Source organism: Coregonus clupeaformis, chromosome 14 (assembly GCF_020615455.1).
Source record: "Coregonus clupeaformis isolate EN_2021a chromosome 14, ASM2061545v1, whole genome shotgun sequence".
NCBI lineage: Eukaryota > Metazoa > Chordata > Actinopteri > Salmoniformes > Salmonidae > Coregonus > Coregonus clupeaformis.
The window spans coordinates 18,084,100-18,228,278 of NC_059205.1; the positions used below are offsets into that span (position 1 = coordinate 18,084,100).

Here is a 144,179-nt window from a genome sequence, read left to right on the forward strand (position 1 = left end):
CAATTCCCACGGGGGCCAGTAAAAAAAATATATATATATAAAAAATATATATAATGTATGCACTCACTAACTGTAAGTCGCTCTGGATAAGAGCGTCTGCTAAATGACTAAAATGTTAAATATATATATATATATATATATTTATTTTTTTGTTAGAAAAAAAAACATATGGGGGATTGGAAGTGATGCAGACAATTACATTGATGGAAGTTACAATCTATCTGCAATATCAAAGCTGATCTACCCCCTAAAATATAAAAAATATGCAATGGCATAGGACTGTAGTGAAAGTGTGTACTAAGTTCTGAAGTTTGAAATGTATTATTCAAGAACTGACACTTACATCTGTTTGTTATAGTTCAATTACACACCACTGTGCTTCTAGCATGTTACTGTACGTTAGGCGATTGTGTAAAACTGTACTTATTGCCCTCTGCTCCAGCCTTCAACCTAATGTGTGTTTGTGTATACGGTCAGGCCAATAATTATTGGCACCCTTGATAAAGATGAGCAAAAAAGCCTGTATAAAATAAATACAAATACTGAGCTCTATTGTATGCTAAAAAAAATATATATATTATTTTATACTCTTTCAGAGAAAGAGATTAAGTAATAAAAAAAATCTCAAAGATTGGTCAAATTTATTGCCACCTGTTTTCAATACTCCAGCATCCTCCCCTTGCGAGGATAATAACACGGGGTCTTTTTATAAAATGTTTTATGAGTTGGAGAACACAGTGGGAGGGAGCTTGGGCCATTCCTCCATACAGAATCTTCCCAGATCCTTAATATCCTTTGTTTGCTCTTATGGACTGTCCTCTTCAATTCAAACTACAGGTTTTCAATGGGGTTCATGTCCAGAGACTGAGATGGCCATTGCAAAATGTGGATTTTGTGGTCAATTAACAATTTCTTTGTGGATTTTGATTAGTGCTTGGGGTTATTGTCTTGCTGGAAGATCCACTTGCGGCCAAGTGTCATCCTCCTGGCAGAGGCAACCTGGTACTTGGTCAAGTTGCTGATGCCGTTGACCTATTTTGCTTCCACAAATGGACAGGTATTGTCCTTTCCATGGTAGCAAGATCTCACCTATTTTTGCTAACTTTCTATTAAAATGTATTGTAGTGAAAGCATTTATTTCTTTTGGAATATGAATACCGAGTATGTCCAAATCAGCGTACAATGACACCTTTGTTTTTAAACCCTGGATTTCTAGCCCCTTGATATTATTGTTGGATCTGATTTCAATAGCTAACATTTCGATGGCCATAATAAATAGATATGCTGATAGTGGACAACCTTGTTTTACTCCTCGACAGTTTAATACTTTCTGAGAAGTAGCCATTATTTACTATTTTACACCTAGGGTTACTACACATAACTTTAACCCATTGTATAAGAGATTCTCCAAAATTGAAATATTCCAGGCATTTATATATAAATTCCAGTCGTACTTTATCAAAAGCATTTTCAAAGTCAGCTATGAATACCAGGCCTGTTTTCCCAGATTTTTCATAGTGTTCTATTGTTTCCAGTACTTGTCTTATATTATCTCCAATGTATCTTCCATGTAAAAAAAAACCTGTCTGATTAGGATGAATAATATCCGACAATACCTTTATAATTCTATGCGCTATGCATTTTGCTAGAATTTTTGCATCACAACACTGAAGTGTAAGGGGCCTCCGAGTACATCAAAAAAGGTTTGGTATACATCAACTGTTATGCCATCCAGCTCTGGAGATTTCCCAGACTTGAAGGCTTTAATTGCATTAGTATGCCATTGCATATTATTTGATATTATGATTTCGCTGTATTATGAAGGACATCACAGATCACACAAGTTCAGTCTGAAGTGTCAAAGAGGCTTTTATTTAGATACCACAGCAGTGATCACACTTTCAATAAGCTCTATTCATTTCTCTTAGTCACTTAAAACAAGGTTTAGAAAAGCTACATACCGGAACCACTATTTAATTTCATATCAACAGAAAAGGATGACTATATATTACAATAACATTTTAAAAGAATAAAAGATAAATAAATACATCTATTTATTAGTTTGGCCTTTTAATTTAAAATGAGAAACTGTACACAAAGAACAAAGCATAAAACTCAAGCCTGCATTTTGATAAGTCAAACAAGTTATTAATGGAGTGTCTAGTGACAAAGTGCAAAATACAGAAACTGAAAGTAACAAACGCAAAACACCCTTAATACGGGTTTATAAATTGTGTTGTAGAACAATGCCATGCTTTTTCTAAGATATTGTGCATAAGCTACTCCCTTTTGAAATGGGCAGAGACTGCCATTTTGGTAGCAACCAGTAACATTGCAGATTAAAATAAAGCTATACTACAGTGAGTGTTGCTTAACTGTACGCTGAAGCTGGCCAAGCCAAAAAGTAGATCTGTAATTCCCTTCCATGTCGATATTAAAACAAGTATTTAATTTTTTCCATTTGCAGGCAAGCCATAGCAAGAGACACCATAACAACTGCCTGAAGACAGCATTTTGCACCAAACACTGATTCAACATTAAAAACGTACAAGCAAATGTACACATTTTTGTCTCCAATATTTACAAAGCCTAAAGCAGAAATGCGGTGGGCAGTAACAGTAACGTTAGACATCTCCCACAGTAGGGCTATAGTAGTAGTATTGACAACAGCTAAGCAACCGATAGCTAATTGATCGATCAATGCAACAGATTCAACTCCGCAAGGAGCACCTGATTTACTGAACCACACACTGACATATTGTCAGCATTTTAGATCACAACATCCATTTCTTGGTTTCTTCTCAAATAATAGCAGCATAGTAACACATGCTGTAACAAAAACACTGACAGTGCAAACGAATGAGGAATGTACATTTGTTCTTGAAAGATCTCACAGATAACTGAAACTTTTGACCTGAAATGGAGAGGACCCACATGGGTTTCTGTATTGATTAAGCTTTCCTAGTGGAGACTGGATAACTCAAGGCACCATATCAAACAATGCACTATAGCAAAACATCTCTCTCCTTATTGAAAACATAATGGAGTAGATGCAAGTGTAGGGAGTCTGCTGTGTCATTTGTAAATGAAAATGTTGAAGAGTCATTGGGATGAGTGGAGGAATGGAGTGATAGAGCAAAGGGAAGGGTCAGTTGGTGCACTTTTTCACTTTCCCCATTTTACACACACACACACACACACACACACACACACACACACACACACACACACACACACACACACACACACACACACACACACACACACACACACACACACACACACACAACTAGAGGATGTGAGAGTTGCTCACAGAAGCAGTGATGTTGAGGGGAGCTGAGCATGATATGAAATCAAACCTAAATACAGCTAAAAGATACTCACAGACAGCCACACAACCAAATGTACAGAGGGATAAACTGTCCTGTTTGTTGAAAGTGGTAAAAGAGTGTAAGGAAAAGGGGGTGCATATGTGTGTCCAGGTTGTGTATTATGGGTTATGCATGTCTACTGTGTGTTTTAGGGGTTGTGTTGAGTGAGTATGTGCCTGTTAGGTGTTGTGTGTCCAGAGTGTGACGGTACGGTCAGCGGAGGAGGAGAGGAAGGACAGGTCGTGTGTGTGCCACCTGCACTGGATCACCTTGTCACCGTGCTCCCCTACCAGAGTCAGGGGCAATGGCTTCGTTAAGTCACCTACAGAGACAAACACACATTTCAATATATTGTGAGTACAAAGGGCCCAAATACACATGCTTGGACTTGTGAGTCCAAGTCATTGATTGCAGCTTAAACAAATAAATACTTCATTAGCTTCTTTGTGCTTTGGTAAGTTGAACAACACACCCATCATTAGAGACCATTTAGTAACTAGCGGAAGATCTCAATTGCATACTCCTCGCGCCCTCTTGTCTCCTTCTCACAACCCATGGGATGAGAACGCCAGCGGTCCCTCCCCTCTGTCCTTCTCCTCCAATGGGTTTTGAGATGGAAACGAGGAGTGAGGACGCGAAGAGTATGCAATTGAGATCTTCCCTATATGTCTTACTTACCTTGCAGGTTGCTGATCATGACCTTGGTGTCGTAGGAACCAGTGAGCAGGTAGTGTGCCTCGGGGGAGAACCTAACGGAGCGCACGTCGCTGGAGTGGGGCCGGTACGTCTGCACCACGCGTCCTCCTCTGATGTCATAGAGCATACAGCTGCTGTCCTCCTGTCCCGTCGCTAGGAGACGACCGCTAGGGTCCACCGCTACCGAGGCAACAGGACTGCCTGAGAGGGAGAGAGAGAGAGAGAAAGAGTTAGAAAGGAGAGAGACCAACAAGTAGGTCCCATAAATGTGTGTGTCTGTTTGTTTGTGTGTGTGTGTGGAAGCAATACCAACCTGATCCATGGAAGGCAGTGCCCACCACTCTAACACAAGTGGGTATTCTCAGGTCCCAGAACCTCACAGTCTTGTCCTGAGAGCCTGACGCTATCATCCACCCTCCCCACGTATACAGAGACAGAACATGACCTGAGGATAAACACACAGACCATCAGTCTCACATCACTCTCACGTGGAAGCCTTTATTTTCCATACAGGAATGACGATGATAAACTAAGTAGTACACGAGTGTGTGTGAATGAGTCCTGCGAAGCAAATTAGTGTTTGTGTGCGTGTGTGTACCCGTGTGTCCACTGAGAGCGTGTAAGCCCTGTCCTCTCTGACAGTCAGTGGTGTAGATGTTACAGTCCCCGGCCCCGGCGCTGATCAGAATGGCCCCTCCACTCTCTGGTCCCTCCATGAACGCCAGGTCTCTGATGGTCCCATCATGCATACTGAACTCAAGGTCTGGACCTGAGAGAGAGACAGAGATAGAGAAGAGATAGAGGGTGGGGGGTGTGAGACTCAAACTTAAACGGAAAGAGTGTGTGTACCGAACTGAAATCAAGAGAACTGTAACTTTCATTGTCAGGTGTATATTGAGTAAATTCCTATTTAATTCAGTCATTTCAGGAGATCAATTACATTTTTAAGGATTTAAACAACCCGTGTTTAGAGTGGATTTAAATGTAATAGATTCCCAACGTTTGAATCGAACTGATTTCTAATGGAATTGAAACTCCGTATTGAGTTTACCTGTGGCATTGCAGGTCTCGGCACTGAAGGGCAAGACTTTGACATATTTGTCATTGGAGCCGGTGGCTAGTAGCTTTCCACAGTGACTCCAGGCCACACAGTAGATAGAACCTTTATGGTGCTTATTCCTTTTAAAACGAACCTCCGGCTGCTTGGTCATACCTGACACCCCACTGAGGGAAGGAAAAGGGGTGAGAGAGCGAGCGCGAGAGCAGAGAGATAAAGCTTAGTCTCATTACAGCAGAATACCTCGCAAAGGAATTGAACAGTAGATATCAACAATTTCAGGAATGATTAGTTATTAGGCTCTGTGTGTGTGTTACCTGGTGTCCAGCGGCGCGTCTGGGTAGGCACACACGCGTAGCGTCTTAGAGTTGGAACCGACAGCGTATAGCGCCCCCGTGGGGTGGAAGGCAACAGCGCGCACCGCCTGAGTGTCCTCCAGGGTGTTCACAGCTACAAACAGGGCCTTGGGCTTGTCCTCCTGCAACACACACACACACAAAACAAACATTCGGGATGAGAATGAAGATATCCCACTAGCCCCAGGGAGCTACTTGTTAGCCCGTCAGCAGAGTTAAGAAGAAACACTTCTTACAATGTCTCTCATACACACAGAACTGCCCGCACACATACAGGGGCAATGGGTTTAACATAATTACCAGTATAATCTGAGTTGATCTTCTATGTCTTACGCTATCCATTATTCTGAAATAGAGCCAACAGCTCATGCCAACATGGAATACCCTTTATCGCTGCTGCTCGAACTCGAATCTGATGGATTCAATCTCCACTCATCACATTGCATAATCCAGGATTACTGTGCATGACCTCAGTGGGTACACTGAACTGATACTCATTGCCTCTCACTCCTAAAGAGTTCTACTAAGCCTACAGTGGGAGGTTAGACAGACTCTGTGTGTGCGCGTGTGTGTGTGTGTGTGTGTGTGTGTGTGTGTGTGTGTGTGTGTGAGAGAGAGAGAGAAAGAGAGGGGGAAAGGAACCTACCTCCTTACTTCGGGTTAGGGCTCCTGGTGAGTGGTCTAATCCGGAAGGCTGTCCAGCTACTTTCTGAGGACTAGACCACACACAGATACAACACATTAGTACATTACTCTGTGTATGTCCACAAAGACAAAAACATAAACAAATCTGCAATACAGACATATTTGTTCGTATCACACGCACTCACACACCCCTCACACGCACCCCTAGCTCACCTCTGGGAGACTACGGGGGATTCGTTCAGTGGGGGTACCCCCCGACCCGCTGTGGTGCATTGTGGGGTGCTGCTGACCAACCCTCCTCCATGGGGCTGGCCCTGCTTGGGGGTCAGGGTCACGGCGGGGTCAGGGGTCAAGCCTACGGGGTCACCGATGTTGTTGTTCTCGGGAGAGGGGCCCGTACCATTACACTGCTGGGCCAGAGACTGGACATCCTCCCCTAGACTCTCCATCCCCACGTTCAACTCCTCCAGCTTCTGAATAGACCTGGGTAGAAAGAACACACAGGTTAATACACACACAGACAGACAGACAGGACAGAGAGACAGACAGACACGCCTCTGCCAGGCATTCGCCATGTCTCTTTAATAGTGTCAGTCATTTAAATATGGCCGATGTCTGCTCTGCATAATTAGATTGTGACAGTCGGAGTCTGGCTCTGCTCCAGAGACATACAGAGCAGGTACCACAGGAGCAGCTGGTGCTCAGGGCATTAATGACAGTTCATAAAGAACAGAGAGGAGCAGCAGTGTTAATTTAAAAAGTGTGTGTGTGGGAGTAGGCAACCTTTTTATGCTTACATTAGAAATGTGCTATTTTTCATGGTTTTTCATTTTTTAAAATGTTTTACTGAAAGATCCATGATTTGGTGCACATGAGGTGTGTATAATGATTAATGATGGGGTGTATGGTGGAGCTGAGTGTGGTACCCCAGATGGTTGGGTTGGGGGAGAGACAATGATGGGTCCCTTGTGGCTTCCTCCACCCCCACCCCCACGCCCAACCCAACCCCCAGGCACATGCTGCTCCATCTGGGGTACCACACTCAGCTCCACCATACACCCCATCATTAATCATTATACACACCTCATGTGCACCAAACTATAGACGCCCACCCGCAACACCACCACTATGAGCACCTCCCCCCCAACACACACACAAACCAACCTCCCCTTTCAGACCCTGTTACTGAAAAAGTAACGCGTGTCTCTCTAAGCATTAGTCAGCAGTTGTCATCTTGTCCAACAGGATACTACAACTGTCACATCTAGGCTTTGAACCATCCAGGCTGAGGCTAGATTCTCTCATTAAACGGTGTTTTCACTATAGTCGAGATGACATCATAGGGTCAGGCCATGCTCTCTAGTGATGGGCATTCCAAATATTTTCTGTGAGCTGGATCTTTCAGTAGTTCATTTTTTAAAATGAAAAACCATGAAAAATAGCACATTTCTAATGTAAGCATAAAAAGGTTGCCTACTATTATGTCAGATTGTATATGTGAGTTCAAATACATTTTACCGGACGAAATTACATCTCTTGCAAAACAAAAGGACCCTTTTTTTTTTAACACACCGCAAACATTTTGCATGGACCAGAATGAGGCTCTCACCTCTACCTACTGTTCCTGCAGTGAGGAATAACCATCTTCAGACATGTTTTTATAACTTATCTACAGATCATCGTTGTTTGGAACTCAAAAAGCAGTAATAGCAGTAGGTAAATCAGGGAGCCAAATGAACGTCTCTTTCACAGATGCGATTCGGTTCCAGACGTTCACCAAAAAGATCTGTTCAAAAAGAGCCGTTTGTACGCGAACGACCCATCACTAATGCTCTCCCTTCTAGACTGCAATGTGCATCAGAAGGCCAAATCTCTTTTGATCTCTCCCCCCCCCCCCTCCCTGCATTATTTATAAGGTTTTATAATGACATCCTTAGTGGACCTTTCTTTGTCCTTTCCGATTTGTGATTTTAACTAGATTCAAAATGTTCCCATATTTTTTTATCATACTGAACCAACACTGTCCTGAATTTTTTGGATTTAACGTGTCTTTCCATTGCATCGTGTTAGGTCGAAGCCATGGGCTGTACAGGGAGGGGTATGTGTGTTCTAAATCGGCCAGGTTTGATTTAAACAATATGTTTAGCAACAACCCTTATTCCAAACCATTATTCCATCCATCACATGAAGTAACAACTAACTACATTACATAATGTAACATCTGACAGAATGTGGTCTGCCAAGAGGAGAGTCATTACAAGGTTTAAGACAAAACGGCAACTCATCAAACCACAGAAAAGCAAGGCAACCTCACGTTTGTCATATTGGTTTCAGACTTTGTGCTGTGCAGTGATGGGTGAACAACTGACCTATTGAGGAACTCAAGTCCTGTGCTGTGTGTGTCAGTGTGTATACACGTGGGCGTACAGGCCAGTGTCCACATTACAATCTCTAACCTGTTGAGGAACGTCTCAGTGAGGCTGTGCTGCGTGGCGTCTGTCCCGGGGACTGGCTGGTCAGTGTGTTGCACGCCTCCCTCCAGCAGCATCTGCTGGTAGAGTTGTCTCTGCTGCTGCTTCTGCTCCAGGTGCTGCTGTACTCTCAGACGCTGGCGGTAAAACTCCTCATACTTCTCTGTGGAGTCACGCAGCTGAGGTAAAAACACACACACACACACACAGTGAACATTACGTCATACATACAACCTGTTTGTTTTCGCTTTGTCATTATGGGGTATTGTGTGTAGATTGATGAGGACAAAAAATGTATTTAATCCCATTTTAGAATAAGGCTGTAACGTAACAAAATGTGGAAAACGTCAAGGGGTCTGAATACTTTCCGAATGCACTGCAAATACACCGACATGCACTGCTGGTAAAACCCTTCCAACCTCTCAGTAGTCACACACACCATATTAAAATAAACCAAATTCATAATTGTTTGAAGTACAGCCAACTTCATACATAGTGCCATTCACATTCAAAGCCAGCTTTGTCCCCACACCCCTTCCCTCTGTAATTTCAGGGAGAGAGGAAAAAGACTGAGTGTCAAAGGTCTGAGGACACAACTTCCCCTACTGTGGCCTCTGCAGGTCCATCTGATAGGCATGAACTTCCACACCGACCAGGGGCCAGGCTGGCAGCATGCCAAAGACGAGAGAGAGAGGGTTGGAAGAAATAAGCTGTTCATGACGTGCATTGCCATCCCGCACCCTCGTTGACACAGGGACCACAGCCAGTGTGAAATCCAATAACCTCACACACACACACACACACACACACACAAACACACAGTGTGGCAGAAGGAGCCATAAACCAGGGTCTCATCTGAAGGTGAAATCACACAGTCTAATTTCCAATTCTGCTCCTGGTCTGTTGATCGGTCTCCAAGGTGACAGGCATGGCAGAGCAGGGCTGTTTATTCACACAGTCTGACTAACGGCTAGACAGGACAGCAGTGGCAGGGTAGAGCAGAGTAGAGAGCAGTCTGATCTCCTCTAAGGCAAGGCTAGAGTTGAAGTGGAGTCAGGAGACTAGAGTCCTTTGGGCTGTACTGTGAGAGGACAAGAGACGAGAGCGAGAGAAAGAGAGCCGGTGACAGGTCTCTTGGCTGTAACTCAGGCCCTGTACGCCCCAGACGAGTCTCACACACACATCAGACACATATTCATCTCTAAGTCCGCCCTATATTTAGACTGAGGGAGAAGGCCACCATCTTTGAAAGTAATCCTCTCCACAGGCCACAATCCCAATCATCACACATCAGACTCCAGGGTTTATATAAACTGGGTAAAAATTGTTGCCACCTCATGCACTTATTTTCTAGAAATCTGTATCTTTTGCAAGACAGACCTGGTTACATCTCATCTTCCTCTCCTCCATCAGGTATTTTACCTCATTCCTCTCTGCAGAGCCTGGTGACGGGGCGTCCTCTCCAGGGGCGGAGGCGGGGCGCAGGGTGCCTGAACTCATCATTTTATCCACGGGCGTGTCAGTCCTGGAGCTAGGAACAAGAACCAGAGAGACTACATTAACTACTACTCTAATGCACTACCAGACTAGCCTGAGTCCCACATATGTCTGTGTTGTCTTGCCAACACCAATCACAGCAATGGAGTTAGCAAGACATCAAATCAAATCCTAGTTTACTCATCACGTGCACAGCAGGTGTAAACGGTCCAGTGAAATGCAAGTGCAGAGAGAGGGTTGCAGGGTACAAACAGATCTAGGGCTCAATCTAATACAGTACCAGACAACTCAGATATTCCCTACTGTCACACAGCTACTCCCTACTGTCACAGTGTTCGCATAAGTGGATGTTGTTGAGCAGTAGAAAACGTCAAGATAATCACTGAGCTTCTCCTTCAACAGTAGTCTCCAGTGTTTTTCTACCCCGCAGGCTAATCAACAGTCTACTTCAGTGGCTAGGCTAAATCAAACAGGTTCAATCATGTAATTACTTGGCCTACTTAGCCAATGTTTGGGGATTATTCTAGAGGGGAAAATGACTAGGTAGAGTGCATCATCCTGGTGGGTACTACACATTAATGGTAGAGGAGTTAAATTCCCCACTTACAATGTAAAACACATTCTAGACCTTGATGTTGAAAAGCGCTACCTGAATCCAACCCGTCCTGCTCTCACCTCTCAGGCGACTCCTCAAAGATGCTGTGGCAGTCGGAGCTCTCCAGCATCAGACTCCTGCTCAAACTCTGGCCCCCTGTGTGGTAGTTAGCGAAGGAATGAGACATGGGGGACACCCCCTTCCCCCCCGCCGTGTCCCCCCCCGGGCCCCTCTTCTCCTGGCCAGACAGACCGTACGACAGCCCGTCCAGGGCCGGGTTCAGGGAGCGGGACATGTAGGTGTCGGCGGACTGGGGACGGCGGAGAGGCGAGGAGGGGTAGGGGGACAGCTTGCTGATGAGCGGGGTGAGGAGGTCTGCGTAGCCGGCCTTGGCGGGCTTGACCAGGCGGTCCACGTGGATCTGGAGCAGCTTCTGCTCGAAGGCGCAGGAGAAGACACTGTGGGACAGGTTCTGCATCCAGGAGAGTAAAGAAAGGTCCAGGTCATCACAGCCGTTCCCACACAGCATGTCCACCCCCAGGAGCACCTCGCCCTCCGTGATCTCCTCGCCTGTCGCCTTGCTCTGGAGACAGAGGTAGTCAATCCGTCAATCTATCAGCCAATCAATATATCAATCAAGCACTCATGCATTGAATGAATCAATTATTCATTCATTCATTCATTCATTCATTTAATCAAGCAAGCAATGAAATCATAACATCATATTAAACTAAAACAGTCATATCAAGTGATGGATAGAATCTTATAGGTACTTTGTAAGTACCTGGCAGAACTCGACACAGCACTCGTACAGAACTCCTTTAATGAGGAGCTGGAAGAGGCGGTTCCCTGAGGCTCTGAACCCCGCTTCGCTCAGCTTCCTGTCTGCAGGGATGAACTCTGCCACCATGGTGCACGCCTCCTCAAAACACTGCACCCGCGCCGTGCTGGGGTTCCAGTCCTGGAGGGGAAACACTATACTGTTTAGTCATTTAGCTAAAACCCAAAACATGATGACACCTTTAAAATGTCTCAGTGTTATCTCATAGCGATCCATTTTGAGATAGTTGGAAAACTGCCACATTGATATACATCAGATACAGCATTATGAGATAATAAGTGCTATCTCAAAATGTTATAAAGTGCTCATACATGCTTATAATAATGTAATAATGCCTTTTGATACCTGCTTTCAGTAAACTGTTACCAAACCTTCTTCAAAGTAAGTATTAGAATCAATCACTGTGCTAGAATAACAGAGTACGATTCAAAAGGTCAGATGCTATATAATAATAATCATAATAATATATATTATTATAATATGATATATTATGCCATAAATATACAAATGTGTCATGCCTTGAACTCAGCGTGGTTGGTGAGCCGAGGCAGGGTGAGGAGCAGACATAGCTTGCTGTAGTCATCCTTAGAGGGACAGAACTCCTCCAGAGCATGAAGACACTTCACCGCCTCCTGCATGGTGAACTCCAACTGAGGGAGAGAGGGATGCAGGGTGGAGAGAGAGAGAGGTAGAGGGCAGAGGGAGAAAGAAAGAGAGAGTGGATTTTGGGCCACATCAGATTCACTCATTTTACGCTCACATGTAGCAGGACTTTGATTCAGTCTAGAAGGTTTGCAATAAATAAAAAAAAGGGCTTTGATCATATTTATTCATTTCTAGAGGCAATGTAACACTATCATCCCCAGTCCCTCCCCTCTAGACTCAACATTCCCGCAGAGACAGAGAGAGGGGGGATGAAAATTTATGTTTTGAACATCTAAACCCAGAATGTCTGTAGATCCTGTAGAAGAGCAGCTATCTGTTATCGCTCTCTGAGGCTTAGATTCTAAATATCAGGGTAGAAGGGCTTAGATCTCTATCATGTCCAAGGAGAAACCTCAGAAATAAGAAAATGTCAGTGTTTCTTTGACCTGCTTCGAATAAATGTGTAAAAGAGATTTCACGAGATCTAACTTAGACCTAACACAATAAACACGTAGAAACGTGTTAAATCAGACTCACATGTCACACACAGTTCCACACTAACTCATGAAGAGCTGGGCTGACAATCTGACACACTTATACACACAGACACAGCTGGCTTGAGGAGCCCAGACTAATCCAGTCAGGCTACACAAGCTGGATTCAGATCTACACTGTCTGTGACTAAGCTAATATAGGACGATGGGTAGAGAAAGCTCAATGAATGTGTGTGGGCTAGGAGAAAATGAGGCAGTGTGACAGAAATAGAAAAGAGGTAGATGGAAAAAGAATTGATTCGTTGCTATTTTGTTTGCTCATTCAGAAGGAGACAGAGGAAAGGAGCCAGAAACAAAGACAGGGAGATGGAATATGTAAAGGCAGAAAGACACTAGAACAACGTGGAGAAGTGCGAGAGCGAACCTATTCTTTGCCTGTTGACTCACATGTTGTGGCTCGTCCTCAGCAGACATGGCATTGTTCACACACAGGGCCTCCAGAAACTTCTGCTTCAGGACGATGTAACGGAACCTATGACAAGACAACACAGCTCGACACAACAATAAAATATAGCCCCAGAGCTGGGTTGTCTCATCCTACAGTATGTATGTGTCAGTAAAGTAATTCAAACCCAGTATCTGCCTGAACATTCTAGCCTGGGTGTCAGTTTGCTAACGTGTTGTTGTTTGACAAGGCAATAATAGCACTGCTAACTGCAGAAATTGTCAGGTATAGTCAGACTACATACATTCATTTCTGACCACAGAATTAGTGTTGTATCAATGCCTCACCTTTTCCTGTCAAACGTGTCCATGCACTCCAACGGCTGAATGAACTGGAGAACCTCGTCCCACTGCCCATCCAGCACCAGTTGTCTGGACAGAGATAAACAATACACAAACAAGTTAGTTATAGGGCCGGGTCGATACCAGTATCGCAATATTTTTTCCATGCCAAAAATGAAAACATGAAGCAGGCCAAACTCTTTGGTCCATAAAAAATCTGCTGTATGTACAATATTGGGTACTATAGCTTGGAAAATAAATACATGTGACTCTGGATGACAACATAATGGCTGTTTTCCTAAAGAAGTTAAATCGGCTTCGTGTTTTGTTTCCTTGCCACGATACTAACGAGTATCGCGATAATGGTAATTGTCCCTGCCCCTAGTAGTTCATAAATCTGATGTAAAATGCTAAATAAAGTGTATGATCTTTGTGACAAATTATGCGGCACCTATTACGTGCTCTGAGCCTATTCACACTAGCCAGATAATTTCAGTAAAAACAAAACAGAATAAAAATAAACTAAACATGTCAACAAAGGGTTCTCTAGTGGGGCCCTCTGTGTGAAAGGGGCCCAACTCCAATCCCATCAGGCATTTCACACACACAGATGAGTGGAATGCCAAAGAGGTCTACACTGCTGGCTGACATTCAAAGGTCCACTCCAATCCAGCATAGAGGTGGTCTAGATCATTATTGCAAGAACAAAGGAAATGATGCTACCCTTTCTGAACATTGTTAGTGTTTCAGCGTTAATTTAGCAACAAGTGACCTATTCATATGAGACTGAAAAATGACACCTGCATGAAGTTGATGAAAATGCTTTGGAAAGCTGAACAGCAACAATCTCGTCTAATTAGTCTGTCAACTGTTGTATCGCAGCAAACACTTATGGAGGTGTCCTGATATGCTATGGGTGAGCCAGACCTTTGTCATTCCAAACCTAGCCATGTAGTAAGACCCAAACAGTAATGTCAGGGTCATATTCAGTAGGGCACACCGTAGCAAAACATTTTGCAACTGAAAATGAAAAGTTCCTTATTGGATAAGTCCAGGTAGTCCCTCCCTGTTTTAATCTTCTTCTTTTTTTGTTGGTGCCTAATGAATACGACCCAGGTGTACCTGAGGAAGAGCATATCGTCAGAGTATAGTCCGTTGATGACTCCGCTCTCTTTCTCCAGGGCCAGCATGCTGATGTGAAGCTTCCTAGAGTTGAGGAAGTCCAGGATCACCTTGATGATCTCCACCTCCTTCACATTGATGATCTCTTCTGCTGTCATGGCGATGACGGGCTGACACACACACAACAAAACTCAGGGTGAGTATACAAACTGAGGCTCTCTTGTTGATCGTAGGCAGCCTAGTATCTGTCTGGTTAACTAAACGTAGCAGGCGTAAAAGAAACGCCTGAGCGGGTCCCTGCATCCGGTTTTCAGAGGAAAAGGAAGCTAGGTTGAACATACTGTATCCATGAAAACCGGATATTTTTATCTGACCCTGTTGAGGTTGCTGTCTGGTAAACAATCAATTCCTAATGTAACACAATGTCACTTTATTGCCACACTGTGTTCAACCAATTATTTTTTTGTTCCAGATATTTACTTGGCCAACAACTGTTACAACTGACCTTGCTTTTGAATTTCAAGAAGTCTAGTCGAATTTATTTCAATTCCTACCTACAAACAAGCACAGGAAATCTAGGACCTTCTCTGTGCACCTACTTAATGTGGACAAAATGAGGAAAGCCTCAATTACACCTAATGGAATCAAGCCCCAACTCTCTGGCTACTGTGATTAGCAGAAGGTCAGTGTCAGTACAAAGTCTGCAGCAGAGAGTAAATCCAATCACCCACACAGCTGTGTTATTAATTATGCAGTAACAGACAGTAACACATTATGGACTAGGATTGCATTAATGTATTGGGGGGTGCCACCGGAATGCTGACTAAGGATTTCGATAACTAGTTAGCCTATGTCAATAGTCCTGCTATCTTGGTGTTGCACTGCAACCTGCATTGTTGACAAGGTGTCCAAGCAAGTGGTTGCTCAAAACATACTGATACATGCTACATCCTTCGACTTTTAAATTGATTTAGTTTACGAATACACTTACGTGCAGTCAACAAATAATATTGCTAGATATCGGACAATGAACTGTACAGGCCATTCAGAAGAGAAAAGGAACAACCAAGCTGCATGCAGATCATGCCAGATGCACTGCTGGTGACAATGACAGCAGCAGTGGCAACAATTTAGCAGCAAGGAAACTATGCGTATCTCCTAAACATAAAGGATGAGCTAAGTATTACTTGTCGGGAAGGGTTCCAATAAACATCTATTTACAATATATAACTAGCTAGCTAGTTAGCTAGCCATGTAGCTAGGCACTGCAGCTATGGGTGGGGTTCAAACACAAATTAGCTAGCTAACTGCTAGATAAGTAGCTACAGTAGCTAGCTACTTCACACCAATCTGTTCTTGTCCTATGTTATAAAATAAACGACAACACAAGCTATGTGTCAGAAATATTAGCAAGCTAATTAGCTAGCTAGCAGCCAATGTTAGCTGGTAGCTACATACCAGGAGTACTGTTGTCAGGAACGCACACCCAAAACCGCTAACAGATTTAGATCATGACAAGCAGCCAGCCAACAAGAGAATGGCTAATCAGGGTGCATTCATTACGCCGATTCTATTGCAAAACGTTTTGCAACAGAAACCGTTTACTCCAAACGCTCTTCAACGTCACGTAAAAGCTGTTGGGTTCATAAATGGAAGTTGTAGCTAGCTAGTTAATTTTTATGTTATTGTTCCACGATTTGCCATTCCAATCTGAATTGTCTACGAAGTGTTTGGCACGAACTGCACATCTATTAATGATCGATTCTTCCATGCTCTAAAGTGAAGTGAAGTCAGCGGGATTCCAACTTTTTCCAGCCGCTTATTTATTTTGAAGAGAGACACCACTGAACTACAACTTCCGTTTAAGAACAAAACAGAACTCAATAGCGTTTGGAGTAAACGTTTTGCAACATAATTGGCGTAATGAATACACCCCAGGCCAATCGCTAGAAGTGAATCATCCGCAAGCAGCACAGGCGGGATGGGTGGGGAGCGAGGCTTCCCACGCATAACAAACAAACACGCTCCCAAATGCGATTTAAAGCGCACCTTGGTCTAAAAATACATGGGCTGAAAACACGCTCCTAAATTTGTTTCTATGTTGTTGAAAAAGCGTAGCTTGTCACGGCGATCCTGCTTCGATGATTTTCTCCTTCCTTTCTCTGTTATCTTCTCGGTTCTGCTGCTGCTACCCAGCCCCTTCGGTTGTCAAGCGCACCGCTTCGTCTACCAATCAGATCCCAGCATTTTCACAAGGGCGCCCCCAGGCATCTCTTGTCTTGCAAGTCAAAACCACACAGCTTTCGGTACGAATCAACATTCCTGGCTACTACCATCCATCGAGCATGCGCTTCAAGTATAAGCGTTGTCTCAAAGTCCAATTATGCCACTTTCAATGAGATAATAACTTGTAAGGGTGTGTCACTTCCAAGACAATATTTGATGGTGGATGGATAAGACTAATGCCTCGATCACACCGACAGTGTACTGCATTTTGGTACACCCGAAGTACATTAATTTCCAATGGAGCGCTGCGTTTGCCTTGCAGCATTGCGTTGCAGAGGCAATTGTAGTACGTTCTGTGTGGTGCATACGTTGGATTTATCGATGTATGTGTCAAACTGTATGTGTAGACAGCTTGAAGCTCTGATCACACCGACAGCATTTTTGCGCAAAATGTTATGCAGCATCACCTGGATATGTGTGCAACAAAAGTTAAACATTCACCTTCTGCTACCATTTCTGTCAAGCCGTCTATGCATACAGTTTGAAGCATACATTCGAACGTATGAACCACACAGAACGCACTGCAACTGCCTCTGCAACGCAATGCTGCAAAGCAAATTCAGCTTTCATTGGAAATTAATGTACTTCTAGTGTACCTAAATGCAATGACCGAGGCATAATCCTCATGCCTTCACTGCCCAGACTAGATGGTGTGTTCCATTTGCTTGTAGGCTAATAGCAGAATCACAGTGGAACGTTCAAAAGTGGTCCTCTGTAGCTCAGCTGGTAGAGCACGGCGCTTGTAACGCCAAGGTAGTGGGTTCGATCCCCGGGACCACCCATACACAAAAATTGTATGCACGCATGACTGTAAGTTGCTTTGGATAAAAGCGTCTGCTAAATGGCCTATTATTATTATTATTAAATGCTTGAACAACATGCCCCCCTGAAAAGGCTTTAAAAGTATTAAGACAGACAGTGATAAGAAGTAAATCTGGTTGGTAGACTATTATTCTTAACCGATAGCTTTCAGGTTGCTCTTGAACGCAAGAGAGGAAGACTAGTGCTTTACTTCTCAATCATTAGGTGACACCTAGTGGTATTAACAAAGGTGTATTCAAAGGACTATACTTTTTATGAGAAATGATGTAACAAAATGACAAACGGTTTATCTTGATATTTTACCACTGGTATGTTCTCCCTGTATGTAATCCTATGCCTCTTCCATGAGGTTTTGACCTTTATGGCACAGAACCTGCGTTTGTTTCCCCTGTGGCCTCGGGTTGCAGGTTCAAGACCCACTTGTTCTGTAATGAAGTAACTGGATATTGTGCTGTAGGAAATGTGAACATTTAGCACAACAAAGAATCCAAATCTGAGCTAGCCTAAAATGAGATTCAAGTGGATAACCCGGCTTCAAAAACATCAATCACAAGTGTTGATGAACATTTGCATTTTAATATTGTTCAAAGGAATATATAAAAATAACAAATACATGAACATATTGACAGGGTTAAAATAAAACTAATTTGGATGGGGGAAAATACAGAATGGCATCTCACACATATCTGATTTTCCACTACAATAGAGTATGCAGTGGAAACAGTTTGCAGTCAGTTCTCTCTCCGTTTCCTGTCCGTCACTCATTCAAAACATATTGTACCCTCTCATGGTTTACATTTCCTTTTGCAACAGATATGCTGCTCATATGAAACCTCAATATGGTAAATGGTTTACAAAAAATACTTTATACGACAAAATATATGTACAGCGTAAACACTGCTTTGCTCCAAAATAAAAGAAAAATTTATGTCAGTTTCCTTTCATAGGTTAGAACAATGTAACATGTTGAAGCATAATGTAACAGAAGTTTTGAAAGTCCTGAAGAAATATGTTTCATGTTTTTGTGATCTGTATTTTACTTTATTTACGTAAGTACGCAGTTAATTTAACTACAAATACGGCAATCTACGGTGGGAAAGCGTCATGAAATTCTATTCATGAATTACTCTCTACTGAATATGTACACATGCATATTGTGGACAACTTTAAGTGTAATCGGAATTCAACAGTAAAGATACTATCCACAATAAAGTAAAATGCTTCAGAATATCTGAGGTCCAAACATATATGCCAACAAGGATTTTTATAAGATATTTTTTCAGAATTGCACAGGCTCATGACACAATTTGTGTAACTTGCTTCTATTCTAAAGCTTGACATATTCCTGCCAGTGACATTGAAAAGTGATTACACACTTGCATTTTTGAAACTATAGAAGGCCCCATATATATTACGTTTATATACGTCCATATTAAATGATAAATGCTAGTTTCACTCATTCATTTTGAATGGAATAGCCATTATATACAAACTCAATTAACTTATACAGTATATATTGTCTTAAAGTACGTTACGCACCTCTGTTGATGAAACTTTAAAAGCCTTTAAAGCCCCAGTGCAGTCAAAAATGTAATTTTCCTGTGTTTTATATATATTTCCACACTATGAGGTTGGAATAATACTGTGAAATTGTGAAAATGATGGTAATGCCCTTCTAGTGTAAGAGCTGTTTGAAAAGACCGTCCTGAAATTTCAGCCTGTTTTGTTGAGAGGGAGTTTTGGCCTTCCATGGTGACATCACCATGCAGTAAATTAGTTCCTAGACCAATAAGAAAGAGCTCCAAACCTCTCTGTCAATAACAGCTAATTTTGTTTTCCCCTCCTCACTCAAACCCCTCACAGACTGTCCTAGCAACATTATTGCTTGAGAAATTGCTCATTGCTAATAAGCTATTTTTGTTAATTTTTGACCATTTTAATTGAAAACAATCACAATATGGTACTTAATTGTTACCCAGAAATTACTTGATTTTGAGATAAAAACATCTGCATTGGACCTTTAAAAGACTTCCAAAGCCTTATCAAAAACATAAATAAATTAACAGTCAGTTGCTGACATTCCTGTGAAGTAGATGATCCTTAATCAATGATTTTACCATCTAGTTCTTATCGGAAGTTACGACAACCTACTTCTGAGCTATTCTCCTCCCTCAATCTTGGGACTTTAACTATTGACACATTATGTAAACCCAACTCCTCAGTCTCATCTTTCAGCCACAAAGAAAAGCAAGCCTCACACACAGCCAAACTATCAACAAGCTCTCATATATACGTATCATCCTGTACTCACAAAAACATGACCTAATCACTGCGCTTTCACAAAACAAGCATAAGGCCACACATGATGAACATAGGGAACTCAAACTCGGTCTATTTCGAAAGGAATGACATTCAGTGCTTTAGAGGTCCGATTCAGTAAGGCTTTCATCAGCCCTTTTTTTGTGGGCACACAAGAACAGGGGCACCCACGCATGCTGACGAACAGAAACACGTGTGCACCATTAGAATGACTCTGGGTCCCACACACACACACACACACACACACACACACACACACACACACACACACACACACAGTCTTGCATAACAACAACAATGTCCCTTGAGGCTTGTGTTGATGTTTTTCCCCCTACATTCCAGTTGTGCATAAAGTCAACAGTGTCCTGTTTAGAATTAAACCACCTACCACATATTCATCCAATTAAACTGTACATCAGATATCAGATACAGATGAATGCCAAGTGTAAGTGTTCGTTAAATATCTTAATGGGAAAGAAGGACTCTTTAGCACCGTTCATACCAAACCAGACCCTGCAATATCCCAGGTAATTTGGCCGTTCCTGGGTCAGATAACCGGCAAAGCCTCCCCTCAGTCCTCAACTATAACCCAGGACACCAAGCAACAATATCCTGGGTTTGGTATGAAAGGGGTTGTTGCTGTGACTACTTGAGACTACCCAGTTTCTTGGGCGTGCCCTGTTTCTTGGTCTGCCACAGGTGGGGGGCGATGGTGATGGCGTCTACACTAGCCGACATTGTCTTGGCAGGGATGTGGCTGAACTGCTTCCTGTCTGAGTTATATTTGTACAGGCCCTCGATCATCTTGGCCGTGATGCTCTTGGGCCCGATGCCCGCCAGCTTGGTGATTTCCTCCGTCTCAGGGCAGTAGGTGTACACCGAGCGGAACTGGCAACCTGTGTCTCGGAACATCACCAGGAAGTTGTTGGCCCCCGACCTCTCCATTTCCTGAAAGAGATAGTGGAGGAGAAGAAAGGAACAAACATGAGGTAAAAGAGTAAAGTAAAATGAAAGAGATAGAAACATAGTGTGTACAGCAAAATGCCTACATCTATTATCTTATTCTTCTGTCCTTCGTTGACCTTGCCCGCAAGGCAGCAGTGGGCCAGGGCGTTCTGGATGATATGCTTGTTGGACTTGGCACTGGGCTCCTTGTACAGCTTTGGCCCTGAGGGAAGAAGCGAATACCAGCATAAGTAATGCAGTGACAAACCAACAGAAACTCACAACCCAGCCTGTTCTACACATGGACTACATAGCTCCGGTATGCTGCAATAGTTTGGTCTTCTTTTGAAAGCAGAATACCGTGATTGTAGTGGAGCGGGCCGTACCTGTGTACTCTTGGTTGGAGGGAGTGGAGGAGGTTGTGGACTCGTTCTCCCAGTCCTTCTCTCCGTTACGAGACGGGCAGGACGACAGATTGCCCTCCGCAGAGTCTGGCCTAGCAGAGTCTGGCCTAGCAGAGTCAGGCCTGGGGATGCACACACACACACACACACACATATACAGTACGAGTGACACATACAAATACACATGTACGGACACACACACAATAACAGATACACATTCACAAAAAACACAGACATATCCATATACATCACGTATACACAGACACAGAGACACACAGAGAAACAGGGTCAGATACAGACACAGTTCTCCCAGGCAGACTTCCCTGTTCTCTCATATTACATCATCCACAGTGATCACTGTGTGTCTGGGATCAGATCAGAGGCATGTGCAGTGGAGCAAAGCAAAGCTATAGTACAGTCCAATCATTATGGCTGCTAGGATATGGAGAAGAGATACTGCAGTATGCAACAGCAGCTTTAGGCAACTGTACAGTGACAAGACAGAATACCACTGTAGCAGCCACACTCATGTCCCAGGCCCAGGCTCATTCATGTCCTAATTGGGGTTAGCATTAGTGTGTACCCTAGCTTGAAGTCTCTGCATACAAAACAAAAGACCTGTGATCCATGTGATGTGATTCTGGACATCAGCTAGAGCCAGCATGGCTGTGGAAGTTACCGTGCCTGGGACGGGAGAGCGCCTGTCTGCTGCAGCTTGGATGGCTCTGGCACTGGGTCTAGTCTAGAGGTAACAACCACAGACAGCAGCTTAACGTAGAGCAGCTAGCATGGAGCAGCTAGCATGGAGCAGCTAGCATGGAGCAGCTAGCATGGAGCAGCTAGCATGGAGCAGCTAGCATGGACCAGCCTCGGAGCAGAGAAAGGGCAGAGTCGGTGAGGCAGGAGTGGAGGCAGGAGGCTGGGTATGTATGAAATGAGGCAGAAGCAGCTGTCCCAGCTAACAAGGAACGTAACTGAGACATTTGTAACATTCCCCTTAAGTCTTCCAGAGGTACTGAATGTCATAGCCCGTTTGGGACATTATAGGCACATTCATAACGTTTCTAATAAGTATTATAGAGGTTATAAATATCAGGTCGCTATACAGACATCATGGGAACATTTAAAACGTTCCTTGGTAGTCCATGAAAGGTTCTGAATATCATGTTATTTTGGAGATATCGTAAGAATATTTCATAATGTCACATTTAGAGCTATGGTTTGTCTTCATATAACGTTAAAATCAGAATGATAGAAATACATTTTGGAACATCGTCTGTAAGTTTCACAATAACGTTATCATGACTTATGTGGGGACTCAAATAACTTTGTGGTCACGTCCGTCCTGGAACGTAATTTTGTTAGCTGGAGTGGTACTGAGCAGAAATTTTCTTCTGTTTTAAAGGAGGTAATTGGCCAACACTTAACTGATACAGCAGGAATGTGAAATAACACATACAGTTCATACTCAGTATGAATGTTGGTGTACTGTATGTGGCTTGCTCAAACATTATTCATAAATACAGTTCCAGTCAAAAGTTTGGACACACATACTCATTCAAGGGTTTTTCCTTTATCTTTACTATTTTCTACATTGTAGAATAATAGTGACGATATCAAAACTATGAAATAACACATATGGAATCATGTATTAACCAAAAAAGTGTTAAACAAATCTAAATATATTTTATATTTGAGATTCTTCCAACAGTCTTGAAAGTGGGAGAACGTGCACAATTGGTGGCTGACTAAATACTTTTTTCCCCCACTGTATATTGAGGTCGGGTGATTGTGGAGGCCAGGTTATCTGATGCAGCACTCCATCACTGTCCTTCTTGGTCAAATAGCCCTTACACAGCCTGGAGATGTGTTGGGTGATTTTCCTGTTGAAAAACAAATGATAGTCCCACTAAGCGCAAACCAAATGGGATGGCGTATCGCTGCAGAATGCTGTGATAGCCATGCTGGTTAAGTGTGCCTTTGAATTCTAAATATACATCACCGACAGTGTCACCGGCAAAGCACCTCCACACCTCCTCTTCCATGCTTCACGGTGGGAACCACACATGCGCAGATCATCCGTTTACCTACTCTGCGTCTCACAAAGACACGGCATTTTGGAACCAAAAATCTCAAAAATCATCAGACCAAAGGACAGATTTCCACCGGTCTAATGTCCATTGCTCGTGTTTCTTTGCCCAAGCAAGTCTCTTCTTCTTATTGGTGTCCTTTAGTAGTGGTTTCTTTGCAGCAATTCGACCATGAAGGCCTGATTCACGCATTCTCCTATGAAGAGTTAATGTTGAGATGTATCTGTTACTTGAACTCTGTGAAGCATTTATTTGGGCTGCAATTTCTGAGGCTGGTAACTCTAATGAACTTATCCTCTGCAGCAGAGGTAACTCTGGGTCTTCCTTTCCTGTGGCGGTCCTCATGAGAGCCAGTTTCATCATAACACTTGATGGTTTTTGCGACTGCACTTGAAGACACTTCTTGAAGTTTTCCAGATTGACTGACATTCATGTCTTAAAGTAATGATGGACTGTCGTTTCTCTTTGCTTATTTGAGCTGTTCTTGCCATAATATGGACTTGGTCTTTTACCAAATAGGGTTATCTTCTATATACCAACCCTACCTTGTCACAACACAACTGATTGGCTCAAATGCATTAAGAAGAAAATAAATTCCACAAATTAACTTTTAACAAGGCACACCTGTTAATTGAAATGAATTCCAGGTGACTACCTCATTAAGCTGGTTGAGAGAATTCCAAGAGTGTGCAAAGCTGTCATCAAGGCAAATGGTGGCTACTTTGAAGAATCTCAAATATAAAATATATTTAGATTTGTTTAACACTTTTTTGGTTACTATATGATTCCATATATGTTATTTCATAGTTTTGATGTCTTCACTATTATTCTACAATGTCTAAAATAGTAAAAATAAAGAAAAATCCTTGAATGAGTAGGTGTGTCCAAACTTTTGACTGTTATTGTATATACATAAAGCCTTGGTCCCAAATCCCAAATCTCTCTGGCTTATTTAGATAGATTCTGTTAGGTATGGCTACATTTTTCTCAAAGATATTACCTCAAGTAAAAGCGGATTAATTGATCAATCTGGACTGTGATGCACTGAGATGAAAGTCTAGATGAAAGTCTAGAAGAAAGTCTAGATGAAAGTCTAGGCCCTAGGCTGGTCTAGGGAGGGACCTTACTAACCTTCCCTTTCTCTCTTTGGGAGAGCTTAAAAAGAAAGAGATATGGCCTCTCACAGTGCCTAGTTTACTGCTTCTGGGAGGTCCGTGCAAAACAGAGGGAAAAAACAGAGAGCGAGGAGGGAGAGAGAAGATCAAGAGAGGGAAAAAACATTTTGGTTGCATTACCTAGACAAGTCATAAGACACATTAATGTCCTCTTGTAGAAGTATTCATGCTTTTGATGCTCTGTAAGGCATTTTTTTGTCTCGTAGCCAGCCTGGGTGCCAGTCTGTTTGTGCTTTAGTCAACTCTTTTGACGTTGCCATGCTAAAGGAGTTGGCTAAACTGTATGGTCTTTTTACAGTTTTTCTCAATCGCGTACAAGCATTTTTTTGGAACAATGTTGTCGATTTTCAAAACAGAGTCCACAAGACACAGAACTCTGTGGCCTTTTGAAAAACATTAAATGGGTTTTCAAAACATAGTTATCTTCTCAAAACATAAATACATTCATCAAAACTATATTATACTGTCAAAATTGCAAATACATTCAACAATAGAACACGACTTCCTGCAAAAAGATTAACACAACCATACGTATCTCTTGAGTCCAAGCAGAAAAAATGCCTTTTAAAAGTCCAAGTAGATCAATACACCACTGGGCAAAAACAGGCTGAATCAACATTGGTTCCACGTAATTTCAACAAAAACATTAGATGTAATGACGTTGAATCAACGTGGAAAACTGATTGGATTTGCAAAAAGTAATCAAAGGAAGGGAATTTTGTCCTTTTCACCTAAATTCAATGACATTGTGAAATTTTTTGTTGAATTCACGTTAGTTGACAACTCAATCAAATGTAAATCAAAACTAGACGTTGAACTGACGTCTGTGCCCAGTGGGATTTTCTTTGCAGTCACTGTATCATGATGATCAAAATTGGAAGTACAACTATCCAAAGGTGCAGAATTTTGGGCAATTACTGTCCTTTTGTGCCTATTTCACCAAACAATTTCATACACATCAAATTACATATATAAAGCATAAAAAATAATTGTGCAGGATTCATTCATCGGTATCATCACAATCCATATCCATGTATTCAATACATAGGCTGGTTTGCTCATAGTTTTGTAGACTTTCCATTGGTGCACAAACACAATCCAGAATATAAATAAGGGAAGGTGAATATAATGGAGGAACACAACTGGTCCCGTGTGGCTCAGTTGGTAGAGCATGGCGCTCGCAGTGCCAGGGTTGTGGGTTTGATTCCCATGGGGGACCTGTACGAAAATGTATGCACTCACTAATATAAATGACTCAAATGTAAATATTAATATATAGGTCTCCAACCACACCAAAGCTCTTAAATGTAGGTCACAATGTTGGAGATGATGACTTAGCAGTAACCCAACTATTCTCTGCCTGTCCAAAACATTTGACAGTTCCCATTGCCTAGATCTTTCCCTATATTGTACATGTATGACACTGATGGGGTGATTTAAAATGTTGTGCAGTAGTATGAAAACAATGTGTTAATATTCTGTGAACAAAACACTTAACAGTGAATTTGATATTTGATACGTTTTGCAAAAGGTGGTCTAAGATATGCAAGTCAGGTACAAAGGCAAATTTTTTTCAGAAGTTCTTTAAATGTATTTAAGCATTTGATCATCGCTGTTCTGCTATAGATACATTTCAACACAGACCCCAAAATTGCTTGTACGCGATTGAGAAAAACTGTAATCAGGCAATTACTGGCCTCACCTGGGGATCCTCTTATCTCCGGCGTTGCTGTCGTTGTCAGCCAGGTTGAGGGAGGCCAAGGACATGCTGGAGACTGAGAACCCACGCGGTCGAGTACCTGGACAAGGTAAACACAGAAGACATGTTTGAGTGTGTGTGTGAATATATGTGTGTACTAAATACATATATGTCACATGGTTTCCAGGTGTTTGATGCCATTCCATTCACTCCAACCATTATTATGAGCTGTCCTCCCCTCAGCAGCCTCCACTGATATATGTGTAAAGTGTGTGTGTATGCGTTTGTGTCTATCTATAGTGTGTGTGGGGGTGTGTGTGTTTAAGAGTGTGTGTGTTACCTGTGGCTCTGGCGGGGGGCTTAGGTGACTCCATGACATCCCTGTGCATGGATTTGGGGCGGGGCTTCTTTTTGAGACTTCCATGGCGGGGCCTGACATCCATATCCTCCACCTGCTTCAAATGTTTCCTCCTCATGTACTCGTTCTTTATGTAATCTTTCCTCTGCTTTTCGTCCTCTCTCTTCTGCTGCTCCTCCTCCGCTTTCAGCCTAGGGAAGAGGGACAGGAGAGACGAGAAGCTTCAATCCTTATTACCCAATTAAAGAGAAGTTACTAAGAGGCACATTTTCACTTAGTCACCCATTGACAACAATGCATGACTAAATCTGAAGTGTTAGTTAGGATTCGCCACTCACTGAATGAAATCGAAGTAGCTTGGATCTGAAAACAACCCCTAATGGTAGTTTTCAGACCAAGCATAACAGTGGAAAAGGTACAGGGCCCTTGAGGTCCACACTGACCGTGCTTCCTCCTTCTTCTGCTCCTGCTCCAGCTCCTGTTGCTGTTTCTTCTCCTGCGTCTCCTTCTCTCTCCTCAGCCTCTTCTCCAGCAGTGCAGCTCTCTTCATTGCCATGTCCTCCTCTCCCTTCCCATCATCCTGGAGGGGTGTGGGGTGGAGACAGAGTCGGATATATATAAATAGGTTGGCAAACTGTGTTTTTGACATTTAGAATTTGAATGGCTGCCACCTTGACATCAAAATTCTATTTTGAGTGGAAATTGTAATCTTGTTGTCATGGAATATTTTGTGCCAACATGAAGGGTAGTTTGCAGGACCTAAGTTATTTTTAGCGCCAGAGACAAAATTAGATCAGACAGCATTGTCACATCCTCTCACTTCAAAAATCAACACTCATCCTCAGCTCGGATTGGTCAAATGCATGTCAGAGGGAATTCAGGCATACATTTCCATCATGGCAGATGAGTGTGCAAAACATTAAGAACACCTGCTCTTACCATTACATAGACTGACCAGGTGAATCCAGGTGAAAGCTATGATCCCTTATTGATGTCACTTATTAAATCCACTTCAATCAGTGTAGATGAAGGGGAGGAGACAGGTTAAATAATTATTTTTAAGCCTTGAGACAATTGAGACATGGATTGTGTATGTGTGCCATTCAGAGGGTGAATGGGCAAGACAAAAGATTTAAGTGCCTTTGAACGGTGTATGGTAGTAGGTGCCAGGCACACCGGTTTGTGTCAAGAACTGCAACACTGCTGGGTTTTTCACGCTCAACAGTTTCCCTATGGAACGCTTTCGACACCTTGTGAAACTCAATATTAGGAAGGTGTTCCTAATGTTTGGTATACTCAGTGTATATGACCCATTTTAATCAGTAAAAGAGCATGTTGTACAATGTTGGCTTTATTTCCAGATATTTTCTGACTGGGATAATAACATTTGTGTCTTTTGAAGTTGAAAGCAGTTTTTTGCAGTTAGCTATCCCTTCTGTAGCAGCATACAGGAGCTCTGTCGGCTCCATTCTCCTAGCATAGCTCAGAAGTCTACTGCTCTAGCAGTAGTATGTGAGCTGTCTCACCCTTTGGCCTAGATACTGTACACACAATTACTGTCCCTGACCCAGATGAAGTCATAGTTTATGAGTCATTGCATAGTTCATGTTGTGCTGTCACAGTACTTACGCTGTACACTTAACTTTCATATTTTACGATATCAAAAACGGATCAATGAAAACATTGTCGTAACATGCTACATACAGTACTTGTACCGTCATCTCACAATTCTGAAAATTACAGTGTAGCCCATTCTTACCTTGTAGAAGAACCCACAGCACATTTTCTGGTCCTCTCCGTACAGCTCTCCTCTGTTCTCCCCCTCTCCACTTTCTAGACCCTGTCCATCCAAAGACTTCAGCAATGACGGCGGCACCTCCATCAGGTCTCTCACAGGCTGAGACAGCACCTCTGCCAACTTCTCCGTTCTCCCTTCATCTCTCCTCTCCTCCTTCCTCTCCTCCTCTCTCTCCTTGGCTGGCTCTTTAGTGGGCGAGGAGGGATGAGCGCCTGCACTCCTTATCCCCGCCACCGCTACCTCTGTCTCAGGTGGTTTGGTTTGGTTTTGGGGCTCCTCTGCTCCCCCTGTGGCCCCAGGACCTTCATCATGTCCCAGGTAGGCAAAGGAGGTGACCTGGGTCTGGCTGGGTGAGAAGCGTCTCAGCCTAGGAAGACTGTCCACGGATGGTAGGGTGTTGAGCATCCGTCTAAAGGGGGTTACCTTGAGCTCGGTGGGGCGTGGGGTGCGTTGGGTGTGAGGGGTGCTGGCATGGAAGGAGGCCGGTCGGCGCTTGAGGCCGCCGGGGGAACGGTGGGCGGCGCGGGGGGAACCACCGGCTGAGGACAAGATGGGGGACAAGGACCCCACGGACCCCCGGCCGGTTACACTGTTGCTGCGGAGCTCCCGGAGCTGCCTGTAGAGAGCGTTTACATTTGCAATGATAACTAACTAAGCAATAATAGTATTGTGATAACTGCTTTTATCACGATAAATGATGGATAATAGTATGATGATACATGGTTTTAGTTGAAATATCTTAACTTCATCAGATATTATACATAGCTATTTTTTGTCTGCAATATCAATTATCATGCCAGTCTTGGGTACCATTTATGTGATATCGATGACCATACCTGTGCGGTGAGGGTGCTGGAGGAGGTATGACCCAGGCTTGTTGCTGTTCCCTCATAGCCATGATCCTGTCCTGCTGCTGGGCCAGCCGCTGCATCTCCGTCTGCAGGAACCCCAGGGACGTGTTCAGCCTCTCGATGGAGCGAGTGTACTCACCCAGGTCCACCTCTCCACCCCCGACACCTGCAGCAAGACACAGCGGACACCTCTAGTTCATAAGGTGGGTATTACACATGCATAAAACAGTACGCGTAAAACAGTACACATGCTCCCTAGCCTGGCCCTCTATCATTTTTGTGCTGTCTTGCCAATTGGTAATTGTCAAGCCAACGTTGGCAACACAGCACGGAACTGGGACCAGTCTTTTTGCTCCAAAAAGTAGAAAACGAAAGTAGAAAACAAGGATTGGTTTCATCAGAAGCTATAGTGGTGAACTACCTGCACCCTCCTCACAGGGGGACTTGGGAGCGGCTCCGTCGGGCTTGCACCTCTCCGCCTGACTGAGGCTGCCAGAAAGGGTGAGGAAGGGATCTGGGGAGGGTTTGTCCAGGTCTGGGCCCCCAGGGATGGGGCTGGTGGGGGAGGGGGTGACCCCTTTCCTTCGCACCACGTTGAGGAAGGCTGTCTGACCCATCTTCTGACGATGACGGGTGAACGCTGCCTCAACCTGAAACAGAGGAAAAATGTCTTATTATTTCAGCAATTTTTTTTGATAACCAATGAACATACCAAATTATCCAACAAGATGAAGTGAACTCGCATCATTTGATTGGACTGCTCTTTTAGAAAACCTGTAGTAGTGCTTGAGGACCAGAGTTTTGTTCTTTTTCCTACATTTTGGATTGTACATTGAGGGTGCGTCTGATATGGCACCCAATTCCCTACACAGTGCACTACTTCTGACCAGAGCCCTATGGAAATAGAGAACAGGAATCCCTAGGGAATAGGATGCCATTTCAGACGCAGCAAAAGACAAGAAGCTCTATGAAGCGTTATAAGCCTATACCTTCTTCTTCTGGGCCTCGATGGCTCTGCGTTTCTCCTCCAGCTTCATCTTCAGGTGCACCATATCTGACGACAACAGGTGGGTGTGGTCTCTGGGAGAGGGCATGGCCGGGGTCTGGCCTGGGTGGGTGGGGCTGGAGATCTGAGAAGGAGAGAGAGAGAGAAGTTGAGAGGGTGAGAGGTACGAGAGGGGTAAGAGAAAAGCAAAAGAGAAATACAGAGTAGGAAAATGGAGTTGAAAGAGAAAAAGAGTGACAGAGTAATAGATCAATGGAGAGAGAGGAGAGAGAGAGCGAGAGTCCAAGACAGCAACATAGTAACAGAGAGAGAAAGAGAGGTAGAGTTTCTCTACTGACCTCGAGCGTGGCAGTTCGTATGGGGGGCGTGTTGGGAACGTTGAGCTCAGCACTCTCGGGGGTGGTCCCTCCGCTGCTCCGCCCCTCCAGCTTACGGAACTTCTGCTCGGCGAAGCTGGTCATGCGAACCACTCCGCCGCCAGAACCACCCGAGGACGAGGCAGGGCTGGGAGCATGAGACAGAGGGGCTGGAGACACCGAGCTGGGGTATGGGCTGCTCCTCTCGCCCCTTTCTCCATTCCCCTCTGGTAAGGGACAGGATCGGGTCATAGCCTCATAGTCAGGGTCCATATCAGAGTAGTCCCTGATAGAAGAGTTGTCCTCGTCCAAACTCTCCTGGATGTCCTCCGTCCTCACGTGGATCCCCGTGTCGACTTCCTCCGTAGAGGCTGAGTAGGGGTCGGCCTCGTCTGCCCGGGCCTTAGCCGATCCTGGGTAGTCATCAGGGTCGTCCCCTGGGTCTGAAGGTTCAACTCCATCGTGGAGGAAGAAGCCGTTGGCCCCGGGCCGCAGACTGCCGTGGGGCCTCTCTGTGTCGTGGATGATCTTCAGAGCCTCCTCGATGCTAGGGGGGGTCGACGGGCTGACGGGGCCGCTGCCGCCATTGCCGTTCTCTTGGAGAACGCCATTGGAATATCTAGATTGACAGACCGGTATGATAATTTATTAAACATTTTAATCCATAGAAACTAACAGTTAGAAACATATTTAGATTCAGTATATGTGTCCTACCATCAATAACTCGGATGTCCTACCATCAGAGCTATCATAAGTACCTGTTCCGGTTCTTGTGTGGCTGAGTCTGCCCGCGCCCCAGTGCTTTGTGGGAGTCTGGTGAGTCCCTGTTGTAGTCCTCCTCAGGTATGTGTCCGGCGGTGCTGCTCTGGCCGTTGACGCTGACCGGCTGAAAGGAGAGGTGGCGCCTCATGTCCCCCTGGTGTGCGTGATGAACTTTGAACCCACCCAGGCCCTCGGTGCTGGCAGAGCGGGTAATGCCCCGGAGGGAGGGACCCCCACAGGGAGGGACGCTAGGATCCCCGTCCAAAGGAATCTCAAAGGAGATGCCCCTAGACCGTCTCTCCTTAGGCCATGTCCCCACACAGCCATCCACATAGGACATGGATGCTGACCTCTTTATCACACCTGCCCGAAACACGGAAAAAAGAGACTAAATCAAAGAGAACCAGTAGTAGTTCAGAGTCTTCAGACAATGTTTGTGATTCTGAGGGAAGGGGTAGTTCCTGTGTTCTTACCTGAAGCAGAGTCTGGTTGAAGCCTGAGAGAGAGCGAGAGAGAGAGAGAGAGAGAGAGAGAGAGAGAGAGAGAGAGAGAGAGAGAGAGAGAGAGAGAGAGAGAGAGAGAGAGAGAAAGTATTACGATAAAGTTCAAATGCATACCTCCTGTCACTGCCAAGTTGAACTACGCTCAACCTATCACAAGCTTGTTCAATAAGGGAAAATTAAATAACTACAGGTTATTACATTTGTCCACTCAATATTAAAATCATACCTTTTGTGTTCTGGGCTGTCCCCAAAGTCCTGTTTGGCTGGGCTACAGATAGGAGCCATAGTCCTTGCTGACGGGGCTAGATCACAGACTGCTGACAAACAAACAGCAATCAGTCAGGATACTCAAGTCAATAAAGGTATTTGACGTGATCTGAATTCTGGTGAAAACTGAAATATACTGTGATATGTCAATGCAGTTGATTATCTTCATTATCTTTTCATCATCATCATCATCATCATAATCTTCAGCGTCATCCTTTTTGGCTTTCCCACACCAATATCCTTACCTTGTGGGTCAAAGACTCTGGGCTGTACAAACGAAGGCTTCACCACTTCAAACCACCAGAACAGCTCTGCCATAAACACCAGGTAGTTATTCTGCAACAGGGCAAAACACACACAAGTTAGATACGGGCAAAGAAAATGTAATACAACCAAATACCTGCATTTGTCCACATGGTGCCTCTGTTAAGACAAGTCACATAGGAGGCAAAATACAGAAAGTATTCACACCCCTTGACTTTTCCCACATTTTGTTGTGTTACAGCCTGAATTTAAAATGGATTAAATTGAGATGTTGTGTCACTGGCCTACACACAATAGCCCATAATGTCAAAGTGGAATTATGTTTTTAGAAATGTTTGCAAATTAATAAGAAATGAAAAGCTGAAATGTCTTGAGTCAACAGTATTCGACCCCTTTGTTATGGCAAGCCTAAATAAGTTAATGAGTACAAATTTGCTTAACAAGTCATATAATAAGTTGCATGGACTCACTCTGTGTGCAATAATAGTGTTTAACATGATTTTTGAATGACTACCTCATCTCTGTACCCCACACATACAATTATCTGTAAGGTCCCTCAGTCGAGCAGTGAATTTCAAACACAGATTCAACCACAAAGACCAGGGAGGTTTTCCAATGCATCGCCAAGAAGGGCACCTATTGGTAGACGGGTAAAAATAAAAAAATCAGACAGAATATTCCTTTGAGCATGGTGAAGTTATTAACTACACTTTGGATGATGTATCAATACACCCAGTCACTACAAAGGTACAGGCGTCCTTCCTAACACAGTTGCCGGAGAGGAAGGAAACCACTCATATTTCATCAATTTTGAATTCAGGCTGTAATACAACAAAATGTGAAATAAGTCAAGGGGTATGAATACTTTCTGAAGGTACAGTGACTGAGGTCAGGGATAGCAGGTACAGCTGCCTCTGAGCTGCCTTTATTGCTAGGTACAGTGAGGGAAAAAAGTATTTGATCCCCTGCTGATTTTGTATGTTTGCCCACTGACAAAGAAATGATCAGTCTATAATTTTAATGGTAGGTTTATTTGAACAGTGAGAGACAGAATAACAACAAAAAAATCCAGAAAAACGCATGTCAAAAATGTTATAAATTGATTTGCATTTTAATGAGGGGAAATAAGTATTTGACCCCCTCTCAATCAGAAAGATTTCTGAGCGCCCAGGTGTCTTTTTATACAGGTAACGAGCTGAGATTAGGAGCACACTCTTAAAGGGAGTGCTCCTAATCTCAGTTTGTTACCTGTATAAAAGACACCTGTCCACAGAAGCAATCAATCAATCAGATTCCAAACTCTCCACCATGGCCAAGACCAAAGAGCTCTCCAAGGATGTCAGGGACAAGATTGTAGACCTACACAAGGCTGGAATGGGCTACAAGACCATCTCCAAGCAGCTTGGTGAGAAGGTGACAACAGTTGGTGCGATTATTCGCAAATGGAAGAAACACAAAATAACTGTCAATCTCCCTCAGCCTAGGGCTCCATGCAAGATCTCACCTCGTGGGGTTGCAATGATCATGAGAACGGTGAGGAATCAGCCCAGAATTACACTGGAGGATCTTGTCAATGATCTCAAGGCAGCTGGGACCATAGTCACCAAGAAAACAATTGGTAACACACTACGCCGTGAAGGACTGAATTCCTGCAGCGCCCGCAAGGTCCCCCTGCTCAAGAAAGCACATATACAGGGCCATCTGAAGTTTGCCAATGAACATCTGAATGATTCAGAGGAGAACTGGGTGAAAGTGTTGTGGTCAGATGAGACCAAAATCGAGCTCTTTGGCATCAACTCAACTCGCCGTGTTTGGAGGAGGAGGAATCCTGCCTATGACCCCAAGAACACCATCCCCACTGTCAAACATGGAGGTGGAAACATTATGCTTTGGGGTGTTTTTCTGCTAAGAGGACAGGACAACTTCACTGCATCAAAGGGACGATGGACGGGGCCATGTACCATCAAATCTTGGGTGAGAACCTCCTTCCCTCAGCCAGGGCATTGAAAATGGGTTGTGGATGGGTATTCCAGCATGACAATGACCCATAACACACGGCCAAGGCAACAAACCTCTTTAAGGAACACCTGGGATAGGATAAAGTAATCCTTCTACCCCCCCCCAAAAAAAAAGTATAATTGTAAAGTGGTTATCCCACTGGCTATAGGGTGAATGCACCAATTTGTAGTCGCTCTGGATAAGAGCGTCTGCTAAATGACGTAAATGTGCCCTTGAGCAAGGCACTTAACCCTAATTGCTCCTGTAAGTCGCTCTGGATAAGAGCGTCTGCTAAATGACTAAAATGTAAATGTAAATGTAAATGTAAAGGAGTGGCTCAAGAAGAAGCACATTAAGGTCCTGGAGTGGCCTAGCCAGTCTCCAGACCTTAATCCCATAGAAAATCCATGGAGGGAGCTGAAGGTTCGAGTTGCCAAACGTCAGGCTCAAAACCTTAATGATTTGGAGAAGATCTGCAAAGAGGAGTGGGACAAAATCCCTCCTGAGATGTGTGCAAACCTGGTGGCCAACTACAAGAAACATCTGACCTCTGTGATTGCCAACAAGGGTTTTGCCACCAAGTACTAAGTCATGTTTTGCAGAGGGGTCAAATACTTATTTCCCTCATTAAAATGCAAATCAATTTATAACATTTTTGACGTCTTTTTCTGGATTTCTTTGTTGTTATTCTGTCTCTCACTGTTCAAATAAACCTACCATTAAATGTATAGACTGATCATGTCTTTGTCAGTGGGCAAACGTACAAAATCAGCAGGGGATCAAATACTTTTTTCCCTCACTGTAACTGATTGTGTGTATGTGTGTGTGTGTGTGTGTGTATGTGTGTGTGTGTGTGTGTGTGTGTGTGTATGTGTGTGTGTGTGTGTGTGTGTGTGTGTGTGTGTGTGTATGTGTGTGTGTGTGTGTGTGTGCGTGTGTGTGTATGTGTGTGTGTGTATGTGTGTGTGTGTGTGTGTGTGTGTGTGTGTGTGTGTGTGTGTGTGTGTGTGTGTGTGTGTGTGTGTGTGTGTGTGTGTGTGTGTATGTGTGTGCGTGCGTGCATGTGTCATTGGCAGCCTCATATTGCTATGTTACCTCAACTTCTAGTGTATAGTGGGAGAAGTGACGAAATACCATCTGGTATAGTTTAGTGTGCCATTCACACCACATAGGGTGTAACCCAAATATGGTTTTATGCTTTTACTGATTTAATGGTAGAAACAGACTCTGGATACCTCCATAGAAGAGTCATTCACTTGTTGAGAGCCTTTTAAACCACATATTTAGACTGAGCCTCTCTCTCTACGGAAAAGAGCATCTCCATTCACCACAAAACTAAGACTGGACTTTAGATTCCAAAACATGGTTGCTTGGATATTCTCTTTGTATTGTTAGAGCTCTTGGACATCAAATCGAGTTTTGAGTCTAGAACACACTCCTCCACAAATAACGGGTGTGAACAGTGTCCCTTTTCACACACACACACACACACACACACACTTTGGCTGGTTGGTTAGGGGTTCTGGAGGTTTGGCCAGTTGGGAGTTGGCTCTATGCCAGATGTTGGCTGCTCTTCAGGACCCGTTCTCTCACTCTCTGCCCCTGCCTGAGACACTCACTTGTAGCACTGTGTCCACTCTATACACACCCAGCAGTGCATGGTGTGTGTGTGTGTGTGTGTGTGTGTGCGCAAGCAACAAGCAGTCTATGGAAAAGACACAGTGTGCCAACGGTCAGGGGCAGGACCAGAATCCTAACTGTTTCTGATTAATGTTCCTATACCAGTGGAGGCTGCTGAGGGGAGGACGGCTCTTAATAATGTCTGGAATGGAGTCAATGGAATGGTATCAACCACATGGAAACCGCATGTTTGATACCATTCCAGCTGTCCTCCCCTCAGCAGCCTCTACTGTCCTATACTACATGTTATGCATTCTGGGGGTCTATAACCAGATTACATGGTTACATTACATGGTTTTCTATCAGTTTTCCTCTGTCCTGCCTCACATTGAAAACATCTCAGTTAAGTGATCAATTCTGTATGTATGATCAGTAAATCAGAACACATTCAGTAGTCTTTGTAGCACATAAAGAATCAACAGTTCTGCCATGTCAAATGAGAGTATGAGTCACTGTGTGTGTGTGTATGTGTGTGTGTGTGTGTGTGTGGGGCTATTCCAGAACAGAAGGGCCAAAGTGGGCCAAAGACTCCCCCTCAGACAAACAGAGGCTGCTTAGAGAGAAGTGTCATTCTACTTTCTCTGTGCCTGCCTCTCCCTGCCTCTCTTGTTCTGTTGTTTTGCCATTTTCTATCAAAGGAAGACAGAACTGTCTGTAAGGAACAGTCAGTGTGGCAAAATTGACCCCTCCTACACAAACACGCACACCCAAATCTCCTCCACCCACACAGAGTACAGTACACTAATACAGTGGTTCCCAACCTTTTTTGAACCATCGCACACCTTGATGGGATATACAATTCTGCGGCACATTGACAATTTCCTATTAATTTATTTAGTGATAATGACCGCCATCTCATCTGGTCCATACTGCAAACCATCTATTTTCTATTAGATTAAATAGGTTTTTACTAATTTGTGTGTACCCCTTTAAAAGCGTCCCGCGAATCTGCACCAGAAAAAAGAAAATGTAGCTCCGGTAAAATAGGTATTTAGTTTTGAACGCTGTGGAACGCTTTCGACACCTTGTAGAGTCCATGCCCGACGAATTGAGGCTGTTCTGAGGGCAAAATGATAGGGGGTGCAACTCAATATTAGGAAGGTGTTCTTAATGTTTTGTACACTCAGTGTATATATATACTCTACCTCCAATGTCAACACCCGATTTCCCTCCCTACCCAACTAACCCAGTCTTGGCCCCTCCCATGTCCCCCCAGCCACCCCTCTGCACCCCCAACCCTCTGTCCTGTCCCCCCAGACCTCTTCCCCTGTCCCACACAACCTCCATGTCCCCCCAGACCTTTTCCCCTGTCCCCCACAGCCTCCATCCCTTCCTGTCCCCCCAGCCCCCTACCCTGTCCCCCCCCCCCAGCCCCCCTTCTGTTCCCCATGATCCTACCTTGATGGAAGAGTGGGCATAGAGCATGTCCTCCAGGGAGAAGTGGCAGCAGTGGTTGAGGCTGTCCCTGCAGAACTCCTGCACCAGCTGCAGGTTGTACAGACTGTCAGCCAGCGACAGGGTCTCCTTCAGACAGATATCTGGAGGGGCGGGGAGAGGAGAGAGCATAGGGGCGGGGTTAGTGTTTTTATCTTCAGAGGTTGGATTCGCATAGATTTGAAAAACTTCAGCAGTGCATCAATGGCTTTACTGTTCTTTATGCAGTATCTATTGAAAGTGCACTGGTCAGATTTATTTGTTAATTTTTTATGATTGTTATTTTATTATAAATGTTCCTTTTATATAGTACTTAGTATTATTTGTAGTGTTTGGCCAGAATAATGGTCAGAGGAGGCAGGGTTTGAAGGCAGGGGCGAGAACACAGAGGAACAGAGATGGTGATGTCATGATGGGGATAGCCCACGCAGACTAGAACAATCTGAAGAAGGATTGGACAGTGATGTCATCAGTCTACCAGATTCTTCAGGAAGTACAGTATTTCCACACTGGGAGCCAAATGGAACTTTAATTGAAATGGAACTGAATGAAACGATTGTTACAGCTGGGTCACATGTACTGTTAAAAATGGTTGTGTTATAGAATATTCACTCACTACCCAATCCTTCTTTACAGTATCTCATTCTAGCACACAGACATCTACATATGACTGGGCACTCACAGAAGGGGAGTGGTAATGTTTATCTTTCAAATAACAGTCAACGGTTCTCCTCTGTCTAAAGGACTGTGCTGCTGTCCTACTACTGACCAATCACATCTTAGCCTGGCCCTAGGGCATTTTTAGAACAGTGGGTGGAGGCTGGCTCACTGACTACTGTCTCAACTGACTCCTTCTCTCTCTCATGTTATGTAAATCACTCAGGTTTAATGATTTCATAATAATATATGCCATTTAGCAGACACTTTTATCCAAAGCTGGGGCCACCCCATACGTATATTTTTACATATGGGTGGCCCCAGCAGGATTCAAAACCCACAACCCTTGGCGTCCTCTATTGACACCGTTACCATTGAATAACATGTGTCATTGAATAAATCTGAACCTTATGGACCCTTTGACGGTATTGACGAAATTGTAAACATTGACTTCATCACTAGGGGCTAATCTTCTTTCCAACAGGATTCTTCCGTATCATATCTACTGGGCAGGATAGTGGATAAGCTATTCTCTGTGTGTGTGTGTGTGTTAACTATTCTGTGTTGGAGCTAGTCTAAGCTAGTCTGTTAGACTGCGGTTATGGTGATAAGGGGTAAAACAATATACAGTGGGGAAAAAAAGTATTTAGTCAGCCACCAATTGTGCAAGTTCTCCCACTTAAAAAGATGATATAGGCCTGTAATTTTCATCATAGGTATACGTCAACTATGACAGACAAATTGAGAGAGAAAAAAATCCAGAAAATCACATTGTAGGATTTTTTATGAATTTATTTGCAAGTTATGGTGGAAAATAAGTATTTGGTCACCTACAAACAAGCAAGATTTCTGGCTCTCACAGACCTGTAACTTCTTCTTTAAGAGGCTCCTCTGTCCTCCACTCGTTACCTGTATTAATGGCACCTGTTTGAACTTGTTATCAGTATAAAAGACACCTGTCCACAACCTCAAACAGTCACACTCCAAACTCCACTATGGCCAGGATCAAAGAGCTGTCAAAGGACACCAGAAACAAAATTGTAGACCTGCACCAGGCTGGGAAGACTGAATCTGCAATAGGTAAGCAGCTTGGTTTGAACAAATCAACTGTGGGAGCAATTATTAGGAAATGGAAGACATACAAGACCACTGATAATCTCCCTCGATCTGGGGCTCCACGCAAGATCTCACCCCGTGGGGTCAAAATGATCACAAGAACGGTGAGCAAAAATCCCAGAACCACACGGGGGGACCTAGTGAATGACCTGCAGAGAGCTGGGACCAAAGTAAAAAAGCCTACCATCAGTAACACACTACGCCGCCAGGGACTCAAATCCTGCATTGCCAGACGTGTCCCCCTGCTTAAGCCAGTACATGTCCAGGCCCGTCTGAAGTTTACTAGAGTGCATTTGGATGACCCAGAAGAGGATTGGGAGAATGTCATATGGTCAGATGAAACCAAAATATAACTTTTTGGTAAAAACTCAACTCGTCGTGTTTGGAGGACAAAGAATGCTGAGTTGCATCCAAAGAACACCATACCTACTGTGAAGCATGGGGGTGGAAACATCATGCTTTGGGGCTGTTTTTCTGCAAAGGGACCAGGACGACTGATCCGTGTAAAGGAAAGAATGAATTGGGCCATGTATCGTGAGATTTTGAGTGAAAACCTCCTTCCATCAGCAAGGGCATTGAAGATGAAACGTGGCTGGGTCTTTCAGCATGACAATGATCCCAAACACACCGCCCGGGCAACGAAGGAGTGGCTTCGTAAGAAGCATTTCAAGGTCCTGGAGTGGCCTAGCCAGTCTCCAGATCTCAACCCCATAGAAAATCTTTGGAGGGAGTTGAAAGTCTGTGTTGCCCAGCGACAGCCCCAAAACATCACTGCTCTAGAGGAGATCTGCATGGAGGAATGGGCCAAAATACCAGCAACAGTGTGTGAAAACCTTGTGAAGACTTACAGAAAACGTTTGACCTGTGTCATTGCCAACAAAGGGTATATAACAAAGTATTAAGAAACTTTTGTTATTGACCAAATACTTATTTTCCACCATAATTTGCAAATTAATTAATTAAAAATCCTACAATGTGATTTTCTGGAGAAAAAAATTCTCATTTTGTCTGTCATAGTTGACGTGTACCTATGATGAAAATCACAGGCCTCTCTCATCTTTTTAAGTGGGAGAACTTGCACAATTGGTGGCTGACTAAATACTTTTTTCCCCCACTGTAGCTATTGATGCTACTAGTAACTTTTTCAATTTACAATTATTTCTTGAGCCCTAAGATGATTCTGTGCCCAAAGAGTCCCTCTGTAATACTTCAACAGCTGTTGTATGCATAATGTAACCTTGTAGCTATCATGTTTCTAGAAAATATATAGTTTGCTGTGAATGAATGCCCCTTTTTTTCTAATTCAATTCAGAATTCAGGCCTTATGCTCATCTGATCAATCACTTGCATAACGGCAGCCTAATGCACTTACCGTTCTGAGTGAGTGTGAGCTATAACTGCTGTTACTGTAACCTATTAGTATAAAGTAGGCCAACCAGAGAAGGCTACAGGTATGAAGTGATATGATAGCCCTCTTGTACCTTCCAGTCTGACAGACGTTGGGCAGTAGAAGTGGACGAGTGCGGCCAGGGCACAGCCGTCTGTGTTGTCCTTCAGCAGATTGTCCACCGGGGGGAGTGACGGAGCTGACCTCTGCTTAGCATGCTCCCTCCTGTAGCGGGCCTGCAGCCATGGCAACAACAGAGAGCGATGACAGGTCAGTGATATACAGTTAACCTATGGAATCAGAGCACGGAGAGGGACGTATGGGGATGTATATATAGGCTCCTCACACACAAATGTACACAAGCGGTCTTTGTCACGCACAGATGCGCACACACACACACACACACACACACCCTACAGTAGTTTAGTCTGGGGTTATTCAAGCATTGGAGGGTTCAGACTCAATTAAACAGGTAGTAGGGTGTCGCTGCATGCAAAGAAAACAGACTGTGGAGACTGACGGATCAACCAATGCCATCTTTGTAGGCTACTTGACATTGTCCTCTACGGCAAAGATCCTGTATCGTTGTTGAATGCAAAAACAGTCAGGCACCAAGGCTACACTTCCACTGGGTCTAAACTTGGATGAGTTAGTGTACTGTAATTACACTTAGGTGTGACTGAATCTGAATGTCCCTATTTCATCTATTGATTTATACTAGTCTCATGTTCCTACATTAATTGTTACGACCAGATCAATCTACTGTACTACAGTATCCAACAGGTATAAATCTCCTGTACTATGGTGTCCTGCAGTGTTGACTGGATGGAGGTAAGATTAAGTTCGCTGATCTGATCCATGGTAAGGTAAGGATAAGGGCAGGGTGATGATTTACAGTTTAATAAGCTGTTCTGACAGAGGGAATATGTTATATTTGAAGATTTGTTCCCCTCTCTGCTCCCAGTCTGACCATTAATACAAAGGAACAGGCCGGGCATCCATTACTTTACTAGAGGAAAGAGTGGAAAAATCACACCAGCTCTTATTGCTTGATTTTCAAGAAGAGAGGAGCGCTTTGGGCGTTGTGTTGCGTTTTGTGTGATATAGTGGGTTGCTTACTATTGTTGTGCTGTACTAGCATTGAGGTGCAGTATGAGCATCTCTATCCAGATGTTATACAGTAGATCTAACAAACAACATGGGAGGTAAGAGGGAAGGAATAGGGCGGAACATAATTGGAGGGTAGGGGAGACAGGGCTGCAGGTGGGATAGGGTAGGGGTAAGGGGCCAGGAGAAAGGGATTAGGGAGTTTGGGGGAGAAGGGCTGCAGGTGGGATAGGGTAGGGGTAAGGGGCCAGGAGAAAGGGATTAGGGAGTTTGGGGGAGAAGGGCTGCAGGTGGGATAGGGTAGGGGTAAGGGGCCAGGAGAAAGGGATTAGGGGGATCTGGGGGAGAAGGGCTGCAGGTGGGATAGGGTAGGGGTAAGGGGCCAGGAGAAAGGGAGGGGGGGATCTGGGGGAGAAGGGCTGCAGGTGGGATAGGGTAGGGGTAAGGGGCCAGGAGAAAGGGAGGGGGGATCTGGGGGAGAAGGGCTGCAGGTGGGATAGGGTAGGGGTAAGGGGCCAGGAGAAAGGGATTACGGAGTTTGGGGGAAAGGGAGGGGGGGATCTGGGGGAAGAGGGAGAGGCTGATAGATTGACTTACAGGTACCAGTCTCCAATACCATTTGTCTGGAGCCTTGAGATAACAATGGACATGATGACAACAAGAGGAAGAGAGGGGAGAATCATTAGGCCTAAGAAGGCTCAGGACTACTGTATCCACACACATCATCCTGTGGGACATTTTGTATGTATTTTTGATGTTGTTTTAAAAAAATCATTGGTTCATGTATCAATTAATTTCACACAGTGGCCACAGGGACTCTTCCCCCCCCCACCAATCGCATCACAACACACACTCTGTCATCAGATCAAGTTCAAAGACTCTTCACAGTCATACACACAACCCTTAAATCGAGACGGTCTGAGGCTTTCCTCTGAGAAAGGGATTGTTTGTATTCAAGCAGTGACACTGCGTCCCAAATGGCACCCTATTCCCTATTTATTGCACTACTTTTGACCAGGGCTCATAGGGCTCAGGTCAAAAGTAGTCCTCTATGTAGGGGGATGTTGACCTCTTTACAGTGTGGCCTATCCAGTGACTAGACAACCCTGTCTGTGTTGACCCTGATAAAGGCAGTGATAGAGAGAGTTGGTTCTGACAGAGCATGTGCTACAGCAGCTAATTCGGAGCGTACAGCTCGTCTCTGGCTGAGGCTAACAAGCACGTCAAGGCCTCCCTTTATTCCCAGCAGGAACTCCTTGTTTTCTTACTTTAAAAAGGCTAGTATGTGTGGGAAGGAAGGGATCGGTGTGTGTGTGCGTGCGTGTGATAAGATCTCTCTCTTATTATATGCTGATTGACTGAAAGCTGTGGTATATCAGACTGTATACCATGGGTATGACACAACATATTTTTTTTACTCTTCTGATTACGTTGGTTACCAGTTTATAATAGCAATAAGGCACCTCGGGGGTTTGTGGTATATGGCCAATATATCACGGCTAAGGGCTCCGCGTTGCGTCGTGCATTAGAACAGCCCCTAGCCGTGGTATATTGGCCATATACCACACCCCCTCGGGCCTTATTGCTTAATTAGATCATAGACATAGAGAGGACAGTTAGAGTAGGCAGAGTAGTAACTTTGTGATGAAGGATAAAAGGTCTTCTGATGTGATTTAGTTCCTGATGTAATTGTGTGGCTTCTCAATAGTTCCCCAGCTAACAGAGTTAAGCTCTGATCACAAGATACTTACAACATTTGCCAAAGGATACAGTCAAAGGAAACTTATTGTTTGTTTACCCTTTATTTAGCCAGGTAAGTCAAATATCTTTTACAGGGAAGTTCCCAGGTAACACAAAGTTCTGAGAACCATATGTTTCTTTGAGCTTGTTTAGGGCAGTGCTTAATTTGTAAATCGGGAGGTGCCAGAACAAAAAGTGAGCGCCAGAGGGTGTGACCTGGGGAGCTCTGAGGTACCGGAACGCATAAAATAAAAATCACCTTTATAATAAAGCATTGCATGCATATAATCACATTTGCATAGTGGCATAGAGCAGTAAGAGGCACTTACAAAAGTTGCACACATGGGGACCATTTTTAATAGCCTAGGGTCAGGGGAAAATTTGGCTTTTTTAAAAACGCATTTCACGCAATTCTGCTTCATTTTACATGACTGGAGACTTTGGCAGAATCTTTAATACCGCAAAAATGATCGAAATGACAGGTGACTTTGTAAAAAAAACGACCTTGTCTTGTGGAGGCTAAAGGCCTATCTTGCTCTTGTTTTACTTTGGTAGCCTACAACAGACAGATTAGTCTTCTCTTTTCAACAGGAGCCATTTGCTTTCCAACCTGTGGTTTCCCGCAATTGTATTTGAAATATTGGGAAAGGCCTGTTTAGTCTGCATGCTGTTCACTGACAGATTTGCAGTGCATTCCCGACTGTAGGCTATAACTTGTTATTGGGCTACACACAATCCACAGCTAAATTATAGGCCTTCTCATGGTGTAGTAGGCTATTGGGAATTATTTAATTTCTTTCTGAACAGACAGCAGTAATTCTATAGCTTTAGCAAATTTATTTCAATTTATCAGAGGTGCTGAAGCTCCTCCAGAACCCTTCGCGCTGCTATGATTCTATAAGGAAATAAATGATCAAGTGCAATGCTGGAGCGATGAGAGTTGCAGGGAAAAGGAGAGAGATCATAGAAAGTGAATCTCATTCTAGTTCTGTGAGAGATACAGGTGTGACGAGGTGTGAAAGAAGGAGTCAGGCGCAGGAGGTAAAATAAGTCCAGAGTTTAATCCGTTTACATAAATCAAACGCCCCAAGCCTCAAACGAAACTATACAAGGGAAAACATCCACCTTGGCAATAACACAGTGAAACGTAGCTCAACCGAGCTACACGCTCTCACAACAAACAATCATTCACAAAGACAAGGGGAACAGAGGGAACACTTATACACATACTAATTAGGGGAATGAGCACCAGGTGTGTGTGATTGACAAGACATGACAAGTGGAGTGATGAGAATGGGATCGGCAGTAGCTAGTACTCCGGTGACAACGAATGCCGAAGCCTGTCCGAACCAGGAGGGGGGGCAGCCTCGGCGGAAGTCTCCTCCGCGCGCCGAAACCAGTCATCCACCGCGGGAGCCTCGGTCTGGCTCTGGTGCCACGGTGCCAGGACCGGTTGGTAACCCAAAACACATTGGAAGGGTGTTAGGTTAGTGGAGGAGTGGCGGAGAGAGTTCTGAGCATATTCTGCCCATGGCAGGAACACCGACCACTCCCCCGGCCGGTCCTGACAGTAGGACCGCAGGAACCTACCCACATCTTGATTCACCCTTTCCACCTGCCCATTGCTCTCGGAGTGAAAACCAGAGGTCACGCTGACCGAGACCCCCAGACGTTCCATGAACACCTTCCAGACTCTAGACGTGAACTGGGGACCTTGGTCGGACACTATATCCTCTGTTACCCTGTAGTCCTGGAAGACGTGAGTAAACAGAGCCTCCGCAGTTTGTAGGGCCATGGGGAGACCGGGCAGAGGAAGGAGGCGGCAGGACTTTAAAAAGCGGTCCACAACAACCAGGATAGTGGAGTTACCTTGGGAGGGGGGAAGATCAGTGAGAAAATCAATACTTAGGTGAGACCATGGTTGTTGTGGAACTGGTAAAGGTTGTAGCTTACCCGCTGGGAGGTGCCTAGGTGCCTTACTCTGGGCGCACACTGAGCAGGAGGAGACGTACACCCTCACGTCCTTTGCCAAGGTAGGCCACCAGTACTTCTCGGTCAGGCAGCGCATTGTACGACCGATACCTGGATGACCAGAGGAGGGTGACGTGTGTGCACAGTAGATCAGACGATCACGGATAAGCGCAGGCACGTACTGCAGCCCAGCTGGTCACTGCGGTGGAGATGGATCTGTGCGTAATGCCTGCGCTATATCTGCGTCCATCGCACATACTACTGGCGCCACAATGCATGAGGCCGGAAGTATGTGGGTGTTGTCTCTGGGCCTCTCCTCTGTGTCATACAGCCGAGACAGTGCGTCTGCCTTCACGTTCTTCGTACCCGGAATGTATGAGAGTGTGAAATCAAACCGGGTGAAGAAGAGTGCCCACCTGGCCTGGCGAGGATTCACCCTTCAACAAGGAGGTAACGGGAGCTGCGACCTTGCCAAAACCCAGAATAAACCTTTGATAGTAGTTGGCAAAGCCAAGGAAGCGCTGCACCTCCTTTACCGTGGTTGGAGTCGGCCAATTATGCACGGCTGCAATGCGATCTACCTCCATCTCCACACCTGTGATGGTAATGCGATATCCGAGGAAGGAGATTGACTGCTGGAAAAACTCACACTTCTCTGCCTTGGCATAAAGATCATTTTCCAGCAGTCGGACCAGTACTCTGCGAACCAGGGACAAATGCTCGGCGCGCATAGCAGAATACACCAGGATGTCATCGATGTAGACCACCACACCGCGACCAAGCATGTCCCGAAACACCTCGTTCACAAAGGACTGGAAAACGGATGGAGCATTCATCAAACCGTAGGTCATCACCAGGTTTTCATAATGCCCCGAGGTTGTGCTGAATGCTGTTTTCCACCCATCCCCTTCCCGAATACGCACCAGGTTGTAGGCACTCCTGAGGTCTAATTTGGTGAAAAAATGGGCCCCATGCAATGACTCAATCACTGAAGGAATGAGGGGAAGAGGATAACTAAATCGTAATGTCACATTATTCAGTGGTCAATAATCAATGCACGTGTGTAAACCGCCATCTTTCTTCTTCACAAAGAAGAAACTCGAGGAGGCAGGTGAAGTGGAGGGACGTATATACCCCCGGCGCAGGGACTTGGTGACGTATATTTCCATAGCCTCCGTTTCAGCCTGCGACAGGGGATACACATGACTCCTGGGAGGTACAGCGTCTACCTGAAGGTTTATCGCGCAATCCCCTTCCTGATGAGGTGGTAATTTAGTCGCTTGCGTCTTGGAAAACGCGAGTGCCAGATCATGGTATTCGGGGGGAATGCGCACGGTGGGGGTACCGTCTGGACTTTCCACCGTGGTCGCACCAACGGAAACACCTAGACACCTACCCGGACACTCACGCGACCACCCCGTAAGAACCCTCTGCGGCCATGAGAAATGGGGTTGTGAAGGGCTAACCACGGGATACCCAAGACTACAGGGTAAGCAGGAGACTCAATAATCATAAAGGTGATCTGCTCAACATGCGTCTCCTGCGTAATCATGGTGACTGGTACCATAACTTCCTTAACCAACCCGGACCCTAATGGTCGACTATCAAATGCTCTGATGGGGAGTGGAATGGTTAGGGGAACCAATGAAATGCCTTGACGGTGTGCAAATGCCCTGTCCATAAAATTCCCAGTTGCGCCTTAATCGACTAGCGCCTTACACTGGGAACCTACCAAGTGATCAGGAAAGGAGATAGATAAAGTACAGTGCGCCGCAAAGGGCTCTGAACACGTTTGGGTGTTCGTTACCTGGGGTGATGCGTGAGTACCCTGCCTACCGCCTCCAGACCCAAAAGAAAGTTGACTGCGACGTGAGGTGGATTGTCCCTTTGTGCCACTAGAGAGTGGCACTGTCGCTGTCCTCCTGCGCTCTCTCGACCGGCGGCTTCCCCCAGCTCCATCTGCTTGGGGTCAGAGTCGTCCATAGTGGGAACGGGCAGACCCCTATCAGGACGTCCTCTGGATGCTAGCAGATTGTCCAGCCGGATGGCCATGTCCACCAGTTGGGAGAACGATAGCATGGCATCCCGGCAGGCTAGCTCCCGTCGGACGTCCTCCCTTAGGTGGCACCGGAAATGGTCGATCAGGGCCCGCTCGTTCCACCCGGACCCCGCTGCCAGCGTCCGGAACTCCAGCGCGTAGTCCTGAGCGGTCCTCGTCCCCTGCCTCAGATGAACCAGTCGTTCGCCCGCCTCTTGACCCTCAGGCGGGTGATCAAAAACAGCCAGAAAGAGGCGAGCAAACTCCCCGTTGTTCTCCAATTGTTCTCAAATTGTTCCAAGAACGTTAAGAAACAACTTTCTTCTGTGGGAATTTCAGTACTTCACCATAACATTTTGTACAGGTTTTCTCATGGTTTTATTCAATGTCATGTTCTCAAATTGTTCAGAGAATGTTAAGAACATTTTCCATAAAAACGTTAAAAGTTCAGAGAATGTTATTTAAAAACATACATTTAGTTCTCAGAATATGAAGAAAACTTTCCACAAAACCCACAACAAAACTTTAGTCACGTTCGGAGAATGTTCTAAGAATGTTATTTAAAAACATATACATTCCGTTCTCAGCATCAACAAAACGTTATATCCTCTATCTTGTTAAGTGTATTCAGGTGTGTTGACCGCGCCCACTAATTGGCCACATCTGATGTTAATGAATGCTTGTTACCTTTGAAATGGGGTCTGTTTGAATAGACTAAAACAGCTTTGTATGTGTAAAAAAAACATGGCATGGACTGATTCCATGGATACAGAACAGAAATTGGATAAAATCCCACTGATGCGTGTCACAAAAGCAAAATGTGTTTGCATGTGTCCTATCTGTGCTTGGAGTTCAACAAAGTTAACCCAAAATAAGATAGCAGTGTTTTTAAAAGTGTTATCGAAACTTTCAGTGAAAGTTTTAAGGAAGTTATTAAAAAAACTCCAAATAACCTAAAGTGTTATTAACGTTCCCAGAGTGTTAATAAAACCTTGCAGGAAAACTTTAAAGGAACAAGAGTAAAACGTTCTCAGAACCTCCCTGCAAACTAAAAATAAAAGTTCCCAGAACATGTTCACTTCTGTTGTCAGAACATTTTAAAAACGTTCAGTTTTACCAGTCAGGAAACGTGCTAGCTGGGTTACCACCTTTTTGTGATTATATTCTTTGTTATCACAGTGAGTTGACTGTTTTTCAATGAGGAGATTTGATCTGGCCACTAAACAGCATTTTAGGTTTGATTTTTGACCTCTCAGACAGGGTCGTGACCTGACACAGGTCACTGTGGGTGAGATGAGGACTCTTGTGTCTCTTTGTACTGTCAGCAGTAGAGACCAGAGGGATGACTCAGACTGTCACATAGGCCTTACATAACTACTGTCCCTGCAGTGCAGTCTGTCAAGCTCTCTTTATCTCTCTCTCTCTCACTCTCTGTTGCCCTCTCTCTTTCTCACTCTGTCTTTCTCTCTGTGGCCCTCCTTTTCTCTCTCTGTCTGTCTGATGCTCTCTCTGTCATGCCCCCGCTCTTGATCTGTTCCACTCTTTTTTCACCATCTCTCACTATGTTTCCCTCTATTTTGCTCTCTTTCCACCCGTTCTCTCTCTCGCTTGCTCTGGTTTGTGTGTGTGTCTCTGCTGCTCTCTCTCTCTCTAACAGTAGTGCAGCAGCCGATATCTCTATACAGCTGACATGACACTGAGCTCATCAGTTCTTCTGTTAGCATGGGACATATGTGTGCAGAATGTGTGTGTGTGTTTGTGTGTGTCAAAGAGAAAAAGAAAGAGAGGAGTGAAAGTGGCGAGAGAGAGACGGAAAGAAAACAATTGTGTGCTTCTGTGTGGTCAGTTCGTACTAGTGGAATCGGAGAGGTTGGAGAGGGGCCCTTGCTGTTGAGCCTGGGAGACCCTGTCTAGACTGTTATATCAGACCATGTCAACAGAGGGCAATGAGGGAGAGAAGTCAGAGCGTGTGTGTCAGTGTGTGTGTGCTTGTCAGTCCTCACCCTCTGTGATGCAGTAGCTGTGCTCTCAGAGCAGGAGCTCTCTCTCAACCTCTGCTCCTCCACCAGAATCTCCCTGAGGTGCTCATTCACCTAGTGAGAGAAAGAGAGAGAGACAGACACAGACACAGATAGAGAGATTGGAGAAAGAGAAGGGATATTATTGAGGGTCACATTCCCAATAAGGGGGACTGAATAGAGAGGTTTTGTTTTTGTGTGTGTTTGTGAGAGAGAAAGAGACCGACTACAGTCTCTCGTGACAGACTAAACATTCTGGGTGGCAAGACTAACTTGACCATAATGTAGTTAAAAAAACAGTACTATGACTTCATCATTCAGCTCATGAATACATTGCAACCTCTCATAACCTCATAAATGATGCACTCTAGCTCTAAGCCTTGTTGTGTAGTTGTATGTGTACAACAAATATAAACAAAACTTAATGAGGGAAATAAAATGAATTCCAGTGCCAGTGATGTAACATTGGCTTTAGGACGCACGTGAACACACACACACACACACACACTTCTCTCCTACAGATTGGCTAGCTATCCTGAGACTGGCAATTGCACGCTATGCCTGCAAGCTGTGTGTGTGTCTGTGTGTGTGTGAGTCCATCCACGTCTGACTGATCATGTGTGTATCTGTGTCTGTCCTGAGTATAGAGATGTCTATCTTAATTTGATCACTCTGTTGTCGCAGTGAAATTCAAAAGAGCCTCATGATTTACATCAATTCAGTGAAAACCCATAGTGCTCTTACTCTCACTAGATCTCACACCTAAACTATAGCCTACTGAAGCCTATCAAAACAAATGTATTGTAAAAAATCACATAAAAAATTCATAAAAAATCTTATTGCAGCAGGATTATTTTACTCCTGCGTCAAATGAAGGTCCCACATCTGTGTGCGTGTGTATTCATGCGAATGTTTGTGTTCATCCATCCTCATTTGTCTGCATGAGTGTGCATTTTTCCATGACTATATTTGTAAGCACGTGAATCTGTGTGTGAAGCGTGTGTGTGTGTGTGTGTGTGTGTGTGAAGCGTGTGTGTGTGTGTGTGTGTGTGTGTGTGTGTGTGTGTACATGCGTGCTTGCATGTGTGTATCCGTCTGGCCTTGTCCTGCAGCAGGGAGGAAAAAGCACATGGGCTTCTGCAGGGAGGAATGTAAACAAGCCCAGCTGGGAGCCAACAACACGGAGCCAGAGTGTGTGCTCTTTAGGACATTACTGATGCTGGGACATTATTAGGAACGCTAGCAACATTAGCATCAATACTAATGGTGTGTGTGTGTGGGCGCGCGGGTGTGTACCCTACCTTGTTGATCCAGGTGGTGACTGCATCCTCAGTGTCGTAGGGCAGGTCCCTGATGTGTCCGTCAGGGTGGGAGGAGAGGACATTGGGAGGGGAGGAGTAGCGGTGGATGCAGGCCATCACTCGCTCCACACTCACCATCTCCACCGTGTACGCCATCATCAGAGTGTCTATTAGGGCCAGATGGGAACTCTGGGGAAGGGAGACGGTGTTAGAATGGTCCACGTTGGTCCATGTTCTCTCAGAGATGGGTGATAGAATGGTTGCTCCGAGAGGACACCGTCATCAATGTTTCACAGAGAATATTAGATCCCCGTTCCCTCTTCCAGTCACCTCAAAATGAAAAGGTCATAGATACCCGTCTAAGGTCAAATGTAGGTCACATAAAAACCCTGGGCATGTTTGGTACAAAACATACGTTTCAGTACTTATGAAAACATTAATGGATGTCACTTGGGTTCTAAATGGGGAACCGTGTAAATGTGTGTCTGAGTGTGTGTTTGTCTGACTAGAACAGTACAAAGCATGACATTCTGCTGGCCTTTCCAATCCCATTCCAGGGTGGCTAGCAGCTCTCCCTCCCCTTCCTCTCCTCGCCTCACTAGAGGTCTAGTCCACTCTAACATCTTCTAGTGTGTGTGTGTTTACTACAAGGAAACCTTGCAGTGAACTTACTTTGTTATTCCAACAATACTCTGCTTTAAACTACTGACGTACAACCAACAGCACCGAGCAACAAAACAGAATAAACACAAAAACACAAACAGCAACGTATTAGCAGAACTTGGCTCACAGACCTCTATTCATGACCCCATAGAGATGCTTATATAAGAGACTGTTTACACATGGTGTGGCCGTGTGTTTCCCAAAGAAGAGAGAGAGAGAGAGGGAGAAAGAGAGAGGGAGAGAGAGAGAGGGGGGAGACAGACCAACACAGACAGAAGGAGAGAGAGAAACCGAGAGAGAGACTGACAGAGACAGAGAAAGAAAGAGCGAGAGAGACCAACTAACCAACTTTTCTGTGCTTTGTCTCCCAGTTCTTTAAAGCCCATCCCAGTTCTTTAAAGCCCAATGCCAGCAAATATAGTAGGTTTGTACAGTGTCAATACAGACTACAGACCAAGTCCTCATGGAACATTACACATTCAACATAGAGCTAGGATTTGGTGAAAGCTATAAATTAAATAGATATTCTAATGACTATTTTATAGGTTTCAGTATATCAAAAAATTATCCAAGATTGTATGCATTTTCTAACATCACACTTTCAAGAATGAAGAACTGCTTAATCTGATACACCATAATACAGTGCCTTCAGAAAGTATTCACACCCCTTGACTTATTCCACATTTTGTTGTGTTACAGCCGGAATGTAAAATGGATTCGTTTTTTTTCCCCACTGGCCTGCACAAAATACCCTATAATGTCAAAGTGGAATTATGTTTTTCAAATGTATTACAAATTAAAAATGAAAAGCTGAAATGTCTTGAGTCAATAAGTATTCAACCCCTTTGTTATGGCGAGCCTAAATAAATTCAGGAGTAAAAATGTGCTTAACAAGTCACAATAAGTTGCATGGACTCACTCAGTGTGCAATAATAGTGTTTAACATGATTTTTGAATGACTACCTCATCTCTGTACCCCATACATACATTATCTGTAAAGGTCCACTCAGTCGAGCAGTGAATTTCAAACACAGATTCAACCACAAAGACCAGAGAGCTTTTCCAATGCCTCACAAAGAAGGGCACCTATTGGTAGATGGAAAAAAAAGACTGAGCATGTTGAAGTTATTAATTACACTATCAATACACCCAGTCACTACAAAGATACAGGCGTCCGTCCTAACTCAGTTGCCGGAGAGGAAGGAAACCGCTCAGGGATTTCACCATGAGGCCAATGGTGACTTTTTAAAACAGTTAAAGAGTTTAACGGCTGTGATAGGAGAAAACTGAGGATGGACCAACAACATTATAGTTACTCCACAATACTAACCTAATTGACAGAGTGAAAAGAGGAGGCCTGTACAGAATACAAATATTCCAAAACATGCATCCTGCATTAAATTTGGCAAAGCAATTAACTTTTCGTCCTGAATGCAAAGTGTTATGTTTGGGGCAAATCCAATATAACACGTTACTGAGTATCACTCTCCATATTTTCAAGCATAGTGGTGGCTGCATCATGTTATGGGTATTCTGGAAATCTTGAAAATCTATGGCAGGACCTGAAAATGGTTTTATAGCAATGATCAACAACCAATTTGACAGAGCATGAAGAATTTGTTTAAGAATAATGGGCAAATGTTGCACAATCCAGGTGTGGAAAGCTCTTAGAGACTTACCCAAAGGTGCTTCTACAAAGTATTGACTCAGGGGTGTGAATACTTATGTAAATGAGATATCTGTATTTCATTTTCAATAAATATGTAGGAAAAAAAATACAAATGCTTTCACTTTGTCATTATGGTGTATTGTGTGTAGATGGGTGAGAAAAAAATCTGTTTAATACAACAAAATGTGGAATAAGTCAAGGGCTATGAATACTTTTTGAAGGCACTGTAGGTGTGAATCAGACATATGAAATGATGACCAGTAGGGCTGGGAATTGCCAGGGACCTCCCGATACAATATTATCATGATACTTAGGTGCCGATACGATATGTATTGAGATTCTCACGATTCTCACGATTCTATATGTATTGTGATTCGATACTGTGATTTAATTTCATTTCAAACAAGAAAATGCTCATCCAGAAGCGGCGCTCCTAGTGTCCGGGGACTTTAATGCAGCCAAACTTAAATCCGTTGTACCTCATTTCTACCAGCATGTCACATGTGCACCCAGAGGAAAAAAAAAACTCTAGGCCACCTTTACTACACACACAGAGATGCATACAAAGCTCTCCCTCACCCTCCCTTCGGCAAATCTGACCATAATTCTATCCTCCTGATTCCTGCTTACAGGCAAAAACTAAAGCAGGTGGTACCAGTGACTCGCTCAATACAGAAGTGGTCAAATGACGCGGATGCTACGCTACAGGACTGTTTTGCTAGCACAGACTGGACTACGTTCCGGGATTCATCCAATGGCATTGAGGAGTATACCACCTCAGTCACCGGCTTCATCAATAAGTGCATCGACGGCGTCGTCCCCACAGTGACCGTACGTACAGTGGGGAGAACAAGTATTTGATACACTGCCGATTTTGCAGGTTTTCCTACTTACAAAGCATGTAGAGGTCTGTAATTTTTTATCATAGGTACACTTCAACTGTGAGAGACGGAATCTAAAACAAAAATCCAGAAAATCACATTGTATGATTTTTAAGTAATTAATTTGCATTTTATTGCATGACATAAGTATTTGATCACCTACCAACCAGTAAGAATTCCGGGTCTCACAGACCTGTTCGTTTTTCTTGAAGAAGCCCTCCTGTTCTCCACTCATTACCTGTATTAACTGCACCTGTTTGAACTCGTTACCTGTATAAGAGACACCTGTCCACACACTCAATCAAACAGACTCCAACCTCTCCACAATGGCCAAGACCAGAGAGCTGTGTAAGGACATCAGGGATAAAATTGTAGACCTGCACAAGGCTGGGATGGGCTACAGGACAATAGGCAAGCAGCTTGGTGAGAAGGCAACAACTGTTGGCGCAATTATTAGAAAATGGAAGAAGTTCAAGATGACGGTCAATCACCCTCGGTCTGGGGCTCCATGCAAGATCTCACCTCGTGGGGCATCAATGATCATGAGGAAGGTGAGGATTCAGCCCAGAACTACACGGCAGGACCTGGTCAATGACCTGAAGAGAGCTGGGACCACAGTCTCAAAGAAAACCATTAGTAACACACTACGCCGTCATGGATTAAAATCCTGCAGCGCACGCAAGGTCCCCCTGCTCAAGCCAGCGCATGTCCAGGCCCGTCTGAAGTTTGCCAATGACCATCTGGATGATCCAGAGGAGGAATGGGAGAAGGTCATGTGGTCTGATGAGACAAAAATAGATCTTTTTGGTCTAAACTCCACTCGCCGTGTTTGGAGGAAGAAGAAGGATGAGTGCTACCCCAAGAACACCATCCCAACCGTGAAGCATGGAGGTGGAAACATCATTCTTTGGGGATGCTTTTCTGCAAAGGGGACAGGACGACTGCACCGTATTGAGGGGAGGATGGATGAGGCCATGTATCGCGAGATCTTGGCCAACAACCTCCTTCCCGCAGTAAGAGCATTGAAGATGGGTCGTGGCTGGGTCTTCCAGCATGACAACGACCCGAAACACACAGCCAGGGCAACTAAGGAGTGGCTCCGTAAGAAGCATCTCAAGGTCCTGGAGTGGCCTAGCCAGTCTCCAGACCTGAACCCAATAGAAAATCTTTGGAGGGAGCTGAAAGTCCGTATTGCCCATCGACAGCCACGAAACCTGAAGGTACTGGAGAAGGTCTGTATGGAGGAGTGGGCCAAAATCCCTGCTGCAGTGTGTGCAAACCTGGTCAAGACCTACAGGAAACGTATGATCTCGTAATCGCAAAAAAAGGTTTCTGTACCAAATATTAAGTTCTGCTTTTCTGATGTATCAAATACTTATGTCATGCAATAAAATGCAAATGATTTACTTAAAAATCATACAATGTGATTTTCTGGATTTTTGTTTTAGATTCCGTCTCTCACAGTTGAAGTGTACCTATGATAAAAATTACAGACCTCTACATGCTTTGTAAGTAGGAAAACCTTCAAAATCGGCAGTGTATCAAATACTTGTTCTCCCCACTGTACATATCCCAAAAAAGAAGCCATGGATTACAGGCAACATCCGCACCGAGCTAAAGGCTAGAGCTGCCGCTTTCAAAGAGCAGGACACTAATCCGGATGTTAGAAATCCCGCTATGCCCTCAGACGAACCATCAAACAGGCAAAGCGTCAATACAGGACTAAGATTGAATCCTACTACACCGCCTCTGACGCTCGTTGGATGTGGCAGGGCTTGCAAACTATTACGGACTACAAAGGGAAACCCAGCCGCGAGCTGGCCAGTGATGCGAGCCTACCAGACGAGCTAAATGCCTTTTATACTGGCTTTGAGGCAAACAACACTGAAACGAAGGTAACCTGCCTAAATGACTACCGCCCCGTAGCACTCACGTTGGTAACCATGAAGTGCTTTGAAAGGCTGGTCATGGCTTACATCAACACCATCATCCTGGAAACCCTAGACCCACTCCAATTCGCATACCGCCCCAACAGATCCACAGATGACGCAATCTCAATCGCACTCCACACTGCCCTTTCCCACCTGGACAAAAGGAACACCTATGTGAGAATGCTGTTAATTGACTACAACTCAGTGTTCAACACCATAGTGCCCACAAAGCTCATCACTAAGCTAAGGACCCTGGGACTCAACACCTCCCTCTGCAACTGGATCCTGAACTTCCTGACAGGCCGCCCCCAGGTGGTAAGGGTAGGCAACAACACATCTGCCACGCTGATCCTCAACACGGGGGACCCTAAGGGGTGCGTGCTTAGTCCCCTCCTGTACTCCCTGTTCACCCACGACTGCGTGGCCAAGCACGACTCCAACACCATTATTACGTTTGCTGACGACACAACAGTGGTAGGCCTGATCACCGACAACGATGAGACAGCCTATAGGGAGGAGGTCAGAGACCTGGCAGTGTGGTGCCAGGACAACAACCTTTCCCTCAACGTGAGCAAGACAAAGGAACTGATCGTGGACTACAGGAAAAGGAGGGCCGAACACGCCACCATTCACATCGATGGGGCTGTAGTGGAGCGGGTTGAGAGGCTCAAGTTCCTTGGTGTCCACATCACCAACAAACTATCATGGTCCAAACACACCAAGACAGTCGTGAAGAGGGCACAACAACACCTTTTCCCCCTCAGGAGACTGAAAAGATTTGGCATGGGTCCCCAGATCCTCAAAAAGTTATACAGCTGCACCATCGAGAGCATCCTGACCGGTTGCATCACCCCCTGGTATGGCAACTGCTCGGCTTCCGACCGTAAGGCGCTACAGAGGGTAGTGCGTACGGCTAAGTACATCACTGGGGCCAAATTTCCTGCCATCCAGGACCTATATTCTAGCCAGGGTCAGAGGAAGGCCCAAAAAATTGTCAAAGACTCCATTCACCCAAGTCATAGACTGCTCTCTCTGCTACCGCACGGCAAGCGGTACCGGAGCGCCAAGTCTAGGTCAAAAAGGCTCCTTAACAGATTCTACCCCCAAGCCATTAGACTGTTGAACAATTAATCAAATGGCCACCCGGACTATTTACATTGAACACTGCTGCTACTCGCTGTTTTTTATCTATGGATAGTCACTTTACCCCTACCTACATGTACAAATTACCTCGACTAACCTGTACCCCCGCACGTTGACTCGGTACCGGTACCCCCTGTATATAGCCTTGTTATTGTTATTTTATTGTGTTATTTTGATTTAATTTTTTACTTTAGTTTATTTAGTAAATATTTTCTTAACTCTATTTCTTGAACTGCATTGTTGGTTAAGGGCTTGTAAGTAAGCATTTCAAGGTAAAGTCTACACCTGTTGTATTCGGCGCATGTGACAAATAAATGTGATTTGATTTCGATGTTCACCATACAGTGAGGGAAAAAAGTATTTGATCCCCTGCTGATTTTGTACGTTTGCCCACTTTGTACGTTTGCCCAAGAAATGATCAGTCTATAATTTTAATGGTAGATTTATTTGAACAGTGAGAGACAGAATAACAACAACAAAATCCAGAAAACGCATGTCAAAAATGTTATAAATTGATTTGCATTTTAATGTGGGAAATAAGTATTTGACCCCTCTGCAAAACATGACTTAGTACTTCGTGGCAAAACCCTTGTTGGCAATCACAGAGGTCAGACGTTTCTTGTAGTTGGCCACCAGGTTTGCACACATCTCAGGAGGGATTTTGTCCCACTCCTCTTTGCAGATCTTCTCCAAGTCATTAAGGTTTCGAGGCTGACGTTTGGCAACTTCCATTTTGCGAATAATCGCACCAACTGTTGTCACCTTCTCACCAAGCTGCTTGGCGATGGTCTTGTAGCCCATTCCAGCCTTGTGTAGGTCTACAATCTTGTCCCTGACATCCTTGGAGAGCTCTTTGGTCTTGGCCATGGTGGAGAGTTTGGAATCTGATTGATTGATTGCTTCTATGGACAGGTGTCTTTTATACAGATAACAAGCTGAGATTAGGAGCACTCCCTTTAAGAGTATGCTCCTAATCTCAGCTCGTTACCTGTATAAAAGACACCTGGTAGTCAGAAATCTTTCTGATTGAGAGGGGGTCAAATACTTATTTCCCTCATTAAAATGCAAATCAATTTATAACATTTTTGACATTATTTTTTCTGGATTTCTTTGTTGTTATTCTGTCTCTCACTGTTCAAATAAACCTACCATTAAAATTATAGACTGATCATTTCTTTGTCAGTGGACAAACGTACAAAATCAGCAGGGGATCAAATACTTTTTTCCCTCACTGTATGTTTGTTGCAGAGGGACAACAGAGAGCCATGAGGCTTACTGTACACTGGACTTTACCATCCAGAAATCCACTCTGGATTTAAACCAATAGCCTTACAGCTGAACATGCAGCTATGAGATTTAGTCCTAGTCCCTTCTGAACCCACTGACTTTATTTACATAAACCCACTAATCTTAAATGTTTTTAAGATGTTCTTTAGCTGGCAGTAGTATAATAACTTTGAGGCATGTTGTTGGGCTTATGGGAGTAAACATTTTTCAATTCAATTACTGTTTTTTTTTATCACTTTGGCGCAATTTTCACAAGTATTTGGTATATTTTCACAACTCTTAGCACAAAATTCAAAACATATCATCAAAAAGGCAGTTGTTTCAAAACTCTAAGCACATTTTCAATTGAATAAGTACAATACACAAAATCATACAGTCACTTTTCACCAAACTTAATCAGTGTTTGATCTAGAAATACATGTTTCACGTTGCAATACATGTTTATATAAAGTAATTGCATTTCACAATGCAATGCTTACATTACTTTTGATAAGAATCTCTTCTCTTTTGTTAAAAGACATTTGACTATTACTTAATACGACTGAGCCACGTACAGGACAACTACAATACATAAGTAGAATACAATACCAGAAAATACAATACACGATTACAATATAGGTGGAAGATGTATGATTGCCATCCCCATGAGCGTATCACCCTCCTTCAGGCCATGGATGAGGCATGCAATGATTTCAATCATGTGTCAGGCTTGGATTCGCCATGCCAAAAGGTTTTCCCCCAGGCGCATGAAAAATTAGGATATATACTGTGATTTCAATGAGAACCTACAGCCAAATGCTCAAGACAGGCTTGATGCAAACTAGTGCCTGCTAAACACTGTTTGTTTCATTTATTTCATCTGATTACATTGTGAAAGATGTCTTCAATGATCACACCTTTGATCACACATGGGACAGAAATTATGGAAATGTGATGTTCAGTCAATATTAAATGGGTAGTGCAAGTGTATTGCCTAATTTGAAAACAGTGTAATGCACTGTAATTTACAGTACTCTAGCATTCTACATTCAAAGGGACATTTTGAAACATGTACATTGCCTTCTGAAAGTATTAATACCCCTTGACGTATTCCAAATTAAATGTGTACCTTCAGAAAGTATTCATACCCTTAACTTATTTCACATTTTGTTGTGTTACAGCCTGAATTCAAAATGGATTAAATAGATTTTTTCTCTCTCACCCATCTACACACAATACCCAATAATGACAAAGTCAAAACGTTTTTACGGATACAGAAATATCTAATTTACATAAGTATTCACACCCCTGAGTCAATACAGTGGCTTGTGAAAGTATTCACCCCCCTTGGCATTTTTCCTATTTTGTTGCCTTACAACCTGGAATTAAAATGGATTTTTGGGGGGTTTGTATAATTTGATTTACACAACATGCCTACCACTTTGAAGATGCAAAATATATTTTATTGTGAAACAAACAAGAAATAAGACCAAAAAACTGAAAACCTGAGCGTGCATAACTATTCACCCCACCAAAGTCAATACTTTGTAGAGCCACCTTTTGCAGCAATTACAGCTGCAAGTCTCTTGGGGTATGTCTCTATAAGCTTGGCACATCTAGCCACTGGGATTTTTGCCCATTCTTCAAGGCAAAACTGCTCTAGCTCCTTCAAGTTGGATGGGTTCCGCTGGTGTACAGCAATCTTTAAGTCATACCACAGATTCTCAATTGGATTGAGGTCTGGACTTTGACTAGGTCATTCCAAGACATGTTAAACCACTTGAGTGTTGCTTTAGCAATATGCTTAGGGTCATTGTCCTGCTGGAAGGTGAACCTCCGTCCCAGTCTCAAATCTCTGGAAGACTGAAACAGGTTTCCCTCCAGAATTTCCCTGTATTTAGCACCATCCATCATTCCTTCAATTCTGACCAGTTTCCCAGTCCCTGCCGATGGAAAAACATCCCCACAGCATAATGCTGCCACCACCATGCTTCACTGTGGGGATGGTGTTCTCGGGGTGATGAGAGGTGTTGGGTTTGCGCCAGACAGTGTTTTTCTTGATGGCCAAAAAGCTCAATTTTAGTCTCATCTGACCAGAGTACCTTCTTCCATATGTTTGGGGAGTCTCCCACATGCCTTTTGGCGAACAACAAACGTGTTTGCTTTTATTTTTATTTTAAGCAATGGCTTTTTTCTGGCCACTCTTCCGTAAAGCCCAGCTCTGTGGAGTGTACGGCTTAAAGTTGTCCTATGGACAGATACTCTAATCTCCGCTGTGGAGCTCAGCCTCTCTGATTAATGCCATCCTTGCCTGGTCCGTGAGTTTTGGTGGGCGGCCCTCTCTTGGCAGGTTTGTTGTGGTGCCATATTATTTCCATTTTTTAATAATGGATTTAATGGTGCTCCGTGGGATGTTCGAAGTTTAGGATATTTTTTTAGAACCCAACCCTGATCTGTACTTCTCCACAACTTTGTCCCTGACTTGTTTGGAGAGCTCCTTGGTCTTCATGGTGCCGCTTGCTTGGTGGTGCCCCTTGCTTAGTGGTGTTGCAGACTCTGGGGCCTTTCAGAACAGGTGTATATATACTGAGATCATGTGACAGATCATGTGACACTTAGATTGCACACAGGTGGACTTTATTTAACTAATTATGTGACTTCTGAAGGTAATTGGTTGCACCAAATCTTATTTAGGGGCTTCATAGCAAAGGGGTTGAATACATATGCATGCACCACTTTTCCGTTATTAATTGTCTAGAATTTTTTGAAACAAGTAATTTTTTTCATTTCACTTCACCAATTTGGACTATTTTGTGTATGGCCATTACATAAAATCCAAATAAAAATCCATTTAAATTACATGTTGTAATGCAACAAAATAGGAAAAATGCCAAGGGGGATGAATACTTTTGCAAGGCACTGTACATGTTAGAACCACCTTTGGCAGCGATTACAGCTGGGAGTCATTTTGGGTAAGTCTCTTAGCGCTTTCCACACCTGGATTGTACTATACTGTATTTGCCCATTATTCAAAATTCTTCAAGCTCTGTCAAATTGGTTGTTGATCATTGCTAGACAACTATTTTCAAGTCTTGCCATAGATTCTCAAGCAGATTTAAGTCAGAACTGTAACTCAGCCACTCAGGAACATTCATTGTCTTCTTGGTAAGCAACTTCAGTGTAGATCTGGCCTTGTGTTTTACATTTACATTTTAGTCATTTAGCAGACGCTCTTATCCAGAGCGACTTACAGGTAAATTTTTTTTTTCATACCACCTGTGGGAATCAAACCCACAACCCTGGCGTTGCAAACGCCATGCTCTATCAACTGAGCTACATCCCTGCAGGCCATTCCCTCCCCTACCCTGGGCCAATTGCGCGTCGCCCCATTGGTCTCCCGGTCGCGGCCAGCTATGACAGAGCCTGGATTCAAACCAGGATCTCTAGTGGTACAGCTAGCACTGCGATGCAGTGCCTTAGACCACTGCGCCACTCGGGAGAGTTACTGTCATGCTGAAAGGTGAATTCATCTCCCAGTGTCTGGTAGAAAGCAGACTGAACCAGGTTTTCCTCTAGGATTTTGCCTGTGCTTAGCTCCATTCTGTTTATTTTTTATCCTGAAAAACTCCCCAGTCCTTAATGATTACAAGCATACCCATAACATGATGCAGCCACCACTATGCTTGAAAATATGGAGAGTGGTACTCAGTAATGTGTTGTATTGGATTTGCCCCAGCATTACACTTTGTATTCAGGATAAAAAGTTAATTGTTTTGCCACATTTTGTGCAATTATACTTCAGTGCCTTGTTGCATGTTTTGAAATATTTTTATTTTGTACAGATCTTTCACTCTGTCAATTAGATTATTATTGTGGAGTAACTACAATGTAGTTGATCCATCCTCAGTTTTCTCCTATCATTTTTTTTACATTTTACATTTTTTATAATTTAGCGGATGCTCTTATCCAGAGCGACTTACAGTTAGTGAGTGCATAAAAAAAAAAATCATACTGGTCCCCCGTGGGAATCGAACCCACAACCCTGGCGTTGCAAGCGCCATGCTCTACCAACTGAGCTACACGGGATTATCACAGCCATTAAATTCTGTAACTGTTTTAAAGTCACCATTGGCCTCATGGTGAAATCCCTGAGCGGTTTCCTTCCTCTCCGGGAACTGAGTTAGGAAGGACGCCTGTATCTTTGTGGTGACTGGGTGTATTGATACACCATCCAAACTGCAATTAATAACTTCACCATGCTCAAAGGGATATTCAATGTCTGCTTAAAAAAAAAAAAGTACCCATCTACCAATAGGTGCCCTTCTTTGCGATGCATTGGAAAACCTCCCTGGTCTTTGTGGTTGAATCTGTGTTTGAAATTCATTGCTCGACTGACAGATAATTGTATGTGTGGGATACAGAGATGAGGTAGTTATTCAAAAATCATGTTAAACACTATTATTGCACACAGAATGAGTCCATACAACTTATTATGTGACTTGTTAAGCACATTTTTACTGCTGAACTTACTTAGGCTTTCCATAACAAAGGGGTTGAATACTTATTGACTCAAGACATTTCAGCTTTTCATTTTTAATTAATTTGTAACAATTTCGAAAAACATAATTCCACTTTGGCATTATGGGGTATTGTGTGTAGGCCAGTGACATCTCAATTTAATTCATTTTAAATTCTGTCTGTAACGCAACAACATTTGGAAAAAGTCAAGGGGTGTGAATACTTTCTGAAGGCACTCTGACTTTTTTGCTATTGGATTAACTGGTTGTTAAAATAACTACATTGAGAAGATATCATTATGTTGTATTTTGGTGATAAAACCAATGTTCTCATTATATTTAACTGTAAACTTATATTTTGGATCAATGGTTGTGTGGTGAAAGATGTGTACAAACAAAATGAATGCACAATGAAAGGTTTTGAATGTAAGACTGGCTGCATTACAAGTGTTACCAGTTTGTAGTTTTGTACAAAGAGTCTTTTTTTTTTTTTTTTTACCACATACTTCTGAAAATAGTACCAAAGTGATAAATTAAAACTGTAAATGTGACATGAAATACATACACAAATATGACTAAAACAGAGGATTATTTTGATACTGTATTACAATCCCAGCGGCACTCTGTGATGTCATAGCAGGGACATCCCTTTCGGACAGAGATTCCATGTTGAAAAAAGTTGTATGATAATATTACAGTAAAAGCATTATCATATTTTACCTTTCTGTACTACTGAATCACAATTTCAAAAGGTTGTTTTCAAGGTTTTACATTGTTGCTGGGGAATGATACTGTCATGCTAGATAGCTGAGATGAGCTTTAGCTGTGGGTATTAGGCTGTTTACAGTAGCTGTGATCTCCTCTGAAATAAAAACAGTGCTGGTGTTGATAGTAAAGCATGGATTTAAAAGCCATGCCCTGACTGTCTTTAATCCCCTCATGAAGAGATCTGCCGTGTGCGCGCGCGTGTGTGTATGTATGTCTTCAGAGCCAGCTCTAATGGCACTAAACCATTGACTGGTGACACTAGCACCTAAAAAGGCTTCGGTTTTACCAGACTCAGATATGACTGGTCATAGCGAGAGCTGTACTCCTCTCATAGTGAAAACATTGTCATTGCATGAGGAGAACACATATTTACATTGAAAAGATTGACATCCCCATTGCAGCAAGACAATGATCCAAAACACACAATCAAGTCTACATGAAAATTGCTAAAAAGCAACAAATTGGAAGTTTTGGAATGGCCTAGTCAAAGTCCAGACCTAATCCCAATTGAGATGTTGTGGCAGGACTTGAAACGAGCAGTTCATGCTTGAAAAGCCACACGTCACTGAGTTAAAGCAGTTCTGCATGGAAGAGTGGGCCAAAATTCCTCCACAGCGACGTGAGAGACTGATCAACAACTACAGGAAGCATTTGGTTGGAGTCATTGCAGCTAAAGGTGGCACAACCAGTTATTGAGTGTAAGGGGGCAATTACTTTTTCACACAGGGGAATTGGGTGTTGCATAACTTTGTTTATGAAATAAATATGTAATTGTTGTGTTATTTGTCCACTTATGTTCCCTTTATCTAATATTAGGGTTTGGTTGAAGATCTGATAACATTCAGTATCACAAATATGCAAAAGTAGAGAAAATTAGAAAGGGGCAAATACTTTTTCATAGCACTGTACGTGCCTAGACTTGGTCTGAGACCCCACCCTCTATGGTACTGCAGTGGAGCACCAACACATATTTCCCTTCTCCACTCTTCCATCCCCTTTACACTATCCTCTCTTCTACTCTACAACCCTCTATTCTCCTCTCCTCAACAAGCCTGTCATACTGTCTTTCCTCTCTTTCTTTGGTGCAGACATATTCCCCCTCTCCTCACCCATCCTCCCATCACAGATGGTCACATACCCATTCCCCATTTCCTCTCCTTCTCTGGAGCACAGATGTAATCCCCTCTCCTATCTACTTCCTACACACTGTCATACTCGACTTGTCCTCTCATCCCCCTATACACAGATATATTATATCCTCTGATGCCATAATATTCCCTCTCCTCTCGACTCCTCCTCCCTCCCTCTCTCCTCTACCTGGAGCTTAACCAAGTAGTAGCCCTTACTCCTCCTCCCTCCCTCTCTCCTCTACCTGGAGCTTAACCAAGTAGTAGCCCTTACTCCTCCTCCCTCCCTCTCTCATCTACCTGGAGCTTAACCAAGTAGTAGCCCTTACTCCTCCCTCCCTCCCTCTCTCCTCTACCTGGAGCTTAACCAAGTAGTAGCCCTTACTCCTCCTCCCTCCCTCTCTCCTCTACCTGGAGCTTAACCAAGTAGTAGCCCTTACTCCTCCTCCCTCCCTCTCTCCTCTACCTGGAGCTTAACCAAGTAGTAGCCCTTACTCCTCCCTCCCTCCCTCTCTCCTCTACCTGGAGCTTAACCAAGTAGTAGCCCTTACTCCTCCTATCTCCCTCTCTCCTCTACCTGGAGCTTAACCAAGTAGTAGCCCTTACTCCTCCACTCCCTCTCTCCTCTACCTGGAGCTTAACCAAGTAGTAGCCCCTACTCCTCCTACTCCCTCTCTCCTCTACCTGGAGCTTAACCAAGTAGTAGCCCTTACTCCTCCTCCCTCCCTCTCTCCTCTACCTGGAGCTTAACCAAGTAGTAGCCCTTACTCCTCCTATCTCCCTCTCTCCTCTACCTGGAGCTTAACCAAGTAGTAGCCCTTACTCCTCCTATCTCCCTCTCTCCTCTACCTGGAGCTTAACCAAGTAGTAGCCCTTACTCCTCCTATCTCCCTCTCTCCTCTACCTGGAGCTTAACCAAGTAGTAGCCCTTACTCCTCCTACCTCCCTCTCTCCTCTACCTGGAGCTTAACCAAGTAGTAGCCCTTACTCCTCCTACCTCCCTCTCTCCTCTACCTGGAGCTTAACCAAGTAGTAGCCCTTACTCCTCCTATCTCCCTTTCTCCTCTACCTGGAGCTTAACCAAGTAGTAGCCCTTACTCCTCCTCCCTCCCTCTCTCCTCTACCTGGAGCTTAACCAAGTAGTAGCCCTTACTCCTCCTCCTCCCTCTCTCCTCTACCTGGAGCTTAACCAAGTAGTAGCCCTTACTCCTCCTATCTCCCTCTCTCCTCTACCTGGAGCTTAACCAAGTAGTAGCCCTTACTCCTCCTCCCTCCCTCTCTCCTCTACCTGGAGCTTAACCAAGTAGTAGCCCTTACTCCTCCTCCCTCCCTCTCTCCTCTACCTGGAGCTTAACCAAGTAGTAGCCCTTACTCCTCCTATCTCCCTCTCTCCTCTACCTGGAGCTTAACCAAGTACTAGCCCTTACTCCTCCTCCCTCCCTCTCTCCTCTACCTGGAGCTTAACCAAGTAGTAGCCCTTACTCCTCCTCCCTCCCTCTCTCCTCTACCTGGAGCTTAACCAAGTAGTAGCCCTTACTCCTCAAACTCCACTCCTCTTTTCCTTTCATCCTCTGACAGACCTCCACAATCCGCCTTCCTCTCCCTCGCTCTTCAAGCACAGTCTTTCCCTCCTTCCTCCCTGGAGCCCAGCCAAGAGGCAGCCCCTCTACCTCTCCATTCCTTCACTCCCCCGCTCTATTCATCCTCTGACAGTCTGCCACGCTCCCCCTCTCCACTCCTCCTCCTGTTGTCCTTCTCTTTGACACACTGTCATCCCGGCTTCCGACCTGGACCTGTGCCAAGTAGCGGTGCGTGAAAAAACGGCGAGGTCATCATTCCTCCTCATATGCGCTATAAACTATTCTCTGGGCGAATGTATCTGCACTAAACTTCACAAACTGCTGAGTCTGCACATACACACTCTCAACTCCTATGGGGATCTCACCTATACTGAAGAGGTTGTGCATGTGTAACGGACAATGGGGGTGTGGTGGTGTATACGGTATACTGTATCTGTGTGTGTGTGTGTGTCAGTCTGTGTGTCCGTGCAAGTAAATTAACTGGCTGTGGGCTTTGTTGCCGATGAAGGTCAATTCCCTGTTTACATCCTCATTACACATATAGGCTCCATTTGTCTGCTTAAACATATCGACTAAAGCTGCCTGCTTAATCAGATCACCACCTAGACACACATGCAAGCACACTCACACACAGAGAGCCCCACCCTGTCCTTGGATACTATAGAGGGGGGGAGGACTGCATCAAACTAAGAGTCCCCCCCCCTCCATCTCACCCCCTCATCACACTTGAGTGACTACTTCAATTGATCAAATCTTCAACATACTGAACTAGTGACTTTGTGTTATCGTCTAGACGTGTCAGAGACAGAGGCCGTGTCTACACTTGCGACTTCTGCTATCAGAATACGAATATCGCATTGAAAAGACGGGTCTAGGCACAAAAGTTGCATTGTGGTCGGATTGTGTTCAAATCAGGCTGACCACCACAGAAGGTGGTCAGGGGCGCATTGTGTGCAGATTTCTCCTCAGTCTGGACGCAATTAGGCTATCAAAAGTCATCAGCACACTGCCAACAAGTCTCCGGAAAACGTGTGTTTTGGGACCAAGAGGCACATTTTCATTAAAACGTTGGAGGAAATACCAACTACCGTGTGGGGAACGTGTTTGCTGGCCTCATAAAAGCTAGCCATCTAGCTAATAGTTGGAAAAACAATGTTTGGTTTAGCTAGAGTTACGCTAACCCGTTTGCAATCCCTTTAGATTTGCTTGCTAGCTTGCTGGCTAGCTAAAGAGGTTAGCTGGCTAGTTAACTATAGGGTTGGGCAATATAACGATAGTATCGGATATCGAAGATGATTGACTGCCATCGTCGATGGTGACGACATCGTGATGTGACAGATGATGTATAGCCTATTTCAACTTGACTGGCACCACGCAGTAAAGAGCTGACCGGGCCATGCCAAGTGGTTTATTTCTTCGCTATAGCCTGCATAACCTATTTCAATAAATATGATATAAACAATGTACAGAATGCAAGAGAACAATGTAGACAGAGCTAAGATTTATACCAAAGCAGCGCAAAATGTCTAGTCAGAAATATATAATAAAAATTCTCTCTCAAAGTCGTATACAGTGCCTTGCAAAAGTATTCATCCCCCTTGGCGTTTCTCCTATTTTGTTGCATTACAACCTGTAATTTCAATTGATTTTTATTTGGGATTTCATGTAATGGACATACACAGAATAGTACAAATTGGTGAAATGAAAAAAATAACTTGTTTCAAAAAATGCTAAAAAATACATAACGGAAAAGTGGTGCGTGCATATGTATTCACCCCCTTTGCTATGAAGCCCCTAAATAAGATCTGGTGCAACCAATTATCTTCAGAAGTCACATAATTAGTTAAATAAAGTCCACCTGTGTGCAATCTAAGTGTCACATGATCTCAGTATATATACACCTGTTCTGAAAGGCCCCAGAGTCTGCAACACCACTAAGCAAGGGGCACCACCAAGCAAGCGGCACCATGAAGACCAAGGAGCTCTCCAAACAGGTCAGGGACAAAGTTGTGGAGAAGTACAGATCAGGCTTGGGTTATAAAAAAATATCCGAAACTTTGAACATCCCACGGAGCACCATTAAATCCATTATAAAAAAATGGAAAGAATATGGCACCACAACAAACCTGCATGGTGGTGGCAACATCATGCTGTGGGGATGTTTTTCCATCGGCAGGGACTGGGAAACTGGTCAGAATTGAAGAAATGATGGATGGTGCTAAATACAGGGAAATTCTGGAGGGAAACCTGTTTCAGTCTTCCAGAGATTTGAGACTGGGACGGAGGTTCACCTTCCAGCAGGACAATGACCCTAAGCATATTGCTAAAGCAACACTCGAGTGGTTTAAGGGGAAACATTTAAATGTCTTGGAATGACCTAGTCAAAGTCCAGACCTCAATCCAATTGAGCATCTGTGGTATGACTTAAAGATTGCTGTACACCAGCGGAACCCATCCAACTTGAAGGAGCTGGAGCAGTTTTGCCTTGAAGAATGGGCAAATATCCCAGTGGCTAGATGTGCCAAGCTTATAGAGACATATCCCAAGAGACTTGCAGCTGTAATTGCTGCAAAAGATGGCTCTACAAAGTATTGACTTTGGTGGGGTGAATAGTTATGCAAGGTATTTTTTTGGTCTTATTTCTTGTTTGTTTCACAAAAAATAATATTTTGCATCTTCAAAGTGTTGTGTAAATCAAATTATACAAACCCCCCAAAAATCCATTTTAATTCCAGGTTGTAAGACAACAAAATAGGAAAAATGCCAATGGGGGTGAATACTTTCGCAAGCCACTGTATTGACTCAAGGGTGTGAATACTTATGTAAATTAGATGTTTTATGGGTACTTAATTTTTTTAAACATTTTTTGTCATTTAGCAGACGCTCTTATCCAGAGCGACTTACAGTTAGTGAGTGCATACATTATTATTTATTTATTTTTATACTGGCCCCTGTGGGAATCGAACCCACAACCCTGGCGTTGCAAACGCCATGCTCTACCAACTGAGCTACATCCCTGCCGGCCATTCCCTCCCATACCCTGGACAATTGTGCGCCGCCCCATGGGTCTCCCGGTCACGGCCGGCTACGACAGAGCCTGGATTCGAACCAGGATCTCTAGTGGCACAGCTAGCCTTAGACCACTGCGCCACTCGGGAGGCACCCACTCGGGAGGCTTAATCATGATAGGACACAGGTTGACATCACCCAACCATAGATAGCTACAGTAGTTAGCTACTGCCATCAAGTTGTTGTTGTGTGAATATCATATTCTGCCTATTCCACCGTTTGTAGGATGCATACTGGTTTTTGAACATAGCACGGGAAAAGGGAATCGGGCACAATGTGGACATGGTGGACACATTTAAAATGTAGGTGTAGACCAGCGGTATTCAAAATCAACTGCAATGGGGTTGCCAAAATAAAACTATTAATCATTTAAAAAAGAGTACCGATTATTGTATGGGATCAATATACAAATGTTTATAAGAGAAAGATAACTTGAAGAATACAATTTGACTGAGTAAATGTATTTATTGGTTTATTTTAATTTTGATAAGAGATGAAAATGCAATGAATTTAAGGTTATTTATTGATGTAAAAATACAAATAAAAAAGTAGCGATTTTAAGGTTGTGTCATTAGATTTGGGGTGGGGTCACAATAAATTATTTTGGAAAAAAATGGGTGTAGACACATGATGTATTCGGAATTCTATGATCCGAACTTCATGATCATAATACAAAAACTGCATTTACATTTACATTTTAGTCATTTAGCAGACGCTCTTATCCAGAGCGACTTACAGTTAGTGAACTTGCCCCCCGTGGGAATCAAACCCACAACCCTGGCATTGCAAACGCCATGCTCTATCAACTGAGCTACATCCCTGCCGGCCATTCCCTCCCCTACCCTGGACGACGCTGGGCCAATTGTGCGCCGCCCATGAGTCTCCCGGTCGCGGCCGGCTGCGACAGAGCCTGGATTCGAACCAGGATCTCTAGTGGCACAGTTAGCACTGCGATGCAGTGCCTTAGACCACTGCGCCACTCAGGAATACATTAACTGTCAAGTCTAGACACGGCCAGAGAGAGGGAGACAGAGAGGGGGGAGAGAAAAGAGGGAGAAAGAATGAAAGACCAAGGGAGGGAGCGAGAAAGCGCTGCTGAAGAGATAGAGAGAAAAGAAGAGAGATTGAGAAAGACAGAAAGAACTGATGAGGAGATATGGAGGGAAGGAGAGAGAGATTAGGGAGGGAAAGAGTCTGTGTGCCACAGCAGATAGGGCAATTGCAATTCTCCCAGAAAGAGAGAGACAGAGATAGAGAGAGAACTGCAACGCATGTTCCCATTTCGTCAGCAGTTATGTTCAGGCTCTGAACTCATGATCCTCAGCCACACAGTATCAGATTAGAATAACTATTTCATAACTGTTGACGCATTCCCTCACGGGAAGCTCACGGCATTCCCCTCATATCTAGCTATAATACATTCTTCAATGGATGATCAATTGAAAAGGACTGTAGATTTAAAAGAGCTGACTTTTAAAGACTTTCCTTTGCACATCAAAACAACTTTTTCTGAAGAAAGGCATTTTTACCTGTGTGACATAACAGTACCGTATGTCTGTCTGTCTGTCTGTCTGTAATAATAATAATATGCCATTTAGCAGACGCTTTTATCCAAGGCGACTTACAGTCATGCGTGCATAATTTTTTTTGTGTATGGGTGGTCCCGGGGATCGAACCCACTACCTTGGCGTTACAAGCGCCGTGCTCTACCAGCTGAGCTACAGAGGACCGTGTAAGTGGTTTATACTGGAAACTTGTTATTAGGCTTGTTTTTGTCCTTTCAAGAGACACAGCTGAGAATACTGTACTCACAGAGCCCTACCTTAGAGCACACACAAAGAGACAGAGGATGAGTGCGTGTGTGAGAGAAGAAGGAAGAGAAGGTAGGTTAAAATGGAATGAGACCCCCCTAATATTCCACTCTTTACCATATCTATGTGTGTGTGTGTACGTGTACACTACCGTTCAAAAGTTTGGGGTCACTTAGAAATGTCCTTGTTTTTAAAATAACATCAAATTGATCAGAAATACAGTGTAGACATTATTCATATTGTAAATGGCTATTGTAGCTGGAAACGGCTGATTTTTTATGGAATATCTACATAGGCGTTCTCGCATAGAATAGCCTTAATTTCTCAGAACAAGAATAGACTGACGAGTTTCAGAAGAAAGTTATTTGTTTCTGGCCATTTTGAGCCTGTAATTGAACCCACAATTGCTGATGCTCCAGATACTCAACTAGTCTCAAGAAGGCCAGTTTTATTGCTTCTTTAATCAGCAAAACAGTTTTCAGTTGTGCTAACATAATTGCAAAAGGGTTTTCTAATGATCAATTAGCCTTTTAAAATGATAAACTTGGATTAGCAAACACAACGTGCCATTGGAACACAGGACTGATGGTTGCTGATAATGGGCCTCTGTACGCCTATGTAGATATTCCATAAAAAAATCAGCAATTTCCAGCTACAATAGCCATTTACAACATTAACAATGTCTACACTGTATTTCGGATCAATTTGATGTTATTTTAATGGACAAAACATTGCTTTTCTTTCGAAAACAAGGACATTTCTAAGTGACCCCAAACTTTTGAACGGTAGTGTATGTGTGTGTGTGTGTGTGTGTGTGTGTGTGTGTGTGTGTGTGTGTGTGTGTATGTATGTGTGTATGTGTAAGTGTGTGTGTGTGTGTGTGTATATGTATGTGTGTATGTGTGTGTGTGTGTGTGTGTGTGTCCAGACAGCTCTCCATCCTTACCATGTGTATAGGTGTGCTGGTCAGGTCCCTCTCTGTGACAAGTCGGTCCTGGTCAGTGACGTACAGTCCCTTCTGTGCCAGGGCCTGGATGATGGCGTTGTGTCCCAGCAGAGGTTTGACGGCATCGCTGCGGAGGATGAGGCTCCCCGCCCGGCAGTAGAGCTCTGCAGACAGCAGCAGGCATGCCACGGGGGGCTTCAGGTGCTCCTGGTTGTACTGGTCCCTGTAGAAGGGGTCCGCCAGCTCTTCTGGGACCGCATCTGTGGAGGGAGAGATGAGGGGTTAGTGTGGTGATACGATTAACATAGTTTCTCTGAAAGAGGGAGCCGGATTAGTTTGGGGATATGATAACTGTCATCTGGGGATGTGTCTGTGGAGAGAGTGGGTACGGGTAGAGCTGTGATGATAAACCCCAAATTATCGACACTTACCATACCGATCTCTTATCACAGGCATTATGATAAGTAGCCTATACTAGAGAAATGTGAAGTTTGAAATAAGTTAGTATGGGTGATTGTTAATGGGACAATTTGATGGCTACAACCATCAAAACTAGTAGTAGTAGTTTAAAGGATACTTTTTTAAAACTGTGGTGCACATTAATGTTATAAACTTAGCGTTCTATTTATCATTATCGCATCAATTCAGGCAATTTATCGCAATATGGATTTTTGTCCATTACGCCCAGCTCTAGGTATGGGTTAGTGTGTAGATTTCATAAACAGAGTAAAAGCACCCGTTTCTCTGGAGGGCATCTGTGGAGGATGTGAGGATACATTACAGTCAGCTCAATTTGGGTTGTGTCTGTGGAGAGAGGGGGAACAGGCTAGTTTGGTAATACAATAACTGACAATACAGTCATGACTGTACTGGCCCCTGCAGAATGGGTCCACTGTGATGGCAACAGGCGTGCCTGTGCGAGCCCCACTCTCCCATTGCACACATGCTTCTCTCACACACAGATCTTAGACCTTCTCCACTGACGGTGTGTTTAAGAGTGTGTGTGCATGTGTTAGGCTTGGGTGGTATATAAATTATTTCCAGCTCAGGAATCCAGCTACGCATTTGATTTGCTAACTTACTAGCTAAGTGGCTAGCTTGCAAGACTAAGCTTCTTGGTTACAGCAGAGACAATCAATCCCCTCCTGGATCAAGATTTTTTTTTTTATTACGTTTGTAAAGAAATAGCACCCCTTGTGTGCACTGACGGTAATATTGTATACACCGGTATGGTACCACCCAACCCTAGTGTGTGTGTGTGTGTGTGTGTGTGTGTGTGCGAGTGAGTGAGTGAGACAGAGAGAGGCTATTCTTTGTCTGTTGTCTGTTGACTCACATGCTACATCTGATTTACTTTATCTTTAAAATAGCCAGATACACACACACACACACACACACACAATAGACTTGTCTGCACTCAAACTCTGGGGCAAAAAGTACACCACTTTTTGCTCTTCTCTCGTGTGTGCCATCACATGATGAGTCAAGAGTTCCCGAGAGTGTTTTTGAGGCAGAGAAAGGGGCGGAGCGGGTTGAAAGTAGGGCTGGGAATTGCCAGGGACCTCACGATACGATATTATCACGACACTTGGGTGCCGATACGATATGTATTGCGATCCTCACAATTCTATATGTATTACGATTCGATACTGCAATTTTATTGTGATTTGATGTTCCAAACACATTGCTCTGTATATGTCTGCTGCAGAGAGACAAGAGAGCATGAGAAAATGTGTTTTGATTAGTCATGGAAATAAAAGTGCTGAAAACATGCTCACTATTTAAAGTGGAACAGACAGCATTTTAGCTAAATAAAATCTTATTAAAATCTGTTCATATACACCCCCAGGAAGAATATGACTTTTTTTTTTTTTACATTTTCTGTCATGCGAGTACTTAGATATTGTCATTTTCACATTTTCATAAATTCTTAGAATGTTTGGGAATTACGTATACTAAGGCATTTGGGAAAATTCTATAGCAATATAGAGTGGGAAAGCGGCCGTGCGTTTGGACAATTAACTGCAGTAAATAAAACCATCTGTCTCATCCAGAGTCGACGCAGACCGGTGCGCCATAGCCAATCAGCGCTACAGTAGGCCTTTATTTGCCACACAGGCCTGCCATCATTCACTTTGAATTGGACTGTGTGTTTACAGGCAGTTGCAACAGTGCGACTTAGGATCATTAGAACACACTCGCCAAAAGCCACAAAATAGACCTGAATGGATTTCTGCAAATATGTCAATACCACTTGGGAGTCCTCTTACATTTGGGAACTTTACAGTCCTATTGATCAAACAACCATGAAAAGGTGGGCTCTCTCTCCCTCAGTTATGCACATCAACGACAAAAAGATCAACAAGTAATGCTAGCCAGAGAAAGATGAGCTAAAATCTAATGAAGGAACATTAGATAAACCCTCTCAAACTTTTTCAGTTAGTTGGCCATCAAAATTGCACTGATAAACGATGTTGAATTGTATCCTACTCGTCCTTCTGCAGCTTGCCTGCCAACAATGCATGCTCGTCCCAACCAAGCACGCAAAGCTAACTGGCTAAAGTCGGCTAGCTTGCTAGCTACTTCCAGACACAAATGAGAGAACACCTTACTCTGAACATTTTACTCGCCCTAGCAGAGCTGGTTAGGCTGTTTACATGTTATCTAGAGCATTTGTGACTAACTATTACTTTCTTTGCCTATGTTTACTGACACCGGTCAGTTATATTCAGTGGGTGTTGCGTTACTAAATTCATCAGTTATTCTGCGCTCTGGCACACTGAGATGAGAGTGCTCTGAAATTGGAGTAGATAGCTAGAGTGAATTTGTGAACGCAAGCGATATACTAACTGGATAACAGTCATTCAAGTTCTTGCTAGCTAACCAAATGATACCTGCATCTCAAGCTGTGTGAAGTATTTGTTTACTAATCTATATAATATTGTCCAAAATAATATTGTGACATGTAACTGTATCGATTTCCCCCAATCCCTAGTTGAAAGGGTGTGTATGGGGTAATGAGGGTGTTTGTGGTGTGTGTGTGTGTGTGTGTTCCTGGTGTGCGTGGGGTCATTTCCTCTCGCCATGGCTGTGAATCACAGGTGCAAACAGGGGGAAACAGGAGACAGCGCAGGCATCTTAACCCTTTGACGCGTACGATCACATATTTGTGACCATTCTTGAGTGGTCCCTGCAGCGTACCATCGCAAATACGTGATTGGAACAGTAGTAACAGAACATATGATGCAACAAACACGTCTAAACAACATTGTTGTCTGAAAAGCACCTAAAATAAAAGGATTTCACAACTTTATTTCTAAATGTCACCTTTTATTGTAAAGGATAAATGCGAACTTCATCATCATATTTTGAAATTGACAAGTTGAAACATAGCCTATAGATAATTGGCAGGCAGCATGCCTTGGTTTGAGGCAGTGTGGGTTAACTGTCCTGTTGCTTAACAATCACATTTTGGAACAGTGAGTGTATTCTGACATTACGTGCATAAGAAAACTCACGCTGGGGGCGACCGTTAGAGATATTTGGAACTCACACGTGAAAAGGTTAAAGGTACAGCCCTCCTTTCCATTATCCTCCATCTAATAGTCCTTAATCCGTCCAATAGGCTTAATTTATTTTCGCCCGATTGAAAATCTATTCTTGAACCTACCCTAGACAAGGTCTACTCGGCCTGGATGGTAGACTGGCGAGAAGAAACAGGGATGTGCAGTGGACACTGTAGCCTACTTGTATGAAAGGCAGAGACGTGTACGCATACAATATATTTTTTACAGGGGGTAAAAAAATAAAAAATAATAGCCTAATTTTGATATTTTTCTGTGTATAATTTCCGACATAAGTGAGGACTCTTCATCCCCTACTCTGCCTATCAGTAAATTACATTTCTTCCAAGGAGGGTTCAGAAGCTAATTTCTAAGGTGTTTTTTTACCCAGAGAGATGAAGTGGGCTATTTAAGACAATGACGGGTGTTTACCACTCCAACAACCACTTAACAGCCAGTCACTTCAGCAGCTAGTCACAACAACTGTCTGTCCCCACTATAAAGTCCCCACACTGTCCCCACTCCCCACTATAAAACCACCTCATCACCCTGAGAGGGTGGACAAAAGCTCCTATGACCTCACATAGCCTCCTAAAACAGCAACAATACCAAAAACAGTCGTAACACGGTCTGCTACACATCTTTCTCTGGACGGTACATTACGCTTTACAATGTTAACAGACTCTTGCAATATAAGTGCTGCTAGAAGAAATAGTGCTATAAAGAACCAAACAGGGGTGTTATGGCTTGGTTCATATGGCCCTCAAATATTTTCTAGAAGATCAACAAAACACCTTTATTTTTAACAGTGTGGAGTGCAGATGCAACCTTTACAGAGTAAGCAGGTATTCGTTTTCCACAAGTTCATCAAAAGCTGCCGCGTCAAGGAAAACCTAGCTCCTTTGTGTCGACCATCAAACAGGAAATAGACAGGAAGTAGCTGTCACAGGAAGTCCAAACACGGGACCTGGAATATATCGACCGTTATCGTGCCGACCACAGGAAGTCGTCCAATTGGAGCACAGCACAGGGAGGGAACATTAAAGAATGTACACCAGTCAGCAACATTACTTTTCTGTTACTATGCAGTTATTACTTTCTTAGAAACCTGTGCAGCCTATATTGGCAGTTGATAATGTCTGATTCAAAACGTGGGCTACTTCGCTGAGAAATAACTTGATATATTTTAGCAGTGGCTTTCAGAGGTAATATTTTGGTTCAGTTGCTCACTATGTAAATTAATGTTGGACTACTTATTTTCCAATGCAGTACGAACATCAATTAAGTCAGATCAAAGCAGACCAGAGCTGTTGTCACTCACATTGATTGTGGCTGATGAATTCACACGTTATTAGACTAATGAGTGTTAGTGCCCAGAGCCAGTATGTAAAGCTGAAGCATCTTCTGTTGGTCCTTCCCTCGGGCCCAGTCCCCAGCCTTGAGGCCCCTGCATTGTGATGTAACTGAGACAAATGTTGTCACTCTGACTGGGTCTCTACCATGTCAACACACCACAGATGTTACAGAGATAGGAGAAGAGTAGGGTCTGTGGAGAGCACCATCTATAACAGCCGCTCACAAAGCATTTTAGACTCATGCATGCACACATTTTATTTTATTTTATGTTTTAACCCTATCCCAAACCTTAACCCTAATCTACTTTCACTTCACCCATAGACGTTTATCCCCCCCCCACCCCCCACCCCCCGGACAAACATTGAACACTGAAGTTAGACCGTGAGATCTTGTTGCAGAGAGAGAGACGAGAAAGAGAGAGAGAGCGCGAGAGAGAGCATTGGGACCTAGTCAGTGATCCTGTACAGACAGGAAAGCAGAAAACACAGATGCCTTTGGTCAAAATTAGTCATATTAGAGGAAAATATTTAGTGAGTGTGTATGTGTCCGTACATGCTCTTGTGATCACGCTTATAGTCCTTACCTGTGTGTAGGCTATATTTCAGTTGATCTACATCAGTGATCAGTATGCATTTTGAATGGGAGAGATTGTTTTTAATTTTATGCATTACGTGGGTCAAACTACTGTCAGAACCATAGTAACTAGACCCAACGTGGCTGTGTGTGTAAACTAAGACTTGGTTGATGAATTGGGCCACAGTTCTCATGGTGCTGGAAGGGAGCAGTAATGTGTGTCACCAGGAGGGACAGGAAAAAACAACCCAGTCCTGGTATGCTAATAGCCTGTAGTCCTCTACGGCAGAGTGGTGAGACGAGGGGAGCAGTTGACAGGGCTTTCCACCATAGAGAGCGCTTTCCACCATTTTATACACTTGAGAAAAGCTTACAAACGACATGCTGGAAACTATAGGAGGGGCTAGCTAGTCTATGTGCAGCAGGCTATAGCATAGTGTTGTGTGGCCATTGAAAGTGAGAATCCTTGGCCTCCAAGGCTAGCTATAGCATAACCCCTCTCTTGCTCTCTCTCTGTCCATTATTACTGTACACAGACTGAGCGGATGGTAGTGAAACGTCATTAGAGAGCTGGAGTCCGTCAACCTGAGCCACTGAGCCAGCCAGCTAGAATGACTGACTTTATAGGGCTGCTGCTGCCTACTGCCTCCTGGCCAAGGCCAAGCCTTTTTCCCCAACTACACTGGAGCTACCCTGGTAGCAGCCTCTAATATAGGCCAAGTGTTGCCCGTCATCCAGAAACAACTGGAAATGGTCCTCTGAATGTTTTCTGTTCAGAATAGATTCTATTCTAATTTCAACCACCCAGTGAAGTAACAACTGTGTTATTGTCAATGGTCAAATCACATGGATTGATCTAATTAAGCAATAAGGCCCGAGGTGGTGTGGTATATGGCCAATATACCAGAGCTAAGGGCTGTTCTTATGCACGACGCAACACAGAGTGCCTGGATACAGCCCTTAGCCATGGTATATTGGCCATATACCACAAACCCTGAGGTGCCTTATCACTATTATAAACTGGTTACCAACGTATTTAGAAGAGTAAAAAGTATTTGTTTGTCATACTCATGGTATACAGTCTGATATACCATGGCTTTCAGCCAATCAGCATTCAGGGATCAAACCACCCAGATCATAGTACTGTAGATGGTCCAACAACCTGTATAGGGCCATGTGGCCATTACTGTGAACATCAGGGACCAGCTGCAGTAGCTGATCAATCAAATGTCACAGACATCAATGCAGATGGGAGAATGAGTACATTATCAACAACAGCAACAGCGTCCTCTGCCGTGTTCATAACAGACAAATCTGAGATATTGGACAAATGCGCAACAGTTAGTCTGCCCATCACCTGCACTTCTCCTCAGACACAGACCGTCAATTAGAGCGCCCAAGTGTGACTAATTCAATTACTAATTAGCATGTTTAATTATCGCTCGTGGTGAAGATGATGTTTCAACAAGGCTATTGAGGTCAAATATCACATTTTTAACACAGATAAGACATGCTCTCTTGGACCATCGGGAGTATCGAGGTTAATTATGATAAACCCTCTGAAGATGTGCGCACTGACACAATTTGTCAAAATGTTGCATCAAATTTGACACATTTCCACCCCAATATTCAGAAAACTAAAAAAGGCGCCACCTACCTGAGCCGAAGGCTTTGGCCACAAGCCATGTCAAGCTACTGTATATTTTGGCCCTTGTGAAATCATAGTGATCAAAAGCCTTGATCGAGGGGACGATAAAGGTTCGCCTCAACCCCTTGGTATCTGCCGCATTACTCATCTTCACGCCTGGCTCGCTCGGCCTCCGTTACCGAGAGGGAGATGGTCAGTTAGCTCGTGGAATTCTACCGGAGGCAGATGACATCCCGTCCAAAGGAATTCGATGCAGCAAAAATGTTCTTTCCGTTCAAACTTTAAATGCGTTATCTAGCCGAATACCGACTGGACACCGATATAATTCCTCACACCCAGATGTGTTGTGGCTCCTTCCCACGGTCCTTACAAGTTAACCGTTTTTATTTCCATGTGTCGGATACTCTCAGTACGAGACGAGAATTCCAGCCAGGCAACTGCAGTAGTTTGGGGAATTTTCATCCATTGATTCCCTGACATTATCTTCAGGTTGCCAAGCATACAGTGGATATGTCTATCTACGAAACGGGTCGCGCATTTGCCCGACTTCTATTCGCAGGAATAGTTAAATTATAAGTTATAAGTTAACGGAAAAGGTTGTCCTTGTCCGGAATTGTTCTTCTTTATAAGTGTTTTTATTTTTTCCTCTCCCTCAATCTCGGCGGCGTCTCCCCTGCGCTTTTCCTGCCGCACTCCTCAAAGGCGAGCGCCCCCAGTGCGCATGCGCGGTCCACCCAGCAGTTCCACAGACACTGCTGGATACAGCGTATCAAGTATCCAGTGAAATTCCCGCAGCACGCGTTTCCTTCGCACTTGGAATGTCAGTAGCCCTACACTCATTATCCCCCAAAATCTCTATAAATCTAAGTCTACTACAACAATTACTTTTGATGTAGTTATGCTGAGTTGAAGGAAACTTGTTTGCCAACATGGTTACTTTTGGTCATATAGCCCATGTGATTAGGAGCTTGGATTATTTACATTAACTGTGATTACCTAAAGAGGACGTATAGGGTGGTATACTGTATTAATCAACGCAATGTGAATCCCAGTGCTGTGAAATTATATAATATAATCTTTATTTAACCTTTCGGTTCTATAATTATAATATATGCCATTTAGAAGACAATTTTATCCCAAGCGACCTACAGTCATGCCTGCATACATTTTGTTAGTCTCATCACGATAACATATATTTTTCAAAATCCCTGGGAATAGGACTGGAGAATCTCAATGGAGATGTAGCTGCTGATCCCACATCAGTTGTAGCAAGCAGAACACGAGAGACTTGAGGTAAAGGCAGGGATGAGGTGTTCTGATCCTGAATCAGTGGTTTGGGTTTAGGGCAGAGAAGGCTTTGGGTGAAGACAGTTAAAACAATAAGGCATTTCAGACAGGAAGTGGTGGGGTTGCTGGCCGCCCATGCTGTTGCGTATCTACCCCAGGGGCTGCTGGGTAATGAATGCACCACCCTCTTTCTTATAAGACCAATCACACTGCTTTTTAAATTCAAGTTTGTTTAGTTGTTATATACATATGATTTCCATGGAGTAAGTACACAGTTCAACGAAATGCGTACTTGCAGGTTCACCGCTCGACAATGCAACAACAATAGGAAAGTAAGTGAATAAAAGAGTAATAGCAATAAAAGATCAATGAATGAAAATAGGATACAAATTAGGCAAACATTTTATTCAGAGAAGACTGACGCCTGGCGTACAGTCCCCTGTAGCTCAGTTGGTAGAGCAAGGCGCTTGCAACGCTAGGGTTGTGGGTTCGTTTCCCACAGGGGGCCAGTATGAAAATGTATGCACTCACTAACTGTATGAACATGTATGCACTCACTAACTGTAAGGCGCTCTGGATAAGAGCGTTTGCTAAATGACTAAAATGTAAAAATGCGTACAGCTCTCTTTCTCTCTCGTTCTGTCTTTCTTTCTCGTTCTATGGCTCCTCCTCTTTCAGACACAAATGGAAGTAATTTACTCTGCTTCCCATAAAGGCTCCTCCCACTCTTTACACACACACACAAAAGTAACCTAGCGGTTAGAGCATTGGGCCAGTAATTGAAAGGTCGCTAGTTTGAATCCCAGAGCCGACGATATGAAAAATCTGTCGATGTGCCCGTGAGCAAGGCACTTAACCCTAATCGCTCCACGCTGCTGATAATGGCTGACTCTGCCGTGACCCCACTCTCTGAGGCTGTCTCAGGGGAAAATGGGATATGCATAAAACACATTTTGAAATAAGCACCTGCCAAATTCTTCTAAAGACACACATTGTGTTATGTTTTATTTTTCTGATCTTATTATTTCAATACTACAGTGAAGAATATTGTGCAAAGCATGTAGAATATATGTCACGTGGGCCTATTAACTGCAGCCTTGTCCACCATAGAGAGTCAATTTTAGTCATTTAGCAGACGCTCTGTTCCAGAGCAATTTACAGTATTGAGTGGACACATTTTCGTACTGGTCCCCCGTGGGAATCCAACCCACAACCCTGGCATTGCAAGAGCCATGCTCTACCAACTGAGCCACACAGGACCACTATAGAGGGGTTACCTGGATGATTGTGCAGTTTGCAGTGCATTTCAGCAAAACTCACACACTGACATGTTACACCATTGCCTCCCAGTGGTCAGTGTTGGTACATACAGCGTTTAACTTTGATGGGACTTTTTTATTCAATGCCCAGTAGATGGCAGTCCATAGCTACTTATTACATCAAAACTTCCACATCAGTTATCCCACTGAACCCAGTTTGGATATCTGTTCCAGAATGCTTCAACAACGCCAAAGGGAATGGCGTATTCTGTTGAAAATGGGGCATTTACAGAACAATATGTGTATGTTGATTTGATTTGATGTATATTGTGTTGTGGTGCGTGAAGTATTTTGAGAAAATGAGGTGTGGTTAGCGCCTGCTTTAGTGTGTTTTAATCTCTGGGCTTTGTACTGTTTAACTGTAGGCCTATACTATTTTACACCAAATATAAATCATATCAATCTTAACACACACACACACACACACACACACACACACACACACATTTACAATAGGACTACAGCTTCAGGATCCTCCTCACACTCATACGGCCTTAAAGAACTTGCCAACTCATCAGTTCTTATTAGGGTCAGTCCCTTTACAAAGTGACACATTCTCCTAACAGATGTATTACTCAGCCTTGCAGTCGGATGGCCTTATGCCTGAGGCTCAATACTGTAGCTCTACAGCATAAACAGGCAACAAATGCCGCTTCTGCAGTTTCACAACCTTTTCTGCAGCCATTTCAGCATCGTATGGCTTAGGCTATAATAATAATAATATGCCATTTAGCAGACGCTTTTATCCAAAGCGACTTACAGTCATGTGTGCATACATTTTTACGTATGGGTGGTCCCGGGGATCGAACCCACTACCCTGGCGTTACAAGCGCCATGCTCTACCAATTGAGCTACAGAGGACCACGGTTTAGGCCAATAACAGGCTATTATATGCAATACCACTATTATTACATTAACTATCAGTCCACACACACACACACAATGGACATACAATGCACCCACACCATGCACTTGATTGAAAATACAATCAGCGAATAATCAATAACACTTTTTGAATTAGTCAAACTTGTATAGCATTCTCATTGTCATTTGTATGTAATAACATATTACATGTTAATACCTTGCTAAAATGCTAAAATGACCAAATCAAGCCTACATTGTCTTACATAGTATATTATTGTGACATTGTGGTGTATGTTGTGTATGTTCTGAGCGTGGGAGAGAGACCTGGGGGGGGGGGGGCAGCTAGGGGTCACGTATAAGAGGCTTTGGTGGAGACGTGAAAAGGGGGCCCTTTTCTTGGTAAGAGAATTAGGATAAAAGAGGTATGATGGGGATACTCTCTTTCTTAATCTGTCTCGCTCACTCTCTCCATCTCTCCCACAGTCACTGCATCATCCCACTTCAACACGAGATAGAGGGAAAGAAAGATACAAAGACAGACATAGATATAGAGCGAGAGAAAGGGATACAAAGACAGTCAAGAAAGATAGGTAAAATCGATATTTTGCCTCTTTAGAATGCAGCATAAGAAAGAGGCCATAGAGGAGCCTGCTCTTTCTCAGGTCCTCATTCATCACACATGCTAAGAAAATTTAACACACTCACTCCTGACAGGCCAACACACCATCACATACACACCATCATACACACATACTCAGACAAGCACTCACACACACACACCATCATACACACGCACACACAAGCTCATGTATTCACACGCATATACAGTACCAGTCAAAAGTTTGGACACACCTACTCATTCAAGGGTTATTCTTTATTTTTTACTATTTTCTACATTGTAGAATAATAGTGAAGACATCAAAATATGAAATAACCCTAAGGAATCATGTAGTAACCAAAAAAGTTAGAGAGCCAAAGATTAATAATTTAATGAAGGAGAAGATAGCTAGTGATTACGGCACGCTAAAATGCCCCATTACTGTAATTAACTATTGATTGTTACTGAAATACAAAACAAATGCTATTGTGAACGACTTTTAAGCTTGTATTCTATCTAGCACATAGCTTATAACATAGCTTTCTAAACAGAACACCACAGTGCAATTACCATTTAGGCTTATTGCTACACGTGCATTGGGCCTGCTTTTGACATTACTGCTACCATGTAGCACTGTACTGTACCATAGGAGAGTAGAAATACATATGCTTGGTAGGTGGCAAAGCCTGTATGTTTGGGCCCTGTTTTTGCAATGAATGAGAAATCTTCATAGGTAACACCTGCATTCATTTCCCAACTGTAGACAGGAAACCATAGACCTCATGTTATCTGCATACATACTAGACACTGATCACCTCAAATAAAATCACAAAGTAGAAAACTCAGTAGTGGTCCATTTCTACTTGTATCCAACATTAGTGAGCACATAATTGGTGTGTTAGTATCCGTGTTATGTAAGCAGTCATCAACCACTGGGGATAAAGAAATGTGGGATAACATGTAAAGAAATTATGATATTTTGATATGGAGCTTAAACATAATGCACTCAAATTTCATTAATAGCACTTATTTATGTGTGTTTATAAGAAAAATGAAGCAGGCCCGGGGATGTGACTTGAGAGAAATGGAATGGGAAAATGTGCATTCAGTACCACACTACTCCATGCTTGGATGAGCATGTAGGCCATGCCAACAACAATGCATAATATACCCTCTGGTGATAGGGCATGGACACACAAGTGCACAAACTTGTGTGCGCACACACACACACACACGCATGCACGTAGCACACACACACACATCCACACACGCTTGGTGATAGGACATGGAACCGTTTCTGCTCATATCTAGAGACACTGTTACATCAGTGTGACAGGAAGGACTTTAGCCCCAGAGGAATCAGCCAGCTCTAGTCTGTGTAAATTCTTAATGAATCAAATGGCTTACATTCTCAACAGCCATTGTTTATTTCAGTGTTTCGGTAGGTTATTCTGTATTTCGAGAAGAGAAAAAAGGAACTGTTCACGTAAACACTATTCGTTATTGACGTCTTTTTAGGATGGCGTGGCAATTAACAACCATTCTGCATAGAACCTGAAATTGAGGTTGCATGCATAACCTTCTTGCTTAATCCAAAAAGCATTGAATTTGCATAGGCAATTTACATGTTACAGCTCCATCTAAAACAAAACCATTTTTATAGAGTGCAATTATTTAGGAATCAACTAATCATTATCTTCAATTTACACCACAGTTATTTGAATCAGGCATGTTATTGTTGGGCTAAAATGAAAGCCTGCACTTTACGGCTCTCCAGGACCGGAGTTAGTCACTGCCATTCACGACACACATTTAAGAGCTTATTCCCAATCCCCATCCATCACTCTGGTCTCTCTCCAAGCAACTCCGGATGTGGTTGTACAGCAGATGCACATAACCAAAGGATGTCAAGGATTGAACACTCTGAAAAGCGAAAGGGAAGTCATTACATATTCCTATTTCCTACCACCCTCAGTTCAACATAATCACCACAATTAGAAGACATCTGCAGTGAATCCAGATCTGTGGTGTGTGTGTGTGTGTGCACGCGTGAGTGTTGTGTGTGTGTGCATGTGCATGCGTGCATGTGTGTGTGTGATGAAGGCAATCAGGCGGTGTTACTAGCAGCATTAACCGGGTCCCCCTCTGCGTTGGGCCTCCTCCTGAAGGAAGGCATTCCATTACAATATCAATGATTAATTGAGATGGAGGATTTGCACATTGCATCGCAGTAGAATGAAAACCAACAGGAAGTGGTCTTCTTGGTCAGGATCCAAGGGGTTCAGTGATCTCAGTACATCTATATGGGATGGTGTAGAGAAATGCATTATCACAGTGGTTCCTCAATTAGCTTTTTTTGCGCAGTGACCTGTCTTAAGCCTTTAATAATGTCTTCTGACCCATCTCTAGCCACATCCCAAGGTTTAGCCACAGAATTAGAATATTTCTATGGTCCCTCCCGACCCATCATTTGGTAAACACTGCATGAACACTAGCTGAGTATTAAATTGAACATATGTATATTTCTTAGATGGATTCCACTTCACTATCTGCTGGCTCAAGTCCATCAGACTTAGTTTCCATTTCCATCATCATCGTCATAATCATCAAGTATTTTACTGCTACAAATGACAGCTGACATACAGGTTCGCCCTAACAGCTGAAACTGACTGGAGCCTTCATCAACTTGGCTTTATCCTGATGAGGTAGTAGAGTACATTTCATCAACAAAGCAGTGGGAGACATCATTCTTAGTACTGCTATGGCACGGATATGGTTAAATCCCTGGGTTTAATACGTTGCCATGGAAATCTACGTTAGCACATCAGACAGAGACACACCCCAGTGCGTACAATCAATGACAAAGGAAGCTGTGAGAAACAGTCAACGCATATGTTTCTTAATGACAGCAATTAACTAAATTGATTGAAGGTGCATCAATTTCTTCTCTACTGTCAGTACAAACACACACATATGCAATGCATAGAGGCATGGACATGCACACACACATGCAGGCATGCACGTACACGCGCACACACTACACACACACACACACACATATACACACACACACTGCTATTTCCATGAGAATAAAGTCTGAAATTATGAAAGTGAAAGGAAAGAGATTAGAGGCTTAAAGGAAAGATAACCAAGGCTGTTTCCCTCATTTGAATACTTAACCTTGATCGAAAATTAGACAGTACAAATCTAAGTTTTACCTCTGAGAGCATCATTCTTTCCATTAATTATGCATATTCCCCTACACATTTACACCAGAGATAATGCAGCAAGATTGGAGGAGGGAGACGTACGATATGGCTTATGCCTTCCTCAGATGACTCTTTCTCCTTGCATGGTGTTTCATCAGTTTACTATGAAACTCTTTCATTTTACTGCATTGATTGCATTTTCCTAACAGAATTCTGATCTAACAGATTTAAACATCCTCTAACAATTTAAACAAAATGTTGTGGTATTCAATCAAATGCAAATAAAACCTATAGCATCAAGTAATAGGACAGGGACCTAATACAAGCTGGGTGCAATACAGACAGACTGCTGTTGCAGAGTGTGGAGAAATGTGTTGAAATGTGTTGGATCACCATGGCTACCAGTGAAAGTAGCGTTTTAGCTACAGAGACCCCATGAGGTTATTAGGATTATCCCTATGTCTGTTATAGCTGTCTCCCCACCCCTAATTCACTAAGCAGGCTATACCACACCAAAGGTTATGTGTGTGTGTGGGTGTGTGTGTGTGTGTGTGTGTGTGTGTGTGTGTGTGTGTGTGTGTGTGGTGTGTGTGTGTGTGTGTGTGTGTGTGTGTGTGTGTGTGTGTGGAGAGAGAGAGAGAGAGCAAATGAATAAGAGAGAGCATTGTGAGTGATACTGTACCTTCAGAGTTAGAAAAGCAGTTTTGCATCCACCCTCACCTCACAAATACCATACAAAAGCAGAGAAGAAAATCTGGTATGTGACACTCATTCACAGCTCCTTTACCCTTGACCCTGTCAAAGTGACGCATCATAAGAGTGCTGAGAGGTAACATGAGAATGCTTTGAGGAGTATCAATTTGGCTGAGCACTAAGAGCCCCGGAGGATCTGAAGTCAGAATTATCCATGCAACATTTCCCACCAATCTTCCATATGCACATTATCTTTTGCACTTTTACACACTCAACCACTGACACAGACATACTCTCCTTCCCTTGACAGTACATCATATGGGCCAACTGGTGCAAAACACTAAAATATTCCATCAACTGTTCAATACATTTCAACATCCTGACTTTCTTTTCTGTATTATTTTATTTTCTGTGGCCTATGAATTTATAGATTCTAGAAGGCTCCTGATTTTGGCCTACTCAAAATATATTTGGCTCATCTTTCAATTTCTCACTAGAAATGTTGCTAAATATTGCAATTCTCTGCACAGCCTATATTATTTAGGTCAGTATTAACTTTATTTCTGTAACCTCAATCACATGAATTTTATCCACAGGGATTACATCCAAGGGACTTTTAAAGATGCGTTTATAGAAGAGATGGAATGATGAAAATGTATGGATTGCAGAATCTCGTGAGTCATACCTACAGTAATATATTCTCTATTCTATGTTTCTATTAATATATTCACATCACCCCACCCGATTTCTCTCCACGAATTCATTACGCACGAAGTGCCCCAGACTCCCCCTCGCCTTCCCCGCTACTTGTCCAATGAGAAACAGATATTTTATTAAACCATAGTGTCTCATCCAATCATGACAGTCCTGTTGAGCCATGTGACCTGAATTGCCTCCCTCTTGTCTCAGCACAGGCCGGGTGGACTTCGATTCAGACGTGGGCATCACAGACATACTACGCGATGGGATGCAGTGAGAATGCCACTGTGGCAGACTTCAAGGAATCCGTCTACAGTTGAGAATTGATGCTCAATATCAAATAACATATATTTTTTAAAGGAGCTTTCATCCAGCTGCTTTGCAGGAATGGAAATGATTCGTAAGTATTGCAATAATTTATTTGGTGCCTATATTTTTCAATGTTTTTTGTTTCTTTTCAAGTACATTTATATGCATGTTTCGAATGAAAAAATCAATATAAACATATTCCAAATCATGTAGAATATTGTTTGTATCCAGAAATCATAAAAATAACATATTGTAGGCTATTGTTTATAATGAATGCAGAATAGTTACGGTTTCCGTGCGTTTTACGCACACCGCCTTCTCTGAAGCTACATTATCGTTTAGAGAAAATGACTAAGCTATACCCATACAATAAAACGATCTGTTAAAATGAATTAACCGTTAACCATGGAGTCTGATCGGTTTAGCACTTCATTTAATTAATAAATAAATTAATAAGTGCGCTTAAACTCGGTGACCTCTAGAAGGGTGCATATCCGCCCGCCGGTCTGGGATCTGCACGCTCGAGTTCCCGTTATTGTATTGGCGGCTATAAAGAACCGGGACAACTCGTGAGCACGTCTCGAAATTACATCAGGGTACGTGAATCCAACCTGGCCAACATTTTTTTTCGAACAATATGAAGCCTATGCTGCCTATACCTTATACTGTATGTCCAAATAATTGCTCACTATTTTATAAAGATTCTGGCACATCTGCGCACATCGACCAATGCAACTGTTTCGTAAAGTTCTGGATTAGCTTATTATGCTTAGGCCCATATGTAGAAAGTTTTTCTCTGTTTGTTTCGGTTTAATCTAATCAAATAAATCAACATTCATTTCAACTTCAACCTTTGTTTGAATAAGTAGGCTATATTTTTCTCGTCTCAAAGTGCGGGTTGCAATTGAGTCGGAGAAACTCCAGCATTCTAATCATGGTGTGAACTCTGGAAGCTATCAGTTTACAGAATACAGATGTGCGGTACAGGAGTTACATTAAACCCGTCTGGCACAATGGGCATTGGATTTTATGGAAGCTCATTCCCGCCACAATTGTTTTTTAATGTCTGTACTATCTCAACATTTCGAGATATGATAATTTGTTGGATAGTGTCAACACACAAAAATAGATAGTATCTCAAAATGTGGAGAAACTATCTAAAGATGTTGAGATACTAAGCAGAAATTTCGAGATACATACTGTAATTCAAAATGTGGAGAGAATGACTCGAAATTTCGAGATACTAACTCGACATTTTGAGATAGTAGAACATACATAAAGTATTTGTTTATTCATTTGTAGCATTATTTCCATCTATCCATGTTGCAGAGATCGGCACAGCAGAGCAGCTGGCAAACGTGTGGCGAGCCGGCATTTGCCCCAACACTTAATCTGTGCTTCAGTCTGATCAACTGTAGCCTACTGATAACAACCACAGCTGCAGGTAAGCTAGAGAAGCATATGAACTGATTAGAAACAATCTGGTCCCATCATAGCCCATATAAAACCGTTTTACAGCTGATTTATTACTATGTCATAACTACAACTAGGGTCTGGAGTTTTACCTGGTTAGGTTAGCCTACCTGGTTAGGTTAGCCTACCAGGAAAAACTCTGGGCCCCAGGAAAACACTCCTGTGATGACACCTCTGAAATTACCACACAATGTTACAAATGAAGAAACATGTCCTATAAGTTTTGAGAAAGTATCTTTAATTTTTTTGTTACGTAGCTCGAAATTTCAACTTAGTATGTCATAATTTTGAGCTAGCATCTAGACATTTTGGAATTATGAGATAGTATCTAGAAATCTTGAGATAGTATTGACATTTTTGTAAAAATGGGTCCGGAATGGGCTTCTATAGGATTTAAATTAACCATACCATCCATAACAAGAGTTTATCACGGCCATAATAAAGGCAAACCTTTAAAATGTAAATGTGAAATGTAGAGAGCCTCATGGTTTGGACACACCAGCTTTGTCTACAGTATACATCATACACCTCCCCCGACCAACCGCAGCCCAGCCAAGCAGAGGAGAGACACCTGAAGCCCAGACTAATGATCAACAGAGCCTCCCCTCCCTTGGTCTGTCTGGGAACCAAGCAGTGACCACCCCCTCCCTCCCATCCCCATTACAGCACAGTCACAGGTCAGCGCGCAATGTTCTCTAGTTGGTGCACCGCATAGGCCGCAGAGCGGTGGAGCGGCAGGCACACCTACGCAGACTCAGTAAGGTCCTCCATTTTTTTTTTTTTTGTGTAAGGCTAGATCAAATCAAAGAAGAGCCTTAGGGTACAATACTTTCATGAATTAATGATTGTAGTTGACAAAATGCCCACGTACAAGGAGGGGAGCTTCTTGTGCACTGCGTGTCCCCCAAAGTGTTTGAGATTGGAGGCAAAATAGGACCCATGTTGCGCTCTAATTGCGGGATTTGAACTGATATGCTACGGGTTATTAGGCTACTGTTTTGTTACCATCTGTCTGACTCTGTAGCCTACTCACTTCAAAATGTAGAAAGAAACGCAGAAATTCACATTTGTGGTTTTATGAATTCTTGCCAATCCATTCATGTCTCTGAAATTTGAATCTGTTAGCTATTAGTCTAGACTAAAGTTGCTTATTTAGATGCATTTTTATCAGCAACCCTATTGCTTTATACATTGACTACAATGCCTGCAATGCTTGTGATGCTTTTTGAAATCTCATACAAACTGCTGGGATTCCTCTCTCTGTGCCTACATGCAGGTTAATGAGGCAATCTGCATACATTCTTCTGACATCTGGGTAGAGATGCTTCGTGGCAGCAAGATGTTTAATGTGTGGAGTGTTTCCATATAAACTTTGATGAAAAAATGCATGCATGCCAGTATGACAAGTCTTTTATTGTGGTAATGGCTATTCTATTGTTGACAGTACATTATGCTACACATAATGAAAATTACTCTGTATTTATAGCAGTAAGTAACATAGTACAGAACAGTACACAAATGTGAGCTATTACTACGTGCAGTGGTGGTGGATGTATTATTGTTATTTGGAACTGGCCAGAGCAGGCCAGAGTGAGTAAAGGATATTGATTGGTGCAGAGATGATGGTCTGAGATACTGTATCCTTACTTCCTCTCTCCTCTCTGGGCTAAGTTACACATAATTCATTTTAGCCTCGTCTATTGTCTGCACAGAAACGACAGAGCAGGACATCCTAATTATTCGAGATGTAGAGGAGCAGTGTGTGTGTGTTTGTGTGTGTGTGTGTGTGTTTACATGCGTGCCTGTGTGTTTGTGCATGCATGCACTGTAAAAAGTGGGACGGCACTGTTGTTCATCTGAAGTGCTTTTTCTGATTGGTATGATCCAAAATTTCGCTTTGGTTCGTTCAACCTATTCTATTCAATTTGTCTGAAATCAAATAGTGAATTTGACAGATCAATGTGATTTTTTAAAATTGAATGAAAGCTTCTAAATTGCTCTCAACCACTCATGTGTTTTTGCATTGCATAGCAGTGGGTGCAATGAAGCGGCGGCAGCCTATTCGAAAAGTTGGAGGCCTATTGGGGGTGTGGCTTTTGTTTGTTCTTTTTGGCCACCCGTGACTGTGAATGTCATTCCACTTAATGTGTTCTGTAAATTTTTTGGGGGGATTATATGTTCACTGCCAGCACTGAAGCTTAAATTATATCTGCGTAAGTACTGTGATACACTACATGATCAAAAGTATGTGGACACCTACCTGTCGAACATCTCATTCCAAAATCATGGGCATTAAAATACTATGCTATTGTTTGAGGAGAGTGCACAACAACACGGCACTTGGTTTGATATATTCACCTCTGAAGGTAAATAATGTAATCTTGCTCTGATTTGTCATCCTAAGGGTCACAGAGATAAAATGTAGCATAGTTTTGTTTGCTAAAATCTATTTTTATATTCAAATGTAGGAATTGGGTTCTACAGTTTGAACCCGTGCTGTCTCTGGCTCCACACCCACCCCTCCCGGCCATCTGGATGCGATGTGTGAAAGTTAGTGTATAAACTAATGAGCCATCATGTATGACATTCCTGGGAGTGTGTAAACGTACATTTTGTATTACCATATGATTTTTGTATGTTCTCTATAGTTATGTACTTGAAAATGTATTAATTGACCAATTCGGCACATTTGGGCAGACTTGATACAAAATAGTCCTGTATTGCAATGCTTCACTGATCAATCTGAAACTTTGCACACACAATGCTGCCATCTAGTGGCACAATCTAAATTGCGCCTAAACTGCAATATTATATTGTGGCCTTTCTCTTGCATGGAACAAAAAAACAAAATGTTTGTATTATCTTTTACCAGATCCAATGTGTTATATTCTCCTACATTAATTTCACATTTCCACAAACTTCAAAGTGTTTCCTTTCAAATGGTATCAAGAATATGCATATCCTTGCTTCAGGTCCTGAGCTACAGGCAGTTCGATTTGGGTATGTCATTTTATGCGATAATTGAAAAAAAGGGTCTGATCCTTAAGAGGTTAATTTCCAATGGAACACTGCGTTTAACTTGCAGCATTGCGTTGCAGAGGCAGTTGCAGTGCATTCTGTGTTTTGCATACGTTGAATTTATTAAACGTATGCATCAAATTATATGCGTAGACGGCTTGACAGAAATGGTAGCAGAAGGTGAATGTTGAACTTTGGTTGCACACATATCCAGATGATGCTGCGTACCATTTTGCGCAATGAGTCTCTAGGTGTGATCGGGGCATAAAGAGTAGTGATGGAAAACAAAGCGTGCTGAAGCATTGAGCATTTTCAGCCAATTGTGTCAAAAATAGGTTTATTACTTGAGGCTTTGATCAACACAGTGAACACTAGTGGCACCTGCTGGTCCAAAGAATTTAGAACAGCCAAATTATTATAGATAATGTCACACAAGCCGTAGCGCATGCTCAGGGTAGCTTTTTTGTCTTCTACCGAAACCAATACCAAACCAATCAGTTGGTTGTTCGACAAAACAAAGCTTCAGACATCATTGATCACATGCTTCTGATAAAGTGATAAGTAAACTGCTTAGCGATTTCAACGCATGCCTCTGAGCTCCGGTATCAAACGCAACATCACTACTAAAGAGCCTGGAAAGATTTCCATTGATGAGATGGTCACCATTTGGTTACAATATTGTAACCAGTTAATGTGAAAGTTTTATGTAAAGAAAGTGTTTGGAGTCATTATTTCAAATTATGAAACCAGCTTCATATCTTGATTAACAGGAAATTGACTGAATTGCTTGTAACCCAATCGAAGAAATTTGGATAGGTAATTCCAAAGTGAAAAATCTATGAAAAAATGGGTTGTGTATATATTAGTTTGTATTTACGGTGCCTTCAGAAAGTATTCATATCCCATGACTTATTCCACATTTTGTTTTGTTACAGCCTGAATTCAAAATGGATTAAATATATATTTTTTCTCACCATCGACACACAATACCCCATAATGACAAAGTGAAAACATGTTGAAAATGAAATACAGAAAATGTCATTTACATAAGTATTCACACCCCTGAGTCAATACATGTTAGAATAACCTTTGGCATCAATCAAGTCTCAAAGAGCTTTGCACACCTGGATTGTACAATATTTGCACAATATATATTTCGTAAAATTCTTCAAGCACTGTCAAGTTGGTTGTTCATCATTGCTTGAGAGCCATATTCAAGTCTTGCCATAGTCATTCAAGCCGATTTAAGTCAAAACTGTAACTAGGCCACTCAGGAACATTCAATGTGATCTTGGTAAGCAACTCCAGTGTATATTTGGCCTTGTGTTTTAGGTTATTGTCCTGCTGAAAGGTGAATTTGTCTCCCAGTGTCTGTTGGAAAGCAGACTGAGCCAGGTTTTCCTCTAGGATTTTGCTTTTGCTTAGCTGTATTTAGTTTATTTTTATCCTAAAAAACTCCCTAGTCCATGCCGATGACAACCATACGCATAACATGATGCAGCCACTCCTATGCTTGAAAATATGTTGTGGATCCATCCTCAGTTTTCTCCTATCACAGCCATTAAACTCTGTGACTGTTTTAAAGTCCCCATTGGCCTCTTGCTTGAAAATATGAAGAGTGGTACTCAGTGATATGTTGTGTTGGATTTGCCCCAAATATAATGGTTTGTATTCAGGACATAAAGTTAATCTCTTTGCCACATTTTTAGCAGTTTTACATTAGTGCCTTATTGCAAACAGGATGCATGTTTTGTAATATTTTTTATTCTGGATAGGGTTCCTTCTTTTCACTCTGTCAATTAGGCTAGTATTGAGGAGTAACTACTACATTGTCCTCAGTTTTCTCCTATTACAGCCATTAAACTCTGTAACTGTTTTAAAGTCACCATTGACCTCATGGTGAAATCCCTGAGCGGTTTCCTTTTTCTCCAGCAACTGAGTTAAGAAGGATTCCTGTATCTTTGTGGTGACTGGGTGTATTGATACACCATCCAAAGTGTAATTAATAACTTCACCATGCTCAAAGGGATATTTTTTTAAATGTTTACCCATCTACCAATAGGTGCCCTTCTTTGCAAACCATTGGAAAACCTCCCTGGTCTTTGTGGTTGAATCTGTATTTGGAATTCACTGTTCGACTGAGGGACCTTATAGATAATTGTATGTGTGGGGTACAGAGATGAGGTAGACATTCAAAAATCATGTTAAACACTATTATTGCACACAGAGTGAGTCCATGCAACTTATTATGTGACTTGTTAAAGCAAATATTTCCTCCTGAACATATTTCGCCTTGCCATAGCAAAGGGGTTGAATTATTTTTGACTCAAGAAATTTCAACTTTTCATTTTTAATACATTTCTGAACATTTCTAAAAACCTAATTCCACGTTGACATTATGGGGTATTGTGTGTAGGACAGTGGCACAGAACCTCAATTTAATCAATTTAAAATGAAGGCTGTAACACAACAGAATGTGGAAAGTCAAGGGGTGTTAATACTTTCTGAAGGCACTGTATGTTATTTATTAGGTTTAATCAAAGGGGAAAAGTAAGTTGAGTGTTGAAAGAAATACAGTAGGTTTCAACTTGAAATATAGGTTTGTTAATAATAAAATATAACATTTGGCATTGAATCATATATTTTGTTTAGACAAATGTCGTTTTTTTTCAATAGAAAAAAACGAACTAATTTACTTGTAACCAGTTGACGCAATTTTTTTTAGGTTGATCCGAAGTGTCATTTTTTACGGTGTGTGTGCATGTGCCTTCATGTGGGGGCTTTAATTTTGCTTTGAGGGGAAATGGTTTTCAACGGGCAGGATATATTATATAAAAGGGTTCAATTTGATATTTGGATGATCCCATCCTGTCTTCCTCCTGGAGAGTGGAGAGAAGGAGGCTTATCTCCTTTCCCACTGTGGTGAATGATGGATCAGCATCTTTCCCACTGGAGGTACAGTAAATAGGCCTAATATGTGTGCTGAGTTTCAATGTGCATTCTCTAATCACAACAGGGAGAGTAGAGAACTTAGGGAATTTGATAGATGGAGAGTCCATCAAACTGTCAATGAATATTTAGAATGAATATAAACCCTTTATTTGTAGGTAAATTATGTCCTTATCTGGATCAATGTCGTGGATTACATTTTGGATAGAATCACAAGAAAACAACTGAATTACTGTAGATGTTTTTATTTATTTATTTAAATTCTTCCCATAAAGACTATTCTGTAATTTTTGTGCTGTTTTAATTTGTTAACGTGTGATCATTGCTTAACCATTACATGATCACATGATTGAAGACATACCCCTCCTTACCTCACATGCCCCTGTGTGTGTCCACAGTTCATAGGAAGGATATGAAACACACACTTCCTCCTCATTGGGCTTTCTACCCCAAACCAAATCATTTAAACAGATGAAAAATAAAATCAATCACCGTCATCTAGTCATCTGGAAGAGATAGAAAAACAACAGGAAGCTCCTTGGAGAAAACTGTACTGTACTCTACGTACAGTATTGAAGCAGTCAGTGGCAATGAGCTAATTTATTATGTTCTTCCTTTGTATATTCACACTATCCCTCAGGAGTGAAACAAGGCTTCACATTACATTTAAACAATTGTGAAGAAAAATGTGATATTTCCAGTATCCAGGGATGCTATAACCATAGTATAACAATTAATCATGGAATTAATCCATCAAATTTAACCTACTAGGTGTTGTTTTTTTACTTCACAACCCTCTCTATCTAAGGCCTAACATGGCTTATAGTAGTTGGAGTGTTTAGAGGGGGGCTAAGGGTTCAGGTAAATTAATGAGTTGAGGTAATGGATGAACCACTGCACTGCACCTGGGGCTTCAGCCTCCACGTCAGTATAGATGACTGTGTCACCTCTGACCTCTTGTCTACACAATGGGCTGAGGTAACTCTCAGGTCTACCCCTACAGCTAGCCAGGTGTCCCTCCTGTGTCATCGCTCCGGTTCCCAGGAGCTGGTTGGTCAAATCGTGGCATTTAACTTTTGACCATTGGTCCCTTTATTGTAAAGCTGTTAGGGTCAGTATGAAAATGGAATATCTCAGATAACTGAACAATTGTGTGCATGTGTGTGTGCGCGCTCGCCCATGCGTGTGTGTGAGAGCCTCCTAAATTGATTTTACAAATGACCTGTATAACAGGTAAGACCTGGCTATTCCCCAGGGCCCACTGACCCATGATCAGGGGGTTAGAGGTACCCCCACCAACCCAATTACCCCACACACCCCCTCACCTCTCAACTCACCGGCTCCTCACCCCTCCCACCTGGCGGAACCCGGCTAAGTTGTGTCTGAAAACATCTGCTCTCTAAAACTGACTCTAAAACTGTTGCAGTGTGTGAGCATCACCTTTCATTCCCCTTGACACCTTATGGTATGACACTGAATGAACTGAGAGACACTACATAAGTCTGCGTAATGCAACAAAAACAGATAGCAGAGATACAGTAAAGGCAAAATGGTGGAATAATGGATAGTTATTCTCACGACAACCTGGAGCCACCAATGTTCAGCATTTAAAATAAAGGGACACAGAGCTGCTGATCAGTTAGGTCATGGAGATTCAAGGCAAGCCTTGTAACTACTCTCCCTTTTCCATGATCATCCCTGCAGGATACTCGTTCTGTAAGACTACCATTTAATGAGATAAAGTTATCAGACAAGCATCTGAACTCCAATAGGTAAAATATAGGCCCTGTTAGTCAGTACTGATTATCAGAGTATAGTACTGGAATCAGAGTATATAATACTGTCACCATTGGAGAAAATTCCCTTTGGAAAGTTTTGAATCTCTCCCATTGTTTCAAAAGAAACAGGGGATTTCATATGGAAGCAGGAATGCCAGGAAATGACAGGCATTCTTTGTGGATGATTCAAAAATAAACTTGGGTTGGAGTACAGGGGGAAACCAGAAGTCAAGAACCCTTTTAGTGACGTTTTAGTTTTAGGTCACTTGCCCTAATTCCATACTCAATGTTTTCCCTGCACACTTTTACCAAGTATACTAATGGGCATCTTGAATATTCACTCTGGAGCAGATAGAAAGCCTCTGCCTGTAAATGAAGTGATGCTGCAGATGTGTTGCTCAGGGTCCCGTGTGGCTCAGTTGGTAGAGCATGGCGCTTGCAATGCCACAGTTGTGAGTTTGATTCCCACAAGGGGACCGGTATGGAAATGTATGCACTCACTGCTGTAAGTTGCTCTGGATAAGAGCGTCTGCTATGTTACAAACTTTCTAAATGTAAAAATGTTTACAGATCTTGACATTTTAATAGGAAGCCGTCTATGTTTCTGTTAAGCAGTGAGGTTTAGTTTTAGTATCAATATAGATTCTATTTGTTTCATTCCAGTGGTAGAACAACCTTGTAGGCCCCCATTTGTCCTTGTTTGCCTCTCATTTCCCTTGTCTTACTGCATAGCTCTGTCTGTATGTTACTTTATGAGGTGTTACAGTACAGTATCGTAGCCAAGACAGCTGGCTATAACTTCTACACTGTAAAGCTTTACATTCAGTCAGACATTCAGTTGGTGGTTGAGGGAGGAGTTTCAACCCTCCTGGTTTCACAAGCTCCTTTGGTACTGCTGAGCTGGCAGGAAAGTGCAGAAACGAAAGAAGAAAAATAACGTTTGACTCCCCTCTTTCACCCTCAATGTCCTCAGTGACACTCATAACTAGAGAGAGAGTACGTGTGTGTGGGTGGGTCTGAGAGAGAGAGCGAAAAAGAGAGATTACTTGGGCAAGAATGGTGCATTTTTACTGTAAGAAAAGGTACATTTGGCCATTCATAAGTGACACAAAAAGCATTTCTTTACATGAAGAAAGGCCCCTCAAAATACACCAGGCCATAGTCTTAAATCTGGACCTCCTCTATCATTCGTTGTCATTCTTTTCAGATGACATGGTCCCATGATCTACATGTACTAGAGTGTTTCCCTCATCCAAGCCCCCCACCCTTCCTTCTCTTCTTCCTCCTACCATAACTTCTTTAGATTTAATAACAGCTTTAATTTCACAAGCTCTTCCCTCTACAGCTGTTCTCGCTTCCTACACACACACACACACACACACACACACACACACACACACACACACACACACACACACACACACACACACACACACACTTCCCTCGTTCCTCTACTCCTCCTCTTCTTGTTATTTATTCCCACTGTGCCAGTAGTGGTAGTAGCTCCGGGGTCTTTGACCAGCGTAGCACGGCAGCCCATAGTTCCGTCCATCCTCCGCCAGACAAAGGGAGGGCCTTGAGGAGAGGGATGAAAGGAAACAGGGGCCGTGCAGCCACTCCTTTTTACAATGGGAAACCTTCTTGTAGAGCTTGTAGAACAAATAGCCCCCTTTCTCTGTTTCCCTTTTTAACAAGCCCCGTGAGTGTGTGTGTTTGTGTCTATGTGTGATTTTGTGTCAGTGTGAGAGAGAGAGAGAGAGAGAGAGAGAGAGAGAGAGAGAGAGAGAGAGAGAGAGAGAGAGAGAGAGAGAGAGAGAGAGAGAGAGAGAGAGAGAGAGAGAGAGAGAGAGAGAGAGAGAGAGGCTATGTGCACACTGCCCACAAAATGAGGTGGAAACTGAACTGCACTTCCTAACCTCCTGGCGAATTTATGACCATATTAGAGACACATATTTCCCTCAGATTACACAGACCAACAAAGAATTTGAAAACAAATCCAATTTTGATAAACTCCAATATCTATTGGGTGAAATACCACAGTGTGCAACCACAGCAGCAAGATTTGAGACCTGTTGCCACAAGAAAAGAGCAACCAGTGAAGAACAAACACCATTGTAAATACAACCTATATATATGTTTAGTTATTTTCCCTTTTTTACTTTAACTATTTGCACATCGTTACAACACTGTATATAGACATAATATGACATTTGAAATGTATTTATTATTTTGGAACTTTTGTAAGTGTAATGTTTACTGTACATTTTTGATTGTTTATTTCACTTTTGTTTATTATCTATTTCACTTGCTTTGGCAATGTAAACATACAGTGCCTTGCAAAAGTATTCATCCCCCTTGGCGCTTTTTCTATTTTGTTGCATTACAACATGTAATATAAATGTGTATTTGTATTTGATGTAATGGACATACACAAAATAGTCCAAATTGGAGAAGTGAAATGAAAAAAATAACTTGTTTCAAAAAATTATTTAAAAAAAATTACGGAAAAGTGGTTCGTACATATGTATTCACCTCCTTTGCTATGAAGCCCCTAAATAATATCTGGTGCAACAATTACCTTCAGAAGTCACATAATTAGTTAAATAAAGTTCACCTGTGTGCAATCTAAGTGTCACATGATCTCAGTATATATACACCTGTTCTGAAAGGCCCCAGAGTCTGCAACACCACTAAGCAAGGGTCACCACCAAGCAAGCAGCACCTTGAAGACCAAGGAGCTCTCCAAAAAGGTCAGGGACAAAGTTATGGAGAAGTACAGATCAGGGTTGGGTTATAAAAAAATATCAGAAACTTTGAACATACCACGGAGCACCATTAAATCCATTATAAAAAAAAAAAATGGAAAGAATATGGCACCACAACAAACCTGCCAAGAGAGGGCCGCCCACCAAAACTCATGGACCAGGCAAGGATTGCATTAATCAGAGAGGCAACAAAGAGACCAAAGATAACCCTGAAGGAGCTGCAAAGCTCCACAGCGGAGATTGGAGTATCTGTCCATAGGACCACTTTAAGCCGTACACTCCACAGAGCTGGGCTTTATGGAAGAGTGGCCAGAAAAAAGCCATTGCTTAAAGAAAAAAATAAGCAAACACGTTTGGTGTTCGCCAAAAGGAATGTGGGAGACTCCCCAAACATATGGAAGAAGGTACTCCGGTCAGATGAGACTAAAATTGAGCTTTTTGGCCATCAAGGAAAACGCTATATCTGGCGCAAACCCAACACCTCTCATCACCCCGAGAACACCATCCATGTTTTTCATCGGCAGGGACTGGGAAACTGGTCAGAATTGAAGGAATGAGGGAAACCTGTTTCAGTCTTCCAGAGATTTGAGACTGGGACGGAGGTTCACCTTCCAGCAGTACAGTGACCCTAAGCATACTGCTAAAGCAACACTCTAGTGGTTTAAGGGGAAACATTTAAATGTCTTGGAATGGCCTAGTCAAAGCCCAGACCTCAATCCAATTGAGAATCTGTAGTATGACTTAAAGATTGCTGTACACCAGCGGAACCCATTCAACTTGAAGGAGCTGGAGCAGTTTTGCCTTGAAGATTGGGCAAAAATCCCAGAGGCTAGATGTGCCAAGCTTATAGAGACATACCCCAAGAGACTTGCAGCTGTAATTGCTGCAAAAGGTGGCTCTACAAAGTATTGACTATGCATGCTCAAGTTTTTATTTGTTTCATAATAAAAAATATTTTGCATCTTCAAAGTGGTAGGCATGTTGTGTAAATCAAATGATACAAACCCCCAAAAAATCCATTTTAATTCCAGGTTGTAAGGCAACAAAATAGGAAAAATGCCAAGGGGGGTGAATAAATTTCGCAAGCCACTGTATGTTTCCCATGCCAATAACGCCCCTTGAATTTAAATTGAATTGAATTGAATGGAGAGAGAGAGAGAGAGAGAGAGAGAGAGAGAGAGAGAGAGAGAGAGAGAGAGAGAGAGAGAGAGAGAGAGAGAGAGAGAGAGAGAGAGAGAGAGAGAGAGAGAGAGAGAGAGAGAGAGAGAGAGAGAGAGAGAGAGAGGTGTACGTAGCATTTTGCCTTTAGAATGCTATGTGGAGTTGTCTAGGGTTTTCTGTCGGGCACGAAACAGGTGTCATCAATAGATGTTAGTATTAGCATCGACCTGTTCAGGTTCCTGCCCCACAGATGTTCACTCTTTAGCTTAAGATTCTTCTCAAAGAGCTATTGTTTTTGTTTTCTTGTGGTTGCAACTGTAAGGAGTGAGTTCAAAATGAAGAGGATTTTAGCACCTGCTTGGTTGGATGGGAAGATAACAACATGTAAGCAATGTTTGGTTGCACACTAAGAAACAACAAAGGGTCAGTCAGTGGTGTAAAGCACTTAAGTACAAATACTTGAAAGTACTACTTAAGTAGTTTTTTGGGTTATCTGTACTTTACTTTACTTGTTGACAACTTTTACTTTTAGTTCACTACATTCCTAAAGAAAACAACGTACCTTTTACTCCATACATCTTTCCCTGACACCCAAAAGTACTCATTACATTTTGAGTGTTTAGCAGCACAGGAAAAGTGTCCAATTCACACACTTATCAAGAGAACATCGCAGATCATCCTTACTGCCTCAGGTCTGGCGGACTCACTAAACACAAATGCTTCATTTGTAAATTATTTCTGAGTGTTGGAGTGTGCCCCTGGCTATCCATAAAAAAACTAAAAACTAACTGTCTGGTTTGCTTAATATAAGCAATTTGAAATTATTTATACTTTTACTTTTGAAACTTAAGTATATATTTTGTATTACATTTACTTTTGATACTTAAGTATATTTAAAACGAAATACTTTTAGACTTTTACTTAAGTAGTATTTTACTGGGTGACTTTCACTTTTACTTGAGTCATTTTTTATTAAGGTACAATATCTTTACTTTTACTCAAGTATGACAATTGGGTACTTTTTCCACCACTGCAAAGGGTATTAATGATCAAACACTATGTATAGCACATCAGTATCGCTAAGGTCACAAAAGGTTTTTGAAGCCAGACATAGACTTTACTATAGTTGATCCTGCCCAGTAGCAGCAGTACACAGTGCAGTGTCAGTTTCAGTAGCCTGGGGAAGGTAAAACCACAGGAGTCTTTTCTGGTCACAGACAACCTACAGTCCTGAGACAACCCGTTCCTTGAGACCTCTCGTCTGGCCCTCTTTTATGACATCATAAACCCCTCCATTTCCTCTGGCCAGCCCTAGGTGGATATAACCGACATACCTGCACAGTAATTGTCTGTCTGGGTCTCTTCTCTGTCTGTCTCACCGCCACCGGATTGTTTGTGGCCCCCATCCGGAGCCAGACACTACAGATGTCTGAAGATACTAACTTAGAGATCTTTCAGATCTAGGTTTTACAGTGCTACAGTGATGCAAATCTGAACTGACACTCTATTCCCTGTATTTTGCACTATTTTTAACCTGAGCCAAGAGACTGATACCCAGGCTAGTGGTTTGGCTGTAGAAAGGAAAGAGGCAGGCGTGTGATTTGCCTATAATATACAGTGGGGAGAACAAGTATTTGATACACTGCCAATTTTGCAGGTTTTCCTACTTACAAAGCATGTAGAGGTCTGTAATGTTTATCATAGGTACACTTCAACTGTGAGAGACGGAATCTAAAACAAAAATCCAGAAAATCACATTGTATGATTTTTAAGTAATTAATTTGCATTTTATTGCATGACATAAGTATTTGATACATCAGAAAAGCAGAACTTAATATTTGGTACAGAAACCTTTGTTTGCAATTACAGAGATCATACGTTTCCTGTAGGTCTTGACCAGGTTTTCACACACTGCAGCAGGGATTTTGGCCCACTCCTCCATACAGACCTTCTCCAGATCCTTCAGGTTTCGGGGCTGTCGCTGGGCAATACGGACTTTCAGCTCCCTCCAAAGATTTTCTATTGGGTTCAGGTCTGGAGACTGGCTAGGCCACTCCAGGACCTTGAGATGCTTCTTACGGAGCCACTCCTTAGTTGCCCTGGCTGTGTGTTTCGGGTCGTTGTCATGCTGGAAGACCCAGCCACGACCCATCTTCAATGCTCTTACTGAGGGAAGGAGGTTGTTGGCCAAGATCTCGCGATACATGGCCTCATCCATCCTCCCCTCAATACGGTGCAGTCGTCCTGTCCCCTTTGCAGAAAAGCATCCCCAAAGAATGAAGTTTCCACCTCCATGCTTCATGGTTGGGATGGTGTTCTTGGGGTTGTACTCATCCTTCTTCTTCCTCCAAACACGGCGAGTGGAGTTTAGACCAAAAAGCTCTATTTTTGTCTCATCAGACCACATGACCTTCTCCCATTCCTCCTCTGGATCATCCAGATGGTCATTGGCAAACTTCAGACGGGCCTGGACATGCGCTGGCTTGAGCAGGGGGACCTTGCGTGCGCTGCAGGGTTTTAATCCATGACGGCGTAGTGTGTTACTAATGGTTTTCTTTGAGACTGTGGTCCCAGCTCTCTTCAGGTCATTGACTAGGTCCTGCCGTGTAGTTCTGGGCTGATCCCTCACCTTCCTCATGATCATTGATGCCCCACGAGGTGAGATCTTGCATGGTGCCCCAGACCGAGGGTGATTGACCGTCATCTTGAACTTCTTCCATTTTCTAATAATTGCACCAACAGTTGTTGCCTTCTCACCAAGCTGCTTGCCTATTGTCCTGTAGCCCATCCCAGCCTTGTGCAGGTCTACAATTTTATCCCTGATGTCCTTACACAGCTCTCTGGTCTTGGCCATTGTGGAGAGGTTGGAGTCTGTTTGATTGAGTGTGTGGACAGGTGTCTTTTATACAGGTAACGAGTTCAAACAGGTGCAGTTAATACAGGTAATGAGTGGAGAACAAGGAGGGCTTCTTAAAGAAAAACTAACAGGTCTGTGAGAGCCGGAATTCTTACTGGTTGGTAGGTGATCAAATACTTATGTCATGCAATAAAATGCAAATTAATTACTTAAAAATCATACAATGTGATTATCTGGATTTTTGTTTTAGATTCCGTCTCTCAGAGTTGAAGTGTACCTATGATAAAAATTACAGACCTCTACATGCTTTGTAAGTAGGAAAACCTGCAAAGTCGGCAGTGTATCAAATACTTGTTCTCCCCACTGTATATACAGTACCAGTCAAAAGTTTGGACACACCTACTCATTCAAGGGTTTTTCTTTATTTCTACTATTTTCTACATTGTAGAATATATTTTATATTTGAGATTCTACAAATAGACACGCTTTGCCTTGATGACAGCTTTGCACACTCTTGGCATTCTCTCAACCAGCTTCACCTGGAATGCTTTACCAACAGTCTTGAAGGAGTTCTCACATATGCTGAGCACTTGTTGGCTGCTTTTCCTTCACTCTGCCGTCCGACTCATCCCAAACCATCTCAATTGGGTTGAGGTCTGGGGATTGTGGAGGCCAGGTCATCTGATGCAGCACTCCATCACTCTCCTTCTTGGTAAAATAGCCCTTACTCAGCCTGGAGGTGTGTTGGGGCATTGTCCTGTTGAACCATAACACCTCCTCCTCCATGCTTTACGGTGGGAACTACACATGCAGAGATCATCCGTTCACCCACATCGTGTCTCACAAAGACATGGCAGTTGGAAACAAAAATCTCAAATTTGGACTCCAGACCAAAGGACACATTTCCACCATTCTAATGTCCATTGCTCGTGTTTCTTGGCCCAAGCAGGTCTCTTCTTATTATTGGTGTCCTTTAATAGTGGTTTCTTTGCAGCCTGATTCACACAGTCCCCTCTGAACAGTTGACGTTGAGATGTGTCTGTGACTTGAACTCTGTGAAGCATTTATTTGGGCTGCAATTTCTGAGGCTGGTAACTAATGAACTTATTCTCTGCAGCAGAGGTAACTCTGGGTCTTCTATTCCTGTGGCGGTCCTCATGAGAGCCAGTTTCCTCACAGCGCTTGATGGTTTTTGCGACTGCACTTGAAGAAACTTTCAAAGCTCTTAAAACTTTCCGCATTGACTGACCTTCATGTCTTAAAGTAATGATGGACTGTCGTTTCTCTTTACTTATTTGAGCTGTTCTTGCCATAATATGGACTTTTACCAAATAGGGCTATCTTCTATATACCACCCCTACCTTGTCACAACACAACTGATTGGCTCAAACGCATTAAGAAGGAAATAAATTCCACAAATTAACTTTTAAGAAGGTACACCTGTAAATTGAAATGCATTTCAGGTGACTACCTCATGAAGCTGGTTGAGAGAATGCCAAGATTGTGCAAAGCTGTCATCAAGACAAAGGGTGGCTATTTGAAGAATCTCAAATCTCAAATATATTTTTATTTGTTTAACAGTGTTTGGGTTTACTACATGATTCCATATGTGTTATTTCATAGTTTTGATGTCTTCACTATTATTCTACAATGTAAAAAAGAAAAATCCTTGAATGAGTAGGTGTGTCCAAACTTTTGACTGTTAGTGTATATACATAAAGCCTTGGTCCCAAATCCCAAATCTCTCTGGCTTACACACAGTCAATGAAGAAGAAACATGTTTAATAACTTCTTACTGCTTAAGACTGAACCGGCCATGTTGTTAGAGTTGGTGATGTCTTTTGTTTAATAAAGCCTCAGGTTGCTGAGGACAATAAGGAGGATTTACAGAGAGAGGCCTCAAGAAAGAGGACATTCACATTCAGATGGTGCTCTGCGGCTCTTCAAGGAGAGACTACGAACAAAGTAACTTGACTAGATAGGAGACTTTGTGGTTGTCTGACACTACTATCCCACTGTTCTCTGATGTAACTGAGAGACACATGGACTAGTTCCCCTTTTCTGTTCCCTCTGATATATGCCAGCCATTGCGGCTCAAGCGTTAACAGTTTTACCCATTTTACTGCTTGGATGAGACGACTGAGCAAATCTGATTTTCACAGCTTTGATTTGACGAATGGAGCCTAAAATAACTTTCTCACCTCATGGTGATGGTGAGAGGTGATTGGATATTCAAACAGGAGTGAGGATAAATCTATCTTCAGTTTAATCCTGCTGGGCTCAGAGAGAGAGAAAGGATAAGAGAAAGAGGATGAGGTGAGAAGCCGATCCTACTCAGCAGATGCAGCAACGACAGGAAATAGCAGTATCAGTAACAAGCAGTAACACGATTACCCTCAAAATTGTTGTTTTTGTCAGATGTTTTAAGTAGTTGTAGTGAAGTGGCAACAGTAGCTATACTATAGGGCCAGTCGTTTTTCCTGTGGCAAGAAAAACTGGCCCTTGTCATTCTGTATGATAAAAACTCCCTAACAGTGGTAACAAATGTAGATTGAACTAAAACAGGGCCCTGGTCTTGCCACAGGAATAACGACTGGCCCTATAGTATAGCTACTGTTGCCACTTCACTACAACTACTTAAAACATCTGACAAAAACAACAATTTTGAGGGTAATCGTGTTACTGCTTGTTACTGATACTGCTATGTCACAGGCAATAACACTAACACATGTTTACAAAGGCCAGACCCTCTTTAGGTAGTCAACCATCACACTGAACCATTCTCTCCACCCCATCTGATAATGGCCCTGTACTGTAATGACTGCAGTACATGTAATCATTCTGAGTAGGCCTAGAAGTGGATAAGAAAGCATTATGAAGGCTACTGTTCAGTATATAATGTTCACTGTAGTTGGACATATTTAAGGGGCTGTAACAAGGTACTCCACAGCAGAAAAGCAGTTTTCTGACTCGTGTGAGGGTACTAAAAGGGTAGCCAATGCAGTGTATTTCTTTTTTAATCTATTTTAGGGGGCAAATATAGTTTTGGGTAATGGGACATATTTTAGAGGCCATTAGTACAGAAGTCATTTTTCAAAGACTACATCCAAAAGGTGGCAAATGTTTCTATATTTATTTTTTAGGATGTGATGAGTGGTTGTGTGTACTATGTGTGTGTCAGAAGTATATTCTCTGTGTTTTTATGACTTCCTGCTTGGATATACTGTAACATTGTTGGAGAAGATGGTCATCACTTAAATATAAAACAACGTGGTGATTTGATCCCATTCGATCAGAAATGCTCATATTATGCTCTGTGTTTCCCTTTGCTCTGTGTTTCCCGTTAGGTTCCTACAAGAATCAGCCATCTGAGAATCCATGAAGAACATTTAAAACTCAGGTAATTCTTCCCAGGATAGACAAATATGGCTGGTTTCCCGGACACAGATTAAGCCTAGTCCTGGAATATAAAGCACATTTATCTTGTTTTTTTTGTCCAGGACTTAATCTGTGTCTGTGAAACAGCCCCATAAAATATAAAGGCTTGAACATGCAGATACCCATTCTTGCATTGGTTGGCTTTGTAGAGCACAATAGGCTGTACAGTCATTATTCAATAGTAACAAGACACACTGTGACACATGCCTTTGATTCTTGATTTTAGAGATATGTTTTTGTTTGCATAACACCCGCAAAGATCCACTGGTTTAGCTGTTACACTATCATTATGCCTTGAGTTCATTAAGCCAATATGTATCACGTACAGTGAAGTACAGTAAAAAGAAATAGCTCCCTTCCTGCCTGAAATGTAATGAAAGCCAATCTTGTGGCAGCTGTGGAGTTTTTCCAAGGTGGCCAACATTTATTTTGCTCTACAAATAGAGTATTTTTATTTAGCCTATCAGCTGACGCCTCTCTCCACCCTCCCGTCCTCTAAAGCTCTTTTGTCTGAGAGGGAAAGTGTCCTGTATAGACAGGCAGAGAGAGACACACTATCATATTCATAAGTGAATAAGCAGAAACCATGGGTTGGACTGTAATAGGCGCTTCGCAAAAGAGAGCCCTGCTGTTTGCCATATGGTGTAATTATGAAGTTATTTCTGAAGTTTATCTCCCTCTCCATCAACATAGTTTTAGAAGTGTGTGTGTGTGTGTGTGTGTGTGTGTGGGGGGGGGGGTGATCCCCTCTAATCGGTGCCCCCTGTGTAATGTCGAGACTTGCAGCTTGGCCCCTCATTCAGCAGGGGTTAGCTAGGATCTCCCCTTCACACACACACACACACACACACACACAATGGCAACATTCAGCTGTAGAATAGGGGTCCTCCCCTCTGCCCCCCACCCACCTCTGAGGGCGCAACAATGAACGTTGGGATTAAGAAATGCCTGGTCGACACTGAGGTTGCCATGGAGAAACCGTTTTTCTCCCGTCTCTCCACCCTGCGACTGATTCGGATTTCAGGTCTCATTAGGGGACAAAGGGGGTGTGTCTGAGTGTGTTGTTGTGTGTGTGTGTAATATATATTATTATGTCTAATTATAAGGCCTTGATCCTGGCCTCTTATCAAGGATGGTGAATGAATGGGGTTATTTCTCTCAGAGAGAACCCTTCGCCTGTTGAGAAAAAATGAAAAAACCTGCACTCACTGTACTGTTCTTTAAGTTTTAATGTCTTTTAAGCCGCAGAGGTCTTAGCAAACGACCACTTTTTGGTGACAGCATTCGTCAGCGTTTATAAGAAGCCTGCTCTAGTATAAAGAGACTATGTCATAGTCAGAGAGGGAGAATGATAACCATATTAGCATTATTATCCCATTAACAGTTATTACCTCAATCCATAAAGTATTGTTAGAGTGGTAGCATGCAAGTATGACGTATACTCCAGTTCGTGAAGTGTGGTAACAAGACTGTTAGCCTATTAGCATAGTCCATCATTCGTCCATTGTGGTAAAGCTACTAGCATGCTAGCATGACGTTAGTCTCCCAGTCAATGAGTTTCCCAGAGCAGTGGGCACGCTAGGCTAGCATCCACCATGACGCCAACTCTAAGTCTATGAAAGAGATTGATGAATGAATGCATTAGCATGTAGCATCATGACCTCAGCCTCGGCCCGTCTTGCTGGACGAGAGGCTGGCAGAGGTCGTTTGTCCACCAAGCAATGACCTGCCAATGACAATGGGAGTATTCAGTCGCGAGGGGATTGGGAGACACACACACACACACAGGCACACAAAGACACGCACACACGTACACACACGTAACACACACACACACACACACACACACACACACACAGTCTTATTTTACTAACCTTGTGGGGATACACAATTGATACCCATTCAAAATCCTATTTTCCCTAACCCTAAACCTAACCCTAACCCTAACCTTAACCTAACTCCTAACCCTAAACTGAACCTTTAACCCCTAACCCTAATTCTAACCCTAACACGCATTCTAACCCTAACCCCCCTAGAAATAGCCTTTTTCCTTGTGGGGACTGGTAAAATGTCCCCAGTTGGTAGAATTTTTGTTCGTTTACTATTCTTGTTGGGAGTTCTGTTCTCCACAAGTATGGTTAAACATGTCTAACACACACACACACACACACACACACACACACACACACACACACACACACTAGCTCAGTCTCACTGCAGGGGACAGCACAGTGTGAGTCTGTTGTATTGTTCCCCATGCAGCAAATCTATTAAAACTGTGACTGCCTGAGAAATGGTCCAACAATATCATTCTCCAACAATATCATTCTAACTCCGGGATTCAATTTACATGGGGTGTCCAGGGGTGCAAGCAGAAGAATAGAATAGTCCAACAATAGAATATCTTTGTCCATTCGTGGAGAAGGGAAATTAGTCATTTTGCTTCTTTCCAACCTCCCGAGACAACATATACCACTTTAGAGTAGACACATCCCCCATTGTATTGATAGTAATATAAGCAAACCCTGTCTATACAGTATCTGTAATGCTTTTTCACACTGCATTTCTTGACACTGATTCAGCCATACTAATGGATTTATTTTCTACTTTATCTATTTCAGGTGCTTCTATGGATGTTCCGGACAGTGTGGCCTGTCGGTCAATGAACAGATGCCATGGATCCTGCTTTTCTTGTTGTGTCACAGCTTTTTGATTGGTTATAATGTTTTGGGAATATCTAGATATAATCAACTTTTCAATGTCTCTAAAAGAGCACTGTGGTTGTATATTTATTTATAATGTGCATCCACCCCTGTAGACACTGCACTAATTCTGTCATTCTATCATTCTATGTACCTGTGTCTCCCTCCTGTCCCCCGCTGTCTCCCTCCTGTCCTGTCCCCTCCCCTCGGCCTAGCCTTTAGTAAATACATCTGTCAGCTCGGCTCACACTCACGCACTCACTGCGGTCCTGCTCGCCTCGGTGAACATTCAACGCTGTCGGTGAGTTTGGTATGGATCACATAAAAACCATCGACCGTTGACTGTGCCCCGTGGCCTGCCCTGACCACTTCAGAATAGAGTTGAAGAATTGGTGCGGTTATGATGGACGAAAACCTCCTGGAGGGAGGTGGATGTGTACAAACACACACATGCCACAGGCTATCTTTCTTTCTTTGACTACAAGCACGCACGCACACACACACACACACACACACACACACACACACACACACACACACACACACACACACACACACACACACACACACACACACACAAGTATTTTTTTCTCCTATCTCGTCCCCCAGTCCAGCCTCTCCAAAGGCCCCTCAACTCCAAAGGTCACAATCAACATTCATTGCTGTCGCTGGGTTGGACTCTGTGAAAAAGCTCACTGAACAATGAGTGCAACTGTGGCCCCGTTTTTCCCTGACTAACATCGGATGGAATATCTCAGCCGGATCATCCTGGATGCACCACATTCTGATTTCTTTATTTATTTTATCTCTTGTTTTCCCCTTTCTCTCTCTTTCCATCTCTTTTCTCTCGCCCTGGCTCTGGATGTCTTCAGTGGAGAGAGAGAGAGAGACGTAAATAGAGTCTTTGTCTGGGACTGCTCCCTCATCCTCATCTTCCTCTCCTCTAATTGGTGGTTGTGTGTGCAACGAGGGGGAAGGAAGCCGAGTGAATGTGTAATCATCTGGAGTATCTTCTCCTTTAGCTATTTCATCCTCTCTTTTTTTGTGTAATTATACAGTGGGCTGTGATAGCTCTGTGTATGTGTGTGTGTGTGTGTGTGTGTGTGTGTTTGTGTGTAATTATACAGTTGGCTGTGTTAGCTCTTACTGAAATGGCCCTCAGTAAAGCTGCTGCCTAAAGCATTCCTCAGCTGGAGTTCTGTTCTGCTCCTTTCCTGTGTGTGTGTCTGTGTGTGTAGTGTGTGTGTGTAGCGTGAGTGTGTTGTTGTATTTGTGTGTGTGTGCGTGCGTTTGTGTGTGTGTGCGATAGACGAAGGGGTGTGTGCAGAAATATTCTGCTATAATGAATTCAGCTCACACACAACCCAAGATTGAGTTTTTCAACGACACACACGCACCCACATACACAAATACAGTATAAGAATTAAATTTTACATTTGACGTTTGGATTTACGTGTATGTAGTATTTTATAATAACTGCTAAATAAAATGTTATGAGATCCAAACATCTGTGCCTCATTCTCATTCCTTTACTCCAGCACATGTAGTGTTTCCTAGCAGGACAAATAAATGTGTACTTGACATAAATAAGACATTGATCCAATAGCTCTATAAACGTCCACATCGATTCAATACCTCTATAAACTTGCTTTATAAACTAAACTAAACTGTTAAGTAGACTATATACTTCAGCCATAGAGAGCGGTGACTGCTCTTTCAGCATGATGGGTACTTAGGAATGTGTGTCCTTTGTCCCAGCAGGGAAGTCTATCTTTGTCTCTCTCCCTCTCTCTCTTCTTTCTATCTTTCTCTCTCTCTCTCTTTATCTCTCTCGCTTTCTCTCTCTCTCTCTCTCTGCTCTCGCTCTTTCTCTCTCTCTCTCTCTATCTATTTATCTCTCTATTTCTCTCTCTTTTTTGCTCTCTCCACTCTCGCTCTTTCTCTCTCTCACTCTGTCTCTGTCTTTCTAGCTAACTCATGTCTCTCTCTCAGCTCTCACTCTGTGTCTTTCTCTCTCTCCGCCCCTTCTCATCTCTTCCCCCCAGTCCCCTGTATTATTCATAGAGAAGCACTCTGCTCAGTAGTGCAGAAATGGTGATAATGATGATGTAATAACGGCTGTGTGTGGGTGGAGAGCGTCAGTTGGGAAGGCTTCACGTGATTGGAGGAACGTGTCCACTGTAGAGCTGGTCCCTCTCTTACAATGATGGTGGCTAGGGCAGTTGGCCCCTCTCCAATTATTTGCTGACATTTACAGCCAAAAACTAATGGATCTAGTTTGAGAAGGTTGAAAACTTGCCCAAACTCACCAAATTATTCACCAGCCAGGCATCAACGGGTCCAAAGATGAAGATGGAAGAGATTTGGAGCCAATGGGTTGCGCAGTTCCATATTCACCAGACTGGTCCTTTATTTACAATCAACCACATATTTTCTAACATTGGGGACTGCTAGAAGGAAACCAGGGCATGAATAGAGTACAGTCCATTTTGTGAAGTTGCTACTTGGTACAAAAAAATACTGAGGGGTAGTACTGAACCCAACATGGCCAACCTGTCAGGCCTAATGCAATGGTACTATACTACCATCTAGTGTTAGTGGCCTGTACTACAGCTATTCCCTGCACAGTCCTGCAGTAGTCTGGTTTTATTACAACAATTAAATGTTCTGATAAATCAATATGGCAGACTAATTTATATCCACTTGAAAAGTCTTTGCAGTCAGTAAAGAGAGCGATACAATAATCATTTATACTGTCTCTTTCCAGTGTCCACCCTCACCCCCCTTAAGCATTCTTCTCGTGACTTCTATTTATTTAGTAAAACCTTAAAATAACCTTTGTACCTCTTAGGCATGACAAAACAAACAAGGTCTTTAGTGAGGGAATTCCATTGTCCTGCATGAACTGGAATTGTACTGCTTCGATAATAGAGATAATAGTGTGTGTTTTGACACAGTTGGGAATATGGGAATTAACCAGTGTTTGACATCTCACTAGAGCTCTGCTACCCGAGACATTATACATTGGGTTAGGGCCTGTATTTCATCAATAACAAGGCTCGGGTATCACTAAATTGATCACTAACATTTTGAAGCTGAGCCATTTGCGTGTGCTCTGCTGCGCAGTACAGTCATATCTGTACTGGTCCTCTGTAGCTAAATGTGGTCCTCTGTAGCTCAATTGGTAGAGCATTGCGCTTGTAACGCCAGGGTTGTGGGTTCGATCCCCGGGAACACCCATACGTAAAAATGTATGCACACATGACTGTAAGTCGCTTTGGATAAAAGCGTCTGCTAAATGGCATATTATATCTGACTAAGATCATAACATGGTGTCAGAAGTGCTTCAACGTCGTCAAAAATAAGACATGAGAAATGATTTCACCGAAAATAATAATGTTCCTTGAGTTTTGTCGGAGTTTAGAGTGACGAAAAGAAGCTAACAGTTTACTGCTGTCTCATGTCTCTTCATTGAGCAGAGCAGCCCAAGCGCAACCGTTACTATGGATACTTCTAGACATGAGCAGAGCACACGCAGAGCGAGCTGAGCACAATGAGCAAGTGACAGACATAGAGGAGCAGCTAATCGATTTACTAACTGAGGAAGTTATTTTTGATTTCAGACTTCAGGCCGGGCCTTAAATTAGGCAGAAGCATTCTGGCCTGGGTAGGGTAGGGCCTGAACGTCAGGGGCATTACAATTAATGCCATGCAGGGCTCTACATCTCAGTGCTGTTGTCGTTTGTTGCTCTTTGTTTTGCAATCTTTAGATAGCTATTGTGTGAGTCTGTTGAGTGAGTCTGTCAATATACTGTATCTAAATGTTTCCATTTCATATGCATTTATAACAACATGCTTATAAGCAACTCTGGCCCAAACACCCAAACTAGCAAGCAAAGAAAAACTCTCCAAAAAGGAAGACACTACTTTGATGGGGCCCATCCTCCTGTAGTTGGCCAGATAGAAGTAATATATAACCATCAAGGCCAGAGCAATGTAGATTTCAATGTACATTAAAAAATGTAGGACCTTGCATGTATATTTGACTGACATAAACTGAATGCAATGTATGCCACTGTTAAAATGAAGTGTTTTGTAACACTAAAATGTAACGTTATGACTATAACTACTGTTCCCTGAAGGAGGGAAACGTTGCACCTCGTGACTTCGGTTGAAGGATCTACAATCACACCTGACAAGGCCAATGAAATCCGTGCCTTGCTGGAAGCCCTGCCTCCCATAGGTGTTAAGCGTGAGGCTCTGATTTATTCCTTCAATTTAATACCGCTCTTCACCGAGCCCAGGAACGGGCACTGTGATGCCAAACGGGCGGTGCGGGGCCAAACAACCCCACGTCCAGGCAAACAAGACATTAGCTCCGATCACCCAAACCATCTCTGCTTCCTGCATCTCGGTCCCAGCCGATGTACTGGCATCCGGGGAAAGTTGCCATTGGTAATTCCAAGCTTCCTTGAGGATGCTACACGTCTTTCCAGGGAGTTTGCACGTAGTACGTGGCAATGTGCACACGGACTGGTGCACAGGACTGGTTCGAGCGAGGGCCACCTGAGCGTGATCCAAGCCAAGTCAAACTGCACATAGATTGGGAGTATCTTTCAGAGAAATGCTATAACCGCATGACTGGGGGCATGTTCTTAACCCCGAACCTGGCTTAGCCATCGTCGTCTCGGTCGTTTTCTTAGCCATCTTACTCATTGCACCAGCAAATTCAAGAATAACTCATCGTTTTTTTTTAGTAGCGTGAATCGTTCCTGTTCACACCGAGGTGAAGAGCGGAATAATTGAAGGAATTAATCCGAGCCTCACGCATATCACCTGTGGAAGGTGGGGCTTCCAGCGAAGAGCGGATTTCATTGGCCTTGTCAGGTGTGATTGTAGATCTTTCGACCGAAGTCGCAAGAGTGCGACTCCCAATAGTATGTTGTAATGAAGTTGACTGACTGAAACGATAATAGCGGCAACTGAGCTGCCACCAACGTTAAGGAGACTAAACCTTAAAAAGCGACTGCCCTTATAAACCAATGAATCCCTTTGAAAACGACCTATGTGGCATCGATATGATCCAGAAACATTTATTCTAGAGTCAAAATGTACTACAAAGTTTAAATAGGATAATTTTGGTCATAAAGTCAGTCTTGTCTAAAACGGAGTTTGGAACCTCAGTGCGTCACAACAAGTAAATTAAGGTTGGGTTTGGATTACAATTGTGTCAACAAATAATGCCCCCTTTTGCCAAGCTCCAAGTGCAAATCGCCCCTCTGCCCACTTCGTTTCCCTTCATTGAATGGTGATCCGTTGCTTCATCGCCCCCATACAATGAGTTCAAAGGACCACAGCCGTTTGAGACTGAAAAGCCCTTATTGGATTGACCATGCAATGCATGCTTCCAGCAGGATGCACAGCCAACAACTATGGTTTGCATGCCCTGCCAAAGGACCCTATCATGCGGAATAGGTGGTTGAAGTTCATTGGTCCCCAGTGGTGGTGAGTTTACCAGTAGCTAGACCATAGACTGCTGGTTATGTATCTGGTTATGTATATTTTGATAATCAATATCACTGTCATCGCTGGCATAGCTGACATTAAATTTGGCTTGGAAACACGATAACATTTCACAAGAAGGCAAATCATTTGCAAGGTTCTGTATTTGTTTTCTTAGTTCACCTTTTGTTCTTGTAGCCCTGTTTCTTTGTGTTCTTGAACGTAGCCCTGTCTTTCATTTTTGTTCATTGATTTCACCTGTGTTAGTTACTCACCTGGTCTTATCAGCTCCTTATTTAGTTCAGTTCTTTCTGTTTGTGCCTTGTGAGGTATTGTTCGTTTTGACTCTACTAAGCCTTTTTATAGCTTGTTTGTGAGAACCAGTTTGCCTACCTGTGTATGACCATTGCCTGCCTGTGACCACGATTCCTGCCTTTTGCGAAGGCGAAATAAACACCTGCCGCACTCTGCGCGTGAATCTACACCTTTTTCTCCCTGAGTATTCATTACATAATTAGTAGGAAAACCTTTTCTCATGATTGTGATGTCGCTAGATAACTTTAGATGCAGTATAACTTAAGCCAGCTAACTAAGATTGTGGGGACAACCATATTAGTATTGCTAGCTATTTTTGATGAACTTTGCTAGTAACAGTTATGGCAAGATTGAAATCTCTCTAAAGTAAATTTGATGACATCATACTATGGCAAAGTTGTTTCCTACTAATTATTTGCCTACTTTAGCAATGTCATCATATTTCCATACCACTCTAAATTAGTGTAATTTAGAAGAAACAGTCACATTAGCCACTGAGGTGTAACACATGTCTAGGGCACAAATACATCTTGGATGCAGCTATGGGGGTACTAGCTAACTCATATCTGACTACAACTAGCAGCAACTAATTCAAACCAACCCGAGGGCCATAGCAAAACATGTCACAGTTGGTTGCATAGTGTAACAGCGTCACCGACCTGAATCTAATCCAATCTGGAGCCAGTCAGTCTACATCTGTAAAGCATATAATTATATTCCAAATGAGATTATGTTATTTCTCGAGCTATGTTTATAATTGAGGGAAGATGACAATCGTTGACCCTGTTTTTCTGTCAGACAAAATGCACCGTTGGGTGCCAGACTGATCCTCTGGTCATTAATGGATGCCAGGACCTACCAGAAGGAGCAAAGGTGGGTATCATAACATGTCCAGCAATGTGATTGCAATGGTTTAGCAACCTCCCAAAATAATTTCATTCACTATTCATTTACTATTTTCACAGCTTGTCAGGCAAGACTTCAGAATAAAAGTGTGTCATTTGACACAAGTACCCTTGTGACACCAGCTCCATTGTTGCCAGAGTCTCCCTCGACTCCTATGAAAAGGACACACCATAATGAGGCCTCTGATAGTGACCCGATCTATGCTGCTATGCCCATCAATGGGGCTCTGGCAAAGACCTCACCTCCAGCATCACCTCTTGCCTGCTCACCAACAGTCCTCGATGGGGAGAACAGAATTAGGTAGGTTTACTCTGGCTTGTTTAAACTTCAACATAGTATATGTATGTGTGTCAGATATCACCTATTCCTAATTGGTAATAGAACAGTGACTGTGTGCATGTGTTCACAGATGCATGAGATGCAGAGAGACCTGGCACTCAACACATCCACAATGATGAACTCTGCCTCAACTCTGCCTATTTCTACAGATGGACTGGTGATGCTTTTCCCAGAAGGCAGCCGGGGTCGTTTGATGGGGAGACCATAGTTGGGTGGGTTTTATCTGACCTGTTTAAACTTCAACATAGTACCTGTTTGTGTGCCAGATATGACCTATCCTAACTGCCATTGGTAATAGAACAGTGACTGTGTATATGTGTTCACAGAAACATGTACGGAGCCAGCACATGGAGACTTGCAAGATGATGTGATGAAGTCTAGACTGACAGACGGGCTTGATACTGATGTCTCTGAATGGAGAGAGACCTGGCACTCGGCATTAACATTTTACTAGACACAACTTTTACTTGTATTGTCTTTTTTAAATGATTGAATTGAACGGTATCAGTCAATTCGGGGAGGGAAAAACCCTGTGTATTCTGCAGTAGGATTGGGAAACTCCCGTTGTATACAGGACACCACACAGGAAGATACAGTATGACCACTCTGACACGTTTGCCGGGGTTGCCCCATTACCACCAGACAAAATGCAGATAGGCACATTATCTGTATTGGCTGGGAATTACAATGAAAGATGAAAGGTGTATATTTCTATATTAGCAGAACACTGCTTCTATTATATTATATAAAGGGTTGTTTATTCTACATGGACTGTTACTTCATTTTAAACTATCAAAACACTTACTTTAGAATATCTACATAAATTCAGCAATTGCATTCTTCTCATGGGAGTAAGGGGTTATGAGACAGATTTAAGGTGTACTGAAACATTCATCCTAAGGTGTTCTGAAATGTGACATGGTGTGTTGTAACCAGAGTATGTGAGCGGAGTTGAGCGGTTGGAAATCCCGCTCATCACTCTTGGAGCTGTGTGCTCCACCTCCTTTCCAACCACTCTGCTGAAAACCGCGCTGCACTCACAGGGAAAAAAACTGCCGCTCCATTCATTCATATCACAATTTAACCAACACCCATCTATTTTTGTGACTACCTGGACCTACCATTTGGTTTTGAAGTATTGAAACCAAACCATATGATTTGATTGAAAAGTATTTGAATAAACAGGAAAAGGTGAATGTAAGAAGCGCACATCATTTCAAATAGGCTACATGCAGTGGATGACCCGTCATTCAGGGCAGGTGGGGCAGAGTCCCACCTGTTTTGACCCCCACCTGTTTAGCTAAAAATTATATATTTTTATTTTTGTTGTTGTGTGTTTTGCATGTTATTTTGACATTAATATGTGTCACATATCAGTTTGCAAACAATGTAAAAAAAAATAATCTTTGAGTTAATAAAGCCGCATACAAACATGGTCTCTTTTTTGCTTTCTTGAGTAAGGCAGCTTCAAAATGCAGGTGTTTCAGCCTAGCTCAGTGCTTTCTGTGGTGGTGGGGCAGCCAGCGGAAAATACAGAGCGTTGTGGCTGGTAATGTTCTCTAGTTGCACCGTGATTGGCTCAGTGTTTTGTTAGTCATGGGGACCGCAACATTTACAGGGAGAGCTCGAAAATTCAAGTCCCTTGGGTGCTGCCATAGATTTACATTACATTTTACATTTTAGTAATTTAGCAGAAGATCTTATCCAGAGCGACTTACAGTTAGTGAGTGCATACATTTTTTAGAAGTGCCCATACAAGAATGCTCAAGGTCATTGGCCACAGATGGGGCAGCAGGTAGCTTAGTGGGTAAGAGCGTTGTGCCAGTAACCGGAAAGGTCGCTGGTTCTAATCCCGAGCCGACTAGGTGAAAAATCTGTCGATGTGCCCTTAAGCAAGGCACTTAACCCTAATTGCTCCTGTAAGTCGCTCTGGATAAGAGTGTCTGCTAAGTGACTAAAATGTAAAAATAGAATTACATCACGTCATATCTACCGTAGCTTTGAGTGGACTGATCATGTCAACATCATACTTTCAAAATCTTAGCTAGCAAGTTAGACAAGCAGTCATCATCATGAATCAAGTCAACAATCTACTGGCAAATCCTTTTCAATCCTTGTCATATTAAGAGAAATTATACATCAAATGTATCGGTGCTCATCGGCCATTGGATATTGTGGTGTCCGAACAACGATGCTGCGATGATGTGTTGATAAGAAATCCGCTGACACTGTACTTTGATTATAAAGGTTTATTATATCAAAGATTTCAGCATCAATTTACAGACTCTGCAGAATCTGGAGAGCAACGAAACCAATCCCAAATATGATCGCTCTCCCATTCTTTTGTTAAAACATGGTATATGTATCCTATGCTTTATGTAACATAAGGTGGCGTGATTTGAATAGACCAATCCCTGGCCTCCACATAGCCAAATATCCTCTGTTTTAGGGGGCCCCTATAGTAACACTTTCCAGATGTTTCAGCAAAGTAGAGTAAAGTTCATCTAACCCCCAATATGAAAACCTCAGCCAAAGTTATAGAAGTTCCAGATACTACATATTTCCCCCCTTCGAGACTAATTAAGTCTTGAAAACAAAAAGAATAGGATTATGACAAATAACAATGTTTATTACATCAGGCTTCTTGTGTAACTTTAGCAATAAAACAAAGTTTATGAAGTGTGAACAAATTGTTATGGAGTGTAAGAGCGAAAAACCTGTCTGGCAGCTTTCTTTCCAAATATCCATCAATCAATCAAGACAGGAAAATTATCTCACGGCCCCTCTGCCCCAGGCGACCACCTAAGTACTCCAGATCAATTCATTAATCTTTATCAATGCATTTTAAGCTATGGTGCAATCGAATACACGTGAAAGCCTCAGAAAACAAAATAAAATAAAGAAAATGTCCACATTCAGGCTGGTCGACCCATCGGACCTTCCCGTGGATTCTCTCTGTCCCTGCCTAGACCCAATATCCCTAAGCGTCAAAGAAAAATGAAAAACATCTGAGGTCCCCACATGTACCCAACAACAGAAAACATCATTCTTCAAAAAATTTATACAGAAAGAATATGACACAAATTATGTATTACACATGCAAATATGTATATATATCAGTGCAGACACTGGAATGTAGTCCACTACACTGCAGCTCCTCAGCAGTGTCGACTTTCAATGCAACGTGGATGATGGAATCTGAACATTTCCACACCGTCCTTGTTCAGCTTCCTCCAGTCCATTCATATTGTCCATGTTTGAGTATTTGAATCCCACTCTACACATTCCCCATATGCTTCTGGAAGAAAATAAAACACCAACCAGTATCTTTTGCAAAGCAACACATGAAAATTAAAACATCAATATCAAAAATAATATATAAAAATGATATATAAAAATGATATATAAAAATGATATATAAAAATGAATCACATTCCATTTCCCCCCTTTGATTCTTAAGAAAACACTAAATATCACATCAATATGCAAAGAAATGTGAAAATTATCACACAATCAGAAACATATGCGGATAACTTTTTATGAAAATTGGCCATATATGTAACATACGCTCTCATTTCATCTTCCAAAAGAGCCAAACTTGGACCCTTTCCGTTTGTTCGCAAACAAGGCGTAGGCATCCTTCTTCCTGTGACCAGTTCATGGGGTGTCATACGTAGATCACGAAACTCACTTGAGCGACACACCATTAATGCTAAAGGGAGCTCCGCTATCCAGTTTAGACCCGTTTGCTGGCAAATCTTGACAATGCGATTTTTCAAAACACCATTCATTTTTTCACAAATCCTTTGACTTTGTGGCTGATAAACTGCTCCTAGACGTTGCTTAATTCCCAATTTTTGCTAAATCAATTTCACTGATTTATCCACAAATTCTTTCCCATTATCTGAGGATATTCGATCGGGAAGTCCCCACCTGCTTATGACTTCTTTACACAAGAACTTGGCAACCGACTGAGCGTCTGTTCGCTTGGTTGGACAGGCCTCCGGCCATCGTGAAAATCTATCCACAACCACCAGCATGTATCAACTGGTTTTATCATATCAACAAAGTTGATAACCAACTCACGCATAGGACCTCTCGGTGTTGGAATGTGACCAAGAAGAACAGTCACACCCCTGCGAACATTATTTTTCAGACAGATCGTGCACCTGCCTATGACATAGTCAACCTGTTCAAGCAAATATGGTGCCCAAAAACCATACTCCTTTGTGATCTTTCTCCTAACCTCCCCCCTTGCAACATGAGCTAACCCATGTGCTTCCTGAATCATCAGACCTAATAGGTCTAGAGGCGCTACTATCAACCCCTCATGGTTTCTCCATGGTTTCTCCAAAATCACATCCTTAAGCGTAATTTTGTCTTCCAAGTCCACTCCATGAGTGACCAGAAAAACCTTGCCCAATTTGTCCGCTCCTGTGACGGCTTTTGCAGCTTCATCAGCAGCTTTGTTCCCTTGTGTGACTTTTGACACATCTGTTTTATAAGCTGCACACTTAGCTATCGCTATCTCTTTAGGCTTCATCATAGCATGCAACAGTTTCATTATTTGCGCGTGATGTTGTATCGGAGAACCATCCATTTTCTTAAACCCTCGACCTTTCCACACTGCTCCAAACAAATGACATACATTATGTGCATATGCAGAATCAGTATATATCGTCACTCGCTTTCCTTCTGCTAACAAACACGCTTCTGTTAGCCCCACAAGTTCAGCAAGTTGTGCGGACGCAGGCTGTGGTATTACTTCAGCCTTTTCAACAACAAATCCAGTTCCTTGGGCTTTAACTACTGCATAGCCAGCACACAATTTATCTCTCACACGATAACAAGACCCATCAGTCCAATACTCCAGGTCTGCCTCACGTAATGGAAGGGCTTGCAAATCTGATCTAAGCCTTGAGTATTTCTCTGCTTCTTGAACACAATCATGTGGCTCACCATCCTCTGAAGTTGGCAAATTCTCGGCTGGATTCACCGTATCACACCTCACTAGGGTGACATCCTCTTCCTGCTCTAAGAGCCTATGATAGTCTCTGAGCCTAGGCATAGTCAATGTATATTTTCCATAGTTCAGAAGATTTCTGAGACTATGATGGGTAAGAATTGTTACTGGGTAACCCATCGTAACAGATGATGCTTTGTCATACATTAAATATACTCCCACCATTGCTCTGTAGCACAGTGGTAGCCCTAGTTCTACTTCTGAATAGGCAGTAGAGTAGTAGGAAATAGGTTGAGGATTCGTCCCTGTAACTGTCGGCTGACAAAGAACTGCACATGCATATTTACCTCCAGTAGAAGTAGACACATATAGCAAGAAATTCTTAGAGTAGTCTGGTAGTGTGAGTGCTGGTGCCTCTTGTAACCTCTGTTTGATCGTTTCAAATGCTACAAGGCCTTCCTGTGTCCAGGAAAGATTGCTATGGAGTTGACCATTCCCAGTATCTTTAACCATTGCTCTCAAAGGTCCCGTCAAACTAGCATAGCCCTCAACCCAGGCTGAAGAATAACCAGCAATACCAAGAAATGTCATCATCTCTCTGACAGTTCTAGGCTTCGGAGCCTTACGAATATTAACATGATTCGAGGTGAGTAGTCATGCTGTACTTCGCTCCGCAGGTAATATGACACATTACATTACAATGGAACGATTTGATTAGTGTAATGTTGGCTAGCTACATAGTTGTATTTGTATCAAAGATAAAGGTGTAGTATAGAGTAACTATCGAGGTTAGCTAGCCAGCTACATTCGTTCGCAGCGACGCCGTTTTTCAAACAAAGTCAACACCGCAGCCATTGCTAGCTAGCCAACACTACCAGCTACCGGCTAGCAGTACTGTGGCAACTAAATACAATATCCTTTTAGCCAGCTACATTCGTTCGCAGCGACGCCGTTTTTCAAACAAAGTCATCACCGCAGCCATTGCTAGCTAGCCAACGCTACCAGCTAGCAGTACTATAGCAACTAAATACAATATAATTTTAGCCAGCTACATTCGTTCGCAGCGACGCCGTTTTTCAAACAAAGTCAACACAGCAGCCATTGCTAGCTAGCCAACACTACCAGCTAGCAGTACTGTAGCAGTACTGTAGCAGCTAAATACAATATCGTTGTGCTAGCTAGCCAACGTTTAATTATTGCTGCGTTATGAAAGGAACTAGACACGGACACGAATTATCTGTTTAGTGTGTTAACACACTATTGGTAGTTTGTTGTAACCAAGTATTGGTGCTAAACCGTGTGTTATTGGATGCTAGCATGCTAGTTAGCTATGGCGTCATAGTTAGCTAGCTGAATAAAGTAAGTTGAGTCTATTCCTTGAAACATTGAACCGCTGTAGTTTACAACAATTCTAATTTCTAAAGTGGAAGTTGGGAGAGTTTTATTCGGGTGTTTCAGTGAAACAATTATAGTATCTGAGGTGGAAGTTGGGAGAGCCCCGCTCTCTCCTTTCCCTGATGTTTAGTTCATTTCATTCCGATCTCCTCTGCATTATTGTAGCCATTTGCTACAGCCTGTCAACTATGCCTCTGCCTATCCCTGTTCTCTCCTCTCCGCACAGGCTACACAAACGCCTCACACCGCGTGGCTGCTGCCTCTCTAACCTGGTGGTCCCTGCACGCACCACACACCTGGAGTTCCAGGTCTCAGGCAGCCTCTGGAACTGCCATTCTGCTGCCAACAAGGCTGACTTCATCCCAGCCTATGCTACCCTCCAGTCCCTCGACTTCCTGGCGCTGACGGAAACATGGATTACCACTGAAAACACTGCTACTCCTGCTGCTCTCTCCTCGTCTGACCATGTGTTCTCGCATACCCCGAGAGCATCTGGTCAGAGGGGTGGTGGCACAGGAATCCTCATCTCTCCCAAGTGGACATTCTCAATTTTTCCCCTAACCCATCTGTCTATCTTCTCATTTGAATTCCATGCTGTCACAGTCACTAGCCCATTTAAGCTTAATATCCTTGTCATCTATCGCCCTCCAGGTTCCCTTGGAGAGTTCATCAATGAGCTTGACGCCTTGATAAGCTCCTTTCCTGAGGATGGCTCACCCCTCACAGCTTTGGGGGATTTCAACCTGCCTACATCTACATTTGACTCATTTCTCTCTGCCTCCTTCTTTCCACTCCTCTCCTCTTTTGACCTCACCCTCTCACCGTCCCCCCCTACTCACAAGGCAGGCAATACGCTTGACCTCATCTTTACTAGATGCTGCTCTTCTACTAATCTCACTGCAACTCCCCTCCATGTCTCCGACCACTACTTTGTATCCTTTTCTCTCTCGCTCTCCTCCAACACTACTCACTCTGCCCCTACACAGATGGTAATGCGCCGCCGCAACCTTCGCTCTCTCTCTCCCACTACTCTCTCCTCTTCCATCCTATCATCTCTTCCCTCTGCTCAATCCTTCTCCCTCCAATCTCCTGATTCTGCCTCCTCAACCCTCCTCTCCTCCCTTTCTGCATCCTTTGACTCTCTGTGTCCCCTATCCTCCCGGCCGGCTCGGTCCTCCCCTCGTGCTCCGTGGCTTGATGACTCATTGCGAGCTCACAGAACAGAGCTCCGGGCAGCTGAGCGGAAATGGAAGAAAACTAGACTCCCTGCCGACCTGGCATCTTTTCACTCCCTCCTCTCTACATTTTCTTCATCTGTTTCTGCTGCTAAGGCCACTTTCTACCACTCTAAATTCCAAGCATCTGCCTCTAACCCTAGGAAGCTCTTTGCCACATTCTCCTCCCTGCTGAATCCTCCTCCCCCCCCTCCTCCCTCTCTGTGGATGACTTCGTCAACCACTTTGAAAAGAAGGTTGACGACATCCGATCCTCGTTTGTTAAGTCTAATGACACTGCTGGTCCTGCTCACACTGCCCTACCCTATGCTTTGACTTCTTTCTCCCCTCTCTCTTCAGATAAAATCTCGCGACTTGTGACTGCAGGCCGCCCAACAACCTGCCCGCTTGACCCCATCCCCTCCTCTCTTCTCCAGACCATCTCCGGTGACCTTCTCCCCTACCTCACCTCGCTGATCAACTCATCCTTGACCGCTGGCTATGTCCCTTCCGTCTTCAAGAGAGCGAGAGTTGCACCCCTTCTCAAAAAACCAACACTCGATCCCTCTGATGTCAACAACTACAGACCAGTATCCCTTCTTTCTTTTATTTCCAAAACTATTGAGTGTGCCGTCTTTAGCCAACTCTCTTGCTATCTCTCTCAGAATGACCTTCTTGATCCAAACCAGTCAGGTTTCAGGACTGGTCATTCAACTGAGACTGCTCTTCTCTGTGTCACAGAGGCTCTCCGCACTGCTAAAGCTAACTCTCTCTCCTCTGCTCTTGTCCTTCTAGACCTGTCTGCTGCCTTTGATACTGTGAACCATCAGATCCTCCTCTCCACCCTCTCCGAGCTGGGCATCTCTGGCGCGGCTCACTCTTGGATTGCGTCCTACCTGACCGGTCGCTCCTACCAAGTGGCGTGGCGAGAAGCTGTCTCCGCACCACGTGCTCTCACCACTGGTGTCCCCCAGGGCTCAGTTCTAGGCCCTCTCCTATTCTCGCTATACACCAAGTCACTTGGCTCTGTCATATCCTCACATGGCCTCTCCTATCATTGCTACGCTGACGATACACAACTAATCTTCTCCTTTCCCCCTTCTGATAACCAGGTGGCGAATCGCATCTCTGCATGTCTGGCAGACATATCAGTATGGATGACGGATCACCACCTCAAACTGAACCTTGGCAAGACAGAGCTGCTCTTCCTCCCGGGGAAGGACTGCCCGTTCCATGATCTCGCCATCACGGTTGACAACTCCGTTGTGTCCTCCTCCCAGAGTGCGAAGAGCCTTGGCGTGACCCTGGACAACACCCTGTCGTTCTCCGCTAACATCAAGGCGGTGACCCGATCCTGCAGGTTCATGCTCTACAACATTCGGAGAGTACGACCCTGCCTTACACAGGAAGCGGCACAGGTCCTAATCCAGGCACTTGTCATCTCCCGTCTGGATTACTGCAACTCGCTGTTGGCTGGGCTCCCTGCCTGTGCCATTAAACCCCTACAACTCATCCAGAATGCCGCAGCCCGTCTGGTGTTCAACCTTCCCAAGTTCTCTCACGTCACCCCGCTCCTCCGCACACTTCACTGGCTTCCAGTTGAAGCTCGCATCTGTTACAAGACCATGGTGCTTGCCTATGGAGACGTGAGGGGAACGGCACCTCCGTACCTTCAGGCTCTGATCAGTCCCTACACCCAAACGAGGGCACTGCGTTCATCCACCTCTGGCCTGCTGGCTCCCCTTCCTCTGCGGAAGCATAGTTCCCGCTCAGCCCAGTCAAAACTGTTCGCTGCTCTGGCACCCCAATGGTGGAAAAAGCTCCCTCACGACGCCAGGACAGCGGAGTCACTCACCACCTTCCGGAGACATTTGAAACCCCACCTCTTTAAGGAATACCTGGGATAGGATAAAGTAATCACTCTACCCCCCCAAAAAAAACAAAAAAACATTGTAAAGTGGTTATCCCACTGGCTATAGGGTGAATGCACCAATTTGTAAGTCGCTCTGGATAAGAGCGTCTGCTAAATGACGTAAATGTAATGTAACGTAAATGAATAGCTTCCAATTGACTGTCAGAAATGCTTCTGTGTCCAATGCGTTATTTTCTGACCCAAATAAACGACCTTCTCCTGGCAATATTGCAACTTTTTCTGTGAAACCTTATGCCCCTTTTCTGCCAATATCTGTAGCAATTTAATTGAGTCTTTATGACATGTTTCCTCATTCTGTGAACAGATAATTATATCATCCACGTACTGAATGACAGTGCTTTGCAATATCTGATCTATCCCTCGGGTTTCTTCACAGGCAACAAAGGCTTGTTACTCTGAGGATTTTTTATTGTCTTCAAAACACCTGCTTTCGAAAGTCCTTCAATTTGTGGTTCGATCCCTTGGATTGCTTCATCTTTCAATGGATACTGATTCTTCCAAGGAGGTCTGGCTCCTGGTCGAAGTTCAACTTTCACCGGTTGGGCTGATTTCACAAGTCCAATATCGGTACTGTGTTGAGACCACAAACATTCTGGAACTTGTTGCAACATCTCCTCTTTCATAGGGTCTGAATCCACCTTCGCACTGCAAATAGATTAATGTGTCATCCGTACAGCTTGTGGCTGTCCTTGTCCTTGAGCCAAAATCATGATTTTGAGAAATCGCTGTTCTTCACTCCTCCAAATCACCAAATTCTCTTTCATCGGTACAAAAACAGCTTTCTCTGCTTCTGTCATCATTTCTCCTATGTGCTTCTGCTCATAGTCTCCAGAAACCAACAAGGTCACATGTGGCACACTCTTCTCAATCTCAAATTCTTTATCCAGATAATCGTCTGTGTTTATTTTCATAGCTGCTCCTTGTGGTCCTAAAATTATGCAACATGAGCTAAGTTGAACTTTCTTTGGTTGATGACTCAACCATTCCTCTGAGTTCGATTGGGCAGCATTCTTGAAATACTTGAGCGTACAATGAAATTGATATTCCGGAAGCCTCGCATCTGGCATGTTTGCCACAATGAATTTCTCCCATATCTTAGCCAGCTTCAAAAAATCTGCACTGAGATTTCCAATCCAAAATACTGAAGAAGAGTCAATCTCTGTCGTCATCAACAATTGGTAAACCATTTCTTTTGGCACTTCTACCAGACAGCCGTCTGGCGTACATTTTATCGTACAATTCAATCTACACAATGCAAATCTCTTCCCAACAATGCAATAGGTGTATGTTCCGATACCAGTATGGGTATTGTAGTTTTCTGATTTTTATAGCAGAGCACAATTGGTTCCGTAAGAGGAATCAGCTGTTTCACTCCCTCAAACCCGATTGTCCGAATCAGTTGATTGGACATGGGGAGATGTGTAGCATCTTCAGGCCGAACACAGGTGAAAGCAGCTCCGCTATCCGCCATCACTTCCAATGGTCGGTTGTTTACTTTCACCTCAATTGTTGGATCTTTTTCCGGTCCTGATGCTACCAGCTGACACCCCCCTTTTGGATATTCTGGGCACCTCTAGAATCCTGGCTCCGGGCCCCTATAAGGGTTCACCGGTCCTCCAAATGATCTTGACTGGCCCTTGTATCTTCCTCTGAAATTTCCTCTGGTGTTTCCTCCTGGCCCATTACACTCACGGGCAAAGTGACCAACCTGTCCACAATTATAACACACTTCTGAAGATTGCTGGAAGTATGGATTAAATCTTCCTCCTCTTCCTCTTCCTAAGCCTTCTCGTCCTCTTCCTCTCCAATTCTGTGTCTGTCCGGAAACCGGCTGTGGATATGAAACAACTGGCACCACTAGTGGTGGCTGGGACAATTGCGGTTGGACCTGGTTCGGTTGAAGCTGTGGCAGTGATTGTTGATTTGGTGAACACTGATTCTGCATAACCAAAGCCTGTTTCTTCTCCTTCTTCTTATTCTCCACCAGTTGTATTTGATTGAGTTTTCTGATAGTTTCTTGGTCCTGTTCTTTCTGGTTGTGTTCCTTTTTCCTGTATAGATCCACTTGATGGGCTATATGATCTGTATAGATACCTTTTGCCATGCTTCCAAGTCCAACCACCTCTGCCAGTTTGCTCCTTACTGGTGAGGGCAGCCCCATCTGCAGTTTAGCTCGCAAAATTGACTGTAATATTTCTCCACACTTGATGAGCTCTTGACACATAGGCTCTCGGATTTTCTTGTTGTCCTAGTGGGTCAATCAGAATGTTGTCAGGATGCACATTTGTTGGAAACATATCTTTCAGTGCTCTCCATAGCCGATTTCTACTTGCAGCTAACAACTCAGGATCATTCACCGCAGTCCCCACATATCGATTAAGTCCAGCTCTCTGAAAAATGTCTTCCATACCTGGAATCCCAAGGAGATTAGCCAAAAGTCTCTTAATGTCTCCTATGGCAGACTGTGTTCCCACCGTAATTTCTTCCAACTTTGAAATACAAGGATGTGCTCCATCTTGAAGAGTAGGCAGCTTCTCAAGTATATCTGACATATCGGTATTCTGCAAAGGCTTATACTCCAGGTTCTGTCCTTGGATTATCACTGGCATCATCTTCTTACTTGTGCTCCCTTTTCTTGGGCGCAATGTATACTTCCTCTCCAATTTTTGGGATCCTTTGTTCAGCAGTTTTTCCTTCTGTTTCTTCAGCTTCTTGAGTTGTTCTTCCAATTCTCTTACTTCTTCTAAATTATTTGACTTATCCAAGCATGATATGCATCGATCCATATCTCTTTCTATTTCTTCTGTGCTAGTCATTGTAGGATAAAATCCTCTTGAACATGAAGCACCTTTAATCTCCAAATCTTCATCGCTGTCTCCATCTTCACTTTCATCAGAGGTCGGATCTCTTGTATCCTTCTTCTTCCAACTTCCATCACTCCTTCTTTCCGCTCTGGCCAACCTCCGTCTGATCACAGGGTCATACCCACCCATGATCTCTTCTGAATCACTCTGATCATCATCATCATCTTCAAATTCCATCCTCCTGAACCTCACTCTACCCTTAGTTTCCAGACGTGTCGTTTTCTTCTTACTTTTGGAGTTTGGATTCATCTTTATGGTCGTTTCTGCTTGTTCTCTCTCTATTATTCGTTCATCTTCATCTCTGATGCAATAATCACCCTCCTGAATGATCACCGGAAGCTGAGGATAGACGTCCTTAAACTCTAATTCTTCCTCGTAAGGTGGGGGTCTTTTTGGTGAATCCGTATGTGAGAAAGGTGTATTGACTTCTGCCATGAGTTTTTCTGTTACCTTCGCCTCTTTTGTCATTTTCTCTATACCTCTGTCTCTTTTATCTTTTGTATCTTTTATCAGTTTTTGTCCCTCATTTTCAAACAACTTAAGAACACCCAGCTCTCTTTGTCTCTTTTCTTTACGTTGTTCCCCCTTTTTCCCCTTCTTTTGATCTGCCTTATACATGGACACAAGCACTTGCATTATTTTAATTACGTCTGGGTTAAGAGTCCCTTCCACTGGCCATGGTTGTTCAATATCAGGCCAACGTTTATGCCATTTTCCTAGATAACCTTGCAATACCATTAACTAGAGGGTTACTCTTTTGTACTACATCAACAGGAGTAATTACTTTCGTAGTTTTTATGTCCTTTTTCCGTATTGTAACAACTCTTTTATATTCCTTTATTGTGAATTATTTTATTATTATTATTACTTTATTATTTGTAAACCCCAAAATACTTTAAGCTATGTAGCTCATCTTTCCCTCCAATTTCTTTTTTTTTCAACCAAATTATTGATTAGTGGCAATCTTACCACATCCGATAAAGAAAAGTAAAGGAAACTAGTCAACTTCAGAGCAATCAAAAAAGAAAGACTTGTAATCCAGCAACACTACAGCGCCCACAAACCAATTGCTTAATAAGCACCCAATCACCTTAATTTTACAGAATAATCTCAGTGCTGGATTTCCAACACAACTCTAATCAAAACAACCCATGCACAAAGAAAACTCCAATGTGTAATTCTCAATTACATCAATTGATCAGTCTGTTGCCAAGTCCCCTGCTAAATGGTCACAACATGAAATATTTTAGGCATACACAAACAGATAAATGCCCTTCATCGAGAAATGTGTCTATAATATCCTGTAAGGGAAAGTAAGTTTGTGGATAGAACAGTACTGGATTAATTGGACTGGATCCGGGGCAGCACACGCTGTCGTGTGACGCACTGGTCAGCACCTCCTCTCTCTCTGTCTCCTCCTTCTCGTCTCTCACACCACAGGAGAACAAAAGAAACAGACAACAATTTAGTATTTTATGTACTCACTGGGTTATTTCAACCATACAATACAGATATTAAACTATTGGAGTAATCACCATATATGTTTTCTTATCCTTTTAGACATACCTATGTTCACATTCGCGCTAAGAAATAAGCAAGCAGCTTAACTCAGGAATATTTTAATTAGCGCAATAACATTTTTTTTTTTTTTAAATCCGTCAACATAGCTCTCATTTATAAATTCAATGGATCTCAATCAAATAGTTTCATAGTCAAGCAACAGCCGCTTAACAAACAGAATACTTTATTTGTGTGTACTCAAGTCTCCCCCTCCTTCTCTTTGCAGCTGTAAGTCTGCGTGTCACAGCAGCTCAGTGCAGGCAGGGGAGTGGCATATTCGTTCTGTGTAACTGTAAACTCCTAGAATTCCACACATGCGCAGTTCATTTATTAGTGTGACTTCAGAGTGAGATGAGTGCTCCTGCAAGTAATTTTTCTCTAAGTCAAACAGCAGACAGACCAGCTGTCCCTCCGTTTTTTCCAACAAACCACATTTACCACACAGACAACAGTAACACTGAACAAAACGCACAAACCAACACAAAACATAGAACACAAATCCTACTTCGAAGTTTCTTAACTTTACTATCTTCACTTATTCTACTCTAATCTGAAGATTTATACTTATTTTCTTATCCATTACAAATCCTCTCTATACAATCATAACGTCCTCCCGGGGGCTCATAGATTTTAACAAATTAGAAAACGTTCTCTCAAATGGAGACTCATAAGGTTTTAACCGTAATTAACAGATTTCCTTACAAAAAACTAAAACCCCTGTTCTCAACCAAAACATATATATGTATATATATCTAACATAAAATCTTATCATAGCATGAGTCGAGCATATACATCTCTGCACAATCCACATAGCAGAAACACAGCAGAGACATCTTTCTTTGCCCACACACACACACACTCTCATACACATATGAATGCATTCATTCATACAGTTTCTAAAGCATGCTTCCGCCGCTCCTTTTCCTTCATTCTTTTTCTTCCTAAATTTTTGCTGCCTTGAGTTGCAGATATTCAATGAGAGGCTACTTCGGACATATAGCTCGTCAACTATGTATCGAAAGTCATCAACTATATATCGAAAGGTAACATACAATTGAATGTGTATTCTACAATCTCCCAGTTCCTTGGAACGGACCCGAAAATTCACCTAGTGACTTTCCAGGATTTGCGGCCCATCTAATGATCGCCTAATTTGAGGGCTTCCGTAGAACAGCGGCGTCCTAATCGTTATTCCTGTTTTCCTTCGTTCCTTGTCCCTTATTTTATTCCTTTATTTTATTCCTTTTTCCCTTTAATTTTATTCAAGCCAAATTTCCCTGGGCCCAGTGTTATCAATTTTTTTTTCTTCCTTTGATCCTGTATTATATTCACACTTTGTTTCCAACGCAAACACAATTTAGAAATTTAGAATGGAATCTCATCACACAGCAATCACAGCATGGCACACACAGGTTCTTCACGGTGCATTCCCTCAACGCACACACAGCCACACGAACTGACCAGCGCCCAAAGTTGTGAGAAAGCTCACCTTATTAGCCGGCCTCTGGAGCGGGAGTCAGCTCGGAGCCCCTGATGGAACGTTGAAACAGACGCAACCCGCCCCAAAATCCTCGTCGCCAATTTCTGTGGTGTCCGAACAACGATGCTGCGATGATGTGTTGATAAGAAATCCGCTGACACTGTACTTTGATTATAAAGGTTTATTATATCAAAGATTTCAGCATCAATTTACAGACTCTGCAGAATCTGGAGAGCAATGAAACCAATCCCAAATATGATCGCTCTCCCATTCTTTTGTTAAAACATGGTATATATATCCTATGCTTTATGTAACATAAGGTGGCGTGATTTGAATAGACCAATCCCTGGCCTCCACATAGCCGAATGTCCTCTGTTTTAGGGGGCCCCTATAGTAACACTTTCCAGATGTTTCAGCAAAGTAGAGTAAAGTTCATCTAACCCCCAATATGAAAACCTCAGCCAAAGTTATAGAAGTTCCAGATACTACAATATAAACATTACACAACAAGTTGAAAATCGCAAATTCAACAATGAGTGGTTTGGAAGGAATCAGTGGCTAACTTCAAGCGTTGCAGAGCAATCACTAGCCTGCTATTCAGTGGAGAGGATGTGTGTTCCAAGTATGGGTTTAATGGTCTATTTTCCAAGCTTAAAAGGATAAACATTCACATGCAACACCATGGGCCAGAAAAGGTAGAATACATTGGCCCTGCTGTCAATCCAGCATGACTTCTGCCACGTTCAAAACAACTGGAAACTCAGAACTGGGAAATCTCAGACTTCAGTGAGTTCAAGACAACTGGGAACTAAAATAACAACAACTAGTTCTCACTGGGAAAATACGTTTTGAAGGTCATCTAACTCGGAATTCCAAGTCGGGAACTCTGGCCTCTTTCTAGAGCTCTGACCTGAAGATCACTGACGTCATGATTCAACCTTGTTTTTTTTTTGAGTTCCCAGTTGTCTTGAAAGCACCATAAATCCAGAGAATGCCAGACTTTGATGACAACATTTGCCCACAAGATGGACCGCCGCATCACCTTCCTGTTCAAGTGAGCACAGCACAACAAGGTGAGTCCAAAAATGTATTGTATGCTGCTGCATAAATTATGTAATATGCCAGGGAGATATGTATACTGTAGCTAAGTGTACGTTGTGTAGTAAGCTGTTAGTAGACCATGTGCCTCACCCTAATAATTTGGTCCCTTTCCCCCTCATAACTTAGCCTACTGTTCTGACTTGGTGGTGCACATGTAGCCTATAGCCTCTTTCAGAGAAATGTCATCATCGAATATTGTAAGAGCTTTCATTGTCTGCTTATATGCCCCCTCTATTTATCCTACGGTTCTGACTTGGTGTACAGGGAGAATATTGTAAGACGGCCCATGTTCTGTCGCTGTACATTTAAAAACTGCTGAACAAATAGTTATGTTGACTAGGTCCGTCTTAGCTCGCTCATTAATGTGTTAATCGAAATAACAGATTGCCTCTTATAAGCTCATCGTTCCCTCATGCCATAGTTTGTACATCTCAATTGTCAGTAGAAACCACATTTATTTAAGCAAGTCAGCCATATCAGCTATGTTTTTTAAAAAGGCAGTAAATGAGGCTGAATGAACTGTTTCGCTGCCAGACAAGGCTCCACTGATAGCCAGGTGTAGCGGTGGTAAGGATTCACTCCATGGTGCTGAAAAGAAAGCTCTGCTGTTGGGACAGCTTTATGTAGGCCCTAACAGTTTGTGGGCACCATTTTTCACCGTTATAGTGCAATTAATGTATTGTTTAGTGTTGTGTTGTGTATTGGCTTTGCTGGCATGCATCACATTTTTTTTTGTGAAAGTTTACACCACCAAGATTAACATGCTAAAATCGCCACTGGCTACATGTCATATTAAACAGCATATAAACACTCTAAATAGGTCAGGAGCCAGACAGGGAGCCTAAGAAGGAACGAAAATGAATTTTTTAGGCTATATTCTTTTAATTATTTCAAGGCTATAGCCTACAAAGAAATACATTGTGAAGCATTTGTGAGTGTGACACAATAGGCTGGTAGGAACATAAAGCGCTCAGCATTTAAACAACATTTTGTTGGAGCAAATGTTTTTCAATAGTTATTTTTAATTCATTAAAACAAATATTAATTGTAATATAATATTGGAATGGAATAGAACTAATAACATTAAATAACATTGGAATATAACCAGATGGATAACCAGGACGTGTACTCAGAGCATGCACGGACCAACTGGCAAGTGTCTTCACTGACATTTTCAACCTCTCCCTGACCGAGTCTGTAATACCTACATGTTTCAAGCAGACCACCATAGTCCCTGTGCTCAAGAAAGCAAAGGTAAGCTGCCTAAATGACTACCGCCCCGTAGCACTCACGTCGGTAGCCATGAAGTGCTTTGAAAGGTTGGTCATGGCTCACATCAACACCATCATCCCTGAAACCCTAGACCCACTCCAATTCGCATACCTCCCCAACAGATCCACAGATGATGCAATCTCAATCGCACTCCACACTGCCCTTTCCCACCTGGACCCCTGTAGCTCAGTTGGTAGAGCATGGCGCTTGCAACGCCAGGGTTGTGGGTTCGTTTCCCACGGGGGGCCAGTATGAAAATGTATGCATTCACTAACTGTAAGTCGCTCTGGATAAGAGCGTCTGCTAAATTACTAAAATGTAAGAAAACTGGACAAAAGGAACACCTATGTGAAAATGCTGTTCATTGACTACAGCTCAGTGTTCAACACCATAGTGCCCACAAATCTCATCACTAAGCTAAGGACCCTGGGACTAAACACCTCCCTCTGCAACTGGATCCTGGACTTCCTGACGGGCCGCCCCCAGGTGGTAAGGGTAGGCAACAACACATCTGCCACGTTGATCCTCAATTCGGGGGCCCCTCAGGGGTGCGTGCTTAGTCCCCTCCTGTACTCCCTGTTCACCCACGACTGCATGGCCAAGCACGACTCCAACACCATCATTAAGTTTGCTGAGGACACAACAGTGGTAGGCCTGATCACCGACAACGATGAGACAGCCTATAGGGAGGAGGTCAGAGACCTGGCCGTGTGGTGCCAGAACAACAACCTCTCCCTCAACGTGAGCAAGACAAAGGAGCTGATCGTGGACTACAGAAAAAGGAGGGCCAAACAAGCCCCCATTCACATCGACGGGGCTGTAGTGAAGCGGGTCGAGAGTTTCAAGTTCCTTGGTGTCCACATCACCAACAAACTATCATGGTCCAAACACACCAAGACAGTCGTGAAGATGGCACGACAACACCTTTTCCCATTAGGAGACTGAAAAGATTTGGCCCAGATCCTCAAAAAGTTATACAGCTGCACCATCGAGAGCATCCTGACCGGTTGCATCACCGCCTGGTTTGGCAACTGCTCGGCATCCGACCGTAAGGTGCTACAGAGGGTAGTGCGTACGGCCCAGTACATCACTGGGGCCAAGCTGTAGAGCTTTTTGGATAGCGTGTCTGCTATTAACAGGAAAGTTGCGACAGTTACTTGCCATGCTCCAAGAAAGAGCTACTCAAGTGCTATGCATCTGTGTTTAAAGGACTCGGTGAGTTTCCAGGCCAGCACCACATCTACATTGATCCAAAAGTCCCTCCTGTTGTTCATGGATGTAGGAAAATCCCATATGCTGTGCTTGACAGGCTGAAAGAGACATTGGACATTCAAGAGCAGAGGGGTGTGGTCAGCAAAGTAACAAAACCAACAGCGTGGGTGAGCAGCCTAGTCATAACAGAAAAGAAAAATGGCTCTCTTAGGGTGTGTTTGGATCCTAAGGACCTGAACAAGGCCATACAGCGCCAACACTTCTCCATTCCCACCTCAGAGGATGTGCAATGCAAACTAGCAGGCAAGAAGATTTTCACTATCCTAGATGAGAAGGAAGGGTATTGGCAAATCAAGCTGGATGAGGAATCAGCTGATCTCTGCACATTCAATACCCAATGAGGGAGGTACCAGTTTAATCGCTTACCTATTGGCACAAAAAGTGCCAGCGAGGTATTTCAGCAGATGAACTCAAGTTTTGGTGACATTGATGGTGTCTATGTAATTGCAGATGACATGATAATTGCATCAGCCACCAAAGAAGAGCATGACCGCATTCTACAGCAGGTGATGGACAGAGCTATCCGTTTGAATGTGAAGTTCAGTGCTGACAAGATACAATACATGGTGAGTGAAGTGAAGTACATGGGGCACATCATCAGCGCAGACGGGGTTAAAGCAGACAACTCCAAGGTGACAGCAATCACACGGATGCCCCCACCAGAAGATAGAAAAGGTCTACAGAGGTTACGGGGTATGACACGTTTCCTAACCCAGTATATCCAAGATGAAGCCATGCTCACTGCACCACTCAGAATGCTCCTCAGGAAGGACATGGCATGGCAGTGGCACCCAGAACAACAAGCAGCACTGGAGAGACTGAAAAAAGCCATCTCCACTGCTGCTGAAATTCTTCAATCCACAGGAAGAGATTGAAATACAAGCTGATGCATCCAAAGATGGAGTTGGAGCTGTTCTGATGCAAGGTAAACAGCCTATAGCCTTTGCATCCAGAGCTCTGTCTGGGGCAGAACAGAATTATGCCCAGATAGAAAAATAACTCCTGGCAATTGTGTTTGCACTGAAGAGGATTCACCAGTATGTCTATGGTGTCCCGGTCAGAGTACAATCTGACCACAAACCACTTGAGGCTATAATCACCAAGGCTATTGGAAAAGCGCCTGCCCGTCTTCAAAAGATGCTGCTTCAAATACAGAAATATGACATTCACATCGTCTACACCCCAGGTAAAGACATGTTAATAGCAGACACGCAATCCAGGGCTGTACCCCAGACTGTCACACATGAAGAGTGTGACTTCCATGATGTCTGTGGTCCTCTGTAGCTCAGCTGGTAGAGCACGGCGCTTGTAACGCCAAGGTAGTGGGTTCGATCCCCGGGACCACCCATACACAAAAATGTATGCACGCATGACTGTAAGTCGCTTTGGATAAAAGCGTCTGCTAAATGGCATATTAATGATGAGAAAGTCATTTATGCAGTCTCCACACATCAGCCACTGGAGGGTACTGTTATGCAACGTCCAGACAAGAAGAAAAGTGCACTACTGAAAGGGCAACCCTACTGGCACATCAGACTCTCTTTACATTGAAGATGGACTACTCATGGTAAACAAACGTATTATCATTCCCAAAGACTTTAGAGCGGAGGTACTTAAGAGGCTCCACATTGCACATCAGGGCATTCAACGCTCCTTAGAGCATGCCAGAGCTCTCATGTATTGGCCAGGTCTCACTGATGATGTCCAAATGATGGTCAAATCGTGCACTTCCTGTCAAGAAAAACTGTCCAGCAACCAAAAGGAACCACTCCTACCACACACAGTGCATGACACTCCATGGGAAAAAATTGCAGCTGATATCTTTGAGTTCCAAGGATGCTCATTCCTTCTGATAGTGGACTACTACTCCAAATATCTAGAGGTGCTGACGCTGTCGGACAAGACATCAGGTCATAGCAAAGTTTAAATAGTAACACAAAAATGTCTGAATTGCATATGATGTCGTAAATGACCAAACAGTATATTTTCTTCGCAAGGACCAAAAGGACTGCAGCCTGAATGTGATGGCATCCACACAAACATCATCTGTTGGGTGATGACAGACATGACACGTCTCTTTGCCAGTTGTGGTGTCTGTCTGTCCACTATTAAGAACAATATTTGAATTACGTTTGATTTGTTATTGAATGTGTAGTTATGGCTGGAAAAAGTACTGCAATGTCAAGACGTAAATGTTCAGTACAAGAAGTTATAATGTAGCTGTATTTATTAAAAATAAATACATGTACACTACCGTTCAAAGTTGCAAAGAAAAAGCCATATCTCAGACTGGCCAATAAAAAGAAAAGATTAAGATGGGCAGTCTGAGATATGGCTTTTTCTTTGCAACTCTGCCTAGAAGGTCAGCATCCCGGAGTCGCCTCTTCACTGTTGATGTTGAGACTGGAGTTTTGCGGGTACTATTTAATGAAGCTGCCAGTTGAGGACCTGTGAGGCGCCTGTTTCTCAAAATAGACACTCTAATGTATTTGTCCTCTCGCTCAGTTGTGCATCGTGGCCTCCCACTCCTCTTTCTATTCTGGTTTGAGCCAGTTTGCGCTGTTCTGTGAAGGGAGTAGTACACAGTGTTATACGAGATCTTTAGTTTCTTAGCAATTTCTCGCATGGAATAGCCTTAATTTCTCAGAACAAGAATAGACTGACGAGTTTCAGAAGAAAGTTATTTGTTTCTGGCCATTTTGAGCCTGTAATCGAACCCACAATTGCTGATGCTCCAGATACTCAACTAGTCTCAAGAAGGCCAGTTTTATTGCTTCTTTAATCAGCACAACAGTTTTCAGCTGTGCTAATATAATTGCAAAAGGGTTTTCTAATGATCAATTAGCCTTTTAAAATGATAAACTTGGAATAGCAAACACAACGTGCCATTGGAACACAGGACTGATGGTTGCTGATAATGGGCCTCTGTACGCCTATGTAGATATTCCATTACAAATCAGCCGTCTCCAGCTACAATAGCCATTTACAACATTAACAAGGTCTACACTGTATTTCTGATCAATTTGATGTTATTTTAATGGACAAAAAATTGCTATTCTTTCGAAAACAAGGACATTTCTAAGTGACCCCAAACTTTTGAACGGTAGTGTACAGTGGGGAAAAAAAGTATTTAGTCAGCCACCAATTGTGTAAATTCTTCCACTTAAAAAGATGAGAGAGGCCTGTAATTTTCATCATAGGTACACGTCAACTATGACAGACAAATTGAGGAAAAAAAATCCAGAAAATCACATTGTAGGATTTTTAATGAATTTATTTGCAAATTATGGTGGAAAATAAGTATTTGGTCACCTACAAACAAGCAAGATTTCTGGCTCTCACAGACCTGTAACTTCTTCTTTAAGAGGCTCCTCTGTCCTCCACTCGTTACCTGTATTAATGGCACCTGTTTTAACTTGTTATCAGTATAAAAGACACCTGTCCACAACCTCAAACAGTCACACTCCAAACTCCACTATGGCCAAGACCAAAGAGCTGTCAAAGGACACCAGAAACAAAATTGTAGACCTGCACCAGGCTGGGAAGACTGAATCTGCAATAGGTAAGCAGCTTGGTTTGAAGAAATCAACTGTGGGAGCAATTATTAGGAAATGGAAGACATACAAGACCACTGATAATCTCCCTGATCTGGGGCTCCACGCAAGATCTCACCCCGTGGGGTCAAAAGGATCACAAGAACGGTGAGCAAAAATCCCAGAACCACACGGGGGGACCTAGTGAATGACCTGCAGAGAGCTGGGACCAAAGTAACAAAGCCTACCATCAGTAACACACTACGCCGCCAGGGACTCAAATCCTGCAGTGCCAGATGTGTCCCCCTGCTTAAGCCAGTACATGTCCAGGCCCGTCTGAAGTTTGCTAGAGTGCATTTGGATGATCCAGAAGAGGATTGGGAGAATGTCATATGGTCAGATGAAACCAAAATAGAACTTTTTGGTAAAAACTCAACTCAGTCGTGTTTGGAGGACAAAGAATGCTGAGTTGCATCCAAAGAACACCATACCTACTGTGAAGCATGGGGGTGGAAACATCATGCTTTGGGGCTGTTTTTCTGCAAAGGGACCAGGACGACTGATCCGTGTAAAGGAAAGAATGAATGGGGCCATGTATTGTGAGATTTTGAGTGAAAACCTCCTTCCATCAGCAAGGGCATTGAAGATGAAACGTGGCTGGGTCTTTCAGCATGACAATGATCCCAAACACACTGCCCGGGCAACGAAGGAGTGGCTTCGTAAGAAGCATTTCAAGGTCCTGGAGTGGCCTAGCCAGTCTCCAGATCTCAACCCCATAGAAAATCTTTGGAGGGAGTTGAAAGTCCGTGTTGCCCAGCGACAGCCCCAAAACATCACTGCTCTAGAGGAGATCTGCGTGGAGGAATGGGCCAAAATACCAGCAACAGTGTGTGAAAACCTTGTGAAGACTTACAGAAAACGTTTGACCTGTGTCATTGCCAACAAAGGGTATATAACAAAGTATTGAGAAACTTTTGTTATTGACCAAATACTTATTTTCCACCATAATTTGCAAATAAATTCATTAAAAATCCTACAATGTGATTTTCTGGAGAAAAAAAATCTCATTTTGTCTGTCATAGTTGACGTGTACCTATGATGAAAATTACAGGCCTCTTTCATATTTTTAAGTGGGAGAACTTGCACAATTGGTGGCTGACTAAATACTTTTTTTCCCCACTGTATATATTTTTTATCATGGTGTGGTTCACTGAATACTACGGGTCAATTGCAACCAACATTGAGCACCGGCTCAACACGAGATAATCTCTCGTTAAACCATCAATTTGTGCGAAAATCACCCGCACAGCTGATCTCAATTGCAACCACTATTGGCCACCATATTATCGCTCCCTAAAGCTGATGTCGGTTTTTAACTTTAAGTCCTGGTTGCTGCCAATAAGTCCGTGTTGCCCAGCGACAGCCCCAAAACATCACTGCTCTAGAGGAGATCTGCGTGGAGGAATGGGCCAAAATACCAGCAACAGTGTGTGAAAACCTTGTGAAGACTTACAGAAAACGTTTGACCTGTGTCATTGCCAACAAAGGGTATATAACAAAGTATTGAGAAACTTTTGTTATTGACCAAATACTTATTTTCCACCATAATTTGCAAATAAATTCATTAAAAATCCTACAATGTGATTTTCTGGAAAAAAAATTCTCATTTTGTCTGTCATAGTTGACGTGTACGTATGATGAAAATTACAGGCCTCTCTCATATTTTTAAGTGGGAGAACTTGCACAATTGGTGGCTGACTAAATACTTTTTTTCCCCACTGTATATATTTTTTATCATGGTGTGGTTCACTGAATACTACGGGTCAATTGCAACCAACATTGAGCACCGGCTCAACACGAGATAATCTCTCGTTAAACCATCAATTTGTGCGAAAATCACCCGCACAGCTGATCTCAATTGCAACCACTATTGGCCACCATATTATCGCTCCCTAAAGCTGATGTCGGTTTTTAACTTTAAGTCCTGGTTGCTGCCAACATTTTTCAAGACTATTTATGCCTCTGGTGGGTATTACCTTCTGTATAAATTAAACCTAATATTTGAGCAGACTAAGCTCAAATTGAACTATTTCACAATCATTTCATACAACTGAAATAAGGTATTTCCTCGTTTACCAGAGATAATCTACTGTGACAATGTACTCTACATATTTTATTAATGTAAAGCTTATGTTCGTATACTTACTTTTAATTTCCAATTAATTTCTCCATTAATAAAACCTTAATACAGGAAAATAAAATATTCCTGTACTGTCTACATCTAAAATTGGTAACTTAATCAAGCCAATCATGATTGAGTTAATACTGTATACTCTGTTTTCATTAAATTATAATCTAATCAAGGTATGTCAAATGACAAATTAGTATATTCTAATGTGGCCCAAACATAGATGTCTATAATGTACTGTATTGTACTTTACAGTAAACTCAAGTACAGTATAATACAGTATAGTACAGTTCAGTAGAGTATTGTTCAGTACTCTACTGTACTATACTGATTTATACTGTACTGTACTGAACTATACTCTACTCTACTTTCCTGTAAAATCAAATCAAAATAAATGTTTCACATGCACCGAATACAACTGGTGTAGACTTTACTGTGAAATGCTTACTTACGAGCCCTTCCCAACAATGCAGAGTTTAAAAATAAAATAGTAACACAAGAGGAATACAATTTATTTATTTTACCTTTATTTAACCAGGTAGGCCAGTTGAGAACAAGTTCTCATTTACAACTGCGACCTGGCCAAGATAAAGCAAAGCAGTGCGATAAAAACAACAACAACACAGAGTTACAGATGGGATAAACAAAACGTAGTCAATAACACAATAAAAAATCAATATACAGTGTGTGCAAATGTAGTAAGTTATGGAGGTAAGGCAATAAATAGGCCATAGTGCAAAATAATTACAATTTAGTATTAACACTGGAGTGATAGATGTGCAGAAGATGATGTGCAAATAGAGATACTGGGGTGCAAATGAGCAAAATAAATAACAATATGGGGATGAGGTAGTTCGGTGGGCTAATTACAGATGAGCTGTGTACAGGTGCAGTGATCGGTAAGCTGCTCTGACAACTGATGCTTAAAGTTAGTGAGGGAGATAAGAGTCTCCAGCTTCAGAGATTTTTGCAGTTCGTTCCAGTCATTAGAAGCAGAGAACTGGAAGGAATGGCGGCCAAAGGAGGTGTTGGCTTTGGGGATGACCAGTGAGATATACCTGCTGGAGCGCATACTACGGGTGGGTGTTGCTATGGTGACCAATGAGCTAAGATAAGGCGGGGATTTGCCTAGCAGTGATTTATAGAGCCAGTGGGTTTGGCGACAAATATGTAGTGAGGGCCAGCCAACAAGAGCGTACAGGTCACAATGGTGGGTAGTATATGGGGCTTTGGTGACAAAACGGATGGCACTGTGATAGACTACATCCAATTTCCTGAGTAGAGTGTTGGAGGCTATTTTGTAAATGACATCGCCGAAGTCAAGGATCGGTAGGTTAGTCAGTTTTACGAGGGCATGTTTGGCAGCATGAGTGAAGGAGGCTTTGTTGCGAAATAGGAAGCCGATTCTAGATTTAACTTTGGATTGGAGATGCTTAATGTGAGTCTGGAAGGAGAGTTTACGGTCTAACCAGACACCTAGGTATTTGTAGTTGTCCACAAATTCTAAGTCAGACCTGCCGAGAGCAGTGATTCTAGTCGGGCGGGCGGGTGCAAGCAGCATTCGGTGATTGACAGAGTCGAAAGCCTTGGCCAGGTCGATGAAGACGGCTGCACAGTACTGTCTTTTATCGATCGCGGTTATAATATCGTTTAGGACCTTGAGCGTGGCTGATGTGCACCCATGACCAGCTCGGAAACCAGATTGCATAGCGGAGAAGGTACGGTGGGATTCTAAATGGTCGGTGATCTGTTTGTTAACTTGGCTTTCAAATACTTTCGAAAGG

General features: G+C 43.0%; 2 protein-coding genes and 1 long non-coding RNA gene across 7 annotated transcripts; 1 reads left to right on the forward strand and 2 right to left on the reverse strand.

Moving 5' to 3' along the window:
• Positions 1 to 1,851: 1,851 nt before the first annotated feature.
• On the reverse strand, positions 1,852 to 16,769 carry wdr47a (WD repeat domain 47a). 2 transcript variants are annotated; one of them, XM_045224732.1, is made up of 17 exons: positions 16,626 to 16,769; positions 14,577 to 14,746; positions 13,461 to 13,544; positions 13,116 to 13,200; positions 12,048 to 12,179; positions 11,473 to 11,649; positions 10,769 to 11,271; positions 10,019 to 10,127; positions 8,582 to 8,775; positions 6,339 to 6,608; positions 6,127 to 6,196; positions 5,442 to 5,602; positions 5,119 to 5,291; positions 4,666 to 4,836; positions 4,381 to 4,512; positions 4,050 to 4,268; positions 1,852 to 3,693 (listed from the first exon to the last, which is right to left on the reverse strand). In XM_045224732.1, the coding sequence occupies exons 2-17, from the start codon at positions 14,732 to 14,734 to the stop codon at positions 3,551 to 3,553; spliced, it is 2,781 nt and encodes a 926-aa protein (XP_045080667.1). In that variant the 5' UTR covers positions 14,735 to 14,746; positions 16,626 to 16,769; the 3' UTR covers positions 1,852 to 3,550. The 2 variants fall into 2 exon arrangements, with proteins under 2 accessions (XP_045080667.1, XP_045080668.1); XM_045224733.1 differs by lacking the exon at positions 16,626 to 16,769 and adding an exon at positions 16,035 to 16,588.
• A 3,724-nt stretch (positions 16,770 to 20,493) lies between these two features.
• camsap2b (calmodulin regulated spectrin-associated protein family, member 2b) lies at positions 20,494 to 80,138 on the reverse strand. 4 transcript variants are annotated; one of them, XM_045224735.1, is made up of 23 exons: positions 79,449 to 80,138; positions 72,300 to 72,559; positions 50,929 to 51,117; positions 49,613 to 49,702; positions 42,458 to 42,490; positions 40,848 to 40,989; positions 37,558 to 37,697; positions 32,463 to 32,553; positions 32,177 to 32,264; positions 31,921 to 31,943; positions 31,444 to 31,810; positions 30,668 to 31,304; positions 30,313 to 30,453; positions 29,745 to 29,973; positions 29,309 to 29,489; positions 28,434 to 29,088; positions 27,118 to 27,254; positions 26,657 to 26,865; positions 26,320 to 26,416; positions 24,574 to 24,645; positions 21,335 to 21,474; positions 21,053 to 21,171; positions 20,494 to 20,951 (listed from the first exon to the last, which is right to left on the reverse strand). In XM_045224735.1, exons 1-23 carry the CDS (start codon positions 79,585 to 79,587, stop codon positions 20,649 to 20,651), a joined length of 4,482 nt encoding a protein of 1,493 aa, XP_045080670.1. In that variant the 5' UTR covers positions 79,588 to 80,138; the 3' UTR covers positions 20,494 to 20,648. The 4 variants fall into 4 exon arrangements, with proteins under 4 accessions (XP_045080670.1, XP_045080669.1, XP_045080671.1 ...); XM_045224734.1 differs by having other exon boundaries at positions 32,177 to 32,267; XM_045224736.1 differs by lacking the exon at positions 42,458 to 42,490 and having other exon boundaries at positions 32,177 to 32,267.
• An 8,222-nt stretch (positions 80,139 to 88,360) lies between these two features.
• Positions 88,361 to 111,066, forward strand: LOC121581578. Its single transcript, XR_006003228.2, has 4 exons — positions 88,361 to 88,508; positions 89,747 to 89,861; positions 107,766 to 107,818; positions 110,478 to 111,066. It is a non-coding gene; the product is annotated as an uncharacterized LOC121581578 (long non-coding RNA).
• The last annotated feature ends 33,113 nt before the right edge of the window (positions 111,067 to 144,179 follow it).

Bases quoted from the DNA above. Each gene is read 5' to 3' on its own strand.
- camsap2b (XM_045224734.1), bottom strand. From the start codon at position 79,587: ATGAGTAATGCGGCAGATACCAAGGGGTTGAGGCGAACCTTTATCGTC. The intron at 42,491-49,612 runs GTGAGGACTGAC...TGTTATCTCAAG, and splicing joins CAGCTACTGCATCACAGAGG to GCTCCAGACAAATGGTATTG. The intron at 32,554-37,557 runs GTAGGATCATGG...GCCCTGTTGCAG, and splicing joins ATGCCCACTCTTCCATCAAG to AATAACTACCTGGTGTTTAT.
- wdr47a (XM_045224732.1), bottom strand. From the start codon at position 14,734: ATGACAGCAGAAGAGATCATCAATGTGAAGGAGGTGGAGATCATCAAG. The intron at 6,609-8,581 runs GTTAGAGATTGT...CTTTCTACCCAG, and splicing joins ACTGAGACGTTCCTCAACAG to GTCTATTCAGAAGCTGGAGG. The intron at 5,292-5,441 runs GTAACACACACA...TCCTTCCCTCAG, and splicing joins GACGCGCCGCTGGACACCAG to TGGGGTGTCAGGTATGACCA.